We start from the raw sequence: 144,179 nt of genomic DNA, 5'->3' as shown, positions 1-144,179 counted from the left end.
AAATGAAACAAAATGGGCTCTTGTGATGAAGGAACTTAAATTTGAACTGTAGCGAACTGCTAACGTACTGTAGGAGTTTAGCCCAGATCATACAAAACTCAACAAGGCAGAGTTTAGACGTGTTGAATTGTTGTAAGTCATGGCGGCTGTAAACTGTAGGTGGTGACTTTGCTTTCTGAACACTAACCTCTTGCATGCACACATGCTTTGAGAATAACCAGATCCAAACTCAAACCAGCAGTGCTCCAGGCCACCCAGCTTTCCTTTGATAAGATAAAAGAAGAACAAGAGCAGCAGTGGCTGCAGGAAGCTTCTCTACAACTGCAGAACTGATAGTTGATCATTTCAAACATGAGCTCCACTAATAACTGCAGTCTTGCCACTCTTTTGGCTTGCTCTTAATTTGGCTTCGAATGATGTCAAACAGAACATTTTCTCATTTTTTAAAAATCACAAACCAAAATAGCCTCCAGCTGCAGACAGTGAACATCACGACTTCATCACATGCTCCCTGAAACGAGACAGATGCACATGTGTAATTTAGAAAATCACCTAGATTACCTTGATTGCTGAATTAGAGTGTGCTCAAGTCTGATTATATGACATTGTAAAAACCTTTTTTGATGATTCAAAAGAATCACATTCTCTGTCGCACTTTACATAATATATTACTTAACTCTTGTGCGTAAATTGATGATTTAGTCTTTTATATAAAATGTAATTCTACATTTTACAATTGACTGAGATGTTGCAGCTGCTTCATTTTCTACTCTGCTGACCTTTAAGATGCTTTCCACCTTCTCACTGCTCTTGCAGGCATTTCTGTCCAAAATCATTGAAAGGGTGGCTTTCAAGCAGATCACAGAATACCTCTCACAAAACTGTCTGCTTGACCCTTACCAATCTGGGTTCAGAAAGGGCCACTCCACTGAAACTGCTCTGTTAGCAGTGACGGAATCCTTAAAAGAAGCTAGAGCGACTGCCAAATCCTCAGTGCTTATCCTGCTCGACTTATCGGCTGCATTTGACACAGTCAACCATGGCTTCCTTTTGTCCACACTCTCTAGCATGGGCATCACAGAGAAAGCACATGCCTGGTTTGAATCGTACCCCACAGGATGATCATTCAGTGTATCTTGGCTTGGGCAATCCTCTACCATGCACCATCTTGCCACAGGAGTCCCCCAGGGCTCTATACTAGGACCTCTTCTCTTTGCCATATACACCACCTCAGTGGGTGAGATCATTCGATCACATGGCTTCTCCTACCACTGCTATGCAGATGACACCCAGCCCTATCTGTCATTTCCACCGGACGACCACACTGTCTCTGCATGAATATCAAACTGTCTCTCTGACATATCAAAATGGATGAAATCTCACCATCTCCAACTCAACCTCTCTAAAACTGAACTACTTGTCATCCCAGCAAAACCATCCATACAGCACAGTATCTCAATCCAAAATGACTTCCTATCTCTGGCTCCTTAAAGGCAGTTCGAAATCTGGATGTTGTGATTGATGAACACCTGACCTTTAAAGATCATGTTGCCTCTGTTGCTCGTTCATGCCGCTTTGCGCTGTATAACATACGAAAGATCAGACCATACCTAACACAACATGCCACCCAGCTCCTGGTGCAATCTACTGTCATCTCCCGCCTCGATTACTGCAATGCCCTTCTAACTGGTCTTCCAGCCTGTACTGTGAGACCTCTTCAAATGGTCCAGAACGCAGCAGCGCGTCTGGTCTTCAATCAGCCAAAAAGAGCACACGTCACCCCTCTGTTCATTGAGCTCCACTGGCTACCGCTAGCAGCACGCATCAAATTAAAATTGCTAACACTAGCATACAAAGTCCGAGATGGTACGGCTCCCATCGACCTGAATCCTCTTGCAAAGGCTTACGTCTCGGCCCGGCCGCTCCGGTCATCACAGGGTCATCGGCTAGCAGTGCCTACACCACGCTAAGGACAATCCAGACTCTTCTCATGCATCGTTTCACAAATGTGGAATGATCTACCAAGCACTACCAGAACAGGGGCTTCCTTTTCAATTTTCAAGAAACTCCTGAAGACCCTGCTCTTTAGAGAGCATCTTCTAAACTAGCACCCTCCCTGCACCCGTCCCCCCTCTCTACCGTCCACTCCTTGTTCCCCCCTCTCCATGACTGATGTCAAGTTGTTGTTGTTATTGTTGTTGTTAGCCTCAAGGGCAACATGCCGATTATCACTTGTAAGTCGCTTTGGACGTCTGCTAAATACATAAACATAAAAACAAGTCATCATATAGACACATCACTGTTTTCAAACTGCACAAAGAAAGAACCTCCACAACTTCATGTCCAGCATCATGTCCTGGGTGCGTCCTTCCTCCCGTGTATTTCAGAGTGTGCAAGCTCATATTTAGAAGCTTTAAGGTGCATGTGCATGAGTACAGCATCTGCAGAAAATGCCTGAATGAAACGGTTCATTGCTGGTGTTAATGTGTTAAAAGCAGCTTTTATTTCTTAGGGCAAAATTTATTTGATTTTAAATAGAAACGTGTACAACGGGTCCAAATTTAGTAGATTGGACACAAGACACATTGCACTTTCAAAAGGGCTGCACATTTAACAATCCTCAGAAGAGCAAATTGGATTCATCACAAGGCAGGACGGGTGGAATGAAATTAGTGGCATTTTGGTGGATTTTGTGAGCTAATCACACATAAGTGTCATGAGCCGGGGTGAGTACTCCTCATTCACCTTAACATCTTTGAGTCTCTTGCCAGGAGAGGGAGTGCCCAGTTGTTCCTGATCAGCAATTAGCGGTGTGTTTCCTTCTTAAGGTGGATGGAGGACACAATTCGACGCCAGAAGATTGCCTCAGCTTGGTAGTACCCAGCCACTCTAGTTTATTCTCTAGGTTCTCTAGGATTCATGTTATTTGTGTGTTTTTTGCTCTTGGTATTTTTAGATTTTGGATTTTTGCTCACCGCCAGGAGCTGACTCTGGATTTATTCCCTCCTCAGCTCCGATTCCTGTGTTTTTTCTCTGGTCGCAAGCTTTTGGATACTTACCTCAGGACTCCAGGATTTGGATACTCAGAACTCTGGACCCATTCACCGATCTCCATAACTCTCCTCTCACATCTCAACTCAGTGTCCCTATCCACCGGGACGCCCCGCTTACCTCCACCTGTGCTCCCTCTCCTGCGCTCCCCCGGCTTTCACCCTGCTCCCTCCTCCAGCCAGCAACTCAGGGGCGGATTTAGGACTGAAGAAGATCCGGGGCATAACACACACACATGCACGCACACACAGACGTGACACGCACTAGTCAACATCATATATGTCTTGTACCACATAATTTTTAATCTGAAGCTACATACCGTAAATCCTCTAATACAGGCCCGGGCCTCTATTTGACTCAAGCTCATCAAGCTCCAGGCCTTTATTGGAAGGAGGGCCAGTATTAGAGGCAGGCCTCTATTTCCATTTGAGCAAAATGAACTAATGTTCATTGGAGTTTTTGACAATTAAAATTGCGCCCACATTTTCAAAGTTAAACACATTTCTTTTAACAACGGTAGTTTCTGCTTCAGCCATCTCCCCCCTCCCCCTGCTTTAGCCCTCTCCCCCCTCCCCCTGCTTTAGCCCTCTCCCCCCTCCCCCTGCGCAGCGGCCGCAAACTCACTGATGCGCCTGCAGCCTCTCGGAGTTCCTGCTGCTCTAAACATTAAAATAATTATTTCATTTTCTGTTCCTCACTTCTGATGACCTTCAATGGTGTCTGTTTGTTGCAACAGCAGGTACAAAAACTAACTTGTTTTTATTTTGACTATTTTTCTGTCCTGCCTGTTTATTATCTTCCTGCATCTCCTCTCAATCCTAAAGAAAAACTGCTACCTGGGTTCATATATATTCACCTCATGAGTTACCTTTGAACTGCAGTTCTAAAAGATCTACCGACCGCAAAAACAGCGGAGTGCTCGCTGTTTGTCGGCCGTATCAGTGATCAGTGCGTCGGAGGACAAGGTGATGCGCGCAGCGCCCCGCTCCACAGCATGCAGCAAACGCATCAGGCGCAAATAAAAGACAGAAAACATTAAAGGAAATGAACTGACATGAACGATCGCGTGTTAAATTAGTTTTTGAGGTGGCGACACCTGATTGTTACTGTGGCCGTGCTCAGGAGGCAGATCTACCGACCGCGAAAACAGCGGAGCGCTCCCTGCTTGCCGGCCGCATCAGGGACAAGTTGATGCGCCCCGCTCCACAGCAGCGATACACATCAGGCGCAAATAAAAGACAGAAAACATTAAAGGAAATGAACCGACATGAACGATCGCGTGTCAGTGCCTACGGTCTGGCACAGCGCGTTGCCCCCCCCCCACCCCCACCCCCTGAGCGCAGGAGCTTGTCACCTGCTGACAGCAGGCTGCTGTCTTTTCCGAGGGCTGCATCTTGCCGGTCATTATCACGTGACAGCGACTAGTCGACGACAGGCATAAAAAGTCACTATAGTGAAGTTGACTAGTTCATACACCCCCTACTGCTGCTCTCCAGAGTGTTCTGCAGCATAATCAGCACGTTCTCTTTGAACTTGATAGTGTAATGACCTGGCTGGGGTTGTAAGCCAGGTGCATTCTGGGTATTGTGTCATATGTGTTTCCTATCATTCTGCTAGTTCCTATGTGCTGATTTGCGTGTTGTGTGAGTGTTATGTAAGCCACAGGGAAGGTGATGTGTGTTCTGTGGAGCGGGTTGAATTAGCATGGTTAACTGACACCGTGACTCTGTGTGGTAGGAGCGTGATAGAGGATCGTGTGTTACAAAGCGTTGAAGAAAAGGCTTAATAAAGGTCTGCGTGAACGTCTACTGCCTCCTGCTGGTTGATTTGGGGACTATAACCCTGCCACCGGGACGCTCATACTTGCTTACTACGTTCCACCCGGCCACAATAAGAGACCGGCCATTATTTACCTAAACTAACTCTGACACCGGCCACAATTGGAGACCCGGCCTTTAATTGAATACCGGCCTGTATTAGAGGATTTACGGTATTAAGCATTTTCAGGGCTGAGTATTGTTCCTGTTAGTGTTTAGTGTGAGATGATGGTAAATATTCCCTTTCTTTCTCCAACAACTTTACCTGATAAGCTAACTTTAGGCAAACCAGCAGCACAACAAATATTTTCAAATGAGACTCACAAACCTGAGTCAACACCAGTCTCATCAAAGCTGGGGTTCTGTCGTTGTACTTTTTGTCTAAAAAACGTCCTTATGTCCATGTTCACTCATGCGTTTCAGGCAGAGAGTGCAGAAGAAGCCGGCTGCTGAAGGGCTTCTTCTTCAGTGGTGGAGGCTCAGGCAGGCTGTATACAAACTACTGCCAGCTGCTCCCTCTCTGTTGGACTTTGGTACTGCATGTTACTTCCGCGATTTAGATCCGGGGCTTTTCATAAAACATCCGGGGCTTCAGCCCAAGTAGCCGGGCCTAACGCCGCCCCTGGAGCTACTCATGTCCTACTGTAAGTTCTGCTGAACTATTCTATCCTGAAATGAACTTCAGAAACTAAGACTTTGCTCACCAGTGTTCTCCCTCCTCCAGATGCTGAGCTCTCGTAGCAGCACCAGCCACAGACTATTTTGTGCATCCTCAGTTTCCTTTTCTACAAATAAAATTATTTTATTTTTACCCCGTTCTGGTCTGTGTTGTGTTCTGCATGTCTTGGGTTAGTCGCCTTCCCCCAAACATGACAATAAGCTCTTAACCGTTCCTTATCCTTGTCCGGTACAAGGTTCCTTTATTGGCTTTTAAAGCTGTACGTGGCCTTGCTCTGCAGTATCTGTGTGAACTTTTAGTTGCTCACTCCACGTCTCGGTCACTGAGGTCAGCGGACCAGATTCTCCTGGAGGTGCTGAGAATGAAGAGTAAGCTCAGGGGTGATAAGAGCTTTCTCAGTAGCAGCTCCAAGGTTGTGGAATGCACTGCCAATCCACATTAGGATGGTTTCCTCACTGTCTGGCTTTAAATCACTTTTAAAGACTCATCTGCTCTCAGTTGCTTTTAATTCAGTTTGAGAATGCATCTGTTTTGGTAGCTTTTATGTCAGTAAGATTTGTTTGTTTTTTTGTCAACTTTTTTACTTTTTGATGAACTTTTATCTTATTTTTAGCATTATAGGAAACTTCTGTTCATTTCGGCTTGTTAAGCACTTTGGTCAGCTTTTATGCTGTTATAAGTGCTATATAAATAAAGTTGACTTGACTTATAAAGAGCAGATATTTGCTTTGACAGTCGAGTGTAAATATCAAAGCAGTGGGTTTAAAATCTAAATGGAAGGTTTTGCATAAATAATTTTAAAATGTTTATTTTGATGTGTTGTTGTGATAAAAATGTCTAGTTTTACTTCATTAGAAATCTGCAAAAATACAATTTGCCTAATTTTGTCATCTCAAGCTGCCAAACTCCTTCAGAAGGTTTGGTATCAGGACTTTGAATTGATTTGAATGAATTTAATTCTTTATTGTCATTATGCATACACATAACAAGATTTGGTTGGTAGCTCTCAGCTCAAAGGGCACTAAGACCACACTGCAGATGGCTTTAACAGCTCTAGGGAAGAAGCTGTTCCTCAGCCGGGTGGTTGTGGCCTGGTTTCCTGGATGGTAGCCGCATAAACAGTTTGTGACCTGGATGGAAGGGATCAGCAGCGATACTGTTAGCCTTCCATTGTAATCGGATGGTATATACTGAGTCCAGATCTGGTAGTGGGCTCCCCATGATCCACTGAGCAGTTTTCACCACCCTGGCCAGGTCTTTTTTATTCTGGCTGGTACAGCTTCCATACCACTCCGTCTTACTGATTGATAGAATACTCTCAATCATGGCTCTGTAGAAGTTCTTTAGCAGTTGGGGGGAGAGACCGGCTCCCTTCAGTTTCCTAAGGAAGAAGAGTCTTTGTTGGGCCTTCTTTACCAGAAAGGAAGTGTTCAGTGACCAGGTTAGATCTGAGGTGATGTGGATGCCCAGGAATTTGATGTTGTCTACATGCTCTACTAGCTCCCCCAAATGAGTAGAGGTGGGTGCTCTGTCCTGTTGGACCTCCTGAAGTCCACTATGACCTCCTTGGTCTTACTGGTGTTGAGCACCAAGTTGTTCAAAGAACACCTCTGAGTGAGGTGCTGTATCTCCTCTTTGTAGAGGGTCTCATTATTGTTTGTTATGAGACCCGCTATGGTGGTGTCATCTGTTTGAGGGGTGGAGGGCTGTGCAGTCGTGGGTAAATAATGTGAAGAGAGCTGGACTGAGCACACAGCCCTGTGGTGTGCCTGTGTTCAGAATCATGGTGGATGATGTTTGGTCTCCTATTCTCACCACCTGAGGCTGATTAGTGAGAAAGCCCCTGATCCAGAGGCACATTGAAGCAGAAAGTCTCAGGTTATAGAGTTTCACCATCAGCTTATCTGGGATGATGGTGCTGAAAGCCGAGCTGAAGTCAATGAACAGCATCCTAACATAAGTGTTATGATGCTGCAGATGTGTCAGAGTGGTGAGTAGTGCAATGAAGAAGAAGAAGAAGAAGAAGAAGAAGAAGAAGAAGAAGAAGAAGAAGAAGAAATCATTTATATAGCGATGAGACAGTATCCTTTGGCTGCAGGTCGTGGTATCAGATGATGCACAGCATCCTGTATGTTTTTGATTTTCTATCACATGAAGCAGGTATATAATTGTACTCCAGGTTAGTTAAAAAACAAGATAATCAGTTTCATTACAGGCTTGATGAACAGCTATGTGTTTGAGGTCAAAATTCAGGATTTGGTTTTATATTCAGCTCAAAAAGAGGCACAGTGTTTTTAGAAGATGGGTATTGCACCATAAAAGGAAAAACTATTTTCATCTTGCCAAAAAAGTATGCATCTATTCTTTATCTTGTTAGGTTCATTCATGGTTGATGGACTTCATTTAGTGTGTTGATACTGGACTCAACATGCCGTTGCTCTGTATGCTGTTATCGCTCATTAAGTGTCATTAAATCTGAGTTTTCTGTTCCTTCATTTAAAGTACCTTTTACAGTGACACTGATTCATGGCAAACATTACAAAGTTGGGCAAAATGTGGATTTGTTGTCATTAAAGTCATTATATTTAATTTGCACATTAAGTTTTACATTTATTTAAAAAATGTCTTCTTTATGCCAGGATGTAGTAGTTGTTCTAGCACAAACAGTGCAGGTTTAAAACAAATAGGACATAAACACATAAAGGTTGTGTTATAATTTAATCTGAAGCCATATTTCTGTAAAGCATCTTCCTTAAGCACATGCTGCATGATGTCTTTGTGTGAGAACCTGCGGTTTTAGCTTAGACGCCTTTACCTCAGGAAATGTATGGAAAAAGCTGCAGGCTCTTATTCACACACCATGTGAAAAATGGCACTTAGTACTTATACGTGGGAACACTCTTTTCTTGGCCTTAAAGTGATCCCCAACAGGTTTGTTATGGTGACAGAAGGAAGTTTCAACAATGTTAAGGAAGTGTGTTAGCGTGCCTGTCGGAAATGAGTGCCACTGCACTTAATTAAGCCCTGAGAAGTTTGGCTGCAACTGAAAATTCTCTATATGTCTAATTTTTGTGCAACTTTGATTTTTGGAAGCAGAAAGTTTTAAATGTAATGTAGTTGACTTTTTTATGGTGGAGAAAAGCACGTTCAGGTTTTCCTTTAAGAGTTTTTCCCATGCTCCTGGTACCACCGTGACAGTGTGTCATTAATTGTTGTGGTACTTTAAGCATGCCTGTTACTGGACTCATTCTGACCTGATGAAAAGTAGTTTCACCAGCAGGTTCAAAAACTCTTGAACTTTGTTGCCTCCACTCTCTCACTGTCTTTTAAGTAGGTCACTGCTGTACTTTTCTGTCCCAGAGTCCCAAAGACAGCCTGAGAAATTCTCTTATTAGGGAAATATCATTATAAAAACATGCCAACATCACTACAAGTTCTTGTTCTGACCACATATATATGAAATAACTGAGGTAGTGGGGAATTTAAAGTAAACATGTCTTTTGTTACTGGTTTGTCATTCAAACAAAACAAAACTAATAAAGATTTAAATTGAACAAGATGTTTTGCAGTTTTATTTAAGTTTGAGTGATTATGTTTGTTTCAAAGAACTAGATGTCACAATCCCTTCTTGCATACATAAGAGCTGCAGCTTGGACTCTGTGGGATGATCAACTGAATGATGGCGTCTCTCTGGGTTCTCAAGTGGGCGCCCTCCTTCCTTAATGTTTCGCTGACAGGCCCAAGACGTCTCCAGAGGGTTCAGCAGTGACTCCCAGCATCCCGCGTTCACCCCAACGATACCATCTACCCAGCTAGAGTGTGTTATCTTCAGTCAGAGCCAGTGGCTGCCCCTTTCAACTGCTCTGGAAAGATCCTTCATCGCCTACCGATGACCCTGTCCCCGCACACTAAGCTCGTATGGCAGCCTTAATGTTGGAAAGGCCACAAATCTTCTCCATCCCACCTTGACAGGTCGAACCTTTGTCTTCTAGCCACGTTGTTGTGCTTCAGCTGCAAGTTCAGCATATCTCAGTTTCTTGTGCTCGTAAGCCTCCTCCTCCTCCTCATCATCATCATCTTCATCATCATCATCATCATCATCATCATCATCATTTTTATTTTTAGAACTCCTTACAGGCATGAGGCATGCCACTGTAAGGTACCAAAAGGCCACGTATTTCATCAAAATGACCAAAAGTTAACTTCTTCATTCAGGTCAATCTAACACTGTGGTTTTGATATGGAATCTATGATCTTGACCCAATATTCTTAACTTCTCCTGTGATTTATCACAAGACATTGAAGATGCTGCAGAAGATGCAAGACCTCCTACTTATCTTCTTTGAATAAAGTTGGTCTTTTCTGGCTCATAAAATGACTTTATAATGTTATAAGTTATGTATAATCATATTTTGCTGAATTGACAATAAAATGTTTAATAATGGTGAATACTCTACAGTAATGAATGATGGGTTAACATGAATGTTTTTTCCTATAATGATTTATTTCAGATCTTAAATTACACCAGATTAGTACATTTGTTGAATTTAATAATTATTTGTTTATCAGTATACTCACACATTAGTATGAATGTTAACACATTTACTTCACATTAATGCTTAATGAGATTTACTCCTCATTAGGTGAAATAACCTCTCTAAGTGTTAGAGAATGGAGTGGTGTGTGAGGATTTTGATAACACCCACTTCAACTTGTCAAATTCTGATTCATCCAAATTGATAAGCAATGGTTAATAAAAGCTAGTTCACTTCCTGAACACTGCAGTTCTAGCGAGCTGCCGGTTCGGCTGACTGGGCAGTAAAGCATAAGGACCCATCCTCCTTTTTGACCTCAAGGTCAAAGCCTTCTGTGCAAACTGCATCAGATGCAAAACAGTTCCGCCAGACTCCAGCAGTCACCTGAAAGGTATCTCAGACCAGACGGGTCGTATTTGGGCTAGACCGCTCCGAATACACAAGGTCAACGCCACCGGCAGTCTGTCCTTACCGACCTCTCCGACCCCCTGGATCACACGGGGATCTTCACCACAAGGGTTCATAGACTGCACACTGGCAGGGCATGGTTTTAATTGATAGTTTGTTAAGAGAGCCTGGTGTGGCAACCCACCAGCATGTGCTTCAGCGTTGCTGGTTATAAAACTATGGTTTTGAGGTGAGTCCATGGTTATTTTCACGGTCAGTTTTCTGTTAACTTCTTACAAATGTTTGAGTTTAACCATGCCAGTGAGATTCACCCTGACACTGTCATAAGAAAGAAGTATTTTTCTACATCAGTAACCAAGCAGTCATGTTTTGTATGATCCTATTAGAACTACACTCTTGTGGAGGGTTAGGTTTTCCCAAATCGTCCAAAGAAATTTGCTTCAGTTTGCTGCTTTATGCTGAGCTCTTTTAAGGTCTGGGCTTTTATAAAGCTGTTGAAAGAGATTCTCTTTTTTATTTTTCAATAATTTTGTTGCAGATTTGTTGCATGCTCAAGACCACAGTTCAGCTGCAGGACACCTTTGTGGCCAAGCCTTAGCTTTGAGATGCAGAGGAGCTTGTGGTTGATTCAATGACAAAAAAACCTTATTTGATAGTTTGGTGAAGTGTTTGAGCTGACAAGCAGTTTTGTTACTTTGCCTTTTTATAAATGCCAACCGGGTGCTCTGCATTATTGGCAGAGATCTTCGGTCTGTTTTTTTTTCTGCTCAAAGGTTCCCAAAGTCTTAAATTGTACTGAATCAAGGAATATGCAATAAACTGGAAAGAAAACTATATTTTAGAATGTTCTCCTTCAGTTTTTGTCATTTTTGCAATAGTCTGATGGGGTTTGTATTCCAACAACCATAAACACTGACATCGGACTCTAATAAACATTCATTTGTGTTGCATGTTCTTTACAAAAAGTATAAAAATTTGTTCCGGCAAGGAAATCTACTGTGCTTGTAGGCTTTTTATTTATTTTTTTTCATATCACAACTTTGAAAAGTGCACGTATTTTATTTTCCAAGTATACATTTGCAGTCTCAAACTTCCAATCAACACATATGCCAAAAACTGGGAGCATTTCCTTCATTAATATTGTCTGCTGGTTTTGAAAACTCTGCCTACTTTGAGCTGAGCTGCTTGGTAATCTGCTGAGGACCACGGGGCTCACAGCAGGATTCAACAGCATGCTCAGCTCAAACCACTTTTGATGTGCTTGCTGCTTAAAGCTGGACTGAGAAGAGCTGAAGTTAGGATTGCATTCCTGCAGCTATTATTTGTGAAACATCCAATACTGCATTACCATTATTCCGACTATGGCCAAAAGGCACAGCATGCCTAGAACTACTGAAACAGGTAGTAGCTGCAACTGTGATGTGTTTTATGGTTTGTGCTGAACTGTGCAGATTTATAGGATGTGTTCAGGCTGTTTTAGAAAGAAGAGGGCTTCCCCAACAGCCTTCTAACACTCAAAGAGTCAGACGTGTAACTTATGAGTTTTACCACAGATTATGAGCAGAGTACGTACTGGGATGACAACTTCTGCAAAGACCGCCAACCTTCTTAAATGTTTTCCATTTGAGAGTAATCTTTGTTGTCGTTTGAAGAATGGACTCTAAATTGTTTGGAAAGGCCCCCTAATCCTTCCAAAATTCAAATTCAATTCAAATTCAAAGATTCTTTATTAATCCCAGAAGGAAATTAGAGTTTCAGTATACACAATTCTGAGATCAGACATACATACATAGGCAAAGACACATGACAAGAATTGGTGACTGTGTTCATTCGCAACCCGAGCCGCGCTACCTTAATAGAGATCAGAGGGGTTTACATGAGGATTGGGTCAGGTGGAGGAAAAAAGGCACTTCAGAGTTACCCCCCACAGGGAGGGCAGCTTTGCTATGCAGAAAACACCTCAGACAGAAATGCAACAGACTTCAGACATAACACAACATAAGTGTCCACTAGGTGGGGTGGTAGGGTTTGGGACTCTCCACACATCAGTGCATGCAGCCGCGATAAGCAGCGCTCGTCACCCCAGTCTGGACAGGGGTGGGAGGTCATTGGGTTTAGAGGGCACAGTGACTCCTGGAACGATTCGGCGGCCTTCACAGCTTGCAGTCCCGCCCAGGCTGGGATAGGGAGACAGAGTTGCCACGGCGATGGCAGCATTCCACATTTCTTCGGGGGTGGCTCTGTGGAGGAGCTTACAATTGCACATAATCAGTTAATAAGTTAATAAGGATGGACTGATGTGAAATTTTGGGCCGATACTATCCGAAATTACTATTGATTAGTGGACTTGTTCAAGGAAAAAGTGTCATTTAAACTCCTTTAAAACTATTTGTGCTGTTTTTATTCAGTTTTTCTTCAATGATTTTGTCTTGAAAATAATTTTTCTATTCTAATAGTAAAATATTGAAATAGTGAATATTGTTTTTATAGTTTTTTTTATTGTTCTTGTTGTTTTTTGTTGCTTTTATTTGCTTTTACTGTTTTGCATTGATGGTTTTACTTTTTTTTGTCTTATTTTGTTTTTAACGAACCTGCAGCAGTGTGGTTAGCTGTCACGCTGTATTTTAAATGTGATATATAAGTAAAGCGCTATGGTATACATGCTCTGCTTATGTTACCAAAATTACGGCGTGTTAACCCTCTGGAGGCAGGCCTTGCAGATTTGCAACGTTGAAACCTACCTACCTGGTTCCTCCACATACGTATTTCATGAGCATTTTTTACTCAGAAGTACCCCTGAAGGACTTAATTGTTCGTCCTTTTATCAAAACTCATTTTGAGCCTGAGACGGTTAAGACTGAGGGAAGTCAAGACCCACATTGTGATAATCACTACAAAGATTGAGAAAAGGGGGAAAAAATACTAGACTTGGATGTTTTACTTGAGTTCTTGCAAAACCTTCTTAGAGTCAGAGTGCAAGAGTTTAGTGCCAAACATGAGTCACCCTGTTTCCTGGTCTGGCCCTGAAAAAACTCATCAGTTTTCCTTTGGTTCCCGGTCTTGGATCTTGAACCTGCTTTATGTTCAGAGCAACACTAGCTGCAAACTAACCACATCTGGATCGTGGTCTGCTTGCGTGTATCACTCTTTGGGGGTAAGCCAACATACATGTCTGTGTAAATTGGTGACACCACAGACAATGATGATTTTTTTTTCTTTTACTTTGCAGCTTCCCAGTTCCTAAAAGATAAAGACAAAAGACCTTTCTGTGGTCTCATCCAATGTGGTTCACTTTTGGTGTGCCTTTTGATTCCTCTAATAGATTAAATGTGCATCAAAACAATCTGTAATGTCAGCTTTAGTGAAAATATTTGGCTCATCTAGTGAAACAATCAAAATCACTCTGTGAGTATTGCATGATGATGGTATCAGAGCTGATCCAATGCAGCACCCCACAGCAACATGTAAACACTTACCCAGTGAACAAAGGTTCTTTGTACCAATAGTAGCACATGTGTACACTTTTAAACAGTGAGTTTCTTGGTGATGCAAGAAACCTACAAAAAACACAACCATCTGTGTCAGCATGCTAGTTGTTTGAACCTGAGAGTTTCTGGTCAGGAAACAGATGCTGTATTTATTACATGTGACACTGTCAGGTTCGTTGGCAGATCTGAAGCGTGACTGAGAGTTCTGTTGCCCAGACGCGGAGAGATGGAGATAGCCGGCGTGGTTATCTCCTGAAGGTGTAGTTTGAGGGTTTAGAGGGCTGGTAAGCCTGGAGACTCGATACAAAGTCTGGTGAGAAACGATGACTGAGCAATGAATGAAACGCCGGCACTTCCTTAAGTAGTGTCGGCGTGATGACGTCAGTCGCCACGTTAGTGGCAGGAATGAATGGAATGCAGTCAGCTGGAGGAGTTCGTGACAGGACCCCCCCCTCTAGGGACGGCACCCGAAGTCCCAGGACGGCAGGCCCAGAAGTCTGTTAGCAGGGAAGGATCGACAAACGAGCTCGTAGGCTCCCAAGAGCGTTCCTCAGGCCCGTACCCCTCCCAGTCCACGAGGTACTGCCAACCTCGTCCCCGGCGGCGGGCGTCCAGTATCCTGCGGACCGTGTAGGTGCGATCCGCCTCAACACCGCGGGGCGGAGGCACCCGGACCGGTGGAGGGTGGAGCGGAGAGGAGATCACCGGCTTAAGCTGGGAGACGTGAAAGACCGGGTGGATCCGGAGAGTAGCCGGGAGGCGTAGACGGCAGGTGACTGGATTGATGACCTTGAGGACAGGGAACGGACCCAGGAAGCGAGGAGTGAGCTTCCGGGAGCCAGCCGGCATCCTCAGGTTAGCGGAGGAGAGCCACACCTGGTCGCCAGACCGGAAGACGGGGCCAGGCCGGTGGCGGCGGCGATGCTGACGGGCATACTCCGTGTTGGCCCGGGTGATGGCCGCACGGGCCCGGATCCAGGCGAGCCGACAGCGGCGGACCAGCGTCTGGGCAGCAGGGACCTCCACCTCCGGCACCTGATGATCAAACAGAGGAGGCTGATAACCGTAACAGGTCTCGAAGGGAGACAGACTCGTGGCAGAGGAGGTCTGGAGGTTGTGTGACAGCTCCGCCCACAGGAGGAAGCGGGGCCAGGTGGTCGGCTGGGACGAAGCGAAGCAGCGCAGGTAGCGTCCAAGCTGCTGGTTAGCTCTCTCTGTCTGACCGTTTGTCTGCGGGTGGTATCCAGAGGACAGACTGGTGGAAGCACCGACCAGGCGACAGAACGCCTTCCAGAAGCGTGAGGCGAACTGGGGTCCTCGGTCGGAAACCACGTCCTGAGGGAAACCATGGAGCCGCACCACCTGTTCCAGGAGCAGTTCGGCCGTTCTCTTGGCAGTGGGGAGGCCGGCCAGGGCCACTAAGTGCACGGCCTTGGAGAAACGGTCCGTGATAGTCATTATAGTGTCCAGGTGGTCGACCACCGGCAGTCCCGTGACAAAGTCCAGCCCGATGTGTGACCACGGCCGTTTGGGCACAGGGAGAGGCTGCAACTCTCCAGCGCCGGGTCGGTTGGAGGACTTGGAGCGAGCACACACATCACATGCAGCTGTAAACTCGCGGACGTCCTTCCTCATGGACGGCCACCAGAGAGCCCGACGGAGGAACTGGAGGGTACGGGCTTGTCCTTGATGTCCCGCGAGCCGCGAACAATGCCCCAACGTGAGCGCCTCTTGCCGGCAGGAGGCGGGAACGTAGAGACGGTTCGGTGGGGTCTCCGGCGGCGCTGGATCGCCAGGAAGTGCCGCCTGTATGGACTGCTCCAACGGCCATTGGAGGGAGGCCAGGAAGCGTTGAGTCGGCAGAATGGTCCGAGGCTCCGGGGGGCGGCATCTGGTGCGAAACGCCGAGAGAGAGCGTCCGCCTTGAGGTTCTTGGAGCCGGGCCGGTAGGCGATATGGAAGTGGTACGGCTCGAAAAAGAGGGCCCACCGAGCCTGACGTGGGTTGAGCTGGCGGGCAGTCTGTAGATGAATGAGATTCTGGTGGTCGGTCCAGATCAGAAAGGGATCGGTGGTCCCCAGGAGCCACTGCCTCCATTCCTCCAGCGCCCATTTTATTGCCAGCAGCTCTCTGTCGCCGACCCCGTAGTTCTGCTGTGTGGGGGAAAACTTCCGGGAGAAGTAGGCACATGGGTGGAGCTTAGAGTCTGGACCCCGTTGCGAGAGAACGGCCCCCGCTCCCACATCTGAGGCGTCCACCTCCACGACGAAGGGCCGGGTCTGGTCCGGGTGGAGGAGGATGGGTTCCTTAGTGAAACGTCCGACCAGCTCATGGAAAGCACGGACAGCCTCTGGAGTAAGGCGAAACGGGCGAGGCTGATTGGTGGTTTTGGTGAGTGAGGTCAGTGGTGCTGCGAGGGAACTGAAGTTGCGTATAAACCTCCGGTAAAAGTTCGAGAAACCCAGGAAGCTTTGCAGCTGCTTCAGGGTCGTGGGTAGAGGCCACTGAGCTACGGCCTGAACCTTCTGGGGGTCCATCTTCAGGCCCCGGGAGGAGATGGTAAAACCCAGGAAGGAGGTGGACTCCTGGTGAAACGCACACTTCTCCAGTTTGCAGTAAAGTCCATGGTCCAGGAGGCGGGACAGAACAGCTCGAACATGACGGATGTGCTCTTCGGCCGTGCGGGAGTAGATGAGGTAGATGAGGGAGAGGGTGACGGTCCCGGATCGTTATTTTATTCAACCCTCGATAGTCTATGCAGGGCCGGAGATCCCCCTCCTTCTTTTTAACAAAGAAAAACCCCGCGGCCCTGGGGGAAGTTGAGGGACGGATGAATCCCTTCTGCAGGGCATCAGTTATATAATTGTCCATAGCCCGGGTTTCCGCCGGAGAGAGGGAGAACAAGCGACCCCGAGGGGGGGTGGTGCCGGGCTGGAGCCTGATCTCCAGGTCGTAGGGTCGGTGAGGAGGTAACCTGGTAGTGGGTTCTTTAGCGAAGACCTGAGCGAGGTCGTGGTATTGAGGAGGGATGAGCGTCAGGTCTACGTCTGTGGTAGGGGCTGCTCCAGTCCGAGGTGCAGGGGAGTCCCGGTGGTTATGGCAACCCGTGCCCCAGGCCAGGACTTTACTGGTGGACCAGGAGATGTGAGGCTCATGGCGGCAGAACCAGGAATGACCCAGGATGAGAGGCGTAGCCGGAGCCTGGATGACCAGGAAGTGGAGGGTCTCCCGGTGTTGGTCAATAGTCATGTGGAGACCCTGGGTTCGGTGGGTGAGAGGGTACGGCATGATGGGCCGGCCGTCCACAGAGGTCACGGGAATGGGTCGGTCGAGGGCGGTGAGGGGTATATTGAGCCGAGTAACCAGTCCGTGGTCGATAAAACACTCCGCAGCCCCAGTGTCTAAAAGTGCCTCCAGTCTGGTCAGGCCTTGGTCCAGGTGGAGGGAGACCGGGAGAGTGGTTCGGTGTGGAGCCGGAAAAGTGGAGACTCCGGGCGGGACAGCTCCTACTCCGACCCGGAGGGACCTTTTCCCGGTCGTTTTGGGCACGTGCCACGGTGGTGACCCAAATCCCCACAGTAAGCGCATCTTCCCTCCTGGTAGCGCCGTGCCCGTTCCTCAGGGGGAAGATGTCCCAGCTGCATCGGCTCCTCCGTCGGTTGGTGAGCCGGCCGGCGGGGTGACGTCCTGGTGTGTACGGGGACTGACATGGTGCTCGGCCGGTTCAGGATACAGCGTTCCAGTTGGAGAGCCAGATCCACTGCCAGGTCCAGGGAGGTTGGGACCTCGTGCCCGATCATGCCCTCCCGGATTCTCGGTGACAGTCCCTCCAGGTAAACTGCCTTTAGGGTGGCGTCATCCCACCTCAACCGAGCTGCTGTCGTCCGGAAGCGAGAGGTGTACTGAGCCGCCGTCTGGGAGCCCTGGCGAAGCTGAAGCAGCCGCGTCTCGTCCGAGACCTCGCTGCTGGGGTGCACAAAAGTCTTTTTCATCTCCTTTACAAAAGTCTCATAGTCATTGCAGGCAGGAGATTTCTGATTGTAAAGAGCCGCCGCCCATTCACCGGCTCGACCTGTCAGCAGTGAGGTCAGCAGGGCGACGCGAGAGCAGGATGTGGGGTAACGTGCCGGCTGGCACTCGAAAGTCATGGCCAGGGTCGCCAACATGCCCTCCGGGGATCCCCTGGTTCCGTCCCACTTCTCTGGAAGGCTGAGGCGTGGTTCCAACCTGTCAGGAACAGCTGCGGTCTGACGTTGCAGAGCGGTGGTCAGCTGGAGTACTAGCTCGGTGAGTGACTCAATCTTGGTGGCTTGGCGATCAGCTATGGCACGGAGCTGGTTCATGTCTGCCGCATGCTGATCCAAGATTGCGCGCTGTTGAGCCACTTCGGCACGCAGACGCGCGAACTCCGCTGGGTCAACTTTAGGCTCAGTCATCCTGTCAGGTTCGTTGGCAGATCTGAAGCGTGACTGAGAGTTCTGTTGCCCAGACGCGGAGAGATGGAGATAGCCGGCGTGGTTATCTCCTGAAGGTGTAGTTTGAGGGTTTAGAGGGCTGGTAAGCCTGGAGACTCGATACAAAGTCTGGTGAGAAACGATGACTGAGCAATGAATGAAACGCCGGCACTTCCTTAAGTAGTGTCGGCGTGATGACGTCAGTCGCCACGTTAGTGGCAGGAATGAATGGAATGCAGTCAGCTGGAGGAGTTCGTGACAGACACGATGTCCATATGGCACATTCGCAAGAGGTGGTTGGTGCCACGGTATAATTTATGTATTTACTGTACATTGTAGGCCAAAGCAGCACCCTCACACTTCCAAGTCCATGTCTAGGACACTTTGGCATGAGTGTCGATATGCGCTAAATGCTAATTCACATACATTTGATTGCATCAAATAGCGTATGCTGGAAATCCAGCATTTCTGGTTAAACTTATAAACTCCCTGGTGATTCAGAACAACAGCTCTAGTGTCGGATCTTGTGGAATAAATACTACAGAGTAGGGATCAGACTCCATCTATTTTCTGCTATATAACTCCAGGTTGGGAGACAGATTGAGGCCAGACTTCCCTTTCTACATAAAGTGTTAGATTAGTGAAAACCCCTTGAGCTAGTTATGGATCTTTTTTGGGGGGGTCTCTTCCTAGTAGGAAGCACCCCTTAATTCTGATGTCAAATGGCAGTGAAAGCATTCCACAAAGCTGATCCCGTGAGGTCACAAAATCATGGGAGAATTGCAAAACCACGTGTGATTTCAGAATCCACACACAATAACAAGCAAGGAGAATGACAGCTGCATGTATCCATAAAGGTCTGTGGTATATTTTCTGTTCTGTTTACCTCGGCTATGGAGGATTTAATAGGAATTGACGTAGGTTTATCTGCACGTGGATTTTATTTTGAAAATTTTCAGATGATTTACAGTGCTTTCCTGTTTGACTGCCTGTCTGGCCTGATCTAAACTATGGAGTTTGATGTATTTTGGAAGTCTAGCATGTCAAAAATAGACTTGAAACATAACGATAACGTCCCTTTGCCTCTGGGACGCGTCCAAAACGTTACACTTTGCTGTCGGTGGAAAGGGAACCGCCCACTACAACAGTTGGCTATTTGCCGCAAAGTATCTTTTGCGGCCTTTTCACAATACTTTCACATCCGCTGAAAAGGAGGCTTGAAGCTGAACCCGGCCACTCTACAAAGGAAGTTCACATCAGCTGCTTGTAACGTCATGAGCACGTATGTGAAACTCAAAAACTAGAATATGGTGCAAAAGTCAATTTATGTCAGTAATTCAGACTGAGAGAACATTCAAAGGCCAGGAACCCTTTGCAGGTGTTTTGGATTCATTAGCTGATTAGAGTGTGACACTTGAGTCTAGAATTTTGAACCTTTTCACAATATTCTAGTTGTCTGACATTTTGAATGTGGATTTTTCATCAGCTGTAACCCATAATCACCACAGTTGTAGCAAATAAAGGCTTGAAATATCTGGCTTTGCATGTAATGAGTCTATATCATTAATCAGTTTCACCTTTTAAATTAAATTACTGAAATAAACAAACTTTTGCTTGATAGTCTATTTTTTCCAGTTTACCTGTAGGTGATGGACCTGTATCTATAAGTGCTTTGTTAACCACAGCATTCCTCTCACTGTGTCCATTCTATCACCACTCATAAACTACTAGAGCCTGTCTGTTTCATTCTTGTATTTATATTTTTGTTGTCTTCCACACTGTAGATGGCATTTGCCATGCTCATTTTAAGCAATATTTATTTTCTTTTGAAAATAATTAGTTTAGGCTTTGATAATGACTGTATGACAGAATAAATGCAATTTTGAGTTTGACAGCATTTTAAAAGTTTGTATTTGAGGCTGCAGTAATGAAACAACAACCATACTGTATTAATGTTTATTTTTTTATTTTTTCAAAATCACCACAGACGATGCATGCAAAGACAGAGGTTTCAGAGTAAAGGTATGAAATACAAATGAGGCGCTTCAGTGGGTCAGGAGCTGTTTTCTGCATGACAGAATGACTTCCTTTGGTGAGGTGTAAATCCACTTGCAGCCACTTCAAATGTTTCATATGCACAAAACCAGTCTGATCTTAATTTGAAAGTAAATAAACCAGCACAAGGAACCAATGGTTCTTGGGTTTATTATAAACAGTAGGTTCTGTGTGAGCTCTTCTTAGCGTTTTTGGCAAAACTGCTTGCCAACTCAGCTCAAGGAAGAATACCAGACATGGTCTAAAATAGACATTAAGACTTGCAAATAGATTGAGGAAAACACTGTTCTCATCCAGAATATACTTCAGTTCTTCAAACAGAACGGTCAGCTGGGATTTTTGGTCTCAAACCAAACATGGAAAGACTAGTTCTGTGTTTAATACAACATTAGGTCAGTCTCCTCCCGATGTTTGGATTGTAATTAATAATTGACTTTAATCTTACAGTTCAGACAAGTTCAAATATTTTCAGTGTTGTCCTGTTGTTATTTACTCATTTTTTGTGTGTTTTTTTAGGAGTGGGACTCAATAAAAAAATAATCTAATTAATTAGAGGCTTTGATTAAAGGCAGATTAAAAATGATTCTCTGCTTTCATGAGAAGTATGTGTTTTATGGTTTAATCAATTAAATAAATAAATAAAAATGAGTTGTGTGGTGTTCAAAAGCCTCTTTAAGGGTTGTAACAAAGAAAATCAGAGGCTTGATAAATGCATGTTTCAGTAGAATATGCTGGAGTACAAACGGAAATAATTTCTGTTTGGCTGAAAAATGTAGCTTTACCCTAAAGTTGTGTGATTCAGCTTCATCAGTCAAATGAAAATATGCTTTACATTCATTCTGAACAACCTTTTAACAGCTGGGTTTGTTAACATGCCTGACCTGACTTCAGGAAAACAAACATGAGGTCATAAGAACACTGAGGTGGATGTCACCACTGTGAGTCATAAAAAGCACAACATATCAGTGTGCATGCAACAGTCTGGTCTGTCAGGCCTGAGTTTGAGAGAGTAATGATTCTGGCTGCAGCTCTTGCCAATAAACCGGACCTCTCTTCAGCCTACTCCACAGAAATCTGACAGCCATGTCAGTGACAAGTTGCTGACTGATTCATGGCCAAGCATGTTAGGCAAAACATTATTTGCAGGCCCGGTGTTTGCTAACTAAATATCATTAAAAGGCCTATATTCAAATGAGTATATTTATATAAATTCAATGTTGCGTCAAGAATTATTATTATTTTTTTAACCAGGTTTCTTCAGTGGGGCCGTGGGGAGCTGGTGTTTGTCCAGTGGCACCCCAAAGGGGTTGCCAGGGGAGCTCTGACCACCCTTGGAAAATTGTTGGCCACCCCACTGGCCCCAGGGAAGATTCCCCCATTCACTGACTCATTCACACTTAGGGGCATTTTATGGCGGCCAATTAACCTAACATATCAGTCAGAGGGAAACCAGAGAACATTCATGCAATGCATAAGGAGAACAGGCTAAAACAGAAAAGCTGTAGCTTGGATTTGAACCTGTGACCTGACTGCACCAGCATGCAGCCCTTTGTGGTATCTGTTATAAATACACAGGACACCTGGTCTAAACTTTAAAAAAAAAAAAAAAAAAAATTAAAATTTTTTTAACTGGCCCACACCTTGTTGTGCCTTTGTACCCAGTTCCTTGTTCCTAGTGCTGGAGTGAGCTCCAGCCACAGAGTGGGTCCAGATCTCTGCAGGCGACAGGGAGGAGGAGAGGAACTGCAGCCGCTTAGAGGAAATCTCAGAGACATGGTGCCATTTTTAACTTTCCTTCTGATCATCACAGATGTCTTAAATTTATCAGAACAGGGTTTTGTCTGATGACACTGCTCAAATGAGAACAGGATTTCATTAAAGCAGAGTTCTGCTTCCAATGTGACTGCGAGTAAAACACAGGCTTAATGGCTGTTTCTCATTCACAATTCCACGTTTTTTGGTGGCAACAATAATGAAAAACAGTGAGTGGGTGCAGCTTTGATAGGGTTTTGGAAAACAAACAATATGAGAGCACAGGAAACAGGACAGATGGAAACATATATTAATAACTGTCCTTTTGCTAAACTTGATGGTGATGAAGTTCTGCTGATTAGCACACGATGCCTTCTACCAACAGGGTTTTAGACGACTCTAGATGAAAATGGTGAATGAATGTGAACTCGTTTATTTTGGAGTTGTGAATGAAATGGGGAAATTTCAAATTAAAAATTATAAATATGAATTCAGTTTTATTTGAACTTGCCCTTTTGCCCCCCCCCCCCCCCCCCCCCAAAAAAAAAAGTTTAGTAACTGCTTGTTTTAAAAGCCACAAAACAAAAGTGATTAGATGCATAAAGGACATGTAATTATTCTGCTAAGTGATCGGCTCTTCTTCGCTCTCCTCCCTGACTCACAGATAGGTTTGTGCACATGTATGCAAATGTTTGGCAGACAGTTCGATTCCTTCTGGATTGGGGGAGAGAGGGAGATGGTCCATCTGTGAGTGTGTGTGTGTGTGTGTGTGTGTGTGTGTGTGTGTGTGTGTGTGTGTGTGTGTGTGTGTGTGTGTGTGTGTGTGTGTGTGTGTGTGTGTGTGTGTGTTTGTCCTCTTCTCTCTCTCTTTCCCTGCTGGCAGCATCTGCGTGTTGGCAGCAGTGACCAGAATTTTAAAAAAAGCAACACCAGACACACAGAGGGGGGAAAAGCAAAGTGATCCATTGTACAAGAGTCATTCCCCTCTTGTAATTACACACGGTCCTGTATCTTTTAACTTCCTCACTTACTTCACCACTCTTTGAGACCTTGGGGACGCGGTAATTAGTTAGGAGAGAGAATAAAACCAGCTGATCGGGAGAGGGGTGGTGCATTCTGGAGCGAGATGGCTAACAGAACTCTTCTCTTGCTCTTCTGTGGACTCTTCCTCTCGGCTCTGATTCAGCCCTCTCTTCAAGGAGGTAAGTGTCCTGCAGGTGAACATGGCAATAACCTTAGAAAAGGTGCACTTTGGTCTCCTTTTTAATTTTGTATGAAAAAAATTATTTTTTTGATGAAAAGTTGTTTGTTGATGTTGTAAGTTATCATGTATTATCCCTCTAGTGCTTAACTTTCTACCAGTTTCGGTGAAAGAAATCAAAGCTTGCATGGCTGATTGGATTGGTAAAAAAAAGTATATTAATAAATCAGAACAATAAATGCAACAAGAGTTGTTCTTTGATTCATATTTACATCATTTGTTTTGCTGCAAAAATAAAAGTCCAGTAGCCGTCTGCACAAAACTTGACTTTATATTTTTTATTGAATTTACCAGTTACAGATAATCCCTCAATATAAACTGTCTGCTGCAATGGAGTAACATCTAATTTTAAAATCATAACATATTCTCCAACCTCCTCAAAAAAATGTACTTTGAGGAATTTGTTGTAGAGTTTGATCCCACACACACACACACACACACACACACACACACACACACACGCACACACGCATGCACGCACGCACGCACGCACACACACACACACACACACACACACACACACACACACACACACACACACACACACACCTAAGCGTGTATATGTGAGTATTCACTTGGCTGCAGATCTTATCCTAAATTGTCAGAAGCAGAACGTTCCAGCTGGCCTCTCTCTCTTTCTGTCTGCTCAGAAAAACCACACATTTTAATTCCAGCCCTGATGAACCTCTGAGTGTTTAGACTCTATCTGAAAGTCGTGGTGAAAAACTGTGACCAGGTCTTCTCCTGCAGCAACATGTGGGAGAGCAGGTATGCCTTATCTGCAGACAGAGAGGGAGTAGAGCGGTCGTAAGCGTGCCTTTTCCTCCCTCTATTATACATTTAGTGAGTTTGGCTCCTCTTGTCTATTTGCATTGCTTTGATTGGTTCTCACTCTGTGCTTTGCCTGAGAGTCACTGAGTTATTTAACCCCCAAATGGAAAACATTTTAATCATCTGGAGCTGGAAATGCTCAAAAGACTTCCGTGTTTTTATTTTTTTATTTGCTCAAAGCTACAGCTGTTTATTCCCCTTAACTTCCAGAGCCCCGGCATCCATCACACACACACACACACACACACACACACACTATGACTAAAATAAATAATAAAATTGTGTACACACTGTGAGTGCTCACTTGTTCTAGCTGATGTTGCCAAAGTCTGCAGAATCTGATTGGCCATTTGAAGATTGTGTCAACTTTCTTTTATCTCACTGTCTCATGCAGCATTTATCTTTTTTTCTGGTGCATTCCATATTTCAGCTGGCATTTGAAGCTCTGTCAGGTAAAATTTATTGCATTTAAAGGAGCCAAAAAATATCAATATAGACTTAGGAGCACAACTTTGATCTCAAGTATCATGCTGAACCCATCTATATCAAATGTTACTGAAACTATATCCATCTGTGTGTGTGTGTGTGTGTGCATGCGTGCATTTAACCTAAAAAAAAAATAATAAAACCTGGGCATGGTCCAGGAGAAAAATTATCTGTTAGTAACATGAACCTCATTAACACTATCCACCCATTTAAAGAATGCCTCTGTGCTTGTGAAACTTACCCCTTGACTGGTGGTGGAGTGCCAGAGCTGTCTAAAAGCTTTCCATCAACGAGTATAAATTACTTATGTTCTTAGAGGAAACATCTGGTGAGTACTTTGTTAATACATTCGCCTCCTCCCATGCTTGGCTGTGTCTGTATGCAGCTATATGTTAAGTCCATTCCTCCAAATTATCATATTTCAAATCATGTTTCCACCTCATGTTGGAATATCTAAGTACTGCTGCTAGTAAAGTGACAATTTTCATTTATATTTATCATTAGTATTATATAATAACATATAATGAACTGTTTTATAATTGTAACATTGGTCAATTTAAAGTTCAATCAAAAACTATTAATATTATCTCACATATTATGACTGTAACGGCTTAAATCTGTGTGCCACAACAAAAATTTCATTTTTATTGCAGATGACTGAGCTATTGACATCTTGAAAGATTTATGTGTGTGTGTGTGTGTGTGTATGTGTAAAAGGAAGTCCCTTTTTCTGATAGAATTTTGACCAAATTAGTTCTTTCATTCATTTTATGGCTCATAATTTGAAAATGGAGTTCATGTTCTTATCTAAAAATAAATAAATACATTTTACCACAACATACCATAGAAAATAATAATTAATTGGATTTATATAGCGCTTTTCAAGGCACACATAGCGTCTTCCATTATTCATGCTCTCTTACACAGTGGCATTAATGGTAATCTGATGGAGACGAGGCTGCCATTTTCATCCCCTCTGACCACCAACGCAGGCAAGTTGGGTGAAGCGTCATGCCCAAGGACACAACAGCAGAATACCCCTGGCGGGGGCTGGATCACCCACAACCCTCCAATCATAAGGCAACCTGGTCAACCTCCTGAGCTACTGCTGCACCTACCATACCATACGATACCATACCATACCATACCATACCATACCATACCATACCATACCATAACATAAAATACCATATTTATTTATGGAGCCCCTTAAAGTTACGACATCAAAGTCACACAAAATACTGTACATAAAAACAAACATCGTAAAAATAAAGACACCTTAAAAGATATGAAACAATAAGGTCAAATGCATAAGAGGATTAAATAGAAACAATCCAAAACCCAAACATTCACTGCATCAAAAGCAATTGAATAAAAGCAATAAAATAATTTTCATTTATAAATGTAGGGGGGACTCATTTGGAGTGGTGGTGGTGGTGGGAGGAGGCATCATTGCGGATCTAAGTGTTACACGCATTTTTACAATGTCTGTTCACTAGATTCAGTGTTTCCCCATAGGCTCAGGAGTGATGCTGCGCCACGACTGAAATTCCAGCGCCACTGCTACGAGCCCCCCCACCCCCACCCCCCCCACCCCAACAACACACAGCAGCGAAACGGTCCGCAAGCAACACAACCCCCCCACCCCAACAACACACAGCAGCGAAACGGTCCGTGCTCCATGGCTGGAAAAATGTCTAGGGGAAACGAAACACTGAGATTACATGAAAATAAACATAACAATCTACCTCATTTGTGTAAATTAAAGTGCAAATCATGAAAGGATCCATATTGCCTTATGAAAAAGTGAGGGGTGCATGCCATGGCAATACCTCCATGATTAAAAGTGAGTCTTTAAAATTGATTTTCTGAGCCATGAAATGCAGTAAAATGTATTTGTTTATTGTAATGGTTAAAGAGAAAATATTTTTGGATAGACAGAAGTGATCAAATTTGTGTATTTTTGTTTCTTTCAGAAGTTAATTTAAGTTTTTGTTTCCCAAAAAATTTCTCTAGAAGTTATAAAGTCAAGAGTAAAAAGACCATTAGCCAAACTAAGAAAGCGGGGCAGCATTCTTTTTTTATTTATTTATTCACTTTATGCTTGCCTTTCAGGGCTTCCATAAAAGGTTAATTCAAGCCAAACTTTCTTTTATTTTGTAAGCAAGACCTTTATCAGATTTTCAGCTTTGTACAGATCTTCTTAGTCCCTACACCCCCAGCAGGTCCCTGAGGTCCAGTGATCAAAGCCTACTGGTTGTGCAGCACCAGGCTAAAGACCAAAGGTGACAGATCATTTGCTGCTGTGGCCCCCAGACTCTGGAACTCTCACCCCCTGAGCCTGAGATCAGTGGACTCAGTGGTCTCCTTTAAAAAGCAGCTGAAGACTCACTTGTTCAAGCTGGATTTTGTATGACCTTCTTCAACCCCGCTCTCTTTATTGTGCTCTCCCCACCTATTCCACCTTCCTCAGGATCCACTGATTTCCCTCTTTCCTATTCACACTCTCTCTTTCTTAACATTTTTTTATCACAATTGTCTATTTTTTTGGCTCATTTTAAATATATTTTAACCATTTTCTAAATTCTTTTTCATATTTTCACATTTTTTGTTTTTGTGAAGCGCCTCGTGATTTTTATCTTGAGAGGCGCAATAGAAATTATATTTTCTTCTTCTTCTACAGCATACATACATCAATGGTGAGCTAAAACTGGCCATTAGTTTGCTTTAAAACACATACACCGTTAATGGCATAATTTCTACTGGCACAAATTGGTTCTGAGCTCAGATGAAACAGAGAAAAAGGCTGTTCTGTTCTTTTATAGCCTCCAAAGACCGAAGGCTGTTCTGTGAGGTTTTCTTCAGTACAGCTGGTAGCCTGTTTGTCTCATTTGGGAATGACCAAATCTGCCCGGAGATATTGAGAACATAAATCAGTGAAACTCGCTCAGGGTTTGGTAAAGTTATAGAGTACCAGTGCAGGTTTGATGGTTAACAGTAAAAGATCACAAAGGACCAGTTATGAATGGTCGCGGCACCTCAGCATCACTGATCTGAACCTGCAGCTCTTTGGCTCGTTTCTGGAGGGTTACGTGCCAACCTCTGCAGACTGGATTAATGTGACTTTCACTGTATGCATCCCATCACTCAACAACTCCACTCAGACCGTTTCAACCACCAGCCCAACAAGGCCCAGATGTATTTCTTCTCCCTTTTTTATTTGGGGCGAGATTTTTCTTAAGATTCTTTATTCTTTGATCCACAAAACCAATCTAATTTGTTCATCTAGTTGCTTGGTGTAATTTAGCTGCACAATGACTTCATTCTGTAATTATTTGGGTAAGATCTGTTTGGTTTAAAGCACTGATTAAATTGTGTTTGTTATTGTGAAAGAGTTTAATCCCCATTTTCCTCTGACATGCATTCCTAGAATGCTTAAAAAAGATTGGACATATTTGAGTTTTACGCTGAAGTATGTTCCCAGGGTGGGAAGGCTCTCTCTGTATTAGATCACCAAGTCAGAAGCCATTAATAACATGTTGACCAGAGGGTTTTTCTTTAAACATTTCTATGTCAGGGTTTTTTACTTGGATGGTACCAAAGGGTTAGGTTAGTGAGATGGTTTCTCAGTGGTATCCCTCTGCCACTCGATAGCTCTGCAGAGTTTGGTGTGGAATCTAGAGCACGCTCACTCGAGATCAGGTCCAATCCTCAGCAACTGGTTTCTGACTTTGTGGGAAGTGCACATGCAGATAGTTGCTTCAAGGGGCCGTCGGGAGTCAACCTATTGATCTGAGATGTGCTGTGTAAGATACAATGAGACATAGCTTTACCCTAGTGAGTGCATGTGCCCATTTTAGGTGACACCCATACAATGGGCCTTGAGGTCAGGGTAAATGTCTCTGGATAAGGGCCATGGGCCTATGAATTAGGACCTACTTACCTAAAAGTAAACTGATTGAATAAAATGTAAAAAAAAATAAACAAATGGAGGGTAAGAAAAGGTTTGACCGTGGTCGTGGACTGGACACGCTTTTGTAACTACTGTATGAGAGTAGCTTTAGCTGTTTAAGACTAGATTCAAATGAGTTTTTCAGGTTTCTAGGTTGCTTTCATTGCCAGTACTGAATTAGCAGTCCTATTCCAGCATTCATCAGTGGTTTCCACTTGGTCAACAAACTTTTCGACCAGTTAATCACCAGACGCTCTCGCCAGTGGGGGTCCTTGGGGTAATCAAATCCCAAGGGTAGTCTTATAGCTGACTGGAAGGTGATTTGTGTGAAATGTTTGTTCATAAGTTTGATGCAATTTAGATGTGGAGGTCTCCGATGGATTAGGGTGTTGGGTTAGGGTTATGAGTGGTTGGGTCATTTAGATACAGATAAATAATATCTGACTTTCTACTGGCTCAAACACTTAGAGATTCCTCACAAACTCTTCACTTTCAGCAGCTCTGAGAATGATGCGTTCAGACGGATACCGTGATGGTATTTGAATAGCCATCGGCGATCATGATTGCTTATTGCACTTATCAGTAAGTGGTTTGTTTAGTGCTTACTGTTTGGGTTTGGACAAAAGTCAGCGCTGCTAACGTCTCTCAGTTCTGTGTTTGGTCTACAATCAACCAGAGCCAAAGAAGCACATTAGGAAACATTCATTCCAGTCAGAGAGTAAATAACCCTCATCAGGCTGGGAGCTATTAGGAGCAGATTCACCAGGCCTGAAGTCTGAGTCGGCTCCTGTCAGGAAAAATCTTCTTTACTTTCCTCCAGCGACTATTTATGTCGAAGAAACATTTAGGACATGTGGACAATATTATGATTTAATAATGGAAATCCACAACAGATGATGAACTGATGAGAAAAGTTCTGAATGACGATATCATCATACTGAATATTATAATGTATGAATATATGGGATTATATGAAGATTATAGATGTCAACAAAACATATCTGTATTTTTCCAAAGTAACATGAGAACTGTTACATTTTGTTAACATGAATGTAGTCATTTGTCACTCGTACAGCTCTACTGGATCACAGACATTGTAAAGTGAACTCTTTGCTCCGTGAGCTTATAGTTATTTCATGTGGTTGATGGGTGTTTTTGGCTGTGGCTTTTTCATCATGTTCCTCACCAAAGAGTCTTTTTCTGTTCCAAACCCATTTTTAGATTATCAAATTTTCATCTCTTTAGTTTCAAAGACTAAACTTGCTTAATCTTGTAAAGATTCCCTGTCAGCTTCCAGTGGAAAAGCTTCACTGGAGATGCTGGGAAAAAAATAAAAAATACCCTGAATCAAATCATGTCTTTGATTCTCTTTTCATTGCTTTAGGGAAGTGTCACTAAGACAAGGTTGGGCACGTCTAGTGAAGAAATGGCAAAAACAGATGAATGTTCCTTTTTAAAATCCTGTTTTGTGAGATGCACTTCACATTTTTCTCCTTCATCCTTGCAAATGCTTTGAAAAATGGTCGGGGCGAATGGTGGCGGGTATTATGTCATCTCTCACATGTCTAATAATGGGAGACATAAAGAGACCAGGAACCATAATGGCTGCCTAACGGCACCGAACACAATCTCTCTTCTCCTCTGAGACACAGATTTTATGTTCTTGAGCAGAGTTCACCACCCTCACCCAGCCGCTTAACACATTTTTGTTTAATCAAAAGTGATGGACGTAGTGCGACAGAATTTTAGATTGGCTCAATCTATGTTAAAACATTTTAAAGAACTTTTCCACATGGCTTCTCAATCTGTGCAGGGGAATAAAGACTAGCTGTGTACTTTAAAAAAGTATTTTCTGTAAAAGTGTTTTTTATTTGCTCACGTTAATTTGTTTGCCTCCCAAACACTCCCAAATCATCACCCCCAACAGTCGCTCATTAAACGCCTACAGCTGAAGTTCTGGGAAATGTCACATCACTCAGCTAATGCCAAAAAACGGAGCTTTTCAGGACCACAAAGAACAATTGTAAAATAAGTGTTAATATTGAAGGGCCTCTGGAAAAAGCCCTTCTTGGCTTCAGTTTGACGAAATAACAAAACAAGTTCTGACTTAAAATCTTATGTCTCATTATTTTTGGGTGCAGTAACCTCTTTCTCTCCTAAAACAAATAACTTCAGCCAGTGTAAATGTTCCACTTAGATGGTAATTGGTGATAAATCATAAAGCTGCTATTTCTTGGCTTCAGAGTTTGTGTTGATACTAAATTATCATGCAGCAGCTGATAAACATCCCCTTTTTACCATGAAAGCTTTTATCCAAAACATATCATCATGCAGAAGATAAACAGGTAAGCTCATAGAGACCAAAGCGTCTGATCTTTTTTCATCTAATAATTCTGCAGATCTACAGTTTCAGTCTTGAGCAGTTCCAGTTGTTTCAATCGGTGTGTCTTTCTCAGAAGTACAATTTATTAGAAGTTTGTAATAGTTGGTCAAAATAGTAAAAAAAAAAAAAAAAGCAACTTTTCTAAGTTAAAAGTTGTTTTGTTAATAGACAGAATAGATGAAACGGATAAAATCAAACTTCCACCATGTTTTAGAGAACTCTCATATGCTAAAAACACATGAAGGCAGAGTAAAAGTCATCAAATCTGTCCTTGTGCTTGTAGACCATGCATACAATATTTATGCAGGTTATCACCTAATCCTGTACAGATTACTTCAGATTTATAGATATATAAGTCACATAAACAGTTCCCTAGTTTTCCTTTTTTAAAATGGCATTTATGTTTATTACTTTCTGTACAGCAGACGTCAACTCAGGGAAAGGCTCCAAGTGGTTACTACCTTCTTCCTGCCTCAGGAGGGGAGACAAGTTGCTCTCAAATCAGTTTACAACCAACCAAGAGGAGCAATAACAGCAGCTCTAGCCTGGCTCAGATTTGCACCAGTGACAGTTTTAATGCTAATCCTGACTCTGAGTAAAAAATGTTAATTTTAAAAGTTTTAAAATTTTAAACATTTTTTTAAATGCATGATTAATTTTCATCTTGTTCTTAGAAAGAACCCTCCTTCAATTTTCTTTTATGAAATGCATCTTACATATTACTGACGAGTTCCTCCTGTAATTGGCGGGTTGCTAATTCTAAACCTCGGCTACTGTGTGGCTGACTGCTAGTGTGTGAATGGGTGAGTGGGTATTTTTGAAAACTCCTCCACTGAGTCAGAAATAGGACCACAATCCAGATCAACGTTTCAAACATTAAACAAATATCAGAATGATTTCATTATTTAACCATTCATCATTTTATTATTAGCAAAAATAGTCATAGTCAAGGTTAGCGTTTCATTCCTGTCGCTCGTGGACATTTATTGATGCATCTTGGACCTTCTCTTTCAGTCTCTAAACATCAGCTGGTGATGTCATCATTTTATCTAAAAGTAAAAGTAAAATAATCATGAGTTTTCATGCTAAACACACAAACAAGACTTTCAAAGAAGTGTCAGAGAATCAGTCACTGCTGTGCTTCTGCTGCAGATGTGGAAAAATTAGATGATGTGATCGATGATGAAAGGAGCCATGGGTGTTTTAGCTCATTTCTGGGGGGTGCTGAAGCGCTACAATGGTACCTGGGAGGATCCCACAGATGGAGCTGAAGTTAGTTAAAAAATAAATTACAGAGGCAAAGTAGGCACAAAAAAGTCATTCCCTTAATCCAGGATTCACACAACAATATTTTAGTATTTAGCATCTCTGAAAAATAAAAAATTCTTGGCATATTATACAGGGAGGAGTATTCAGGTGAAAAATGAGGAGCTAGTTTCATGGTCTGCGTCTGCGTCTCTCCTCATGTGTCTCCTTGTGTTCTCCATCCCTCTCTAGGTTCTCCTTTTGTGTCTCCTAGCGCCCTCATGTGTCCTTGTCTGCGTCTTCCTCATGTGTTCCCAGAGCTGCAGCCCCTCTAGTTTTCCTTCCCCCCCCCCCCCCCCCCCCCCAGGTATTTCCCTCCAGGTCCTGTGCTCCCCGTGGTCCTCCTTAGTCACGCCCTTGTAGTGTCTCTTTCTGTAGTGTTTTCCTTTAGTTTCCGGTTCATATATTAGTCTCTTTCAGTGTGTTTATCTCCCTAGATTATTAGTTTATTATTTTGCTTTTAGTGTGTTTCTTTCCCCAGATTGTTAAGTTGTTATTTGGCTCTCGTTTTTAGGTTCTGTTTAGATAATGTTATTTTTCCTCCTCCTCAACTCACTGCCCTCTCCCTGAATAAGTAATTGAGTTCACCTGGTCTCTCTCTCCCCACACACCTGCAGTTCATCTCCTTCTCATCCTCCCCAGTGTATATAACCCTGTCTGTGTCTCTATTTGTTTGTCGGTCCATTGTTTTCTGTCAGTCTCGTCTCGATTTTGGATCTCTAGTGTTATTAGAACTTCTTGAGTCTCTAGTGTTTTTTTTTAATCTCCGTTTCAGTATTTAGATTTTTGGTTTTTGGCTCCCTTCCTTTGGATTATCCCCAAATGAAAATTTTTTATTTCATCTTCCACCCCTGCCTCGTGTCATCCTGGGTTTATGCATTTTGGGTCCTAACCACCTCCTTGCTCGCATCGTGACAGCTAGTGGTTAATCAGAGAAAAGACTACTGAGGATATCCAGGTTCAACAGCGATAAACAGAAACAGACTTGAATAGAACCTACTTAGAAACAATAAAGCTCCAAATTAAAATCTAAACAAACAAAATAAAATTATGTTCTGTCGCAAATTTGGGTTCCAAGTTACTTCTGTTCTGTATGTACTTGATGTTGACCCCAGCAGTCCTTTCAACCCTGTAAAATCTTCTGTTTTAGAAAAAATAACCCACAAACTTTCATTTTGTTACGTTTATTATTTCACTAAGATAATAATAATGGTCGAACCCCAAAAATTAGAATATGGCGCAAAAATTGATTTTCAATAACTGAACTTAGACTCATTACAAACTCAGATATTTCAGCCTTTATTTGATATAATTGTGATAATTATGGATTACAGCTAATGAAAACCCCACATTCATAATCTCAGACAATTAGAACATTGTGAAAAGGTTCAATATTCTCGACACAAAGTGTCACTAATCAGCTAATGTATCCAATTCACCTGCAAAGGGTTCCTGAGCCTTTAGATGAGGGGGCCAAACTCAAATTCACACTGGGCCGAAATGAAAATCTGGGACGAAGTTGCGGGCCAAACTTAATATTTTTGAAAAAGTGACGGCAAATTTGTATATTTTCTTTATCAATATATATGCAATTTTGAACCTTTTAATTTGGAAACAAACTTATTTTTGCATTAACACTGAATTTGGGATAACCAAATTACACACGAGCAAGTCAATTTTAAATAAAAGGCATCAGTGGCTTTCATTAGTTGTGGTATATTCAGCATTTTTAAAATCTATTAAGAATTTATGTTTTCTTGTTGTTTATTCATTTTTCTTATTTTTTATTCCCCTTTTTATTCCTGTAATAAGTGTCATCGCTGCTGTGACATCTAGCTTTCCCCACTGAGGAACAATAAAGGGATTTTCTATTCTATTCATCTATCTGCAGCCTTTCCACTTCCTGTTTACTGTAGGTTAAATCTTTTCTCACGTGCCAACAACAAAATAAAAATATAATTTTATTTAAAATGAAAATGCAATATCTCACCTGTTTACTTTCATGTTTTGGAGCAGAAAAAGAGCATAAAACCAAAATATTTTAAGCTCAGTTTGCTCCACTGGTTTACCGTACTGTAATGCTCACCTGTTCCAGCCAGATACCTGCATCATGGAGTTGAGCTGAGGTGGAGACTCCTGTTGTTTTGTTCATCTTCATCATAATAATGACAACATTAGATGACAACAGGTGCTCACATAGGTTTGTGCTGCTGAACATGTCTGAGCAGCTTGACCACGTTGTTGTGTGTCGGGGAGGAAAAATAAAAACGACAGCAGCCACAGAGTCATGCTGGTTTGAGCGTGTCGTTGCTCGCTGGAGTTATATCAGCTCTGTCTGGAAGTTAGTTGGAAAACTTTCTCTTTCAGTCGTGAACACATTACTGAGCGGTTAAAATCTTCATTTCTGTTATTCAACATCGGCAAATAGCTGAGTAAACTCGGCGCTGAGTGAGAGGTGTGTATAGTTTGTCCGAGACAGCGGAACTGCAGACACTAGCAGCAGACGCTGGAAAACCACGAAGGAGGGGGCGCCGCACTAACGCTGCAAAGGATCATGGGAGTTGTAGTCTTTGCAGTAAAATCGGCCAGCGGGTCAGTTTTAATATATTTTTTATATTTATCTCGCGGGCCACATAAAAATGCTCCGTGGGCCTTGTGTCTGACACATGTGCTTTAGATGGTCTCTCAGTCTAAACTGGATTACTGACATAAATTTTTCAAGTTTAACCTGTAGTGGTCAGCATCAAGTTAGATTAATTGTTATTTTTCTCAGTTATGTCAGTCATTTCTCCCCATTATTAACATAAATTATTCTGTTTTCACGTGGAAGCCTGATTATTATTAGAGAAATTATTATCTGACAGACTTTTGTTTAATTTAACCAAAGACCTAAAGGTAAAGTCTTTTACCCTCTGAATGCTTTCTTCTGTCAATAGAGTCCTGGTTTAGTCCTTCAGAAATGTTATCAAACAGTGACTGGCTGAATTAAAACAATCAGAAGGAAATCTATGGATGTGTTATGGTTAATCATCTTTACTGAAGGTTAGGTCCTTTGGTAAAGGTTGCATTACATACTGGAGATGCACAGTTTTAGTGAACCCTGTGCACTCTGATTCTAAGCAAATGGAAAAGTGGATCAGACTCACTGCTCCGTTTTACCGCCAAGACAGGAAATCCTTCTTTTCATTGTGAAGTGAAAGAGCAAAAACGGAGAAAGCTCACTCCACAGCCATTGTGTGGTCCGGGGCACAGCGGCCTGTGTGAGTTATGGGCATGGATAAACCCATAAACAAACACGCTCACAGATGTTACTCCTAATCAGACACAGAATCAGACCTTTAACTCTTTATTTCTTTACTCTGCAGAACTGCTTTTGTTTTCTTTGGTTAGCATTAGAAACCTCTGGAAATGTGATCTGTCCCATTAATGTTTAGTTTTCTGATCTTCAAAGTTAGAAACATGCACACGTCAACTGTTTCCATTGACACTTAGAAGTTAATTAGAAAAAGGCTAAATCTCCTACTCTCAACATGACTCGTGACGACCGACTTCTCGAGTTTGGGACTTTCTAAATTGGAGTAAACAGCTCAAATTAGCAGAGTAGCCTTTGTACATTTATGCTCATGGCATCAGTGGCTCCTCTCCTGACCAGTTCAATAGAAATAAAAAAAAAAGATTTTTATCACAATTCCTTCTTAAAGAAAAAGTCAAAGCTTTTCTAACTTAAAGAGAACCAAACAGGATGCCAGCTCAACATACAGAAGGAGGATATTTTTATGTTTAATACATAAATACTCCAGACAGTAATACCTTGTAATGTTCTTCACCTTATGACTGAACATAGTGGTCAGCACCAAGAGTCCAGTACTATGTAATAAACACACCAACGCCTCTGACATGTGGTTTGAATTAATTGGCCTCCCAGCTCATGTAAGAGCCATTAAACATAATCATTGTACTCCAACCGCCTTGTTCTCTCATTTGCATTGTGATTATTTGATATGAACCAGATTACTTAGATTGGAAACACTATAAAAAAGCCATTCAGGCCTTAGCTCACCAGTCCCTTTGGATTCAGTTGTTAGTTGTCCCGGAACAACTGGATTCATTCTTTTTACGTCTTTTATTCTGTTGGTATTCCTTGCACACCCGAGGCCTTCGTGTCTAGAATCCAGAACGAGCATCTTAGGAGTCACGTTGAGTCTCAGCCAGAAATCAGGAGAGGAATAAAGCTGGGGGTGGAGGGGTGCTGGAGGTGTCCACGGTGTTCCAACTGTGGTACCTCATCAGTAGGAAAACAAATCAAAGTCCAATTCCTCACAATACCTATAAAGTTAAGGTTTCTTTGGTTTTATTTGCTTTCTCTGGTTCAAGCAGTCGATGCAGCATTTCCATCACTGCTGTGATGTGGGTCAGCTGTGCACGTCAAGGACAGATGTCAATGTTTCTTTCTGGTTCAGAGATGATGAATGTGTTTGTGAATGTTTGCCTGACACACACACACACACACACACACACACACACACACACACACACACACACACACACACACACACACACATACACACACACACACACACACACAAGCGATAGAAGATGACCTTTTGGTTTTTCCGATGTGCCTCCAGGTGTGTATGTACCACCTGGAGCTGGGATTGGACCAGGAGCTACTGGGCCAGGTACTGGATACTTTCCAGGTAAGACCTTCCACTTGATAACTAATCTGTTTGTTTTCTAGCAAAAATGTAATGAAAAATGTAAATATTATAGTTAATATTATAAAGTGCAGCATTAATAATAATACATCAAACTTATATAGCACTTTTTAGGACACTCAAAGACATTTTCATGCACTCACACATTCACACACTGCCAGTGATGTTTAGCTACTGCGTAGCTATAGCCGCCCTAGGGCGTTCTGACAGAGGTGAGGCTGCTATTTGGCACCGTCTGCCCCTCTGACCACCACCAACACAGGCAAGTTGGGTGAAGTGCCTTGCCCAAGGACACAACAGCAGAATACCCCTGGCGGGAGCTGGAATCGCACCCATAACCCTCCGATCATGAGCCAACCCGCTCTACCTCCTGTGTTACTGCTGCCCCAATACAGGGTGATAAACAGTTATCCCCCTGCATTAAGGTGATAACTGTTTGGATCAACAGAATTTAACATCTGTAAAAAATGATCTGAGGCATTTTATTCAGAAAAAAGTCTCATTGGTGTACATAAAGGGGCGGGACTTCAAAGTCTCTAGGAGGGACAGCCATAAACATGAATACGTAGATGCCCAATTGTGTGCTGGAAGCATAACAACATTTTCACCATATTGAATGGGTTCCTCCCTCTCCAAACCCAACTGGAGTCAACGCAGAACTATGCCCACTTTTGTGCAGCCTACGACTGCAACAACCAGAGCTCTATTGAAAACAGATCACGTGGGATTACTATTGACTTTTCTAGCTGCCTGTTATATCATACTGTAATGACTTCCACTCTTTCTCTGGTCCTTTCGGTTCTTTATTCTGGGTAACTGACGGCCATAACCCAGGTCTTACAGCTTAACCCCCCTCAAAAGTCACAAGAAACTCAATAACTCTGTTTTCCCTCAAGAACTGGAACTTCCTCCTTACTCACCCCCAAGAGCACTCACTTCAAAATAGAAGTCCAACATCAACAAAACGTAACCCGTTACAATATTATGCCATCCCATTTGTCTGATTTTGGTAACAATTATATTGAAATGTGTTTTTAGTTGGGTAAGCACCTTTTTCAGTAGAAATAAATGCACTAGGGGTGACTGGAGACCCATCCAAGATGGCGTATCGCTACTATGCAAACTTCAATAGGCAGCGCCAGTCCATGTTGCATACATATGTCTGTGGGGACAGCTGCTCGCTCTAACTGCAACTTTCTACTTTCAGTTGAATGTTTAACAATTATAAATACAATCAATGATGAAAAAATGACAAAAAATTTTATTTAATAGAAGTTTTGACATCATTTCAGAACTTTCATGATGCTGCCTCATGATGTTTGGACTTTTATAATTTATTTAAATTTGTTGTAATTCCTGATTTATTTATGTCCTGTTTGTTACAAGTATGTACATATTCTCACATAACAAACAGCATTCTGTAAATATGCACACATTGACCCATTGAACGTAGAACATTAGTTTGCAAGGCTCCATATGTTACATGCATGTATAGAACAGCCCCCTCTCATGTGTCCTGCTAGAATAACTCAGCATCAACTGTTGTGATGATGAAATGTGGAGCCATAAACTGTGCATGACTTTACTATATGTAGTCATAAATCAATAACCTGAATGACTGTTGTTTTATTAGGGTCTGCTGGACAATTCCCCGCAGCCTATAAACCAGCTAAAGCTGCAGGTGAGTGGAGGACACTTTAAATTTATGCTTTTTCCACTAATGCCAGAATATTTTTAAGAACTGCCCCTGGTTTATTACAAACGAGTGCAACCACAACTCTGCTGAAACAATAAAGTCCATGTTATTTTTCAGGATTATATATGTTGAAGTGATTACATGTTGGCTCAAGTTCACTTTTAGAGTTTTGTCCTCTTTTTGACCCAATGATTTTTATTTCTTTATTTTTGTGGATCAGATTATTTTGTACCAAATAAAGCATTCATAAAATAATATTTAAATTTTATTCCACAGTTAAATTTCTCTAATTTCACTCCTCTGTGTTTTTGGTTAACTGTGATATGACAGCATGTTGCTCTCTGGGGTTCCTGATTGTCCAAATGTTCCACGCCTGATCAATCACGTCTGCTGTTTGTTGCTTCACTTGTTTGTGGCAGATACTTTCAGCTCTGCAGCAGAGTCACACGAGCAGCAAATCAGCTACATAATGTTGACAGTTCCAGCTGCTGTTTGTTGAAAACGGCGGCCCACAGCTCCTCAATGATCGGTCAAATGCAGTGAATCAAGTGTAAATTATTATTCTATTATTTTTATTGACTCAGAGTTTCTTTGAAGCTGAGAGATCTAGAGCAAAGGCAGGATGAGTGTTGTGATGATTTTTGAAGGTTTGACCTTTTTACATTTGCTGAAACATCTAACTCTGAAACGTTAATGTTAACGGGCATTTTATTGTATAAGCACTCAGCTTTGATTTGGTGGGAAAAACGCGATAAGGCTTTCGGATCACACTTAACAAATATTTTCTTAACATAAAGAAATTATGTCACTGCAAATCAATATTGGATCGATTTATTTCTTTTACCGGCTTGATCCTGTTCAAGTCCATCTGTAGTGGATGTGAGGCGGGGCTACAGTCTATTACACACACACACACACACACACACACACACACACACACACACACACACACACACACACACACACACACACCACACACGCACACACACACACACACACACACACACACACACACACACACACACACACACACACACACACACACACATAGGGACCATTTCGGCTCACTATTTAACCTAACATGCATGCTTTCTTCCCTGTGAGAGAAAACTGGAGTACCTTTTAATGATAGATTGCTCCAAGGCATTGACTCCATCATGCAGCATCTTAGATCAACACCAGAAATGGCCTGTGTGTTTCTTATCTCTTTCATGCATGTAATTGGTAAAAAGGATATATGTTATTTTACTTCCTCCAACTCAAGAATCAGATGACCAAAATGTAAAGATTCCACTTAAATGAACAAACTAGAAAGCAAAAACGACAAGCTGGTTACTGCAACTGTTTAGGGCTCCATGCATCTAAAAGACACCATCATGTTTTACAGGAACAACATGAAACAGTTTCATTTGACCTTGGAAACAATAGCTTAACTTAAAAACAAATATAAAACATCAGTTTACTTAAAAAAGTAAGTCAAACAGCATCAACTTCACCTTGGTGATATAAATAAAATGAATTTTTTTCCTCCTCTTGTACCCTAATGAAAAATAGAGGGTCTAATAATGAAACAGCTCAAGTTAAAAAATTTCTTTTCTAAATGAATTATTTCCTCTGATGAAACATCATCTGAGGTTTATAGTGTTGTTCACAGATATGTGGGCTGAATGGAGAACTTCATCAGCACTATGAAAGCTCTCATAGCAGCTGTGTGGAGACACTAACAAAATTCTAAATACATTCTCTGTTTGATCCTTATACCAGGAGGCTATGGAGCTGGAGGCCGAGGTGTGGGCCCCGGCGGTTTGGTGCCAGGAGGAGTAGGAACTGGTGCTCTTGGCTTTGGAGGATTGCCAACAGGTAAATTAACACTGTGTTTGCTGTCATTAAAGGCATACTATGCAACTTTTTCATATTTTAATCATTTTCTTGAGGCAGTATGTGCTAAAACGACCCTTTACAGGCTTAATGAAATGTCACTTAGACCCCCACTGCCCCCTGTGACCAGAATACCGCACTTGCAACTTCAGAGTTGGCGGGCTGATCCCTGTTAGGTCCCACTTCAGTTTTAGTAATGTGGAGCTGACGTGCCAGTGCCGGAGACTGCTTCCAGAATGTTTCCTGCATGTTTCAGGTTGTCAAAACAGCAGAATTGTTTGATTCAGAGATAACTGCTGCTGAAGGCTGAAGAGACATTTCAGCAGTTAGATTTGGGTGTTAAATAGGCAAACAGCAAGAAAAGTTTCACTTTTGGTTTCACTAACGGACACTAGGGGGTGCTAAAAGCAAGCCAAAACTGCTTAGTATTCATATCACCAGTGGATTGAAAGACAATTGTTTGACAAAAACTACAGTTGTGTAGTTTACAAATTACAAAATCACCTTTTTTCACATAAAAGTATTGATGGCTTCTTTTCTCCCAACAGGTCAGGGTGGAAAAGCCCCCAAACCAGGTAAGTTGTAACCTGAACAAATCTCTCCTTGAAACAGTTTGACAAAAATCTACAATTTATGAGGCAAAAATCCTCATTTTTAACAATTCACTCATAGCTGCAGAAATTAAAATGTCCTGCTTCTCAGAGTGCCTTAGAGGAAAGGAAATCTGATGTACTGATGAAGGAATGTGTGTACTTCATCACCATCACAAACCATTGGGATAGGCTCCTCAGATGGATGGACGTTGCCCTTTGAGTGGTTGTCACTGGACATTTCTTATCGCTCGAGTGTTTTTGTCATTTTGTTGTTACTGGAGCTCCAGTGCTTGGGGCATCCTGAGTTGGAACGTTGCAATATTCCAGCGCTGTTTTACCTCTCCATGAGGAATCTTAGGGAAAATTTATGGGTGCAGAACAATGGTGCCAGATCACTGATTAATGTTAATGTTAGACCCTTACAATATCTGGAAACCTCCAAGTTGAAATTCTTTTCTTTGGTTCTGTACTGTAAATGTTTTCATTTTCTGTACTGCAGTGTTTGCCCTATTGGTGCTTTAGCGATGTTTGGCCATAGCCTAATTTCCCTAAGCAGCGCTGATACAATCACAGCCTACCTCTCTGTGTTCAGAGAGATAAGGAAACAAGCAATAATCTTGTAGACCTGATAACACATGGAGCGGGTCACCACAGCTCCACCCTCCTACAAGACTTTCCAGAAGGCCCTTTGGTGAAAATGACCGCATATCCAGTTTTGGGCGGAAGTTGATTTTGGCTGGTAGTAGCAGAGCATTCCTTGAGAAATGTTCCTAACTTTTGTTTGGGTTCACCTCTCCCTCTCAAGGTAAAGAAATTAAATTAGTGAGAAAAAAGCAAGCAAACTGTGTTAACATGAATCCTTCAATGTTTTCTTTTTCTAATCAGGTCTTCGCGTTGCCAATAAAAAAATCATATTGATTCATGTTTGAAGGAAAAAACAGCGAGTAGCACGGAGTCACGGAAGGCCTGGCAGAGCTTTGCAGTAATCGTGTAACTTGAACTTAATTGTCCTACAGAAAAAAATTAATCCTGAAGTGCTCACAGTTTTCCAAGGATTAGATAGACACTCATCTAGCCACTTTATCAGAGACACCTGTTCAGTTGCTTGATAACCAATTATCCAATCACATGAGAGCCACTGAATGTATCTATGTGAAGATGGCTTCCTGTAGTTCAAACTGAGCATCCAAAGGAAGAAGAAAATGTTTAGATTTAGAACTTGTACCAGAAATGCTGATCTGAGAAGTTCAGAAACTACTCATCTACTGGAGTTTTAAAGAAAACGACCCAGTTGAATGGATGAGAATGTCTTATAGATATCAGAGAAGAATGGGCCAACTCGGTTGGTATTATATAAAATAACAGTAGCACATGTAACCGGAGGTTACGGCTAAAGCCTTTAGAACAGCATCTATGAATCAAACATGTTGAACCTTGAAGCAGATAGACTCCAGCGGCAGAAGACCACAGGTGTCCTTCATCAGATAAGAACAGGAAACTTATGCCCAGTTCCAGTACTCACTGCTTTGCTCAAGTCTGCATCAATGCGGACTTGGGTGAAGGGTTTTACCAACAATTCATTCCTGCATGCCTTTTCGGAAAATATGTATTTTCAAATTAAAGAAGTTTATTTTAGGACAATTAATGATATTTTTTCATGCTCTGAATGTTTTAGATGAAGATTTAATGTGGACATTAATGTAAATTTGTCAAGAAGTTGTTTGTTTGACTGAAAGTTGTTAATAAAGATTTTAAAGTAGCAGAAACAGCAATCAGCATCCCGACATGTATTGCAGTCGAGGACTCAATGCTCCCCATCCCAATTTGGCACACTTGTGTAGTACACACTCGAACCCTTACTGCACACTTCCTCCAAGTGCACTTCACAGAAGACCTTAGGCTACAGTGCGAGGATTGGGATTGGGCCTAAGGCTTAAATTCACACAGGATCACCAGAACTGGGCAGTAGGACATTGGTAAGATGTTTCATAGTCGAGTCATGGACATTTTATCAGCTCTCTTTGGACCCTTTAGTACCGGATGAGCCTGGTTTAAACTTCTTATGGGCCATTCCCATCTGTACCGGGTCGGCCCGGGCCGGATAGCCCCAGTCGGCCCCAGCCAGGCCCGGTTGATTCCACACATCCTTGCCTTAAGCCCATGTGGGCTGATTCTACCCACCAATCAGAGGCTTGCTCTAATGGAAGGTGTGAATTTGCTGTCAGCAGTGGGTGTGTTGGCCCTGGTCGGCCTGAAGCAGACCCCCTCGAGAAGAGGGCTGAGAATGAGCCTTGGTTGGCCCGGAAAAATACCAGGCCACCCAGATATGTAAACAACCTACGCTACCCGGCCCGGGTCGACCCGGTCCAGATGAGAATGGCCCAATAGTCTACCTAAGCATTGATGCTGACCTCGTCCATCCTTATATGACCACAGCAGACGCATCCTCTGATAGCTGCTTCCAGCAGGATAATGGACCATGTCACAATACTCAAATTATCTCAAAGGGATTTCTTGATCATGAATTCACTGTTCTCCCTTTGGGAAATGACGGAATGGTAGAGTCACGTTATGGATATAGCTGTGTAATGCTGTCATGTCAGTATGGACCACCTTGTTAAATCCATGCAACAAAGAAATAAAGCAGTTCTGAAAGTAAAAAAAGGATCTAACTAGCTACTGGATAGGTCTACATAATGAAGGGGCTGGTGAGTGTAGTTGTATACAAGTAGGTTTTATCAGTACACAAATATGCAATGGCAACTGTTTGGTTTGTTCCACAGAAACAAGCCAGGTGGGGATTTTTCAGTCGTATTTAAAGGCAGGATTTTAATGCTAACACCAGCGAGCTGCATGTTGATAAATACACATAAAACAGTTGCCAGTCACTGTCACGTGTAAATCATGCACTGACATCACATTCCGCACATGCACCTTGTCTGGTTTGTAGTGGAGAACAGCAGCTGGTTGCAAGAGTAGTGTGTCTACAGAGAATTGCACTATAGCTCATGCAGGACCTTTTAAATGTTACACTAATTGTGAAGCCTGGCAGCTTTCAGCTTCGACAAAGCACTGAAAGTTGAACGGAGGAACTTTGTTCTTAGAACAGCTGTTGGACACTGGATCATTCTGTGTTGCTGCAGGCAAAGGTGGATTTAATTCTAAAAGGTGCAATTGCCTGAACTTGGCTGTTTTATTCAAGCTTCTTGCCTCTTTCAGGCAGATTACAGGCAGTTAAAATCAAACATAAAGTTTACTCTTTCTGCTGTTGGGGTGGTTTTATTGAACCAATATAATAAACATTAGATCAGAAGATGGAAATCGTGGGGGCCTGTGTGTTTTGCTTGAAGTGTCAGAATAACCTCAATCGACAAATAATGAATATGTCATCGATCTGATTTTATAGACACTGAGAAACCAGCATCTTCTGCATTAGCTTCTATTCTTATAGAAAATAGATGGTGAAACTCTGGAATTTGAAAAGCCCGGCAGATCTATGTCAAACTGTCACTTAACATTCATGGACCATCTTTGTCACTGACTTGTGTCAGTGACTTTACAGCAATCCCCATACTAACCAAGCATGTAGCGACAGTGGAGAGGAAAACTCTTCAACTTTAACATGAAAACATCTCCAACAGAACCTGGCTGAACATCAGCAGCCATCTGCCAGAAACATTTTGAACAGCTGCGGTTTTAGTAAATCTGCAACAAGCTAGGTTTTTAACGCAAACACTGTCACGCAACACTCATCCCTCCCCTTGGGTGTCTTCACTGAAACCCTTCTGCCAGAACTGAAAACCAGCATTTCCAGAGGAAACGAGATAGTGCTAAACACCAGTCGCCGTTTTCTAGGTACAAACGTTTTTTTGTTGTTGTTGTTCGCGACTTTAAATGGTGTTTTTATTTTTGGGACTCTGGTAGTCTGTCCTAAAGTTGAAGTGGTAGTAGCTGACTGTTTTTCCTTTTCTGATTTCATTGGGCGAAGAACCTCTCACACCAGTGGTGTTCTGCTAAATATGTGAGTGTGGGACCCAGGGAAGTGCAGCGGTTCAGTGAGACCAACAACCGGATGTTCCTATGGTTACTTTAAATCCAAAATGTGTGTTTGGTGGAGGTTTTTAGACAAATGCGAGAGAACCACTTAATTCATTTCTTTTCTTTATTTTATCTTCACAACATATTTATAGCAATATTATGTTAGAATGTTGTTAAGAGCCATAAAATGTTTTATGTTTTCTGTTGTAGCTTTAAGATACTTTGTGACGAAGAAAATTTGCATAAATATTGTGATTTGTTTGCAGTTACTTCACAAGCCCCACATGACCCTGCAGAACCCAAACTACCAGAACGAATCTAAAACATTGATTGTTTCAATTTTAATCTTGGTCCCTTGGTTTGAATCATTTTTATGTTAAACCTGTTATTTATTTGACGTTTATTGCTCACCAATACACATGCTAATGCATCCTCAATGCCCAGGCTTGTATAACAATTAGCATTTGATTCAGCGTCCAGTGACCAACCCTGCTCTTCAGCAAGGAGGAAAGGTAGTGAGATGGAAAGCTATGATGCTCTTCGTGAAGAAAGAGACACAGTAAAGCAACGAGAAAAGAAAATACATAATGATGCTTGTAAACACACCAAATGTCAAATGCAGACATTACTCACCTCTCATCAACACAATGAGTTATTTACACAATCATTCATAAAACACATGCTTGAAGGGCCTGCTGAAAGATAGAAGGCAAACAGATTGAGGTGAGGACAGGACTGTTTTCCAAATGAAGATGGGCTCTGAGGAGGTTCAGTCTCTGGAACACATATGCTTTTCATTACTAAAGCTTAAACCTGTTCTCTGAGCTGCCAAAAAACTGGAAGCATCTGTATGTGAATGTGCATGAGCATAAGTAAATGTCTTCCTAAGCTTCATATGCATTCACAACTCTGACCAAATGTGCTCAGAAACAAAAATATCTCTTGAAAGTGTTCCTTGGTGTTTTTCTTTCAACTCAGTGGCAGCAATCACAGATAATCTTGTTTTTTTTATAAAACAAAGAATAATTGCCCTATTCTTTACACATCGATCTTTTCACTTTGTCCCTTTAATGGTTCTCATATCAAATATCTATTGTGAGGCTTTCGTAATCTTGGAACCTGAACTGCCTGCAAGGAAACTTTGCTGTCTCACAGCCACACCACCTCCACAGAGCTCGGCCCACCCAACATATGCATGGCCAGCACAGCTTGTTTGTTCACATTAGAAGTTCCTTTTGTTCCCTAAACACTTTTTCCTGAATGAAGTCACCGCCTTTGTTTGGCCATTCTTAATGTTCTCACTAATTCCTCCTAAGAAACTGATATTGGAGTAAAGTACGTTAAGACAGGGACTTAACGTGTATTTATTGGTGCCTTATCAGTTATCAACACCAGACACACGCAGCTGCAAATAATGATAAACATATTTGTTGGTATGACTTTGATTAGTGAGATATCTCCAACCTTTCACCCATTGACCCATGCAAAATTTGATTTCTGTTAGTTATAATTTATTTCATATTTGCTGTTGACGAACAATTCATTTGGCATTATTTTCAAGCCTTTCACTGTTTTTCCTGCAGATCTGAAGCACAGTCTATATCCATCTGGAAAAACACTGCTTGGTTTTGTTTTTAGTTATTCATTATTATTTATTTAATTCCTCAAAGAGAAAATTCACTTTTATTAATTTTTTCTTATTCTTGGAATACGATTGACCGCTCTGAGTTTAACATGCAGGCTGAACGTGAAAATAGTCTTCTACCGCCATTTCCTGCATTACCCGGTCATAAATCGAATGAGGAAACGTTCAGGTCAGGAAAAGCCTGTCACATCTACATCACATGGAAAATGAGCATTCATGGACTCACCCATCTTGGCTCTCAATGAGAAAGACTGATGTTGGTTGATCGTCCAGGGGAGAGCAGAGCACATCTTAGCTAGTAGAAGCTAAGCGTTAGCATTAGCAACTCCACAACATGGTAGAATCCCTTCAGATTTCTGTAATTTATTTTTGTCGCAAAGCAAACATAAGCAAAGCCGGTGGCGTCAAATGGCTTTTAGAGGCAAAGGGAGAGACAAGATGTCCGAATATCAGGAAATGCTAATGATTAAGTCTCCAAATCCTGCCGTTTTCGGCTCCCTCTCCTCCAATTAAATTCTATTTCTTGAAACAGGAGCGCTTCCTTCCCTCAGAGATCGACTCACAGAGCACTCATTGATACTAGAGACCATCGCAAAGGTATTGAAAAAAATTAGTGAACCTTGTCTTTAAGAGCCTAATCAAACAGATTATTCAACAAACAACAGTGATTTAATAATTTGTAAAATAGTATACTGAAGTCTGAAAGATTAAACCTCATTTCACACAAAACCTTTCTCCTCTGTGCTATTGTGAAAAAAAAACTGAGGAAAAATGTGGAGTTAAAGATAATTTTCTGCTGGTAGTCACAGGGTTGAGCAGGCATATGTGTGGAGGGAAGGGGCGGAGCCTGTGGCTCCCTGTTAAACCAGCAGAACAACTGTTATTTAATTAAATTGATCAAGACTTGATCATTTTACAAAGCAAAAATCTGATCTCTGGGCTGATACAGAACACAAACTAACAAATCCTTAACAAAGCAAAGCACCACTTTATTTTTAATTAAGTTTTTTTTATTTCCCATGTCAGTTTCTGCTAGTCATGATACTTTTATCTTGAAGCAATGTGAGTGAGAGAAATTGTCTCATCCCAGTGGAATATTTCTCTTGGATGTTTCAACATTCATCGGCCCCAGGGCTGGGCTAAATGAACTTTGAGAAGAAATTGTTTTTGAATGACATCAGTGTTTGCCCATTAGGCCTCACACTTATGCTGATGTGTTTGTCCATGGAGCAATAACTCTACACACGTGTACATTTTGGCCAAGAGCTTTTCCAGAGTCAGTTGTTGTGATTTTTAAGAGTGCCCCATGTGTTTGCCAGAGTGACATACCACACATGGCTTTGCAGTAATCCCAGCCTTTGTAATAACGGAGGAATCTGGAAAATGTGTTTGAGTTGTACAAAACTTAACATCAATGATTCTATTTGCATATTTTGAGAAGAGCCAGCCTATCAAACACTTGTCCTCTCTCAACCCTGAGTTGTCAGAAAACTATTCAGTGGAATGGCAGTTAGATGCATATGCGGACCATCTGGGAGAGAAAACACGCTTGGCCAACTTTGCATACCATGGCCACAGGCTGCATTTGTTCACTGGTTTTCTTACCCTGTGTGTGTAATTTGCACAATTGAACATCCCTTCAGATGGAACACAGTAATCAAGACCAAACAGTTTTTTTCAAAAACGGTACTCCTACTGATACTCAAATTCACTGGTAGTGCACTTTAATGGCTGCAGCGTGTTTGCACGCTGTGAGAGCATCTTTCAGGCTCCAAGCAGATGTATGAACACTGAATACAACATACTCAACCGACAAGTCCAAGGCTCAGATTTAGCACTAACATTCCTTTAGAGGAGGATAAAATGTAAAGCAAGTGAGGCTTTCATCTCTCACAGAAACAAGAAGGAGTTCGATGGTAGCTCGACTGTAAAAACCTATAGCGTAACATGTTCTGCTCTGTGGAGGTCGTGGGATAAACAATGACATCAGAAACCTTGGATGCGGTGTAAGGCGCACAAATTAACGGGCTTCAAATTAACAGGCAGGAATAATGGTAGTTTTACAGAAGGGTTTTGAATGAGGCGTATGTTTGTAGAGACTGGTGAGGTCAGGCAGCCACAGACGTCAGTGGGCACGGCTGCCTGCCTGCCCTGGCATGGTGGCAGCACTTATAATCCTCATTCTTGCAATGGTGACTTTACAGTTGCAGTTAACTTTGGAGCCATTTGTAAGAAGTGACTCAGAGATGATAAATGTGTGTAAGTTGGTGAGACCCATGAAAGATTTGCCAGGTTTGCTTCATCAGTGAAAGTTTCGACCACATAATTATACTGAGAGAGCATCATAAAAAAGAAAGCACCACCCATACCGACTGTCTAAGGGCATTTTTGGTGCTACAATTTCTGCCTGGACACTGTCCCGTTAGAGGAGATGTTAGAACTCCCAGTCCCTCATTCAGGGGGTGGGTAATCTAGCAAAAAGGGCAAAGCAGGCTTTGGGACCTCTCATTGATCGTGTCAATGACTCCATGGAAAAGGAAAAGCAAAAACAATAAAAGGCTTGCCGCCAAAGTCGTCTGGCTCGCGCCAGTGTGCAAGGAAAGGTTTTGTGTGTGGCGGTGTTGCTGTGTGAATACGTAATTAATCCAACATGTGAACAGACCTGCTGCTCGCAGCTCGATGCCCATGACTGACGGCACGCTAAACCTTGAAGTGACAAGGATCAGGGGAGGTCACGAGAAAGTGAGGGGGAGAGGAAGCAAGGGGAGCATCAGCGTGTCCACTTGTCTCACGCAATCTGGAATCACTACAGCACCTCACATCATCCTGCTTTCATCCATCACTTCCTGCGTCACCTTGTAAGAATGCAATCTATCCACCACTTGGAAAAGAACCAGTGTGATCATTTGATGGCGATAAAAATTTGGTGTCATAACACTGACGAACATAATGACGGGTCTAGCTTTTGGAGGGAACATTTACGCCGGATCACAGCTGAAGAACAGATTCTGCCCGTCAGTCACAGCGAAAATGTTGATTCTCTAGGGACTCTCGGGAGGTCTTTTGAAGATGAGGTTCATCTTCATTAACCCTTTGATGCATAATGGTCACTACAGTGGACAGGTACTCAAAATTGTTATTTCTTTATTTTTGCTATTAAGCACAGCTGTTGAAGACTTTATTGCATTTGAGCCCCTCCATTTGGATTTCAGTAAGTCAAGCCAACATATTTCATGTTCAGAATGCACACTGTCCACTGAGGTAGACATGTAATAAATTATTTGTAAATTAACAAAATGTTACAAAAATATTTGCTGAAATTTGTTTCATTCACACTTAAAGATGAATGAAAAAAATTGTTTAAATAATCTTGGTTGAAGATTTCATAATTCATGCATCAGAGGGTTAAGATATTCCATCACTTCATGTGAAATTGCAGCGTTTGAGCTGCCAGAGCACGCCTGTGTTCTTCTTACAGCTACCCTGTATTTCTACATGTTTGTCACTGTCGTTCTTCTGTCACCGTTCATGCCAGCACTGGTCTGCACTCCTTAGCTAAACCCAACCGACTTGGTGTTTCAGGAAAAAGCTGTTCCTATAATGCTGATACTGATGATACCACAAGAAACAAGTCCCTCTAAAATTCCTGGACATTTCAGAGCTCCGAAGTCTGCTTTCCTCGCGTCTGCTGTCAGTTACGGTGGACCTCTGCCATGAAATTCTTTGCTCTCTTAAATTAAACCCTTCACCAGAGCCAGCTGGTTCTCAAAGCATCACGAAGGGAGAGAGGGAAGATGGAGATGGATCAGCGAGCAAATGCTTCTTTCTCTTCACACGTTTGGCTTCCTCTGGTTGCAGCTATTAACACCTCATGTCTGGTCGGCATAACCCCCTCAGACACCAAGTGGGGAGGAAAGAGTTGGGGGAAACGAGAAAAAGGTAGTGGAACAGGGCGAGCAGCAGTAAGAAGAGCCCGAGAGCCGAGGACATTGTTTTGATTAATGATCCTAGTATTCCACTGGTCCTAAAACAGAATTACCTTACCTAACCCCAATGGAGAATGAGCAAAAAGTTTGAGTGCAGAGATTGAAACCAGATCTTTCTGTTCACACTGGCTCCCGTCCATCACTTGTACTAGACTCCAGTTTTGAGAACATGACAGGGAGAACCAGGTGGTGTCTGGGCTGTTTTACTACGTAACTTTTAAAAAGTTTGTCCACTGAATTTGAGTGCATGTCCTTTACTTTAAAAACAGACTCCTGGTTTGTAAGAGACTCAGCTTGTCTTCTGTCCTCTTGCTGAGATCATTCTTAAACAAGCCACAATAAATGAATCAACTATTGAGCAAAGCTCGGTTTCAACGTGAAGCCCTTCCCTATATGTTAAATGTTTATTTAAAACCAGCACAACCAGAACAAACCAAACTGGGAAATCTGAACACATTTCAGAGGCATGTTAAACACTGTGTTGCAATACTTCTGTTGTAGGATTTTGGGCACAGAGGAGATCAGTTGCTCTAGTCTCGAATGTGAGATGTTTACACAACAACATCCCAGTTTTTTTTACTCACCAACTTTCTTGTGCACATGCCACTACTTTCTTTCTTCAGTGTTCCTTTCTGACTGGAAACTGGCAAACAATTTGTGTTTTTGTTTCTTTTTAGTTTAAGAAATCTAAACGGAGGAAAGTATGATGCATTACCATACTGCATCATTTACCTTCCACTTTCCTTGGCCTCCAGCCCTCACCTCCTGTGTAGTATTAGGTTTCTGTCCCCTTCATCTACCACATTCATCTTTTCTAGGATTCCTTTGCCCAAGGTCCAAACGTGCTTTGTTTTTCAAGTGGTCCCTCGAGTTTCTTATTGTGTGGGGTCATGGAGGAAATTAGACACAATATTGAAGCACTGAAATCTTTCGGCTATAGCTAGCAAACAGCTAAACGCTTCAGATGTTGCACACGTGAAGATCGTGACAACAAATCACTCTGTCGTATGAGTTCAATCATCTGAGCTTCATGGTATATCAGTCTGTGAGATGGCATCCTCCAATGTCCAATGTCCATCCTCCTAATTAAGGTTGGTTTTTGCTTGACGCGTCCGCAAGGTCCGTGCGGTGAAATTGCATCATTTTAACAGCCACGCCCCTCCACCGCGCCTCCGTACGGCCCAAAATTTCCGCATCGCGCACCTAGGAAAATTTCTAACCACGCGGACGGTCGGACGCGGAAAAACATGGCGGACCGGCAAGAACTAGTATGGCAGAGGTTCGTAAATACAGACATTTGTATGATTCAGCTCTCAGAGACCACTGTGATCAACATGTTGTCAATAATTCTTGGAGAGAAATAGCTTGCACTGTCGGAAAAGACGAGGACGCTGTTAAAAAATGCTGGAATGCCATGTTGTAAACAACAGTCATTTCTACTTCTACTATGGTGTAGTGTTGGATGCATGCCGTAGAGCTCCATGCTGCCCCCTACAGTTTGGGAGAATATTGGCTCACCGCAGAGACAAGCCGCATGAACCATAAACGCTGCAAGTTGTGAAGCGCGTTCCATACGCGAGCCGCATCACAAAGCGGAAAGTGAATGCGTCAAGCATAAACCAAGCTTAACCCTAACCCTAACCCTTTATCCTACAAAAGCTAGCTTGTTTTAGCTAACATGTTGGTGAAAGTAGGACTAAATATCTCCTGAACATTTAATCAGTGACTAGATGCCAAACCAGACCAAAATTTCTGATTTCCCCCTCTGACAACCCCCCAGCATTGCATGTTTCACACACTTAGGTGATGTCAGAACAACAACAAACACAGCATTTTTCTTGTGCAAACATTGCATGTGCCTTCAACCTGCGCTAATGGCCACTCACACGTTCTTGAACACCCTTGCACACTGACTCGTGTGTTTCTGCTTTTTGTCTCCTGAGAGGCAGGTGTTGGGTGACCCTGAGCATGGCTGTTATAACCGGGGCAGAGGCACGTATGAGCAAAGGTGGGCCAGATGATGGATGAATAAGCTAACCGTCTCCAAAAAGCTGCCCGTCTTGACTGAGCGCTGTGCAGTGTTTCCAAAAGTCACGCTGACAAGCTTCCTGTCTCCAGCTCTCTAACTGCCCTGTGAGAAATCCTGTTACCAAAAAGCCAAGGGTCATCAGAAATGCTCCATGCTTCTCCTACAGGAACGTTCTTCTAGCTCTTGCCCAAAGAATTTGAAATTATGTGGTGCTCACTGATAAGAATAAGAGAAACTAGACTGAGTCCTGGTGTCAGCTGGAGAAAGACAGGAAACAGGAAAACTCTTTCAGACTGATTTATATAACAAAAGATTACACTTGTTATTACATCAGGGTGTGTCTGGAGATGTTTGAGCAATCAAAGGGAATCGAGCTGAAGGAGATGGATCATCTCAAGGATGCAGAACTCATCGTCTGGGCTTGCGGAGCACGCTTTGGCAAGGCCTGTGACAAGGCCGTGAAACTCCACACTTGATCTTTCTCCCCGTCTTGCCTTGCACAATGCTCCTGATCATCAGTAAAAGCATCATTACCTGCACCCTGCGGTTTCCTGGACTGACGGCATCCTGATCCTTCTTTGTCTGTCTTGTTTAACTTGTTTCCCATGCACAGCTGCTCTCATTCCATGTTTTTTTTTCTCTTTTTATTGATTAAAGTAAATTCCTTGGTGGACAAGCTTCCTGGCAGCATATAAGATTTCTTCAGGGTTTCAGAAACAGTCATGACTTCAACCTGTTTTCTCAAATGGAGAAACTTGTTCTTACAGGTTTTAGAGTCCAACAATGAGCGAAGTTCTGAAGCCGATTCTGCTCAAACTTCTATTCACATAAAGTAGCGATTTATCATTCTGGCAGTTTTCTGGAAGCGCGTTTAAAAGAACTAGTCTTGATTTTTTTCCCCCTCTGACAATTTTATCACAGTTTTCCCTCTTTTATAAAAGCTTTGACATCTTTGACATGTGGTGCTCAGACAGTCTCTCAGGTTTTAAGGTTCCTGTGACATCTGTGAATATTCTCGTTTCAAGCCTCATAAACACACACCAAAACTCAATTTGGTTTATTATTTTCTACAGTTATCCTGAACTTTGACGCATTTAAAGATCTTCTATTACAGTGTCTTTCAGTGAAGAAGAAGCTGGTGAGCGTTTTATATCCATGTTCTTCTCGGCCATTCCTCACTGATCCCAGCTCCATCCTTTCATCTCACGTGTTTTAATCTTGTCATCAAGCTGAACCCCAAGCAGGGAAATTACTTCATTTATGCTTCAATCAAAGCCAGAGCTTTATGACGCCCAGAGATTAGTGGATTTCTTTATTCTCAGGATAAACTGCTCCCTCCAGTGTTTAAATCTCAGCATAACCGGACAGAAAAAAAAAACATTTTTAGGTTATTGTTGTTGAGTCCTGTAGTAGGAAAAGTCAGCTGTAGCCCCCTGATAGTCTTTGTCTGTAGACATATATGAAAGGGTTGGATTTATAACAGACGTTATTGTGTTTTATGCGACGAAATACATTTTAAGCGAACAACATGCTGTATTTCTGGAAAGTGCTGTGATGAAAGATTGATCGCTTATTATTCTTGAAAAATAGCTTGTTGAGTAACTTTGCCTCCTCTTTTCTGATTATTTCTTTTAAATCCAGGTTATGGAAATCTGGGAACTCTAGGTGAGTGTTTGAACGTCGGCTTTGTGCCGTTGTATCACCTTCTTTAAATCTTCTGTTTTTGCCCCTCAGGTGGTTATGGAGGGTTTGGAGGAGGCGCCGGGGGCTTTTTCCCTGGAGCTGGACAGAAAGCTGCTAAAAGAGGTACAGTCAGTGTGCAGCGCAAGCTGTCTCACACACGCACACACACACCTCCATTAAATTGGGATGATTGGTCATTAGTTCTGCATTCCTTTGCTGATGGAAACTGGTGGTTACTAAACAGAAAGATGAGTGTTTGTTGTTGGAACCAGATACTGTTTATGTGTTACTTCTTTTCTGTTTGTTTGGATTGTCATGTTACTTCTCACAGCCGAGGAATTCAGCGTTTAAATATTAGCTAAATTATGAACCGAAATGTCTTCCAACTCTGTAGAGATAAAATTCACTGTCAGAGCTAGAAACACTATGGAAGCTTGAACGCTGAATGAGCCTTTGTGTCATTAATTGAAAACTACTGTGAAACATTATTAAGCTGCACTGGTATTTTCTATGCAAAGGATAATTCTTGTCTTTTGCCACACTTAAAGGTGACGTTCGCCGAGAAACAGTTTTTAACTTGCTAGTTTTGCATGCAGGCTGAAAGTGAAACTAGTCTTCTAGCCCTGTTTCCTGCATTAGCCGCCGACAGAAAATAGATGGGAAAACGGTTGGATTAGAAAAGTCAGTAAGGTCTACGTCACACTGAAAATTAACATTCGTGGACTCCCCCATCTTGGCTCTTTATGGGGAAGGCTGTTGCTTTAGCGTCCAGGAGAGATCGGAGAAGGTCTCGGCTGTTACCATTAGAAAATCTGCAACATGGCAGAATTTCTTCAGGCTTGTGGTATTTGTGAAGAAAACATCAACGTTGCAAAGAAAACAGTGGTAGAGTCATCCGTTTCTTCCCACCACTTCTCTGACTAACTTTCAGTTCCTGAAACAGGAGCGCCAGAGCTTTTTTTTTCCACAGAGAATGACTCACGTCAGGATCAGGCAAAGAAAATACAGAATGCAGTTTTCAAACATTTATTCCCTTTTTCAGGAAGAAAAAAAATCATTCAAACTACTTAGTCAATAAACTCAATAACCGTCTGCAACCCACATCACTGCTGAGGGAGGTTGTCCTTCTCTTTTTTGCAAAACTGTTTTTACGTAGCCATCTTTATGGACAAGTGTCAGATATTTTCATGTTTTGGTCAGTTAGAGTAAGTTGTGTTTGACTGTTGGTAGCTTATGGATTTCTTTGAAATGCAGTGTTGGCTTTCCTCTAGATGTAATGGGAACACACCTCACAGTAAATTCCACCTTTGTCTCATCAGGCCATAGAATAATTTCCCATAGGTCTTAAGGATCACCAAGAAGGTTTTGACAAATGTGAGACAGACCTTTGTGTTGCTTTTGGTCAACAAATGTTTTGGCGTTGGAGCCCTCCCTTGAATGTGCTTTTGCCCTGTCCCTTTTTTAATCACCACTTATTGTTAACCTACTGAGGCCTGCAGAGTTTTAGATGTTGTTTCAGTTTCTTTTGTTCCTAAACATCTTTAGAATGTGACGTGTTGCTTTTTGAGATAGTTTAGCCTACAAAACAAGCTAGGCCTTAAACACTCAGCCCTCCCGTCAGCATTCATATAGGCCCCATCTGCCTGACACCGAAACACGCATTGCCAGAGGAAATGAGAGAGCACTAAACACCAGTCACCATTTTCTAGGTCAATGCATCTTTTGTTGAATTCAAATGGTGGGTTAGGGTTAGGGAATTAGTTGAATTCAAATGATAATTTCCTTTATTGGACTCTGTTAGTTTCTCCTAAAGCTGAAGTATTAGCAGCGTACTGTTTTTTTTTCTTCTGATAATAACGAGTGGAGAACCTCTCACACCAGTGGTGTTCTAAATGCACAAGTGCATAACGAGTGGAGGACCCAGGAAAGTGCGAAAGTGCAGTGGTCCGGTGAGAACGACATCCAGATGGTCCAGTCGTTGATTTTGGTCTGAACCGCAAACCATTTCATCAATGTTTTATGTCCACAAAAAAAGTATAGCTATGCCATGTTAGAACGTTGCTAATAGGCATGCAAACTGTTTGAAGTGAAGTTGTTTTGCAGATTTACCATTGCAGCTTTAATTCTTCAGGCCTGACAGTGATCAATGAAATAACAAAACACAAAATAAATAGACAAACTCCTGAAGGGAGGACTGCTTTTTCACACAACTGTGTTTCTCTCAGACTTCTGGTTCCATTTTGAGGCAACAATCATAAAAATCACTCTGCCAGTTAGAAGTTTGGTTGCTAAAATTGCAGGAACAACAACAGCAGTAAAGAGCACAATGATTGTCCTAAATCTCCCATCCTCACAAATCCAGCTGAAACTCTGGCTGTCTTATTCTCAGGTGCAGGAGGCCTTCGGCTAGCTTTGCTCTTGGCCCGCTGACAGATTACAGCACAGACTTCAGACTGTACTGACAGAGGCGTCCTCAGACCTTTGATAAATCTACTTGCTTGCGTGTTAAGAGAAAGCCAGACGTGAATGTTTTGCATTATTGGTAGCTCACTTTGATAACAGAGTTTGGCAGACGTGCACATTTTTATCCTAACTTTGACCTCAGAAGGATTTTACATGAGAAGAGCACAATCTGATCCTAAATTCTGGGTCAAACAAGCTCATCATTTGCTTTAAATTAAGCCGCCTGATTAAACCCAAAACTCAGTAGGCCTCAATCAAGTCCAGGACTGAATTGTGGCACAGAGCCTGCTCTTGGTTGGCAGTGACAAAACGTCAGTCCTTGGAATCAGTCTGTGTTTCTTTCATGACACTTAAAATAACAACCCGTTCCTCTGAAAGAGTGCAGATAAAACAAGACATTCTCTTGCCAGGGTTTTCCTCACCAAACCTTCCAGGACCACATACTTACAGGCAGTGCGCAACGTCTGTCTAGTAAAGTATTGGGAATTCAGGACTAAAATAATAAGAATGTTCAAACTTGTAAACAAACGTGTTTTATTCTGCTGCCAAGCTCCCTCTAGTGAACCTGACAGCTTATTTCCTGTGTAAGAAGATAGCCAAAGAGATGAGGTAAATGCCACGCATGCTGCCTGCCTCGTCTGATTAGAGGAAACATCAGATGTGGAGCTTTGTGTCTCAGGGTGATGACAGACCGGTAGGGCCAGATCAGCTGCTCTCAATATCAGGGACCAGTTAGTGGATCTGGCAGTTCAGCATCGCAGATCCCTCTACTGGTGGAGACAGGAACCTCCTTCTGCATATTTACACTCAATCAGTCCATTTGCCACTAACTGTGAATTTAATCTGTATTTTTATTGATATTGTGTATTATATGACTAGTACCTGGAGCAGGAACTGGACCCGGAGGAGCTGGAACTGGACCTGGTGGAGGCAAGGAACTTCGCTCCATATTTCTTTTTAAAATGAAATAACTTTTACAGCCCAAATCAGGCACAGTTATAAGAATCTACTTGTCTGACAAAAAGCCAGTTTGGGCTCAAAACAAAGTCATCGTCATAATTTAATAAGCTTCAAAACAACAAGACAGATGTTTACAGTGTGGACAACCTCGGAAAGCATAAATCACAATCATAACTGTTTTCATCTCAGCACTTTTTCATAAGATAGACATATTTTACCCAGGGCATTTGTCATGCTTGTGCTGTTGAGCCAAGTAACTTTTTATATGTTTTTCTTTTTATTTCCAGCACCTGTTATTCCTCAGACGGGCCTTCCAGGAGGGGCCGGTGGTGGTGCAGGAAAGAAAGCATCCAAAGTGCCAGGTTTTGTAGACTCAACAGTAAACTCAGGAGGCTGGAGGGAGACACAACGCAGAGTTGCAGGCAGCTGAGGCACATTAATGACAAGTTTACATGTGAAAGATGTTTCATCGGCCAGGAAAATGTTTAGAAAACAATTCTCACACGCCGCAGAATAAACCTTTAATGAATAATTAAAAGGTTGTGTCTTGAGGATTTTAATTTTATCCGTTCAGAGTTTGTAAACAAACCTGAAATTGAGAGGGATGAAATAAGGGAACACTTTAGGTTGTCATGGTTTTAAATCTAGATTCAGCAGCTTTAGTGACACCTACAGGTTTTTATGGCCATACTTTTGGGTTATTGTGATCACCAGAATAAAATTAACTTTTCTCATACAGTGTTTATAGACAGATGACCAAAAAAAGAAAAATCTAATTAGCATTCTGGAGTTTTCCCTCTTTCATGAATTATGTCAGCCTAGGAATGTGGACTAGCCTTAGAAGAAATAAAAGATCCGTCTCTGCAGGTCGGGTTAGCCACGCTCCACTGTAGCCCCTGCAGGTCTACCATTGGCCCAAACAGTTTTGTAACTGGCCAGTCTTCCCATGTACTGTGATATCATGTAAAAAAAAAAGACATACATACATGTTTTTGGGGGCATAGCCCCCGTTGTCCTGTAGAGTCCCATGCAATTTAAATCTATCTTCATTCAGCATTAGCCAATAGCGTTAGACATCTGCTTAAGTACAGATGTCAGTTACAGAGCATGCACATGCATTTGCTGATGTTGATGCAGATGCAGAGTTGGCAACAATTCCTATGAACAAGTAAGTCTTTATATATATATATATATTCCATAATTCATATATGGTTCATAAATATTGGGACCAAGGGCGTCAGTTTGTTTTCAGAATTGCTGGGGACAATAACCATACACTTGAGTGGGGTTTAAAAATTGCTGGGGACAATAAAGTAGGCTAGCACAGGGGTCGGCGGCTCTGGAGCCACATGCGGCTCTTCCATCCATCTGATGCGGCTCTCTGTGCTTGTGAAATAATGAATGGATATTTAAATAAAAAGCTTTATATTTTACTGCATTAATTTTACATCTGTAAGCTAATTCTAAATGTAAAGATTGTCTGCGTAAACCTGAACAGTTCCAACCCGGTCTTACTGTGAGACCGGGTTGATGCGTCACGCTTGTGCGTAATCATATCGGCGCTTCTGAGCTGCTTTCTGACCTTCCCCACCTACAAAGTTTAATTACAACAATCAAACGTGACAGAGCCTGGATTTGTATTCTGAACAGTCTAAACATGTTTTAAAAAGAAACATAGGACAAAAGTGGTACCTGCTCAGTAAAACCATCAACAGGGTGAAAAATACCAAAAATTGAAGGCAGAGACGGGCTACAACTTCTGGATCCATTTTATATAAATTGTTTTATTGATTATCGTCTAATGAAAGATAATTAAGACGTACATGAGCGATCAGGCGCGTTGCAAGCTTTTCAAAAGTGTGGGGGATGTTGTCTGTGCCTAAAATAATTTCATGTTATTCATCTTGTTAGTTTAATTTCCGTAATAGCGGAGCAGATGCGAATTTTAGACGCGTCACGCATGTCTCCGTTTCAAACATGTTTAAACTGTTCAGAATACAAATCTAGGCTCTGTCTCGTTAGATTGGTGTAACTAAAGTTTGTACTGAATGAAACTTTACGTAAAACCATGTTGAAAAGTAAAGGATCCGATTAAATAGTTTCCCCCTCATTTACAGTCAGTACAGTGCAGTGCGCGTGGCTCTGGGGTTAATCAAGTTTAATTGTAACATTAATGTGTTACTGGACACGCTGGTCTGGTTGGTTAGACCAGTGTTTGATGTGGAAAACACACACACACACACACACACACACACACACACACACACACACACACACACACACCAATTAAAATAATGCTGATAGCGTGGATAGAAGACAGGTGATGGTTTACGTATTTAAATGATGATCAGGCTGATGTAAAATGTAATCTCCATCCACATCCAGACACAATTATCCTCTATTCTTTCTCTAGTTGCTCTGCTTTTGTCTGGGCTGATCAGCTGACGGTGCGCGCGGCACGCCTAGCGGCTGATGCACATTTTACGCATTTGGAGAGGTGGACTGGATGCTTTGCGTTTACTGGAAGATGGTCCACTTAACGCACGGGTGTAGACTACATATTAATGACAAATGAATGAACATTAAATTGGGAGTTTTACTTCATATTTTAGAAATAAAAATGACGGGGGAAAACATTTATGACGTCTTTTTAAACTAAATTTTCTAGCGCGCCCTGCCTGCTTCACTTAAGTCACTGCTTATTAAGGTCCGTCCAAAATTACCGTGGCCCACCCAAAAATGAAAACCTGGCGCCGCGCCAGTTATAAACCTCTGCAAATTGTTGTTCTTCACTTTATCAAACTCAGACTTTGTACAGCTAAATTCAAGATGTAAAATTATGAATTCAGTCGAGCTCTTCCGTCCCTCCCTCTCCTGCTCTCCTGGAAACCCGACATCGGCTGTCAGAAGCGGAGGTGAAGAAGGAGATGAGGCAAACAGAGTGAGTGCGACGTAAAGAAACCAGACTGGTGTGGAGGTGAGCAAAACAGCTGGAAAAGTGTGGGTGTTGAATCCCCCACAGGTGCGATGCCCCCGGCTGCTGTCACCTGTTGTGAGCAGCGCTCTGCTGTCTGAGGGTAGGCCCCGCCCGCAACGCTGCGGCTGCTGCGGTGTTTTCTTTACTGTGGGAAATGGGTAATAATGGCTCTTTGATGGGAACAGGTTACCGACCCCTGGTATAAGATCTGAGCAGGTAAAACAAAAATCCTCATCAGCAGGCTTTTTTGAAAGTGGGGGGGGGGGGACACAGCTGCCGATCACGAATTTTCCCGGCGTCCCCGGTTAAAATGACGCCTATGATTGGGACACCGACACAATGCCAACATTTTTGGCTCTATACGCCACCACAATGGATATCAAATGAAATGAACAAGATGTGATTTAACTGCAGACTGTCAGCTTTTATTTGAGGATATTTACATCCAAATCAGGTGAACGGTGTATCGGAATTACAGCAGTTTGCATATGTGCCTCCCACTTGCTAAGGGACCAAAAGTAATGGGACAGAATAAGAACCATGGATCACCCTTATACATTTCAATTCTTGGTTGCAAATCCTTTGCAGTCAATTACAGCCTGAAGTCTGGAACATAGACATTACCAGACATTGGATTATCCCTGATGATGCTCTGCCAGGCCTCTACTGTAACAGTCTTCAGTTCCTGATTGTTCCTGGGGTGTTTTCCCTTCAGTTTTGTCTTCAGCAAGTGAAATGCTTGCCAAATTGGATTCAGGTCAGGTGATTGACTTGGCCATTGCAAAACAGTCCACTTCTTTCCCTTCAAAAACTCTTTGGTTGCTTTTGCAGTATGCTTTGGGTCATTGTCCATCTGCACTGTGAAGCGCCATCCAATGAGTTCTGAGTCATTTGGCTGAATATGAGCAGATAATGTTGCCCGAAACACTTCAGAATTCATCGTGCTGCTTTTGTCAGCAGTCACATTATCAATAAATACAAGAGAACCAGTTCCACTGGCAGCCATACATGCCCACACGATGACACTTCCAACACCATGCTTCACTGATGAGGTGGTATGCTCAGGATCATGAGCAGTTCCTTTCCGTCTCCGTACTCTTCTCTTCCCATCACTCTGGTACAAGTTGATCTTGGTCTCATCTGCCCATAGGATGCTGTTCCAGAACTGAAGGCTTTTTTAAGATGTTGTTTGGCAAACTAATCTGGCCTTCCTGTTTTTGGGGCTCACCAATGGTTTACATCTTGTGATGAACCCTCTGTATTCACACTGGTGGAGTCTTCTCTTGATTGTCGACTTTGACACAGATACACCCACCTCCTGGAGTGTTCTTGATCTGGCCAACTGTTGTGAGGGTGCTTTCTTCACCAGGGAAAGGATTCTTCGGTCATTCACCATGGTTGTTTTCCGTGGTCTTCCGGGTCTTTTGGTGTTGCTGAGCTCACCGGTGCGTTCCTTCATTTGAGCATGTTCCAAACTGTTGTTTTGGCCACGCCTAATGTTTTTGCTATCTCTCTGATAGGTTTCTTTTGTTTTTTCAGCCTAATGATGGCTTGCTTCACTGATAGTGACAGCTCTTTGGATCTCATCTTGACAGTTGACAGCAACAGATTCCAAATGCAAATAGCACACTTGAAATGAACTCTGGACCTTTTATCTGCTCATTGTAATTGGGATAATGAGGGAATAACACACACCTGGCCATGGAACAGCTGAGAAGCCAATTGTCCCATTACTTTTGGTCCCTTAACAAGTGGGAGGCACATATGCAAACTGTTGTAATTCCTACACCGTTCACCTGATTTGGATGTAAATACCTCAAATAAAAGCTGACAGTCTGCAGTTAAACCACATCTTGTTCATTTCATTTAATATCCATTGTGGCGGCGTATAGAGCCAAAAAAGTTAGCATTATGTCAATGTCCCAATATTTATGGACCTAACTGTATATATAAATCACCTTTTGCAAACACTCGTGCATGATCTGTGATTGACATTTGTGTGTAAGCGTACGTCTAACGCAATTGTTAATGCTGAATGGAGGGACTCTGCAGGACAAGGGAGGCTTAGCAAAAAATAAATAAATCGATGCATTTCCTACAATGAGAAGCATTGCTTACAGGTGTAGACATGGAAGTAGGGAGAAGGGCTTAAGTTGTGGAATCCTTTTTCTGCTTCTAGATGGTGCCCTCAGAGAAAACTCTGGATTTCTGCTTTAAGAGGAAAAACATTTTCCAAAATGTTGGATATAAAGGAATAAAAATTACAAGAAGTAGCTGTGTGGACTTTTCCTGCATAAATTCTACTCGAAAACAAAAAAATATGTAAAATGTTCATATTTTCCTTCTTCAAAGGAACATTTCATTCATGGTGTCAGACATGAATATTCAATTAATTCAGCAGTTATGAAGAAATCCGTTTAATGGCGTAATTACTGAGCAGATCTTCTTGTTGGCTGTGGCAGGTGTGGGCGTCCCTGGACTTTACCAAGGTGGTCTTGTGCCAGGTCAAGGTCCGTGATCAATTTCACGACTTGTTGACTATCCCTGTGTGCTTCTGATGTTTAGACACCAGTTTTGTGTTTTCATGATGGATAATAGCTTTCCTTTTATTGTGACCTCTACAGGGTTTGGAGGCCGTGGAGTTTTGCCTGGGGTCGCCACTGGAACAGACATAAATCCCAAATCAAGTAAGGTTAAGCTATTTCTTTTCTCATTTGTACAATATCGACAGAAGTGGGGAAAAATATAAAAGCAGTAAATATTAAAGAAACTTAACTGTGAATGTGGTGATGGAGATGATTTATAAATGAAAGAATGTTGATCATCACTTTTACCAAATAGTAATATCAGAGAGTCATGATGGCACAAAATAGAAGTTTTCTGTATATTTCTGCTAATTTTCATGCCTTTTTTCACTAATGTTTGACCAAAGAACATTTCTTTTTTTTAACACAGTTGCAGTACAACAAGGAAATCAAGGCCCAGGTTAACATTGTCCACGTTTTCATCATTTCCCTAACAAGCATTGGCATGTTTTGATAATGTTGATGGTGTTAGCCAATGAAGAATAAAACTTATCTCTGTGATAGGAAACCATGGGTTTGGTGGTCCGATGCAGCCAGGAGTGTTCCATGGTTACCCCCTCAAATCGCCCAAGGTGCAAGGTGAATATTTACAGTAACTGTTACTCAGATGCAGCAGAATAACTTTTATAGACCTTACTCATGGTTATTTCAAAGGAAACTATCCACAGTGATCAACCCTAGCATTAATCTGAGGTTACATACATTACATGGTTCATAGTATTTCTCTATCTAATATTATAATCCTTCTCTAAGCTGATCCCTGAACTTTAATCAGTAGACGATGTTTGAATACATTTTGTCTGTGGGGCTCATTGGACTCTTTAGTCTTTGATCACAGTTGTGAAAATGTTTGCTTACATATTTTTTATTTGGAGTCAAAACAAAAACTTTTTTGTGCGTGTTTTACCAAATATACTTCAGTAAAAACCCAATCGTTTTCTCATGTAAATATTTTTTAAATCTAGGAGGCTATGGTGCAAAACCTGGAGGTGGTAAACTTCCCTATGGTACACACATTCTATTTTCTAGATATTTACATAAGATTTATTATAAGTAGAAACTGCTGATTAAAGATGTGTTCATAATAATGTACGCTTCAGGTTATGGAGGTTTCGGTCATGGTGGACTTGGACTTCCAGGAGGAGTGGGAGGCCCTGGCTCCAAACCTGGGTTTCCTGTAGGAACTGGTATGTTTATGTTATCCATTAATGATGTTAGAAAAAGTATTCAACAAATGGAAGTCACTGCCAACTATATTTGTATCTTCTTTTTTTTCTGCAGGTGTAGGGCCTGGAGGCATCTCACCTGCTCAGGCTAAAGCTGCCAAATACGGTAGAATATCAAACTGAATAACTAGAAAATATGTTTTATTTAAAACAACATATTTGGTGGTGTCATACTTCTAACAATTGACCTAAACTTTGTTTGCTACTTTAGGTTTAGGTGGTGTAGGAGGTGTTGGTGGCGTTGGTGGAGTTGGAGGCATTGGTGGTATAGGAGGTGTTGGAGGTGTAGGAGGCATGGGAGGTGTTGGAGGCACTGGTGGACTGTATCCAGGGCAGTTACCAGGAGGTATTATAATTTTAATGAGATATAAGAAAAATAAAAGTCCTAAATAAATTATTTCTGTTCATATTTATGGATAAAGAGCCATAACTCAAATAAATCTGTTCTAATTAGAGACCAAGAGTTTACAGAGAAACTGGATCTTGCTATTTTTTTAAAATATGATCACTCATTCTGAGTTTCACATGTAGGCTAAAAGTGAAAATAGTCTTCTACACCTATTTCCTTCATTAGCCACTGATAGAAAACATTCTCTCATTCTCGGACCCACCCATCCTGACTCAAGACGGGGAAGGCTGGTGTTGATTTAGAGTCCAGGAGATCAGAGCAAATCTCAGGTAGTAGAAGCTAACTGTTAGCATTAGCAACTCCACAACATGGCAGAACTCCCTGAGGCTTGGGTTATTTGTGGAGATAAAACATCAGCATTGCAGAGCAAAATGATTCAGTTGTAGAGTTGCATTGAAGTTGGTAAATCAGAGGTGAGATGTCAGAATTTCAGGAAATAAGACTCTGCATCCTCTGGCTACCTTTTACTTAATGAGACAGGGGCGCTAGAGCTTTTTTTCTCACAGAGATCAATTCACGAGGCATTAATTTATACTAGAGACTGCTGCAAATTTTTTGAAAAAAACAAGTGAACTTTGTCTTTAAAAACAGGAATTAGATCAGTTGTTTAAATCCCACACATCACACCAAATTCAAATAACTTCTAATAATGTTCTTTACCTGGATGCCTTAGTAAAATACAAAAATTCACCTACGGGTATAAATAACGTAACCTTTTTATTACATGGCTATTTTTTTAATACATTTTAGTTATTTTAACTTGTGACATGATTTTCTATCTTCAAATGTTTTACATTCAGGATATGGAGCTGGGTCCAAAGCTGCTAAATACGGTGAGCAGAGTTTTCAAATGTAGTTACTGGTACAAGTTATTTTATTTCTAACAATGTTCTAATCTTTACTACCTGTAGAAAATAACAATTTGCTGTATCAAGATTAACAAATTGTCTCCATTTTCTTCTGGACAGGAGTCCCAGGAGGAGTACCAGGAGGAGTACCAGGTGGAGTACCAGGAAGATTCCCAGAAGTTCTCCCAGGTGGTGCTCCGTTAGGAGTACCAGGAGCAGGTGCGCAGTTACCAGGTGGATATTCCCAGGCAGCCAAAGCTGCTAAATATGGTAGGTTGAATACTCTCATCACATTAGGAAACAACTATGTATTATCTTATCAAATCATTACAAACAGCACATATTTGCACTAAGTATTACAGATTCATTAGAGTCAGTGGAACATTACGTAGGGTGGACGGGTTAGAACAGGTGTATTCAGTGTTGGGATGAACCCCTCAGGTGGTAATCTCATTCTGTAACTTCACACGGATCACTTGCAGTTGGTACACACATTATTGTTTTCCTACATGATTTAGTTTAGCATTGTTGCAGTCATGACTTGTTGCTGCCTCCACCTCTCAGAAATGATGTTACACAAAATTCTGGTGCTAAGTCCTGTACATGCTACGTTTTTCTCATTTATCTGGTGCAGATTCATTTTAGTTTCACCTCTGAAGAATGCTGCTTCAGGACTGTTTATGGATTTTAGGATGTTATTTTTGGCCATGTCCAAACTGGCCTTTCAGTTTATTTATTAATAGTTTGCACTTCATGGGGAAACATCTGTGTTTTCTCTCTCTTTTCAACAGACTTTGATGATGTTATGTCTACCTCCGTTAGGGTCTTTTTTACTTGGCTGAATAATGTGGAGGATTTTTTTTTAATCATGAAAAATATTTTTGCTATCATCTACAGCTCCTGTGTTCTTTAAGCATTCAACGATTTGTATTTCTGGGCTCACCGAAGTGTTCTTTCATTCTTAGGGAAGAAACTAAACTCACTTTTCTCACTTTTAGGGATTAGTTTAGTTTTAAAGAGTAAAAATTGCCTCCTTCACTTGGAACTTGAAGCATTACTGTTGTGGGTTTAGAACATCAACAAAAAGAGTCCCCAGAGACCTTTCACTTGCTGAGAGAAATTAAATAAAAACAGCCGAAAGCTGTGAAACATCTAAAAGTGAATTTTAAAGGTTTTTGAAGGATTAGAATGAGGTGATGATCTACCAGAGTGGAGAGATTATATTGTCATATCAAAAACTGAGAACAAAGGGTACATAAAGGCTGTTTCTGCCCAAGCTGTTTTAGATATGACGCACTAAAGGTTCCTTCACGCAAATGTGGAACGGATGCGTTCCGGTGTCACACGACTGCCATTCACACCGACCGCGATTCGTGTACTGAACGTCTCCGTTCAGAGAAAAAGGAGGCAGTAGAAAAGTTGTGTTGCTGTTAGCCAATCAGAGACAAGACATTTACATATCATTAATATTAATGAGTATGACTCAAATCCTGCCGTTTTCCACCCCTCCCCATTCATTCATGCTGGAGACCCCAACAAATTTAATGAGATAAGTGTACGCCCATTTTTGTTAAAGTGGGTCCTTGTGGGTTGGTGTCATGGAAGTGACCCAATGTTGTTATCCTGCCATGACTTCACTGTAAACTCTGTAAAATCTCTGCTGTAAAAGCGATACGTTAGCGTCACTAACACCTGTTAGTAGTGCCTTATGTTAAATAGGAAAATAATGTGAGTGTATTGTGCAATAGTTTGCAAAAGGTTTTATTATTATTATTGACCTTAAAGGATATTAATGTGTTCCACCAAACAAATATCACTACACCACTGCACTGAGCTGCCCTTCAGAAGAGTTATGAGACAAATGGGTTTTTCACAGGGATGGTAGGACCTGGATCAGCAGGAGGTGGACTCGGATTACCAGGAGGACAAGGAGGTGCAGGGGGGTACCCTGCTGCTGCCAAAGCTGCTAAGTATGGTAATACGTTTATTTTGATAAGATCGTTTAACTTGATACTCCATTCCTGTGGGTCGCACAGGGTCATGAGCACTACTAAGACTTGGGGAAAAGAGTTTAAAGGCTTGTAATATAATACAGTGATGTGCTTTGTTTTGTAGCTTTTGCAAAGTGTTTTCAGTGCACATAGCTTTAGAAATCAACTTAAAGTGCAGGACCACATTTCATACTGCACATGAGACGCACGCAAAGAATGTCTCAAGTCTGCAGGAGTTGCTTCTGGTCCAAACAGTCGATTTTCAATGGGAGCAAAATCAGTTTTTAGTCAAAAGTCTATATCAAGCCAAACAAAATGGTCTTTTGCAGGTGTAGGTGGACTGGGAGGAGCAGGAGGAGGAACAGGAGGTCTTGGAGCTGGAGGATACCCTGCAGCAGCAGCAGCAGCTAAGGCTGCTAAATATGGTATCTGAAACTACATCAGTACACACAATAATGGGGAGAATTTTTTAAATTAAAGTTGTTCCATTTTTTAGGTGTGGCTCCAGGAGGTGGAGGAACCATTCCAGGAACACCATATCTTCCTGGATATGGATGTAAGCAAGCACAACAGATACCTTTAGCTCACAAGCCAAGAAGGAAATGTTTAATTTGCTTGTCTAATTCTCAGATCATGCCTTTCATGACCTGCTTTTGTTCTTTTTCTGCTGCAGCTTTAGCAGCTGGTGCCCAACCTCCTCAATATGGTGAGAGTTTGACTTTTACCTCAAGGAAGTAGCCAAACTTCTCACAATGTATTCAACTAATAATTAATCAATTAGTCCCACAAACAGGCCTCGGAGGAGGAGGAGTCTTTCCAGGAGGAGCAGGACAGGTACTACCAGGTGGTTATGGCGGTAAGTTTTTGAGGTTTATACACATTTAAACAAAAATTGAGTTTTGTGCATTAATGTTCAGTCAAATGATCTAACTTCTTTACAGGTTATGGAGGTGGTGCTGGAGTCAAACCTCCAAAATATGGTAATCATGTTGGTTTGATTTATTTGGGGGGTTTGCCCCCTAACTAAAGGAAGTAGCAGAAAACCGTTTCAAAATAAAGTATCAGGTTAAACACAAATTAGTTATCACTTACAGACTTGCTGTTTTCCAAATTTACTGTGCTTTGTTTAACTAAAAGAAATTTCAAAACTACAACAAAATGTTTTTTTCCACAAACAGGAGTTCCAGGAGGAGCTGGAACAGGGCTGGGATACGGCACACTGGGAGGAGGAGCAGGAGGAGTGCATTTTGTTCCAGGAGGGGGGCAATACTCTCCTGCTGCAAAAGCTGCTAAATATGGTAGCTTCAATCAGCACACACACATTATCAGGTTATTTCTACATATCAAGTTGTTTACTGCATTGTCTATAAATGAACTATTTTAATTTGTATAAGGAGTTGCAGGAGGTGCAGGAACAGGAGTGGGACCAGGAGGAGCAGGAGGACTACCAGGAGGTGGACAATACTCTGCAGCTGCAAAAGCTGCTAAATATGGTGGGCTTAGATCACACAGTAGACACATTCAGCCACGTCTCCCTGAAAACACCTACTTCTGAAAGATGTGCTCTCACTTTATCTGTCAACATGGATTATATTTAAATTGTTAATGCAACCCGTTTTTGTTCTTTCTGAAAAAGGAGTTGCAGGAGGTGCCGGAACAGGAGTGGCACCAGGAGGTGGACAATACTCTGCAGCTGCAAAAGCTGCTAAATATGGTGAGAGGATGCAAACACACAACATTTAAAAGTGCATTTTATTTATTTATGCATTAATTGTTTGTTTGCTATTACATTTTTAAGAAGAGTTATGAGGACAGAGACCGTGTTCAGTTTGTTGAACTTGCATGTTCTGATTCGATTAGGTGTTGCAGGAGTCGGAACAGGAGGAGCTTATGGAGCTGCAGGTACTGAATGTGCACATATAAGAAACAAAATGCTACCTGTTGAAATGAAATTAATGTTGTAAAATGTGCAGTGAAGGAGAAACAGATTTTTGTGTTTAATGCATGTTATACAGGAGGTGTAAAACCACCAAAACAAGGTCGGGTCTACCAGAAATAATGCGATCACTTTGTCATAGTTTATATAAAAATGTTTAAAGCTTGCAAACTAAAAACGCATAAAACATAGAAATAGTACAGTTTTTGCAGATTGTATGTGTATTTCCTGCAGGAGGCATCAGTGGTGGACAGATCAGTGAGACTCCAGGTACTGGTGTCACTGGTGTTAATGGTTCTCTTGTACCTGGTGGCCTTCCTGTAAAACCAGGTGAGACTACCAACACAGCTTCCTATTTTTTTGACTCATGAAGTTTAAAATGCATGCATTAAAATGATCATGTATTAACGTTACAGAAAAAGATGTGGGTCTGGCTGGAACTCCTCAGCCAGGTATCATCAAACACAACTCCTGTGCACTACACACACTTCCACAAAGCTGCTTAATCTCACACACAGTGATGCTATGCAAGCAGCTACTTTTTAGCTCCAGCGCTGTGACAGAAGCGATATCTTGCTTCACAGCTTCTGCCTCTTCTGGCCTTTTTCACGTTAAACTGGCTGAAACTGGAACCTGTTGTCTTTTTGGCAGGGCCCACTAATTCTGCACTTAGCAAGGGCCCCGAGCTCCCACAGCCCAGTAAGACTCACTGCTTGCATCACGCTTTTGACCACACAGTGAACTTTTACGGTATTGTTTCACTGATTGTGAATGTCGTTATTTTTGCACAAACCTAACGCTTTAGTGCTTCATCTAAGCATGCATCATTAGCATTTGTAGCTGAACCTGTTTTTATTATGTGTTTGCAGCAGGGTACGTATCATAACAGAAGTTGGAGAAAACGTATAAAACCTTGCTGTAGGGATGCATTCATCCTCTGGTTGGGTTACTGTACAGAACAGTGCTCCTCAGCTACTTCTTCCAGCATTGCACTAAATGAAAAGTAGATTTGACAGTTTTTGGCATCTGCAGGATTCCCTCTCTCATATACAGGAATGTTTATCCGAACCAGGCATTTCTCTACTGTTGAGCTTTATGAAGTAATGCAGAACTGAAGGACTTGTCTGGTCTCTGCTCCTTCTCACTATTATGCCATTTGACGCCTTTCTTTTCCTTTTCTCACATCCCGCCTTTAAATCTTTATTTTGTTTTACCAAGAAAACTGTAATAAGACCGTAATATGTTCATTCGTTGTTAGATTTGTGGAAGTCATTACATGTATTTTCATATATTTAATAGAAATGGAACAAAATAGTTAAGGAGCTTTTGATTTACTTTACGTTTCTGCTCTTTTTTTTCCTCATTGTTGTGTCTGCCTCAAGGTGGTAAGTTTAAAACTCGTCATGTTATTTTTCTACAGTCCTTAAACTTGTCTCCTCCTGTTGTAATCTAACTTTCTCTTAAATCTGTCAACAGTTGCTGGTGGGATTGTGCAACCTAGTTGTAAGTAACACACCAAAAACACATCTAAATTTGTTTCGTCTTTTTTGTGGCATATTTGTGTTACATGTTTTGTGTTTTATCTCACAGCTGGGACGAGTGTTGGTAAATATGCAAAAAATTTGTCATAAATGATAGATTTTAAACAGCAAACACTGCTGTTTATGTGAAAAGAAGCAGTAGTTGTGATCAGTGTTCATTTCTGTTGCAGGTGGAGCTGGACTGCCTGCGCCCTCTAGTGGTTAGAAAGCTTTCTAGATAAAACTAAATAAACGGTGTTGTGTGTTATCAGGTGTAATGAGTCCTGTTGCACTGACAGTCTGATATGATCCTAAACAACTCATCTATGCTTTATTTGTGTTTTTTATGGCACTACAGGACAAGTTCCCACTGGTAAGTGTGAACTTTTTAACCCTTATCCACATGGAAATTCCACAAAAGTTAGTTTTTCATTTTTTTATACAATGTTTGTACTTTAATTTTTGTTTCTTTCAAGAGCATTCAGTGAGGAAAGAATTAAATAATGTTATTTCAAATGAGAAAGGGGAATTAAAATGAACAAAGTGATCAGTCATCTTCTGAGTGGAGAATACAACGACGCTTTGAAACAAACACTGAGATTAAGACTGCTGTTGGGTGGAATGTAGGGGCAATAAAAACCCTTTAGTATCTTAAATGTTAGATCAATGCTAAATTTATGCTTCATAAAGACACCAAATTGTACTGCTAAAGCTTCATTTTTACATTTGTGAGTTTGTCTTTCCTGTGTTTTTCTGTTATTTTAATAAATTAACGCATTTAGCTCATTGAATGCTCTCCCATTGAAACTATCTCTGACCACATGGAGACAAAGACTAAAACCAGAGCTGCTGTTGAAGTTTCTGCTGAAACCTGTGACCAACTCTTCTGATGTTTTTAGGTGTTGGTGTCAAACCACCTAAACCCCAGCAGTTTCTACCAGGTAAAGCTCTGATCACTGCTCCTGTGTTTCTAGTCTGCAGCAAGCTGGTTTTATTGTACTGAGCCTAGGTATAACGTTTAGAAAAGTTGGTGTTTTATCAGTTGTTTCACATCTGAACATTTTTATTCCAGATAATGTTCATTTGTAGTAAAACACAGGTGCAGGTTAGAGCATCAATGTAATCTCTGTCAGTGTTGTTCCCTCTTTGTTTTTTCCACTATGCACACCCATCATCGCTGTGGAACCAGGGCATCCCTGTTGGACCACTACACTTTGCTTGGTTCCTCTTTAACATGCAGACTGCATCAGTCTAGACGAGCAGCCCACTGAGTGTGGACTCTTTAATGATCCAACTTAAATCAATAAAACCAGTTTGTGTTAAAGAAAAAGCTGCATCAGGACCTTCTCAACCTGATTACTCCTTAAAGAGACTCAACAGTCATCAGTTTTATGCACCTGTGGGATACTGTTTTTATTTTGCATCTTCTTTTTGCCAAAGGGCACATTTCCTCTCATTTTAAAATGCTGAATGTGATTTATGTGGAAAAAAGGAAAAAACCTGAATAATGTATTTTTCTTCAAACTCAGCAGTAACTACAATCTTTATTTAAATATTTGTACTCAATTACATGTAAATTATCAAAGGGTTTTGCATTTAAAGGCCGTGTTGTATTCCATGCTGCCTCATTATAATTTTATTTTCTAAATTAATTGAGGTGACTCTGAATAAATAAGAATAAACTGAAGAATTAAATGTTTTCTAACTCTTGTCCTTCACAGGTCCAGGTGGATATCCTGTCAATGGTCAGTTTGCAGGCAAGTTGTGAACATTCAATTCTAAAATTTTTGTTTCATTTTCTTGCGAATGTTTATAGATTTGAGTGAATCATATCTGTTTTTTGTGTGTTTTAGGACCTTATGGTGTCGGGCCTGGGCCTGGAGTCTTAACGCAGCCTGGAGCCAAATCTCTGAAGCCTCCAGGTGCGTTTGTATCACCCTTTGATCCAAACAGAGACTTGTAGTCAAACAAACCTTTTAAAATGTCTTTACATTTGTGTAAAGTGTTGCTGTTTTTTTTGTGTAGTAGCAGGAGGTGGAGGAGTACTCCCACTGGCAACAGGAGGTTATCAGGGTCAGTGATCGTGCTGTTTTATGTTTTCACTTTTCTGATGACTCGCCAACTCAGTGGGATGTTGTGGATAAGATCAGGTTTCAAAGCTGAGTTTATATGAAAGTAAAACTGAATAAAAGCTCCAAGTTAGAAAAATAACAATCCAGTAGTTCAGCCCAGTGCTCATGGTGACAGTTGTTCAGGAGATGCCATCAAATTTCACTTCCTGCTCAGGAAATGAGCCATCATGCTGATAAGTGTTGGGTCCAGCAGAGAAGCTGCTTTGGGGAAGAAAATGGACTGGTGCTTTAGCGGAGACATTATTCATTCTCTAGTTCTCACACTGTTGTTTATTCAGAATTTCTTTCAAGCTGAGTGAACTAGTCGTCTCATTGTTTGGGTTTCTGGGTTTTTGTTTCTTTGTGCAGTTGGACCAGGTGGAGCTGGTGGTGGAGCTAAAGCCCCCAAACCAGGTCATGCAACAGCTTTCATTACAGCAAACAACAGATTATAGAGCAGTTTGTTAAATTAGATGTGTTAAGTTATTAACTCTTTGTATGCTACACTGATTTAGGTTTTTACTAGCCACTGCCAGGCCTGTGGCATTAGGAAATCAAATCAAAATACCTTTCTGACATTGTTAAAGGGGGCTAAACGATCTAAAAAAATAAATAAAAAAGTCACACCTGTTCTAAAGAAATTAGGAAACAAAAAACAAAAACAAAAACAAGATAACAATTGAAGGCCTCTCTTAGTTCAGATAAAGGTCAGTTCAAGAGTAAAAATAGAAACAAAGACCTGTTTCATAGACAAAAAACATTTTGCTGTTTCTCAAGGACTCTTGGATAAACATGTTTTAGACTCATGAGACAAAAGTGGGGCTTTCTGGAAGGTGTGTCCCGTTACATCTGAGAAAATCACACAAACAGTCAAACACGGAAGTGTGATGTTCTGGGGCTGCTTTACTGCTTCAGGACCTGGCTGGACCACCTCCTGTAATTGATGCAGTGATGAGTTCTCCTCTCTCCATAAAAACCCTGAAGGAGAATGTCTGACCTTTGACCTTAAACAGCTGGAAATCCTCCAGTGTGTCTGGATTAAAGCAAATCTGTAACGATGGGTGGGACAGAATTCCTCCACAGTGATGTAAGAGACTAATTACCAGTAATAACAAATGTCCCACACTGGGGTCCGAGCTGAGTTTAGAGCACCATTAGAAGCTTGTAAATGTAGCCTATAAACACATAATCCCCCATGGGAGAACAAATGTTTGTAATCTTGCTCAGAACATCACAGCAAGATGGTCTGCAGATAACTCTAGATAGAGAGCCTCACCCAAAGACGGCTGCAGTCAGCCGAGGTCGCTCCAGCTAAACCAGTGACCACAGAACAGTCCATACAGTAACCATGGAAACACAAAACATCCAGTTAGACTGTGTCTCGGCCACAGATTATTCATGCTCATTCTTTTACTTTGAACAGGTTATGGTAACCTTGGAGGTGGGGGAGTGTATCAGCCAGGTGAGAATCTTCTTCCTGTTTCAGGCCTTTTACTTTTATCACAGTGGTAAATGATGGTGAAACTTTACAAATCGGCAGATTTTGTATTATTTAATTACAAAAACTAGTCGATTTAATTTCTTCCTGTTATTGTCATATTGTCTGGAATCAGTAAAAATGTTGGTAACAGCATTTCTTATCACCTTACAGGTGTGGTTCCTGGTTATGGAGGAGGATATCCCCAACAGTTTTATCCAGGTACGCCCACCTCTAAGGGGGAGGATGATCAATGAGGATAAACAACAGGAAAATATGTTTCATAGCTCATTAAATTGGTGATTTGATTAAATCCTTCTTCTCTAAAAGTGGTTACTTTTATCTAAACAGCTTCAACTGTTACACATTCTGTTCTCTCTAAAGCAGAACAGCTTATGTTTGACAACAAACCTGAAAATCAGACAGTCTTTAGCGAATATGACACCAAATATTTGATTTATTCATTTGATTTTGAACAGTTTAAGCCAAGTTCCTTTACATTTTAATTAAACGACTCATTTTATAAACTCTGTTACTTTTAGACAAAGGGTTTCCAAAGACTGGCCAGCTGTGGCCCTTAAAGAGATTTTGTGAGGTCTGCAACACCAGTGAAGCAGATGGACCATAAAAAGTGTGACTAATGTCAGATCATACAAAAAAAGAAAAGATAAACATCTTAACATATTAAATGTTTGTTATTGTACATCTGTTCATCTCTCCTTAATCACGTTTTTGATTGAATGCACACTTGGCAGCTTTGGCTTGCTTTTAACACCCCCTAGTGTCTGTTTAGTAGAACCAAAAGCAAAACGTATCTCCTTGACGTGCATTTGTCATTTTAAACACGTTTATCTAACACCTAAAATGTCTCCTCAGCATTTGTTAGTGTCTACAGGAGCAGTTCATCACTAAATCTAATAAATTAGCTATGTTCTTGATCTAAAACATGTAAGAAACATGCTGGAAACAGACTGCAGAGCCAGCAGGTCAGCTCCATTTTTCCAAGTCCAACAAGTGTCAGCCTGCCACTCTGAAGTTGCAAGCGCGATATTCTGGCCACAAAGGTCAGTGAGGGTCTGAGTGATAATTCATTAACCCTGTAAAGCAGGGGTAGTCAATTCTGGGCCTGGAGGGCTGGTATCTAGCATGATTTAGTGGTTCTTCTGCTCCAATAACACTTGATTCAGTGGTTGAATCCCCGGTGCAGCAGCTCTGCAGAAGCCTGTTAATCACCTGCTGATTGAAATCAGGTGTGTTGAAACAGAGTTAAAACTAAAACGTGCTGGATACCGCTCCCCCGGGCCTCAAATTGAATACCCCTGCTGCAAAGAGTAATTTTAGTGCAAACTGCCTCAAGGAAAAGATTTCAAAACCTGAAAAAGTTGTATGGTATGGTTTTAATTTAATGACAAAGACCACAAACCCCTCTGATGTTTGTTAAAATGCAGACATGCAAATAATCTTAAAACTTGACTCAATATAGGCAGCTTTTTCAAAAGCAGAAAGCAGAAACCAGTCGACCCAACAAATCCAAGGGATTGAATGCTTTTCTTTAATAAGACAAATATATGAGACACTAAATATTTTAGGCCTACAGAGATGTATGCATCCTTCTACAAAAATCAAAATATTTAGTTATTTTCATGTAAATATCAGGTAAAATAAACTTTTACTAAACTTGTGTTGTCAGTCACAGATTACACAAACAGCTTTGGAAAAAAAGTCTTAATATTTTTACTGTTTATCGTCCGTAGAACGCTCCTATCATCTTTACATTTGTGTCCTGTAAGAAAATCAGTTTTATTCTTTCCCCTTCCTGATCAGGAGAGCTGCCTCCACCTCTCTGACACCTCAGCATGGATGTGAGGATGGTGACTGATGTAATGTTTGTTTTGATGTGTTTAGGTCCATATGCGGCTGCCCCACTCACTCCTCAGCAAGGTACCAGTAGAACCAAACTGCTGCAAATGTATCTTCTCAGTGACTTTCACACCTTTTTTTTATAAGTTCTGGTGGTTTCTCTGGGGGATAAGCCTGATTATTTGGATTTATTTGACTAAATTATGAGTTTGTCAGAACAGGCTGTGTGCTGAATATTTGACCATCTGTGTGGCACCGAGGAGGGTTAGAAACATTTAGCTTTTTCAGATACCTTCATTCAGATAATGAATAAAATACTGAATGATATTCACAGCTGTGACACATTGTTATATACATTTCTGCTTGATTTAGGTGAACTGGTGAAAAGTTTCTTGCTTTTTAACGAGCCATAGAGACAAATGAAGTTTTAATTTTAACAAAGTAAAAACTTTTATACAGAAATATTTATATGGATGTTTTTATGAACAGCTCTCAGCAAACATCCATGTGTGGAATCCCATTCCCGCCACTCTGATTAAATAAAAAGATATATTTATCTATGTATGTATCTAATGTATCTAATGATTATGACTTTGCTTTCCCATAATATTGAGATAATTATGACTTAAAGACACAAAGTGTAGTTTCTACCATTAATCTCTAGAAATATCCATCAAAATGCTGTTAAAATTGTATTAAATGATGACCAGTTGTTAAAAAATAATGGTGGCTTCGGAACATATAATCATAAAAAATGGGTATAAAATACATGGGTGCAGGTCTAAGTCTCTGGGCGATGTCATCTTAGACATGTTTCTTTCTACATGAGCCTGTGAGGACAAAAGGCATTTACTGATTTGTAACAAGCGGTTAGAAAACCTTTGCCATTCATAAACATTGTTTTACGCATTTACCTCCTCTCGTGGTCAGTGGTGAAAGGGAGTCTGATGTGCCTGTCATTTTGCTGGAGGCTGAACCATTTTTGACCCTAATGGCCATCCGTTGGTATGGTCTTACTCAATCCCAAAAATACTGCTTGCTTGCAATGATTTACCGTAATTTCCGGACTATAAAGCGCACCTCAATATAAGCCGCACCGGGCTAAAAGCCGCAGATATCTACTGAAATGAAAATGTAGTTTAACTGAACGTAACTGAACTGATCAGTATCAAACCAAACAGAAACGTTATTGATTAGTTTATTCATCGTACTCCTGCACACTGAAACCATTGAAGTCATCATCTTCTTCAGTGTCGGAGTTGAACAGCCTCAGAAGAGCTTCGTCACATACCTTTTCTGTGGTGATGTCAGTGCCGCTGTCCGTGTTGCTGTCGTCATCCCGGGGTGAAGCTGGGAAAACAAGCAGCGCCGTTTTACTGTGAAATAAATCCTCCTGGGCGGCTTCCATAGCACTCCTTTAACCATTCCTTCATTAGACTTTCCAGCATCCATCCTTTCTGGTTGACTAAAGCCGCACCTCATTATAAGCCGCATGGTTCAAAGCGTGGGAAAAAGTAGCGGCTTATAGTCTGGAAAATGCGGTAGGTATGTACTGCCCTCTATCACCAGGGAAAATACATATCATTATTTTAACTATCTTATAATTATGAGATAGTATCTCATTATTATGAGTTAGTATATCATAAAAATTAGATACCAACTTTAGAGATACTAGTTATGAGGTATATTTTTTTAAATCAGAGTGGCAGGAATGGGCTTCCATACCTCAGAGATGTAACTTTTGAGGACAACAATTTTTAGCCTGCTCACCAAACCATCCTTTTTTTAACCTTTTGCAGCCAAAGCAGCGAAGTACGGTCCTCTGCAGGGCTTCCTCGGAGCAGGGGGAGGAGGAGGAGTCTACAGAGGTCAGTAAACGTCCTCCACACATTTCTGAAGTCAGCTTGAGCTTTAATTTGTCTTCTACGAGACATGATCCGGTGTCACAATTCTAACTGAAATGAGGATTAAAAGCCTGAGGAGTCTCTGTGTCTGTGTTTCCTGTAGGTGGCGTTGCAGGATGCCAGGGTAAATACTGTGGGAGGAGGAAGTAGAGGATCTGTGCAGATCCAGTGACCTCAACAAACCATGGTGCTACTGCATGATCTAGAATGTACATTTAATATGCAAACAAAACCAGATTAGATAACCTGTAAAGATGTTTGACTTTACTTGACTGTTTTTATACAAACCCACCGACCCAGAGTTTTGTACACATTCTGATGTGACGTATGTTAATGATCGTGCTTAATCAGCTTTTGTTTCCATCAGTCCATTTAAAATGTGTTTGTGTGAGTGTGTGTTTGTGTATGGGTGTGTGTTTAGTTGCAGTCTCAAGCCCTCAGTTTGGGTTTGATCCCCAAAACATGGTAATCTGTGTCACCTGGCTGCACAGAGCTGGTCACCTCTCTGACAATGAGTTGGCCAGAAGAAAGATGAAATCTGGCTGATATCAGATGCTATTTTTAGTTGTGTTAGGAATAAATCAGGAGGAGCGGCAAGGCTCCGGCCAACCCATCTGCTCTCTGGGATTTTGCTGCGCGGCTCAGTCGCCTCAGCATTTTTCATGAGGCCAAAGTCTTTGTTGTTGAGGATAATTCTGAAGTCGGTCGAAAGGTGTAAAGAGGGGACTGTTTGGAATCTGGGGTGTGCCTTATGAGTGGCTGAATGTGACGACTGAGATGAGCAGACCCCTCCAGTCTGCTGGAACTGTTTTTGCATCATTTTCTTTCATGTAACTTGTAATTACTCAACATGCTTTGACTCATAGCTTTATTGTTTGCTGACAGTGTGAACATAAACAGGAAGTATCCTTGTGCATTTATTCAGCGTTATTAGCTTCATATTGTTTTGTTTAAGTGTTTCCATGTGAGGATATAAAATCCTCTTGTTTATTTACTTGAGTTGCTTTTATAAAAGGCTTTACTGACCAAAGGTTTCTAAGCGCTGTTGCCAAGTGACCGCATCTTTTTGTGCAACTGTGTACTGTACGTTTTCAGCTGATAAGATGTTAGCCGGCTCTGAGTTCTTCCCTCAGTGCTGTAAGAAGAACTGTCTTTGAAGCCTCGCCGGGTCAGAACTCGTCATGTGTGGCGTGGGACGCTCTTCATCTTTATTTAAAACTGTTTTTAGAGGAAGGAACAGTGTGGTTTTGCACTTTTTTTTTATATCTCCACGACACATGTGACTTGTTCCTTGACATCCTAACAAATATCTTATTTTCAACAAATAACAAAATAAAATGTGTTTAAAGAACAAGTCTTCTTGGGTTTCTTTTTAATTATGCATTATTGCTTTAAAAGTGCAACACTGAGTCTGTGAAAATCTAAAACTTTGCCCCAGATGGAAATAACGAATTCAGGCTGTTCTTTGATGTCCTCCTGGGAGAACCAGTGACCCGAGATCCACATCCTGCAAAAGTAGCTTACACTGTTGTTACAGCTGCTGGAGCTTTAGCCTCATAATGTCCCACTGCATCGTCTCAGTGGAAATGTGATTTACAGTGACGCTGTAATGACCTCACCATTTCTACTAATGTTAAATCCTTAAAGAGCAAGTCACCCCCTACCAGATTCTTATTCAACTCCCACTTCCTGTTTGAAAAATGCAACAAATGCTGTTGCCTAGCAGATCGAGAGGGTGGAGCCGCTAACAAATACACACACTCATGACATTGTGACATCATAATGTACCATCTAACATCATAGTGTACCTCTTAGCCAATAGCGACGGCATATTTAAATTCAAATGCAGTGCTGAGTTTTTACCTGACGACGGTGCAACACTGACGGTTTTAGGCAGAATATTTAAATTTTAACTTAAATGCACTAAAGTGCAGAATTATTGACTACACGTGTCTGCAGCACGATCAGACACTCATTTATAGTTTATCAGCAAAAAAAATGTTGATTTGGAGTGACTTGCTCTTTAAAGATTGGCTTTAGGGCGGTGTCATCACATCATCCACGGTGATATCAATAATCACTTAACATTCATGGACTCACTTATCTTGACTTAAAACTTATCTTGACTGTTGTTGGTTTAGTGTTCAGGAGAGAGTAGAGCACGTCTCGGCTACTAGAAGCTAACTGTTAGCATTAGCAACACCACCACAGAGCAGAACTCCTTCAAACTTGTGTTATTTGTGGAGATAAAACATCAACGTTGCAGAGTAAACAGAGTCAGTTGTAGAGCCGTGTTGCTGTTAGCCAATCAAGTGAGAGATGTCCAAACATCAGGAAATAAGACACCAAATCCTGTTGTCTTCTGCTCACCTCTGCTCCACTCACTTCTACTTCCTGAAAGAGGATCGCCATAGCGTTTTACCCACATGGATCGACTCACAAGGCGTAATTTGTACTGGAGACCACTGAGCATGTGTTGAACAAACTAGTGAACTTGGTCTTAAAAAATCACAGCTTAGATCTTTTGCAGTGGGTTTCTGTGGAAAAGTTATGAACTATTAATCTAGCTATCCACAACATGTATATTTATGATTGTTCATACACCTCCAAAATGAGGCGCCTCCAGAAAATTTTGATAGGGGTGGCCAGACGGGGCCAAATACATTTTTGGGGTGGCACACCAAATTGGTCCTTGTGGCGACTGGGAGAGTTTAGCCGGTAATTAAAAACAAAACTAAAAAAAAAACAGTATGTAATCAAAACATTTAACTTAAATTTTACAAACGCAAACATTTCAGAAAAAAAACTTTAAGTTATTTCAAATTTTATTTAAAATGTATTTTTTTAGTTTAATTCATCTGTTGCTGTTTTCACAAAAAACTATGGAGATAAAAACTTTTAAAAAATGGTGAGCAGCAGAAACATATGTATTTATTAAATTCTGATTATTTCTTAACTCAATAATTGTGTTATTTTTATTTTGTTAAACAATTATGTCTTGAATAAATAAGATAAATTTTTGGTTTGAGTGAATTAATATGATATATTAACACTGGCTTTTGCTGGGGGGGGGGGGGGGGGGGGCAGCAATTTTCTAGGGTTGGCCATGGCCACCCCTGGCCACCCCTTGGGGGCGCCATTGCCTCCAACTACAACAACATATGTGCGCTGTCCCTTTAAGGACAGACAACCAAACCGGCTCCCATTTCCTGTGTTGCATTTAGGTGCAGATAACATGAGCAGGAAATGCTAAATTACTGCACTTCAAATGAGGAAATTTTACATTTTTGTGGGTTGAATGTGCTCTTATAATAACTTATTTACTCAAACTGTGCGTATCCGTTATCTTAAAACAAACAAATGCCTAATTTTAATCTTCTTTGGTGTTTTCATTAATTTCACAACTCCCTAGGTAAATGACTTCTCCCGCTAGAAAGTTTATTTATTACTTTCTGAGGAACAGGGTGGTGTTTGCCTGTTCCCCTCCTCCCTCAAGTCAAATAAAACGGGAATTAATGAATTAATTAGGGCGTGTTCGCGGTTGGCTAGCCCGTTTCTTCCTGTCCCCGGATCAGACTCGTCATTGGTCGACGGCTCTGTTGACTGGAGCGCCTCAGAAACGTGCAGTCTTCAGCGGGCAGGAAGGAGCAGCGTGGTCCTTCCACAGGGAGCGACCGACTGAGGCTCTGTCAGCGGGTTTTCTGTCCACCAGAGGCGGTTGGCTCTCCCCCGGAGCTCGGTGTGGTGAGACTGAATGAGGTTGATGCTGCTTTGCTGCACCTGGAAGGACGAACGCATGGGAGATGAGGAAGGTGAGGAGCTGTGGGTTGTTTTCAGGAGACGCATCAGCCAAACGCAGGACTAATCAGTGCGTTCTTTTGCTCAGAAAGTGGTTTTTTGTGTGTGTGTTTGTTTTGTTTTTTGAGGTTAACGGAACTGATGTAGCGCTGTTGTAGTGGTGTATCCGCAGGAAGCTCCAGGCTGGAGGGTGCAGCCACTGGAGCCATGTTTTCACCCTGTTTGGCTTGCAGCCATCACACTTTCTTCATCCTCATTCCTCACTTTTTCATCTGCAGCCTCAACACACACACACACACACACACACACACACACACACACACACACACACACACACACACACACACACACACACACACACACACACACACTTGATCCCTATCCCTGAAAATCGTGTTGTCTTTTAAAGTTTTTATCTGGACTTAAATTGCTGTTCCCTTAGAGATCTGCTGAGGAACAACACATTAAATGTCTTTAATATGTACAGTACTGTGGGGAACTTGTAAATTGTATTGTTTTCAATGGAAAATAATGAAATTAGCCTGATATCAAATGAGCAGGACATGCAAACATTATTAGAGTAGAATAGAATAGAATTTTTTTCCACCAATAAAAAATGTAATTGTTGCACAGCTCTTATAGCAACAGGAATATAGTTGAAGACACAAAATACAAAACAAAATATTACAGTTATAAGTTAAGATTTTAGAGGAAATGGTGAACTGTTTTCATTTAAAAATGCAGCTGGTAGACACCATGCCCCCTATATAAGGTGTAACAGAATATATTAGCTGCTGATTGTATTTACACACTTTTACAACATTTTCCTCCTCAAACGATTATCTTTCAAAGCTTGAATGATGCTGAAAACACTCATTATTATTAATAGAATAGACTTTATTGATCCCACAGTGAGGAAATTCACTTGTTACAGCAGCACCAACACTTAACAGAATAATGTGAAGAAAAATGATACCAAAAGTACATGTATATACAGATATGCAGTAAGCTAGTATTGTAACCTTCGACCATTAAAAACCAAGAATTAAAAATGAAAAATTTGGGTTCCAGAACTATGCAGCATACTGTAAGGGACACTATGCAAATCTGGTATTGTACAAGTATTGAACACATGCTGAATAAAGCATTGTTATTGTGTAACAGGTAGAGACCGACCGATATATCGGGCCGATATGTTCAACTGTTTCTATATCGGCCGAAATTATTTTTAAAAGCCGATTAAATTTTTTTTTCTTTTTTAAAACAGGCACCTGTGTGGCCAACTCCTGCCACTACTAGACTGAAGAAAGGTCCCCATAACCCCATTTCTTAAATGTTTTGAGTTTGTTTTATTTTTGAAGTTCAATAAATATTGAGAAATTTGTTGACTTATTTAATTTATATTGCACATAGTGAGTGTTCAGTTGTCTTTCACAATCAATGTGCTGATAAAATGTATATATATCAAATTCAAATTCAAAAATACTTTATTAATCCCAGAGGGAAACTCAGTTGTTTTAGTACACACAATTCTAAGATCAGACATACATACATAGACACATGACAAGAATTGGTGACTGTGGTCATTCGCAACGTGAGTCGCGCTACCGTTATAGATCAAGAGGGTTTACATGAGGATAAAGTCGGGGGGAGGGAAAAAAGGCACTTCAGAGTTACCCCCGACAGAGAGGATAGCTTTGCTATGCAAAGAAACACCTCAGACAGACATGTACACAGACTTCAGATGATACACAACATAGGGGGGGGGGTTTCACTTCAGCCTCACAGGCTTCAAGGGCACCAGATTCAGATAACAGGAATTATTTTGAGTACAGACAGAGATAATTTCGTCTCTGCCTTTAAGTTATGTTGGTCTTCAACCCATCCAGGTCCAATAATGGCGTTATTAATCTATTCTGATCTGTGCTGAGCCGTCAACTCGCTCCTTGATCAAATCCACCTTCTGTGCCAGAGCCTGAATCTCAGCCAAAGTTCCAAGCTACGACTCATCTCGACAATTATATGAGTTTGTGAGTTTACAGCGCAATACATTCCATCCCTGAGCTCCGGGATTGAGCTAATATCCCTCGAAAGCTCTTTAATGTTCCGGTAAGCCAGGTAACCGCTCAGGCCAAACGGCAAGAATCCTGACACCAAAACGACGAATATCCAAACATCTTCAGAGTCCTCTACAGACAGTTGAGAGAGGCAGATCAAGTTCCACTGTTTCCAGGAGTCCATGATATACCCAGCTGGCTCTGTCCCAGAGGGGCATCCGGGAGCCCCTTGTCCCGTTCTCATCGTTGAAAAGATTTTGTCAATCGCGTTGAGAGACCAACTGACCAGATCCATGTTTAATAATTTCCAGTTTCCCATCGGCCTAATAATCAGATGCAGATATTGGCCATTGGCAAAAAAAAATTTTTTTTTAATCGGTATCGGCATTGGCCTTAAAAATACCCCATATCTGTCGGCCTCTGGTAACAGGATAACGCCAGTACAGCTTAGACTGAGTTATACACTCTTACTGCAGAGGGGATGAATGACCTACGGTAGCGTTCTGTTTTACATCTGATGTCTCAGTCTGCCTCTGAGGGAGCTGTCCATGGTCTCCACAGTGAAATACAGGGTGGGAGGTTTTTGTTTTTAAGATGGAGGTCATGTTTCCCTACATCCTCCTTCCACACGTCTCTTCAGCTGTATCCAGTGGGTAACCCAGAACCGAGCTAGCTTTGTTAGCTAACTTGTTTGTTAACTCACTTGTTCAGTTTCTTCCTGTCTTGGTCAGAGCTGCCTGCACCCCAACAGACCATTATTATTATTATCGCTTTATTGTGCTCAGATACTCTCTTCTTGGACTAATCTCGATCTCTGACTAAGTTCAGTTTGTTGAAAATATCCAAGTGATCCAGATTTTGGAGCAGTAGTGTAGAGCTGTTAGCTTTTTCAAAGTCCAAACAAAATAACATCTCATAATTTTGTTAAATATCAGCTCAACTCCATAGATAAACTATTGTAGTAAAATAGGACACCTATGTTTTGGAGACATTCCAGTTTAATGATTCTAACCTCTGTGTATATTTGCATTTGTCCATATTGTCCTTGTCTGAATATCCTGTAAAAATTAGGCTCACAAAAAAGAACAAAGGAGGTTTTATTCCATGTTGGACTTTGAAATACAACGGCTGGAATTCACTGGAGTGAAGAGCTTCTAGTATCTGTGAGAATTGAGCAAACAGGGGGGCGGGGCACATGCTGCTCAGTCATCTGTACAGTCAGTGGAGGAATGCAGGTGTGTCTCTGTCTTTTACATCAGCTCTGATGTCACCGAGAAAGGAGAAACACTCAGAGCAGAATAAACCTGTCAAAACTGTCTGGCATTAATAATCAGAGGTTCTGCTGCAGTTATGGACGTGTAACCTGATCTGGAATCAGTTTGTTTTTAGCTGATTTGCATATGAAAAATATCAGGTGTGAGCTCAAAATAACCTGCACATCTGGGCTGGTTTTGTGTTAGCAGCTTAACCCTCTCAGGCTCGAAATCAATTTTAATAAAAGGACGAACAACTAAGTCCTTCAGGGGTACTTCTGAGTTATAAAATGCTCGTGAAATATGTATGTGGAGTAACCAGGTAGGTAGGTTTTAACGTAGCAAATCTGCAACGCCTGCCTCCAGAGTGTTAACACTGGAAGGTTTTTGAATCCGAGTCCTTTAATAACCTGCAAAGTGTAGAGTTCAGACAAAACAAAACTGAGGAAGAATGTCTTTGCATATTAAAACCAGATAGTTATTTTTGTGATGCCTTTAAGTTTGTTTGTATTTGCTGTTGCTTTGCATCTCCTCAGGATGTGCATGTGAAGTGTTTTCAGGCAAACGAGCCTCGGGAACAAAAGCATCTTCTGTGATCAGTTTGATGTCTCCTCAAGCCATGCAGCTGCTGCCAAATAGTCCTCTGCAGTAAAAGTCGCTGCTGCCTCCTTTTTGATGCATCGCAAAGTAGCTCATCCCAACTCGGCCAAACTGTTTTTTCCTGAAACATTTTTCTCGTTAGAGAGCTGGAATCTGCTGAGATCTGCAGCTGTTATCAGTGAAGTTTAGTTAATGCTTGTGCTGATTCATGGTGAGTAAAGAGGGGGAAAAACACATAAAACATGAACAGTTTTTTCTGCTTGATGCTGCTGAAAACTGCAGATGTCGCCACACCAGTGTTCCATAAATGTTCTGACTTTGACACAAATTGCGGCAAAAAATACAAACAAATAATAAAGGGAGTTCAGAAAGCCATTAAATATGCCAATTCATGCTTTGCAGCTGAGTCAGTAATGATGGAGGTGGTGGCAGTGGCTGAGTATTAGGAGTTTGATTTCCTTTTTAGTTTAATTATAAACCAGCAGCAGCTGGGATTTGCATAAAAAGTGAGATAACACTCTAATGCAAACATGAACACAAACACAGTATTGTGACTGAAAAGGTTTCCATGCTTCACCCTGTGTCTCGCGTGTCGTTGCAGCTGGGGAGAGTTTGCCCGAGTGTGCGGGATGCAAAGGGAGGATCTATGATGAGCAGTACCTCCAGGCTCTGAACGCCGACTGGCATACCCTCTGCTTCAGGTACCATTTTGCACAAACTGAACTCAGACCAGCCACTACAGAAACCCACTGACTCAGTGACCTTGTGCAAGTTTAGACCTGCAGCATGTCTGCCCGCTTAGTGGGCACGGATAAAAACATCTCTTTTGCACGTCTGACTTAAATGTTCACTTTGTCTCCTCTGTGAGGTGTTTTTAATATTCATGTGCTGTTGTGGAAACCTTTCAGAACATCTGAGCCTCTCATCTGAAACGATTCTGACAGCGAACCAGGTGAATGATAAACAGGAGGCTTTAAAAGAAAATGACATTTAAAGGGTTTTCATTTATTATTTAAGGTATGGTGAATGAGTGAATTAGTCCAAAACTCCAAAATAATAATTAATTATAATCAGTAAGGCATTGGGTTAATTTATTAGTTTGATTGTTTGTTTATCTGTTTGTTGTAGGTGGGGTGGGGGGTGGGGGGTCACATTAAAAGAACTTGCATCATTTTCAAGATGCCAAACGTCTTTATTTTCCCAGAGGGAAAATTTAGATTATTGCAAGTAAACATGAGTTTTCGGGCATTAATTGGTAAAAAATACCAAAAGTTTCTTATTTTCAGCCCCTTTAAATAAAAAAAACCAAGTCAATACACCTTTACAACATGAATTTAGGGCCTATAAGAAGATAATTTTAAAGAAAATGACAATATTAAAGTAAAAAGTTTGACAAAAATGTGGAAGTCAACCCTGTTGTTCTCCTAAAACCAATTACTTCCTTTTGTCCTTCACAATAAGAGTCCTAAACATTAAATACACTTTTTCTTTGATGTATAAATAAAACATTATTCCCTCATTCCTTCATCCTCTTGGCCCCTCACCTCTAGTTTGACTTTATTTTATCAAACATCTCCTCTGTAGCTATACTTTTTAAAAAGTGGCAGTTTTTCTTCTTCTTGCCAACAGTCCAAACCTGCTGGTTCACCTGATCTCCAAAGTGAAAACAGTATCTGTTTTGTTTATAATTTGTCTTATTTGACTAATAAAAGCAGCACAGTGTGATGGTGATTATGTTAAAAATGGGTTTTGACCTGTGCGTTACTAACAGCAAAACCACTCAGATGTCACTTTTATACCATCGTTGTTTCATTTTAGCTGCAACAAAAATATTATTTTTTAATCATTTGCGGTTTTAAATGATCAAAAACGGATCATTCATGTGACATCTAGAAATCATACGATGAACAATAATTCTTCAGGCTTGAATACGCTGGAATCACCTCTGATCTGGACCTGTTATCTCTGAGGCGTCCTCAGTTAGTAGAAAAGTTGCGTTACCAGTTCCTGTGATGAGTCGCATTGATGACCTGCAGATATTTCACCATCAGTTGTAACCCCTGTTTATGAAGTTGACGTCAACTCGCAGACAGAAACACACACACACACACGTTGTCTAAACAAGTCCTGATTGCTTCACTGTCCGCTTTAGTAAGTAAGTAAAGTTTATTTATATAGCGCCTTTCACAGATATAAATCACAAAGCGCTGTACAACATGAGTAAAATCAGGGCAAATACCTCAAACCAATAAAAACATCATAAAAACAATAGCAGTGACAACAATAGTAACCAAAATCAGGAGTAAAAACAAAGTCAAGGTGTGAACAAGAACAAAGCCATCTTTTAGAATATTTAGCGGGGGAAAGCCTGGATGAAAAGGTGAGTTTTAAGATGTTTTTTGAAGACCTCTACAGATTTCAAGAGACGGAAATTTGAAGGCAGACTGTTCCAAAGTCTGGGGGCAATAGACTGAAAGGCCCTGTCCCCTTTGGTTTTTAGTCTGGTTCGAGGAACAGCCAGGAGGTTTTCAGATGTGGATCTAAGGTTCCGAGAGGTGTTGTGTGGGGATAAAAGCTCAGATAAATAGCTTGGAGCCTGGTTGTTAAGAGCTCTATAGGTCAGGACTAAAACTTTAAACTGTATTCTAAATTCTACCGGGAGCCAGTGGAGGGACTGTAAAACGAGTGATGTGAGCTCGTCTGCTGGATTTGGTTAGGAGTCTGGCTGCTGCATTTTGGATGGCTTGAAGGCGTGAGAGGGAGGTTTTGCTGAGACCAGTAAAAAGAGCGTTACAGTAGTCTAAGCGTGATGACACAAAGACATGGATGATTTTTTTCCAGATCTGCAGTAGAAACCAGTTTACTGACTTTTGAAATGTTTCTCAGTTGCAAGAAACAAGAGCGGGAGATGGTTTTGATGTGTGAGTCTAAACTTAAAACCGGATCAAAAATAACTCCCAGGTTTCTAATGTTGGCCTTGGCTGATGGGCAACTAACTAACTGAAACATTTATAGAAGAATGGCCACTGTTTTGCTGAAAGTGCACAAAGGCCACAATCCTGAATTTTCTCTTGGTTATGAAATGATTAGCCATTATATATTAATGGAAATGGAAAAACTGTTGTCTTCTTGTCGTGTTTGTCTTTGTTTTGCTCATAATCATTAATACTAAATGCAGAAAACAAACAGTAGACAAAGCACAGGTGTGTTAACTAGGGCTGCATTCCATTCCTGATGCTGGTTGTTTGGTAAAAGCTGCTAATGAGCTGCTTCTGTCTAAATAAGCAATATTCTGCAAGCCTGGACTTTATATAAATATGATTCATTAAATGTTTTGGTTTATGAGCTGCGGTTTTTTTACGCCCTTCACCACTTTCGAAACATTCATATGAGCGGCATATGAATATGTGGCATATGGATTCCAATCTTGACACAGAGGAAACTTTAAATGTTTATAATTATGCTTATGATGGACCAAAACCATAAAGTTATGAGTTTGCTGCACACCCCAGAGAGCAGAGACAAACTGGAGGGAGAAACGATCGGCCAAAGCAGAGAGATTGAGAAGCAGCTGGGGAGCGGCTTGTGAGTTAACGATGTTAGCTTGAACTCTTGTGCTAACATCACAATATTGTGCAGATTACTATCATGTACCAGACAATTCAAATAGTATTGGTCAGTTAATAATATTAATACTAACAAGTGTCTGTCAGCTGTCTCAAACTCGTTAATATCCGTTCACGTAACGTAACTCTTAGAGAGAGGGAGAGAGACACCTGTGATCCAGGTCTGGAGCTCATGCAGGCTTCTGTGAGCTGGATCCGACCCAGACACCAGCGAGCCAGTCGAGCTGGTATTTTTAAAAGCTGTGCACAATCCTCTCCTGGAGGTCCGCGGCGGTTCTGATCTGGTTCCCACCTAGAAACCAGCTCGTCTGGCCCACTGAGCTTAGAGAGAGACGCTTATACGAGCTTCTGTGACCTGGATCCAACCCAGAAACCAGCTTGACTGGCTCGCTGAGCCACGCATCTCTTCTGGTGGTCGGTTCTGACCTGGTTCTGACAGTGATCTGAGTTCCAGAAATCCACATTTAATGGGGCATTATTGAAGTTTGACAGCCAAAACATGTATAGAAATAATAAATTTCTTCTTAATACATTCTCCTGCAATGCCCTGGTCCTGTAGAATGAGCCCTGGCATTTTTACTGTGATTGCCTATTTTTCTTAGCCTAGTGAACTAGACCAAATTCTTGCTTTGCAAAGTTTGGTCTAGGCACGCTCCATTGGAACCTCCATAGCTCCTACCAGGACTCTGGCTAGCCAATCACAGCTCTCTAGAGGGGTTTCAAACACATAAAGAGCTGTGATTGGTCCATAATGGTGGGCCAGTCATAGTGCTCTATCTGTTTAGTGAACAAATCACAGAGCTTAATCCGCTATGTGGGCCAATCAGGGCACTCTATTGAGGGCTGAGAATGAGCCTTGGTTGGCCCGGAAAAATACCAGGCTACCCAGATATGTAAACAACCTACGCTACCCGGCCCGGGCCAACCCGGTACAGATGGGAATGGCCCAAATATATGCCTGGTGGGTGGGATGATGCAACAGAGTGAAACAAGAGTATGTCACATTCTTTGTCCAGTGGAATGCGGAGATCATTTGAAAGACAACGGTAGAACCCGCCCCACAACTGAGAGCCGTCAATCGAGGGTTGCCAGACTAAATAATACATTTATTCTGGCTTGCCAGGCTATATTTTTCTGTAAAATCACAGAAAAAGAAAGCTGCTCGGGTTGAGCAGGCTGCTTCATGCGCGTTCACGCTCAGGCATAGCCCTCCGAACCGTTCTTTGAACGTTATTTCAGCTGTCCTTAAGGATATAAATGTTACAGATACGAAGGACGTCACTGGCGCTTTAGCTCGCCTAGTAAGACATCAGACATTCGAGCTGAAAACCCGGGTTCGATTCTGGGTTTGAACATAGTTTATTTAGAGTTTCTTTTTTACATTAATGGTATATTTTTTTTACAGTAAGATGCCCAAATTTTTATTTGAGACTCGCCAAACAGCATTGAATTAACAGATAAAAAAGATGTGGGTTCAACTTTCATTTTGGAACAATTTTTCAAGCAAGGCAAGGGAATGATCTGAGCATGCAGGAGGACTGACCCATCTTAAACCTTTGTTGGCTGTGCTGAAGAGAAAGGTACAGAACCAAATAATTTAATTAATTAGCTGCGCGTTCTCCTGTCCTCTGTCCTCCGGGCCACACACACACACACACACACACACACACACACACACACACACACGCACACACACACGCACACGCACACACACACACACACACACACACACACACACACACACACACGGGACTGTCTCAGCTGATATTTTCGTTAAGGAGTGTGCATGTACAGCATGCGCACCTCGTGCACGAGCCTACAACTGAAGCTGCCGTTACGCTTTTGGCCCGAGGGGGCAATCGCCAGCATAAAAATTCAAAACTCCGCAAAGTCCCTTTAATTTTTTAAACCCCACCACTGGTCTCCGGAGCCCAGTGCGACCTCCAAGTCCCGGTACCGACTGATGTGGGCTACAGAAGTCTGTCTTTTCGGCTGTATAAAACACCCTCAGGCACGGAGATAGAGGAGTTTCTCTTATCTGGAAACCTGCGGACTTGATGTCCAGACAGGCTAGAGTTGGTACAACTTTCACAAACTATTGTTTATCAAAGTAAACATAATCCAAAATTAGAAAACACACACACTGACTCGATAACATGACCTCTCTACCCTAAAACTACCTGTCACGAACGTGTCGGTGAGTGGAGCGGAGGTGCGGATCCGAATGCTGGGGAAGCAGGCAGTTAAAACGACCAGGGGCCTCATTTATCAAGCTTGCTTACGCACAAAACAGGGTCGGAAAACTGCGTAAGCAACTTTCCTTGCAAACTTTGGGATTTTTGAAAGAAAACTTAGCGGAAAAATGTGCGCAACTTTAAGTTGACTAAGGACCTTGCTTTTGCACATTTTGGACATGGAGAGCACCTGCAGTGCTGCTGCTGAGAAGGGTAAAATTATGAAATTCTGCAGCATTATCACTTGTACTGCTTTGTGCTCACACAGAACAAGACCCCCCACACGCATTTACACACACACACACACACACACACACACACACACACACACACACACACACACACACAGCCTGAAGCGCATAATACGGAATGCAGAATATCAGCAGGGGGACAGATTGAGACCAAATGTCATGCGTCTGTGACTGTGTGTGTCCTGTTGCTGTGACCCAATTGATGATGCGCCCTGGCTACTTGGACAAGGGAGATCTTGGTTTGGGTGACTGGTTAGCGTGCGTGACTTTCACCTGGGAGTCTGGGAATCAAATCCCGATTGGACCAAATGTTTTTAATATCCGCCACAGATCTCTCTGAAGAATTCACAACATTGACGGCTTCAGCAACGCTGTGCCACTCCGTGGATTTTCTCTTATTTGTTTTGCAAAAGCACTTCCTTTCATTTCTCCACCTCACCCACAAGTACCTCAACTTCTGCTTCTGTGAAATAGCGCTTCCTTGATCTACCTTGATCTACGGTCGCCATGTCATTGGCAGAGCGCTGAAACAGCCGGCTTATGTATATGCATGAGAGCCACAAGGCACTGTGCAATGACTATTCATTGCAGTAAGTGGGCATGGTGAGGGGGGATGTGACTAAAATGCAGCTGAGAAACATTCTCGTTAGTCTCTGATTTATGAAGCGGAGATTGCGTGCAGCTGTGCGTACTCCATGTTTGATAGATCACAAACGTACGTGGCATAAGTACATTTTATTTGCTGAGCTTAAGTACGGTTTTAGTAAGGATTCTACGCAATGTTTGATAAATGAGACCCCAGAACATTCGAAAGGTTTTAATGAGACACGCAGGACAATGAAACATTGAACCGACAGGACAAAAAGGACTGACAGGGTTTAAATACATGAGGGCTGGGAGCTTGGAAAACGAGAGGCAGGTGGGAGTAATCAGGAGACACAGGACTGAACAGAGTGGGGAGACAGGTCAGGGTGTGACACTACCCACTCTCCACACTGAGCTGAGGCAGCCTAGCTTATAACTCCCTTTAGTTTGGAGCCGTTTTAGAAGCTCTGCTGGGAAAGGCCACTTTTTACCAGAAAAACTCTGCTGTTATGTATTTTAAAACGAAATATCCATAATAAGCTTTTCAAATAGTATTTTTGGACAGCATTTGATGTGAATTAGAAAAAAACATTTTACCTGCTATTTGCTCTTTAAATCTACCAAAGACATGTTAAAGTTATTAAAAAGTATTGACTGAGGCATAAAGTAAAACCAATGTTTACTTAGTTTAGCAGCTAGGATCAGCTCCACCTGTTGGTAATTATGTTTAAATTCCGGCTTTATGTGCTAAGAGGTTTATTTAACTTTTATGCTGAGTTTATGATCAGCTAGTCGAATGTTTTTGTTACGTTTTTGTTTTTTAATAAATAAATAGACGTCTAGATTCAGGATCCCAGAAGAAAGCTGGACTTGACCAACTTTTCTCAGAATTTTCTGCTTGAGGAGGAACAACCACTCTGTAACTTTAATTATAAAATAATCAAGGTCAAAGTGAAATTACGAAATGTAAGTCAGTTGTAAGAGATTGTTAGTCTGACCTGGAGCAGAATAAATCTCCATGGAAACCAATTTAGCTGTTTTTGTGGAAAACGAACCAAAAAATGTTTCCTCTCTAGATTTAGTGAAACAGGGTAGCCTGCAGTTGCATGTTTCAGACGGGGAGGGCAGCATTTTAGATTGAGCCTCAGATGATCATTAGATGCAAAAACACTCAATATGCAGTTAATTTTATTCATACAAGACCTGCAATCAAGGACTAGTGTGTAATATCTAAAGACATGTCTTACAAATGTTATTTTTTTAAATCCTGAGTCAAGTAAAACTCAGGTGTTGCAGAAGTCGTGGTTCTAATTTTACTTTAGATCGTCCCTTTTGGGGACATTATTGCCAGCTGCCACTAGATGTTACAGAAGAGCCACGTTTAACTTTTTATTGATATTTCTCCACTTGCAGCTCTTTACACCCTGCTTGTAAATGCATGAACACCTCTCATCCGTCTGAGCTGGTTTCTGTGAGGAAAATGCACCACCTCGTGTGTCATTAATGATTTCCTCCAACCGGATGTGTAAAAGGGTAATCTGAGGAGGGCATCAGATCCAGGTCCAAGAGGCGTTCTGGATCTGTGTATGTCGCACATCAGAATGAGAATCTTAGTTTTTTTGCATTCTAGTAAAGTCTTCCTATAGTGTTTCATTTGCATGCTGTGCTCTTGAAATTGAATCCATTTGTTTGCAACCATCATTGTGTGGATGTTTCCAGTTTAGAGCCAGCTCCATCACTCTTTCATGGTGTCAGATATCAGCCTGCAGCTTTCGGCCTCTGTGCAACACGCTGGCACACCCAACACGGCACACATCAGAGATGTCCAGGAGAAATGAGCTGTGAGACAGCTGGATTTAAAGTTTTCTAATCAGACGTGTTGAAAACTGGGCTGACATGGACTGTAGTTCTGCAGAAGTTCATGCTTCCAGAGAAAAGGAAGTGAGATGAGAAATGCAAAAGGAAAGTGCTCAGATTAGTCCCGAGTGGAGAAAAAAATATCCCCGTTCCTCTAAAATTAGGATTGCATGCATCAGGCTTTGTGGGAAAACTCAACCAAAATGTGTTCTCTTATGTTTTATTGGTTTCTGTTCAGCTGTCACAGGAGGAGGGTGTGATTCAGACAAGTGGATAAAGATCTGAGCCGTGAACTGGAAATAATCCAATAAATGTAGAGTTTGGATGCAAATTGAAAACCAAACTTTAAAATGAAGATACACCTCTCGTAATCAGTAGTTAGTGGAGTTCCACTTCGTTTAGAACACAAATCCTCCGAGTTTACACTGACTTTTAGTGAGAGAGCTTAACCTCAGCCGCAAGAGTGGGCACAGCTCTCACCATCTTCAGAGACTCGACTTTACCAGCTGAAATGACTCGTGGAGACTCTAAAACTGCAGAAACATCAGTGGACAAGTATAAAAACTCCTAAAATTATTAGATTTTTTAAAACTTCTACATGTGAAGAAATAACGTTTCATACTTGTTTTAGCAGTTTAAAATCTATTCTACTTTAATTTGAACAACAAAGGCTCTAATGTGGCTTTCAGGAGCACACTTGTTCATTCAGAAGGTGTGAATCCTCATTTTGAAAACAAGAACTTTTAAAAATGACGAGTTATTTTTTTGTTTTTTTTTTTAGTTGCATTGTTAATAAAAAGAAAATGCTTGAGAACCATGCATCGAAACCTAAACAGGAAATGTGCACTTGTGTGTTAAAACTCTGGCAGTGCTGAAGTCTCTCTGCAGCATCCTGCAGCTACGTTCTGCTCCCCAAAATAAATTCAGTCTGAACCATCGCTGCTGCCCTGACAGTCACCCCTGCTGCTTATTTAACAACATATTTTACATCCAGTGTGTGCACTAGGTGCAGACTGTGTGCAAAAAGCTTTAAAAACAAATGTGAATTAGAAATGTCACCCTAACCATTTACTGAAGGACAAACTAACAGAAGACCTGGAAATCAGCTGTCCTGTCCAGCAGGATGCCGCCCTGTTCTTCTGACTCACATCTGCAGGACTTGTTTGGTTCTGCAGACATAAACTAGTAAAAGCAGGCAGATGTTATCATTTATACATCTTTTTGATGCAGCAAAGTTCATTTTGTGACAGACATCATAGTAGCTGCAGTGACTCAGCAACTGCAGAGGAACTCTGCTCAGCAACAGCTGCAGGAAATGACAAGACAAATGTTTACTAAATTGAAATAATACATATTCTTGCATTAAGCCAAAGCCTAAACTTCTGATCTATTGATGCTTGGTAAAATTACAAAATACAGATACAATCCAGAACAAAATTGCAAAGTCATCCTGACTACATAACGACTTTCTACTCCTGCAGCATGTAGAGCTTTCCCTCAGCAGATCAGAAAGCGTTCTTTAGATTTTTAATATTCAGACTGTTAATCAGAAGCAGCCAATTTGAAATACTAAAACAAAACTATTGCAGACATCTTTCAGCTGTTCAGTGATGTATCTGGGGAGCTGGAAGCACATCGGATCAACAGCTGAAGAGAAAGTTAAACCATGGCATGTTCAGTTAAACCTCATTTGTTGAGAATTGTAAATGTTTTTTCAACTGGTTCCAACACTTTTTATACAAGGATATCTAGTTTTATAAATGACAGGTTTAAGGGTGCTGTTTTATCTCTTTATGTCATTAATAATATTATTAGTTTGGGGGGGCAAAATTACCTAAATAAGGTCCTGAGCGAAAGTATAGGTGTGTGTGTGTGTGTGTGTGTGTGTGTGTGTGTGTGTGTGTGTGTGTGTGTGTGTGTGTGTGTGTGTGTGTGTGTGTGTGTGTGTGTGTGTGTGAGAGAGTGAGAAAACGCTGGTTTATCTTTGGAGACTGTTGCCATGGTGACCTGTATTGGAGATGTCCATGTGGAATACCACCTCCATCTTTTCCTGACTTTCTCCTCCTGTCTTCTGTTTAGTTTTCCATCAGCGGTGTTGAACAAAGCTCTCTGACCCCTAAAAAAAGTAGTATAACATGGATGTAGAAAACCTCAAAACTACAAGTTACTATAATCATTTTGCAAGGGAAAAGTACAAAAAAATGGCACAATTTGTTGAGTTTGTAGATTTGTTTCTTTTTACCGTAATTTTTTTCTTTTTATTTCTTAACTAAATTTTCTTAAAGGGGCATTATGGAAGTTTGACAGCCAAAACATGTATAGAAATAATACATTCTCCTGCAATGCCCTGGTCCTGTAGAGTGAGCCCTGGCATTTTTATTGTGATTGCCTGTTTTTCTGTAAAATCACAGAAAAAGAAAGCTGCTCGGGTCGAGCAGGCTGCTTCATGCACGTTCACGCTCAGGCATAGCCCTCCAAACCGTTCTTTGAACGTTGTTTCAGTTATCATTAGGAATATAAATGTTACAAATATGAAGGACGTCGTTGGCGCTTTAGCTCGCCTAGATAGACGTCGGACTTACTTGCAGAGAATCCGGGTTCGATTCTGGATGCGAACATAGTTTAGAGTTTCTTTTGCACATTAATGGTACATTTTTTACAGTAAGATGCCCACATTTTTATTTGAGACTCGCCGAACGGCATTCAATTCACAGATAAAAAAGATGTGGGTTCAACTTTAATTTTGGAACAATTTTTCAAGCAAGGGAAGGGAATGATCTGAGCATGCAGGAGGACTGACCCATCTTAAACCTTTGTCGGCTGTGCTGAAGAGAAAGGTACAGAACCAAATTATTTAATAAATTAGCTGCGCGTTCTCCTGTCCTCCGGGCCACACACACACACAAGGGACTGTCTCAGCTGTTATTTTCGTTAAGGAGTGTGCACGTACAGCATGCGCGCCTCGTGCACGAGCCTACAATTGAAGCTGCCGTTACGCTTTTGGCCTGAAGGGGGCAATCGCGAGCATAAAAATTCAAAACTCTGTAAAGTCCCTTTAAAGCTTTACTTAGGCTCAGTTTTGAAATAATCCACACTGATTATTATTTGCTAATAGTGTATCGCTCAAAGGAAAAGCTCTAAATCAGCAGATTTTAGTGCATCAGTGAGGGTTTGTGTTTCTGATGAGAATTTGAGGGATTTATCAGCTGAGAAGAGTTTGCCTTCCTTCGTCTCATCTTCTAGAAAGTGAAGCTCTTCAGTCCCATGAGAGGGCTTGTCATCTGAGAGGAGGTGGAAGCATTTAATAGGAGATGGACGACTGGAAAATCTAATTTGTTCTGCCAGAATCTTTAATCAGTCGACAGGTGCAGGAAACGGGCTGTTCAGGTTATTCCAGGCAAAGTTTTTACAAGGCTTCAAGTGAAGACAGGAGCCACAGCGCTGCGTTTAGAGCAGCTGTGGGTGAATCCTGCTGCCACGGGGTCAGGGTTTTCTCTCAAGAGGACAGGAAACAGCCAACAAAGACGTGTCCCCTCCTCCTCCCGTCCTCTCGACTCAGCTGCCCTGAGAGAGGAAGTGGATAGCGGGAGAGAGGCTGATGTCTGACAGCCAGGCCGATGGAGTTAAACGTCAGAGCTGCTGACATGAGTCTGTCTCCAGATTGTCAAAACAAGACCTTCGCTCTCAGGGACGACATGTCAGCAAAGAAGCAACGCAGAGGGAGGCGGCGGCTACACATCCTGTAAGAGATTACTTCAACGTACTCTTATGCCGGCATGAAAGAGTGAAAGTTTGCAGGTTTAAACTGCTCTGGTTTCAGGAACTTTTACTGAATTCTACTTTTTCTGTCGTAGTTTAGCTGTTTTTCAGAACTCTGGTCATCCAATTGAATTATTTAAACAACAAAACTCAGGAAAGTGGAAATGAAGTTGCTAGTGAGAGAAGCCGTGCAGAAACTATTAATGAGGGTTGTTGATGCATGTCCGTTTCCACTCTAGAGGCTCGTTCTAACGTAAAAAAGATTAAGCTTGTCCTTTTCCATCAAAGCAACACTTTGAGAGTTTTAAAGTTGACGTTAACGGTCACTTCAGATAAAATATTTACATTTGAGACTCATTTATGACTTCTAATATTATTCATTATTATATTTCCATAATACACTCATTAAAAATCTGACCAACACCTCGTGAGCCCTTAAAGTTTTAAAGTATGATAGTTTTAGTGAAACATGAGTAAGTAACGTCTTACCTGCTGCAGATGGCTTTGGAACAACCTCAGTTAGGTGAAACAGGGATTAGCTGTGACTCTAACTTTCAACAAAATGATAAAATAAAACTTATTTTATCTTTTCGTCACTAATTCTGAAGTGATGTTTAATTATCTCATTCACTGCCATTGTCGATTAAAGTCATCAATTGCATTTTAAAGTCTGCGCTTCTTGAGAGTAAACATCACGGTTCATCTTCACCCGTGTGTGTCACACGTCACATGATCATGATGCAGACAATCCATGAATTAGGAGATTGTTTTGGGACGTTGCTACGCCTAAAGTGAGGTGCAAACCGGAAAAACTTCTGCAGCTCACACTTCGACAACGGATTATGAAAGAACGGAAAATGCTAGAAACGAGTGGATTCTTCCTGTTGTAAGAAGTGAGTCTCTTTCTTTTGGTAGTTTTGATGTTTACTTGGTCATAGAGCACAATGTTCTGTGACTCTTCAAATAACCGTAAAATTGTGTAAAAACACTGGCAGTCATTGAGGTACAGAAGAGTTCATACAGATGAGGGATTATTCTGGTAACACTTTGCAATAAGGTTCCCTTTATTAACATTACTTAAGCTTTAATAAACAAGGGATCTTTATTAAAGTTCCCAACATTATTAAATATTAAGTATCCTTAAAGTTTGGAAAACAGGCCAGGGGGGTCTGCTTAGTAATGCATTACTTAATATTAACACTAATATCAAGCAGTTGTTAATACTTTATTTATTCATGCTTAATAATGCACTAAATAGTGTTAATTAAGAGACCCTTACTGTAAAGAGGTACCGTCATTCCTATAACTGTTTCAGAGGGATGTGGTGACTGAAAAGTGTTGTCTCATTTCCTGAAACACAAATGCATCATTCTACAGTGTTGGTCACTTCTTCATCTGGAGATTTATTAAAAAACAGAATTTGTTTTGACTTCCTTTTTGTTAAAACTGGATCGAACCTGCGTGTGACTCACACGGTTCAGAAGATATTATCTGTTTCATTTTAGTTTGGCTCTTTTAAAAGTGTCCCAGTCGCATGACAGGACAGTGTTTGGGTTTCACTTATTTTGTGTGTGTGTGTCATAGATTTAGTTGGCCAAACATTTGAATGGTTTCTAAAGTATTTATCTCTAAACGAATACAAATCTGGGAGCACTCACCTGTAAGGGGGGGGGGGGGGAGTCGTCTGCAGGTGTCTACATAGGACATCCTCTAGAGACCATCTGAAATGGGTGGGCGTGGCCAAATGGGCAACCATGACAGGTCAGCTGGGTTGGTCATGCTTAGGGAAAAACGGCTAATTAAGAGACCTGGTGACACTTTGAGGAAGACAATCGATAGACCATCAAAACAATGTCAAGGTAAGAATAATAATCTTCTCATGTAGCCTTTAAAATTGCTGGTGCTTCCTTTTTCCTCTTCTTAAAGCTTCCATTTGATAAAATAATTTATTATCTTTACAGTTTTAATGATGTCTTTGGGAGCTAAAACTCACAGCAGCTGCTTTACAGGAACAGAAAAGAGTTTTCCTCTGCTGATTAATCCTCTACGCTTTAACCTTTTGGCTCTCACTACCACACTTTGATGACAATTAGAAAATTTAATCCTTGCTATTCGCCCCAAGCTGATAGAATTTAAACCTCAACTTTGACTGTTCAAAAAAGGTTAAAGCCTTTATTTTTCTGCTGTTGTCACTTTCGGCCTCAACCATTTAGCTCAAACGTATTCTGCCTTTGAGTGGATTAGTTTTTAAACAACAGACTGTTAAAATGTATTTAATTCAAAACAAATAAACTGCTAATAATAAAACAACAATTTATTCTTTGTTCCAAAGATGATTCTGTTTAGGACCCTGAGTTTTCTAGAGTTCAACTTTAAAAGCTCCGCCTCCACATGCTCTGTGTGCTGGTCTTTGTTTAAGCCTGGAGCTGGAGCCAGTCCCTCTAATGGGATCCACTAAATAATGAGAGCTGCTGAACTGCATTCATCCTGGTTCCCAGAGCTCCCAGAAACCTTTTTTATTGTCCATCTGCTCTGGAACGAGTAAGTTCCAGACTGACGGTGCTGACAGTCAGGGGCGGCTTAAAGGAGACAAAGAAAACTGCTCCTTTCCTCACAGGCTGCCGGGGCTCCTGTTTGCTCCTGAATGACACGCCGGGCCTCGGATAAAGAGACTGACTCCACAGTATAACACATTTGTTCTGCAGAGATGAGGTGTGCACCGTGACGGGTGCAGCTATCTCTGCTGTTTCAAACGCACTGCTGGACTGCTCCGCTGCTTTCAGGCATAGAAGTTACTTTATATTTGTCATGGTAAACGCTGCTCGACTTGTGAGCTCAGACTGAATTCTGATTGGCCGAGGGACTCGGAGTGGAGAGAGGCTGAGGTTCATCAGGAGGAGATGAGGTAATGTCGACTTCTTTTAATGTAAGGAGGTGACATCATCGTTGTGGCATCCTGCGTTGCCATGGAGAAGGAGGCGTGTAGGGGGGTATTCATAAAGCATGGGCACAAGGGGGGACCATTGTGTCTCTGTTCATTTGTAAAAGCCTGTTTAGTCAAACATCAGATAAAACCATCTTCTGAGGCTGATTAATTTGGTAGATAATTACACACACCTGTCTCAGGTATATTTATACGTCAGATGGTCGGGACATTCGGGAAACATCAGGGCTGGAAATTTGGCACCAAGACAGAAAACCCAGACAGTTCGTCTCATCTGACTGAGGTGGGAGACGGGGGTCTCCCTAGATAGTCTGCCATTTCCTGAGCTCAGCTTTCACTTTCTGTGTGTGTGTGTGTGTGTGGGGGGGGGGGGGGGGGTAATTAGAGCCTTGTGTCATTGGGTTAAAACCCCAAATCCATATTTGTTATTTAACAACTTATTATTACTTAATTATGTTTTATTTTATTTTAGATTTTACATCAAAAACATATTTTAATTCAATAGAGAATTGAATATTATATTAAAGAAAATATAAAATAGCCTATAAATGAAAAGTATTCCAGTCTTTCACTTCATGATCTATGTTCTGTTTGACTCACTGATGATGTTCAGGACATTTAATTTTCCCTTTAGCAGTTCAGCTGAACACCTCCCCACACACACACACACACACACACACACACACACACACACACACACACACACAGAGTTAACCACCTTAATGTTGAGTGAATTATAATTTATTATCTATAATGAAGTTTAGCCTAAACAGGCATTTATTTAATCATTTTTCATGCAAATGTGTTTATTAAAGATAAACTCATATCTCTCTCTTCTGCTGTTTTTATGTGAAAATGAGGCTAATGCTAGCTCACTTCCTGTCTCTGTTCAGATCGTGTTTCTGGTCAATCAAGACAAAATACTTAAATGTTGTTCTTCCACATCATTGTTTGGATTTGGTTATTCTATAAAATGCTCAGATTTCAGCTTGTAGCTCTGCAGCGGACGTCTCCGCCTCGGCTCACTGGAGCATTTGAAATCCTTGCAATAAACAAAATCTGGTTTTAAAGGCTGGCGCCATGTTTAGATTGTTGTAGACTCTAAATTTTAGCAAATTCAGACTTACTAACTATAATAATATAATTATGTGTTGGTCTATTCATCATTATAATGATCTCTAGGTCTTTAATGGTTTTGGCCAACATCAGGCTCAAATCATTTGACATCAGATTTTTTTCCCTGTTTTTAATGGACGGCTGAGCAGATCTGTAAATTGTTTTATTGATTGCATCTGCTTACAGCACTTCTGCTGTCTTTGCAGAGAAACGAAAATCCTCTTCAGCTTCAGGGAGATGATGGAGTCTTTAATAATAAATGAAGAGAAATGCGTCTGTGTGAAAATGTGTCTGTGGATGTGTGTTTTAGGTTTGGGTGGTTCCTCGTAAATCTTTCAGCCTTGGATCAGTTTGACTGAGCAGCAATCCAAACTACACACCTCTAATAGGACAATGTGTTTCTTTTTGACCTTCCGGTTTCCTGTAGTTGCCTAATTTTTCTCGGCTTTCAGCCACCTGTGGTTAAATTCACACACGCAAATTCAAGCACACACACACACACACACACACACACACGATAAAACACTGATCAGGTGATGACGGGCAGCAGTGGGCGTGTGTCAGAGATTTGTTCTGGTTTGTTTTTGTTGCTGAGGTGTTTATTTCAACCCAAGAAAAGTCAAATTAGAGATCAGAAAAAATAGCAGAAGTGACATGTTGAAGCTCCAAACACTCATAACCTGCATGGTGCTGAAAATGAGGCTAAGAGGACCACTAACTTTTTTCAGTTTGACATGCAGCTGTTATTGCTGATTATATTAATTACTCTTTTTTTCTTAAGGGTAGATGGAGCTGTGATCTTTTTTCTTATTTAGGTGAAAAGCTAGATATGGTCAGGTTTTGGTGCAAATTAAAATGCACCAGAAATGTCTTCAAAGCAAATTATTAAGAAAGAAAAACTTTCATAAATGTTTATTCACACAATCTTTGTTACAGTTGAGCTGCTGACATTCCAGTGGTGGAGCTAGGACTTTCTGAGTATGGGACCATCAAGGGGCCACAGTGTTTGTAAAGGGGCCAAGTATTAGTCCAACACCCCTACACAAGATTTCATTCTGGAAATTCCTATTTGCCTCATTTGCACCACTAGTGTGAATTTGGAATTGCATCCACCTGTAATCTGATCATCAAAAAAATTAATAAGTAGACTCGCCATTGGGCACTGGAGTGTGTGACAGCGTCCCCGCCATTGAGTGAGATCCTCACTCTCCGAACCCAACTGGAGTCAATGCAGAGTGAACAACGATGCCCGTTTTTGTGCAGCCTACAGTTGCAACAACTGGCGTACTACTGAAAACAGATCATGTGAGACTTTTCTGGGGTTTTTCTAACCTACCTGTTGGAGTTTTATATTTTAATGTTTTTAATCAATTTATTTGTTTAATAATCATGCATACCATATTTCAGATTTTTGTGAAAAAGCATCATATAATGTGTTTTTGTGTTGGGAAACACCTTCGGCAGGAGAAATAAATGCATGGGGGGGCAAATGGAGACCCATCCAAGCTGGCAGCCCGCTGCTAAGCTAGCTCCAATAGGCAGCGCCAGTCTATGCTGCGTCTGCAGAAATGATGTCTGCATGCTGATCATGGCACAAAACACAGATGAGTGACATGACAAGGGCACTTCAGGGTTGCCAATCAGATTTCAGTTTGGGCCAATGCCACCTGTGGTCCCGCCCCTAGACAATAATTAATACTTTGTTCATGCATCATGTGCAGGTGATTTCTCCAGGACTGCAAGAAATGATCGTCTTTGTTTCAGTGAACCATTTCATCTTGTGATTATAAGTAATAAAACCACTAAATAAGACCATTTTCCACAACTCTTGGTAAAATTCCAAATAACAATGTTTAAATCCGAGACTTAATGTCACCTGTTTAGTCCGACTGCCTGTTTATATCAGCTGAGACAAGCAGGTCATGTTGGGTATTGATTCAGGCCAGGCTGTCAACTTGATGAATAGAAACAGGTGAATGGAAACCTGTTACAGCTTGTTTGTGCGTTGACTTTCTCTCAGGAAGAAAACTGATTATAAATAATGTCTGACTGAGAAAACGGCAGCAAACAAAAAAGACTTCAACCTCTAGCTTATCTGTATTTACTAAACACAATTTAAAATGATCATTTCTGTTTAGAGAAATAACAGAAATCATCATTATGAGTAGAGATATATTAAGGACTCATCACAGGCATATTAGTCATTCGTTATAATTATATATTTTATGGCACGGTGGTGTTTAGGTGGATGATGATGAGAAGCTCCTCTCATAGCTGCCTCCTTCTGACCTGGAAAATGATTTTGTTAGACTCTCTGACACTTTGAGCTAATTCCATGATGGACTTTAGTGGAATAGTTGCAGATTTACTATAATTCTCCAATAATCTCAGCTCCCATCGACTGTCCCAAGCTGCTCCAGTTGTCAGTGTTTGTGTGCCGTTCATGTTTCACTACTCCTCATTTCTTTGTCTCTGCTTATTTTTTTAAGATTATCATAGCTTATTTTCTTCATGCACATCTTATTGAGGAGTATTTTATGTAGACTTTTATGTTATGCAGGGAGTTGTAACAGTTGAGCAAAATGTCTAGCTTTCACTCACTGGAGCATTTTGTGAGAGCGGACCGACAGAAGCCTTCTGTGGGTATTTTTCACACTGATAATCCTCTTATAAGTCAGTGTCAGCACATAGATGACACATTCACCCAAACACACACTAAGATGAGTCCCCAAAAACACACAATTAGCACACCAGATATTTTTACCATTGTGGTTACATTTTCCTACTCTAGGTGTTTGTCAGCTTTACAGCTCATCTGCTTTACCTCTGAGACAGGATTCATGTCCTGAAGGCAAAACATGAGCATCTCCACATGGGAGGTATTAAAATATTCACCCATGTCTTTAATTCTCACAGAAACCTCTCTGTTTCTCTGAGAGGATTAAAATCCTCCCCGCCTCGGTCAGTGAATGAGTGGGAAGGACTTTGCCTCAGCAGCATTTTGTAGTGAAAGGCACTTATTGAGCTGCAGAGAGCCCAGACAGCTGAGTAGCTGCTGTCTTGGTGATGTGGATGTCTTCTTGACCCACTTCCAGGTCTCCTCCCCCATTCACACACACACACTGCATACTGAAGCAGCTCTGCAACAATCTGCTGAGCTGCAGACGCTGGGGAGGTTGTCTGTGTCTGTCGAATAAATAAATTGCATGTGCTGTGATTCAAGGTCGTCTGTGTGCAGTTTACAGAACACCCAAAACCTTGGAGCAAAGTCACAGGGAGTAGCTGCTTTTAGGAAACATGCAGACTGGTCTATGCTTTACTCAGCAGGCAGAAAATCTGCAGAAATCGAGAAAATAAATAAAAATCACTGTAGAATGAATGCTCTGCAGAAATAGTTATGCTAAAATGTTTAAAGGGGTAACCAAGTCATTTTATCATATTTTTTAAACATTTTCATGAGCCAGCATGTGCTAAAATGACCCTTTACATGCATGAAAAGTTACTCTGAGCCCACCGCCCTCTGTGGCCACAATACCACACTTTGGCAGTTTTTTAAATCACAAGAGCTCAGAGACAAATAGGGATTCAGATTGAACGCAGACCTAATGATCATCCTATTGCACTTGTCGGTACAAGTTTACTGTTTTGTTGGAGCATCTTTCCCTGAGTTTGTAGTTATTTTTAAATATGTTTGTGAGGCGGTGGTGATCTTGTCCCGTTCTGTAACCGACCATACACTCACCCTAAGACCCACATAAGCTCTGTTCTTAACAGGCAAACGCTCAGTCATTGCTGCTTTGTCGTAACACCAAGCTTCTTGTATCCTCACACTCCGAGTCCTCAGCACACCACACGGACCCCGGCTGCTGCCGACTGGCTACTTGGCACCACCGGCCAACGCTCCCCGCCCCGGTCCTGTTTGCTAGCAGCTCGTAGCTAGTACAACTTGCCTGTCTGATCACCAGTGCTCTGAAACATTTGGGTTTGCCAACACATTAGAGCCTTTCCCTGTAGTCACATCCCAGTTGGGTCATACCAAAGACTTTAAAAAAAATGGGACCCAATGCCTCCCTGCTTGACACTGAGCTTGAAGGGGTTGGATTGGGGTTAAAACACCAAATAATCCCCTGGCACTGCAGTCTGCTTCCAGCACATTTCCTGCATGTTTTAGATCATGAGCATAGCTGATTTGTTTCATTTAGTGATGAACCGGTCCTGTAGACACTAAGGAAGACTGAGGTGACATTTCAGCTGTTAGATTATGGTGTTTTTACTACAGTGAAACTCTAGGGGGTTCTAAAAACAAGCCAAAACGGTTCCGTTAAGTGATGTTAATTTTATCTATTAGTGAGAATTACATGATTACGTTTTCCAGAGTTTCTGATTTAGCATATGTTGCACCCGACGCCTGACAGGTCAGCAGTTCCACTAAACTTAGGCCCTGTCCACACGTAGCCGGGGATCTGCCAAAACGTAGATATTTTTCTACGTTTTGGCCTGTCATCCACACGAAAACGGAGTTTTTTCACACGAAAACGGATCTTTTTAAAAACTCCGGCCAAAGTGAAGATCTGCGTTTTCTCCGTTTTGGGTGTCTGCGTGTGGACAGACAAAACCGGAGTTTTAAGGTCCGCAACGTCACTTTCCGCGACAAAAAATGCTGACATCACGTGTGCGACCTGTGTTTACACTAGCCGGCATCATGGAAGCCCTCAGAGCTGCGCTCGCTTTATCAATTGTCCAAGCGCTTTTTGCTTGTTTGTTTTTGCAAGTGGAATTACTGCTCCTTGCGGAAGACCACAGACGAAGGACGAGGTTAAGAACGGGGGAAGTACTGCCGCCTATAGGTCTGGCATGTCCTTAACATCGTATTTATCCGGGTACGTGTGGACAGAGTGTTTTTTTAAACGCGGTGGTGTGGATGCAATTTTTTGGAGGGGCAGATATTCGTTTTTAAAAAACCCCGGCTACGTGTGGACTAGGCCTTAAAACAAATGAGAATAGATGCAGGTTGAACAACGATCCAGTCCAGAGGCCATCGTCAGACTGTGCTGCTTTTTTTGTGCTGCAACGACAAGACCAGACAGCTGTCAGACAGAAGGGAAGCTCTACGGGAAACCAGTGGAGAGACTGACTTAGTCATAGTACAGAAATGTAGTCCGATTATAAACAAGCATTAAGGCACACAAACAGTGCATTTACAAGAGCATGACCGTGTGTGTTAATCTGGATTAGAATACATTTAGAGTTTAGATATTTTAAGTAGGGATCTGGTTACGGATTTGTTTATATCTGGAGAATGGTGCCCTTTCCTTCCTGGTTATTTCTGTTATTTGTTTATTTAATTTTTCCCCAATTAGAATGATTTACTCAGATTGCTTAGATAACTATCTTCCTCTTTTACAAGAATTTCTTATGACATGGAATTCATCAAGCTCAGCTGGTCCGTCTTTGAGTTTCAAACCAGCAGCATGCCGTGTCCTGTTTTTTGCATTATAAACTGTGTGTGTGTGTGTGTCTGTCTGTCTGTCTGTCTGACCATTTCCGTTACCACAGGTTGTAGATATCAACTTAAACTAGTCTGTCAGTTAATGGATGAGTTGGTAAAATTCCTTTCAGCAGCGATCAAAGTTATGCAGAATTTTTCAGTCTTGTACTTTTTACATCAGATAAAACAGTTAATGTATGTTAAGTTTGAAAAAAAAACATTCAAGTTGAATAAACATATTTAAAGGTACAATATGTAAGAATTTTACAATGAAATAATCACACAAGTTTTTCTCCTTTCAAAATTACCAAAGACAGGCATACTCGTTTACAATCTGTGAGCCGGCGCTGCTGCATCAGCATTTTTAATCTGACACCGGCCAGCAAAATCCAGCAATGTTGTGTAAAGATCCTAAAATTGGGTAAAGAAGGCTAGAGGCTAATGTTGAGAAAACAATGCTAACGGTAAATTAGAAGCAAATAGTCAGCTCTAAAAAAATATCTTAAACTTCTTTTTCAGTTGCCAACAACTCAATATTACAGTTAAAGCCAATTTTCTACTCATCAACTTACTGTGCGTGATTAGTTTGTCTCATCATCTAGAATCTTCTGGCACAGTGCCGTAACTGGCAACAGCCATGAAAGCCACGGAGCAGGAGTGAGAGAGTCGCTTGTGTGTTCATAAGATGGACTGCAGTACCAACATTTGACATTGTGCACCTTTAATCGTTTTTATGTTTTTGGAGATTTATTCTGCATTCAGTTATTTTGCACTTCACTTGTTTTATAAATAATATAAATAATTGTTAAATGTTCACTTATAATAAACCTTGCTCTACTAATGACTGTGAGGCTTAATTTATTTTTTTTCCCCCATAAAATAATTGCCAGCCTTCCATGTGATCATCATCTACATGAGCTTTGGATAACTGACTCTAAACTCCTAGAGATGCAGCTCCAGTGTGATGCTGTTGGATGATTTTATTTTGTCCATTTTCCCCTTTTTAACCCACTTTCCTCTGTTTTTCCTCAATGTTGTAGCTGTGTGTTTTTGTTGTGATCACGTTTATCTGAGGAACTTTAGTTTATCATGAAAACTGTAATTTGTGGCTCTGCAGGGTGTTATCAGGAGGGTTAAAGGACAGCCTAGTGAGAGCACTGTAATATTACATTCTGTCAACACAATAATAACTTCGTTTGGTGTTTACTCCTTCAGATCGCGGTGGTCTGAATTTCTGATGGAAAGGAAGTGAGAAAAGTTATGGATGCTCAGATGTGAAAAATGTTTTCATAATTAAAATTTTTGTAAGAAATAATTAGGTTGAAAAGGGTAAAAATGGAAGATATTAATGTCTGGCAAATGGATTGACCATCTGTGATGGTCCAAATCCTTTGTGGTGTTTTCTGTACATGTAATGTGTACATTAGAAAGCTAGGATTGTTATGATACCCATATGGCAATCAAGACAGTAAACTCTTATTTCAGACTCGCAAATTTAAAATAATATCCAATAGGGTTGTCACGGTATGAAAATATAACCTCACGGTTATTGTGACCAAAATTATCACGGTTTACTGTATTATCGCGGTATTTTTTAAACGGTGTTGCATATGTTCAGAAAGCATTGATAGTCCTGTTCTACACAAACTGAAATAGTTTTGAAAAGGTTTAACAGTGTTTATTAAACCTAAAATAACACAAAGCCTTAGCAAAAGTGCAACTTTTCACAAGTAAAGGAACAAATAGCTTCTTTTTCTGGAACATGTTACAGTAGTCAGTGCAGGTTTAAATTATACAAATCCAAACATTCAAAACATAAACAATATGTAAACAAATCAAAGAAACACCACTTGTTTTCTCATATACTTGTTTTCTTCATTATCAAAATGAAAATCTAAAACTCCAGTCCACACTTAACTTGAGCACTGTACAAGTCAACCTTAAAAAATATGTATTTAAAATAAACAGCCACTTTAAACAAATTACTAAAATAACTACTACACTATGTAATCAAATCCAAATGTTCAAGTATAAATGGCATTGAATAAGTAAACAAATCCATGACAAGGAACTAATTGTATATTTCTCTTCATCATCAACAAATAAGATGCTTCATCCAGCAACAGGGTGTCCGTGACACGGTTTAAATGCTGGCAGAGGACGCTGCGGCGACTCGTTGCATTCTCCCTCAACCAAAAGTCCTCACGTCATGCATTTAAGCTAAAATGCTAATGTTAACTTACCTTGCACTGGCTGTAGAGACGTGGGTGATGGCCACTCAGATGTGCCATTAGATTCGAAGTGTTGCTGCCTTTTGCAGACACTTGTTTCCTGCACGTTCTGCAAACGGGATAGCAGTCTTCTATTAACTGTCCCTCAGCATTTTTCAGAAATCCAAAATATGCCCAAACTTCCGATTTAGTCTTCTTTGAGGGCTGATGGATGTCCTGGGCGCTGCCGTCTCCTCCTTCGGCCATTATTTCAGCTTCAAAGTTTTGGTGCCGTTGCAAACTAAAAAGTGCGTGTGCGCGCCGCGGGAACTTCAGCTGAAGCGACGGTGGCTGGTAAGAGTCACCGCGCCAAAACCGCGGCCACGGTAAACCCACCGAGATAATTTAGTTTTTTAAAAACTGGACGGTTATTTTTATTGTCAACTTTTTTACCGGGGTTTACCGCTATACCGGTTACCGTGACAACCTTAATATCCAACTCACTGATCAAAGCCTCACATCACTGATGGAACAAAATGGTCTTTTTACATTCACAAGGGTCCAATAAAATTACTACAATAAAATAATTAGCCCACAGCAAGTCTTATGTCCACAATCAAGCTTATTGTATTGCTGAAAACATTCAAAACTTCCCTCAGATGCATCTATGGTAACTTCCACATTAGCATCTTTGTGGTAGCTTCAAGCTTTTGAATGACATCTACCTGAATCCGGATCAGGGTTACCCGTCCTCTGCTGGGACAAATTCATCAGCTATTGGCCGATAAGTCAGAATCACCGCCCTCTATTAACGTGTGTCGTTTGAACCATTTGCGACACTGTTTATTTTTGATTGACGACTCGCTTAACCAGTGAAAAATAATGACATTTCACATGGAGTCCTCGTGGTCTGAATGAGTGACGATTGTTGGATCACTCTGTGCGGTGCATGTCAGGTAAGAAAACGTCTAAACGTCACCCATCATTGTTTTTTTGGACTGATGAATATCACTTGAAAAAGTTTTAAATAACGCCCAACTTTAGAAGGTAAACTTTTTGGACTCTTTTATAAACTAGCTTTGACTTGGGTTGACGCATTCTTTAGACGTTCCCAGATGTTGTGTGTTGAAACAAAGTGATTCTTTGAGAAAATAAAAGTCCAGTTGTTAAATGTGGATTCTGTGGCTTTCCTCTCCCAGGTGTTGTGAATGCAGCACATCCCTGTCCCACTGGTATTATGAGAAAGATGGGCGACTTTACTGCAAGACAGACTACTGGGCCAAATTTGGGGAGTTGTGCCATGGCTGCAACGACCCGATCACCACCGGGCTCATCATGGTAAGAGAATCTGTCTGTTGAAGCTGTCCTGTCTGTTTGCACCCCCCGCCGGCTCTTTGTTTGCTGATAAAACTCGAGTTACATCCCTGAGCTGAGACACCGATAAATACACACACATGAGTCCAAACATTTACAGTCTGCCTGCCTGGTTTTCATGCGGACACTGACTGGATCTGTGCCAGATCTGAAACCAACGCTGATATATACAGCTTCGTCGGATCGTGTTACAGACCACCAGTGAGAGTCCGGGCTGTTGTTGTGTCAGAAGAGAAGATCGTTTGCACATTAGATGTGGTCACAGCAGCTGATCAACAACAGACTGTCCCCCTGCTGATAAGTGACTCTGTATTATTAAGAAGACAAGATAACGATACCACTGTCGGTTGATTAGTGATTGAATCACACACTAGCTTAAAGAAACCTGCAAACAGAAGTGTAGAGCAACTCCTACAGTTACAGCTCTGCAGTCAGCATCGTGTGCGAACTCTGCTTTCCTCTGCATCTCTTAGTTTTGACACACTGTCATTTACCCCCAGACACATTCTCCTTTACAGTCCAATCCCAGTAATGAAACATGTAGGAGCCTCCAAAGTGGATTAGACAGTGTGATTGCTGTTTCTCTTTCCTCCTTCAGCTTTATTGCTCCTCTTACTGTGCAAAGTAACTGATCGACTGCTGCACTTTAACAAATTTGAGACCACTCCTCCTGTCAGGCTTTAACGTGATGGACACATCAGACATACCAAGGTCGAGCGTCCGCGTCTTTCTGTTGTTACTGTGACACCATCAGGAAAACGCGATCCTGTTTTTAAACTTCACCAGTTTTGCTACACCTAAAACACTCCTGTTAGTCAGTGAAAACACTTGATGATGCAGCAATGAGTCAGCCTGCAGATAAATACACACCTGATGGTCAGCCAGACAGGAATGAGCAAAGCCTTGTTTGCGTTTCATGGGATTTCATCACTCCTGCTTCTACGATGTCCTTCACACAAACAGTCATGTTTTGTGTTGTTTTTAGCTGTTTGGGAAAAGCTGTTTGCTTGTGGCGTTGCTTTCATAAAAGCCTCTTTAGTTCTTTCTCAAAGGATTTGATTTTACTGCCAGGAAAAGCAAGACTTTTAAACACAAGACTTTGAAACATTCCCACCATGTACTGTAGTTGTTTCCCGTGTGTGTGTGTGCGTGTGTGTGTGTGTGTGTGTGCGTGTGTGTGTGTGTGTGTATTTGAATGTACAGGTCAAAGGAAGGTAAAAGTCACAATTAACCAACAATACTTTAATACGAGGGAGAAAATTCTTGATCTTTCTGATTTTTCACCCAACCCTTCCCATCCAACAATTTTAAGGACACGCCCATTTACCGTAATGGCCCTGAAGACGATCTCATCAGATAATCCTACCATGTGTGGTGTATAATGTGCGCTCAGGTCTGCTCGGAGACATTGGGATCAACTTGTCTTGGTCTGATTTTCGAGGACAAACCAGCTTACTTCTTGTTGAATGTAATGTGTCACCAATCAAAAAGCGAGGCTGTACGTTCTTCCTCTGCCATGTTTGTTTACTCCAAAGATATGTTTGATCTTGTGAGATTTTTCTGTCTGAACAGGGATTGTTCATCAGAATCAGAAAGGTTTTATTGCCATATTTGTGAGAATTACAACATTAGGAAATTGCTGCGGTACTTGGTCCAAAAAGATGATAAAAATGAGAGATAAGCAAATATAGGAAGTAAGAATTTAATCATGCTAAAATAATAATATAAAGTGGCAATAATTAGAGAAACAGCTACTATATACATAACGGTGTAGGTAGGTACTGATCGGAGCGGAACAGTTCAGGCACAAACACAACACAGCAGTGCCTTGGGAACATATTTTCCCAAGGGGATGCTGTGATCAGCCACATACAAAAAACCGCACACGTGTTTAACATGTTTATACATATTTATGTGTAATAGTAGTAAGCCTTAATTATTCTTGATTCATTCTTCAACATAACAGCAGCTTGTTACCATCAACACTGGGAAAACCCCACAAATAAGTCAAAACTTTCAGAATCCACACCGAACCGCGCGTTGGCAAGGGAACTGACGCTCTGCAACAGATCTGACACCGATGTGTTTATCAACAGAAACAGAACCACCCTCCAAGAACATCTCCTTAAATCTAACAGAAACTAAAAACAAAACTGAACTGTTCCACCCGTTGCTCATGTACACGTGACACCACAGAAAAACTGTTTCAAACCAGTATCAGCAAACATCAGTGCAGTAACGGTTCGCCTTTCACACTAGTTTCTTGTTCCATTATGCATGCATTTTTTTTACAGTGCTTTGTGTTCTGCGTCTGAAGGTTTGAACTTTGAGAATGTTTAAACACGAGAGAAAAGTGAAAACGTTAATGCATATCTGAAAAAAGTGCATAAGGTGTGTAGTGAGGGGTTTTTGCGGCGGTGCGCTGGGACGAGCACGTCTGCAGAGAGAGGAGCTCGCACTGTGCCAAAGCTGGAGCGCATCAGTAATCTGCGCTCCCGCACAGGAGGAGGAGACGCAAATCTGCCCAAATGCTGGAAACTGTTGAGAAACAGAGTCTGTTGTGTTTTCGTGTGCGACCCAAAAAGTAGCTGCTTATGCTAAACATGTAAAAAATAAAGTTGACTACTTTGTGGATTTTGCAGGTTATTTTTAGAACGTAACTCACGCAATTAAGGACCACTGTAACGAGCACAGATCTGATCAACAAGCCATCAGCCTTTCCACACAGAGTGAACAAAGAGCAATAATCAAATCAATTTTACTTACTTTTATGATGACACTCCAAAGTGTTCTTGCGCTCCAGAATTGCGCTGATGAAACGCAGCATCATCATGTCTCATATATCCAACTGTTCCACAACATTTCCACGCAGGTGCACATGTCTGAGGTGTGTAAAGTTCCTTTGTTCAATGTAAATACGTAAATAAATGTTACGCCGGTTTACATCTAAGCGGCGGCCACATTACTTAAGGGAAATCAACATGGAGTTCTTATTCAAAAAGCAATGATTATCAGTAAAATACCATAAAAATGTCTAAGTACACGAACAAAAAGGAATATAGACAATCTAGTGGGTTTCTCATCCCGATAAATCAACAGAGAAATAAACACAAGTGTCCCTATTTGTGTACACACATATCTTATGTCTTATAAGCTAGCTCAGTGTACGTTTGACATACAAAATGTTTTTGAAAATAATATGTACTAGTAGTTGTGTTAAATTAAACTCAAAACAAAATCTAATAAAAATACTTTTACTTTTGCTTGCAGTATATCAACATGCATATAATTTGTCTTCCACAAGGGGGTGCTGCAGCACCCTCAGCACCCCTACTTCCCACGGCATTGCGACACAGGGTCATGTAACTGAAGCCAAGAGACTGGAGTGGGCAGTCCTAGGACTGTCGTTCATTAGTCCAACAAAAGAGGGGAGGAAATTGTTCTTGTGGTGAGAGGTTCTGGTCCGAATGGATATGAACCTCCTACCAGATGGGAGCGAGTCTAAACGACTGTTTCCATGGTGACATGGGTCAGCTGTGATCCGACCTGCACGCTTCAATGTCCTGGAGGTGTACAGGTCCTATAGGGAGGGGAGTTTTCAGCCAATGACCTTCTCAGCAGAGCGTACAACACGCAGCTTCTTCTTGTCCCTGATGGTGGCTCCAGCATACCACACAGTGATTGAGGAGGCGAGGATGGACTCGATGACTGCGGTGTAGAACTGCCTTATCGACTGTGCTGGCAGGTAGAATTTTTTTTCAGCTGCCTCAGGAAGTACGTTCTCTGTTGACGGAGGTGATGGTGGGTTCCCACTTGAGGTTTTGGGTGATGGTGTTGCCCAGGAAGCGACGTGAGTCCACCATCGTGATGGGAGTGTCAGACAGGGTTATGGGGGAAGTAGGGCGTTGTTGCTTCCTAAAGTCCAAAACAAAACCACCTTTTTTCATCTTTTCTGCCTTTTTTTTATTATTTATTTTTTTTATTTTTTTACAAAATAAACCAACTTGTAGACTTTTAATCCAGTAGCTAAATGGGTCAAATGTTATCAGATGAAAGCCATAATAAACCAAGATTTAGGTTTAATCCCAGCACGCAGTCAGCACATAGCCTCTCTTCCAGTCCACTCTCATCACACACATTCAGTCTTGAATTGATATGAATCAGTTAATAACCACATTCCTATTATAATAGGTCAGTTTCGCCTCAGAACTGCTGTATATTTCCACAATTGTCACGTACAGTTCCTAAAACTCCCCCTGTTCCTGGTTTTAAAACAGAATGGTCACGCAGCATCTGAATAATGTAGAGGTCAAATGAAGAAAACTCCTCATTAATTTTAGGCAAACTTTATTTATTTAGCACATTTCATACACACAAGCAAGTCAATGTGCTACAAGAGAACAGCAAAAACATAAAACACCAGACAACTTCAACAGTAGATTTTAAAATCCAACTTATAACACAAATAAAATTAGACATGAGAAGAAAAAATAAGTATGTTAGAGACTGCACAATTACAAATTTAAAAAAGAAATGTGTTTTTCCCCCACAGTTCTATTGTTTAAAACTTGATGTGTCATTGCAGCCAGGAGGCAAAGATTACCTCAGATTATTTTCTTTAAAACTTTCCTTTCAGAGTTGTGGCTCAAGAATAAGTTATCCAACTTCAACGTAGTTTGTTTTAACCCTCTGGAGGCAGACGTTAAATCCTATCCACCTGGTTACTCCACATAAGTATTTCATGAGCTTTTTTTTACTCAGAAGTACCCCTGATGGACTTAGTTGTTCATCCTTTTATCAAAACTTAATTTAAGCCTGAGAGGGTTAATCATGATCATGCTGTCATCAAACCAATACAAGTATGTTTAGAACTGGTCCTAAATGACTCTCATTCCAAACTACTGCGTTTTGGTTTAATCAAATGAATTTAGTCCAATTGAGTTTATTCAGATTATTGAAGCCAACTTAATTGGTCTATCTATTGAAGCCATTGAAACTTGACTTTAAAGTGAATAATTTGTTAGTTCTGATAAAAGTTAAAACTGTTTTATTAATCTGTCTCTGTTTTTAGGACCTTAGTTCTGTGATATCTGTTACTTTAGTTTGTTGGTGTTTGTTACAGCATCAGCACCCAGACCAATTGGAAGTAATTCAAGCAGAGAAGTGCTTCTTAGTTATTTACTTCCTTGGACTGATTAATGTACTGAGCACAGAGGTGTAATTTAATTTCCTCTCCTGTCATCCCTCGTTCCTTCTGTCTGCCATGACATCTCTGAGTGACAGATGAATCTGCAGTAATCCAAGCCATCCCTCATTTAGTGGGGAGTTTGTGAACCTTTCTCGAGGCAGCGATCAAGCCGATAGGACCTGAGTCTGCCTTCAATCTGATTTTTGAAGCTTGTGAGAAGATTTCTCCGTCTTATCACGTGATCTTTGCTTCGGCACTTTGAAGTCGGTCTGTTCTTAACATTGATTGAACTGATGGGAGTGTGAGCTGTGATTCTGATTTATCTGTGGTCGTCCATTTAATCTACACTACCTGTTGGGTCATAAGATTGTGACCAATCGACAGATTTTCTGCCATTAAAACACCCTCGACCTATTAAAAGGTATTGATCTTTGGTGATCTGCTTTTGATTCTAGCTCCAACGTCACTTTGACACGCTGCGTGGCCAAAAACAAAGCTACCACCTAAAAGAGGTCACACACACACTAATGTTGTGTTGGACCACCTTTAGCTTTGATCACCACACAGATTCATTGTTTTGATGAGATTCTGGAGTGTCACGAGATTTATTTCTATCTGTGTCACAATAAAGTCTTACCTAAATCTTATATTGATGATGGGAGATTCCAACCATTGTGAAAATTATCCAGGGATTCTCAGTGGGGTCAAAGGTGCAGTTGACGTTTCTGGAAAAAGTCGTTCAAGCAAGCTACGTTTTGAACAATAATAATTCAATGATTCCTTTCTCTCTGATGAGCCAAAGAAAATTGTACAGTACCAAAAACAACCATGAAATTTTTATGTTAATTTAAACGTTCAACCTACTGTTGGCACCATTTCTGCCATGATCTCTAACATAACATATGCGCGTGAAAAGTATTTTAAAGCAATATGGCGACTGTGGCACAGGAGTTAAGGGCTCGCCCCGAAATCGGAAGGTTGCAGATTTGAGCCCTACTCAGTCTGTCGCTGTCGTTGTGTCCTTGGGCAAGACACTTAACCCACGTTACCTGCTGGTGGTGGTCGGAGGGACCGGTGGCGCCAGTGCTCGGCAGCCTCGCCTCTGTCAGTGCGCCCCAGGGCAGCTGTGGCTACGTTGTAGCTCATCCCCACCAGTGTGTGAATGTGTGTGTGAACGGGTGAATGACTGATTGTGTTGTAAAGCGCCTTGAGGGGTTCCAGGACTCTAGAAGGTGCTATATCAAATACAGGCCATTAACCAATTCAAATACAGGCCAAAAAATGCTCCAGAAACACATCTCGAACTACGTCTGGCTTCTGGTGGCCGATCCATGTGTGAGAATCATATCTCACAATTTGGGCCTGATCCAGATGATTTCCTATTGGAAAATGCCCAGGCCATCAGCGAAGAATGAATCCGTTGATGAAATAATCTGATCATTCATCTGAACTCATACTTTTCCTGAACCTTGACCTGCAGAAACCCCAGATCATAAATTAAGGTGGCAATTTTCTTTTTTGGGGGGCCGGCAGTGCATTGAAAGTTTTATTTCCATTGTTCAAAGGTGAATATCTGTATTTTTATGTTGTTACTGCAAAGAGAATTTAAAAATCCACTTTATCATACAGCAGCATGATAAAAACCATGTGAAACACATATAAAAACAGATCTTTCATGTAGTTTTAGATGGAGAAGAAGAAATAATTTTTTACATTACTCCTCTCAAGATAAAAACTAAAACAATTGTCTAATTCAATTGCCTGGAGGAGGTGGGCCTTAAAAGATGCTCTTCCGTTAGCCACTTGAGTTAACTTTATTTATTTCATTCAGATATATATATATATATACACACACATACACACACACACACACACACACACACACACACACACACACACACACACACATTTATAAAAACTGAAAACACAAAACAAGCAGTTAACACAACCAAGAATGAAAAGGAGCCGAATGAAGAGATACCTCTTATAAAAGTAAATAAATTCAAACATAGATAAATAAATAAAATAAAAACAAAGCAACTGTCTCACTGTTTGAATATTAGAATGGCTTTGGATTGGAGTTTGGTCCATTTTATAGCCCAAAAGTCATTTAAACCTAAATTGAAATACCGTAAGTCCTCTAATATTAGTCTGTGATACCCGGCCGTTAATTGAATACATTTTGGCCGGAGTTGGCAGAGGTGAATAATGGCCGTTTTTTTATTGTGGCCGGGTGGAATGTGGTAACAAGCAAGTACGGGGGACGGTTGTGTCATCCGTCTCACTTTTGATTTGCCAGTGATAGACCGCGAGGGTAACTTTAACCGTGCGGAGACGAAGAGGAGGCGAAAATTTGATATCAAGTTCAAAGAGAACGTGCTGATTATGCTGCAGAACACTGAAGAGCAGTAGCAGGGGTTGTATGAACTAGTCACTAGTCGACTTCATCGCTCTGTAGTGACTTTTTATGCCTGTCATCGACTAGTCGCTGTCACGTGATAATGACCGGCAAGAGGCAGTCCACGGAAAAGACAGCAGCCTGCTGTCAGCAGGTGACAAGCTCCTGCGCGTCGGGAAGCAACGCGCTGTGCCAGAGCGTCGGTACCGACACCCGCCGTAAAACGGACATTTAACCAAATTGTGACCTTTACCCTCTTGCAATTTAACATTCCCCTCACCCCATCCTAACCTTAACCAGCTTGCGCATGCAAAGCTCTGATTGTTGACGCACTCCAGACATCTGCGTCCTGAGCACGGCCACAGTAACGTTATCAAATTAGGTGTCGCCACCTCAAAAACAAATTTAACACGCGATCGTTCATGTCGGCTCATTTCCTTTTATGTTTTCTGTCTTTTATTCTTTTATTTGTGCCTGATGCATTTCGACTCATAAGGTGAATATATATGAACCCAGGTAGCAGTTTTTCTTTAGGATTGAGAGGAGGATTGAGAGGAGATGCAGGAAGATAATAAACAGACAGGACAGAAAAATAGTCAAATAAAAACAAGTTAGTTTTTGTACCTGGTGGTTGCAACAAACAGACACCATTGAAGGTAATCAGAAGTGAGGAACAGAAAATGAAATAATTATTTTAATGTTTAGAGCAGCAGGAACTCCGAGAGGCTGCAGGCGCATCAGTGAGTTTGCGGCCGCTGCGCAGGGAGAGGGGGGAGAGGGCTGAAGCAGAAACTACCGTTGTTAAAAGAAATGTGTTTAACTTTGAAAATGTGGGCGCAATTTTAATTGTCAAAACTCCAGCGAACCATTAGTTCATTTTGCTCAAACAGAAATTGAGGCCTGCCTCTAATTCTGGCCCTCCTTCCAATAAAGGCCTGGAGCTTGATGCGCTTGAGTAAAATACAGGCCCGGGCCTGTATTAGAGGATTTACGGTATGTTAAATGCAGAAATATCACAGCAGTTTACCAAGAATGAAATGTGCTAATCAGTACCAACAAAAGGAAAAAAGAGACAAAAATGAAAGAAAAATTATATTTAGTTGTCTATTGTCTACATTACACACATATATGAACACATAAGGACAGCTGTAGCTCAGGAGGTAGACCGGGTTGTCCTGTAATCAGAAGGTTGCAGGTTGGGCAACCCTAAGAAGGCGCTACAGGCCATTTATCATTAGATTTCTTTGTTTGATTGATATACAAGTCGATGGATAAAACTGAAATAAAAATGTGAGAAAACTGCTAAGAGAAAGAAATGAATCTGCCTGAACTCCCTGCTGATCTTTATTCTGCTTGTTTGGGTTCAGAGTAGAAAATAAAAAGCTCTCACTCACTTTTCATTATGCCTTGTTTTTCATGCTCAAGCTGCAGCCTTGTGCATCTTTTTGAGCAAAATCTTAGGGACTTTTTTTGTTTGTTTCGCTTTGAACTTTCTGTTTCTGCCATTACACCATGTGCTGAAAGGTAAAGTCCAAGATGTTTTGTTCAATCACAAATACTTTGGGATTTTCAGCGGTGTGCTATGGTCCGCAGTGAAACCTCGAAACATGTTGTGTAATTCCATCATGTGATGCACTACCTCCCAGTTCAGCTCAACGCTGCTGCTTTCTGCTACACATGTAAGCTTTTAAAAACATAAAATGGAAGAATATTTTATACAGAAGTGAGAGTTAGAAAACAGTGGTTTTGTGTTTAACTGTGGAGATAATTTAGGTTGTACACCAAACCACGACCACAAATGATACACACATAGTCGCCTCACTTGTGGGGGAGGTTAAGATATGTATTTGATTGACTGCCAAACCAGTGGAAAGTCCCAGAACCTTGATTTTACCTCCCTCTGGTGTGATACATCAGACTATCTGCCTCCTATTTTTGTAAATGACATTATTTTGTTCTGCTTTAAGTCAGAGGTGTGGGCATAATTGTTTCCTAGAAGGCAAGAATGGCTTAGATTTAATAAGAGAAAGACAAAAATGTTATTAAAATCAAAGATAGAAGCTTATCTTACCAGATATCATGTTGATTTTTTACTGTTTCAGAGTCAGGGAAAGCTTACTTTGTTTTCGCCGATGTTGCTAATTTTCTGTGTTGACATCGGTATTTTAAATGTGTTTTTATAAAAAAAAAGTAAGTCTTTTTTTCCTGTTTCTGATAAGCTTGTGACATGATGCAGTTGGTCTGTTGGGGCTCTTGGTGCAATCCTTGAACACAATGTTACTCTGAAGTTGAACTATATGTCCAGTAACAAACTATTTAGAGGTTTCAGTTCTGAAACATCCATCTTTATTCTGCCAACATTACTAATAAACCGGTAAATAAATACTTCAAAACATGCTAGTGCTATTATTATAAGAATTAGCATGGTCCATCTCTAACTCCACCCATCACTTAGACACCGATACATAAACCCCACTGTTGAAGTGCCTCCTTAAAATGGCAGATAAGTTGTCGACCCCCAGTAGGGTCTCCCATAGCGAACTGGGCTCAGTGAAGGTTGTCAGGCCAAGAGCAATTCAATGATAGAGGACGATTAAAACAGACTAAGCTGAATGGAGACATGATCCAGGCCAGGTCAGAAAGGGGAGCTTACTGCTGGGTCCCTGGTGATCGAGCCTTGGCCCCTGTGGTTTGGCTAGGTCCACCTTGGCTCAACATCTCCAGAGAGAAGAGTGGCATGAGCCTGGCAGGTAAGGGCGAGGACCTTGGTGAAGATGCCCACTATCACGTCTCTGGTTACATGGGCTGTACCAATCTCTAAGAACAAGTTTTGACGTTGACCGCTGAGAAATCCAAATTAGTTGTAATTTATATCATGATGTTTAGTCTACACTTAAATCACAATTTCAATTCAATTCAATTCAGGTTTATTTATATAGCACCAAATCATGACAAGAGTGGTCGCAAGACACTTCACATAATAAACATTCCAATACAGGTCAGTTCATTAAGTCAATCAGTAAAAAAGTTTCCTATATAAGGAACCCAGCAGGTTACATCAAGTCACTGACTAGTGACTACATTCACATGTACTAGATCACACATCTGAGACAGGTTAGTTACTCATTATGGGGACTTTGCTCTGTTTTAGGACATTATGTCCTGATGAAAACCATGACCCTCTTGTTGTACTTTACTCCTTTGTGCTGTAAGTGAAAACAGGAACATTGGAGATGTTTTGGGGGGTGCTGGATGGCTTTTGTTGCAGCAGTTGTTGAGAAAATCAGTAACAAGGGAAAGCAACTCCATCATAACTTAGTAAAGGTGACTTGTGTTACGTTGAATTCCAAGATGGCGCCGCAGACAGCTGCCTTGGTACTTTGGTGCGCTGTTATTGTTCTGTTTTTGTGTGTAAATTGCGTATCTGGGTTCTCCTACTCAAGAGAAGAACTCATAAGTTACAACACTATGATTCTGGTGGACTTAACCTCGTTTTTTGTGGCATCCGTGGCAACTTTGATCAGGAAAGTGAGACGCAGGAGGAGAGGTAAACGAGCGGGCACGCTCGTGCGTCTGAGGAGACGGGGACTGCGCACGGCTCTACCTGGGATCTTCCTCTCTAATGTGCGCTCACTCCGCAACAAAATGGACGAGCTGACCCTGATGAGGAACATAAACAGAGACTTCTCCTCATCTGGGGTTCTATGCTTCATTAAAACATGGCTCAGTGAGGACACCCCCGACTGCGCGCTCCAGCTGGAGGGGTTTCACCTCATCCGCGCAGATCGGGAAGCGACTCTCTCCGGCAAGACCGCAGGTGGAGGTGTGTGTTTTTACATCAATAATGGTTGGTGCACAGATGTCACAGTGATCGCGCAGCATTGTTCTCCATCTCTGGAATATCTTTTCACAAACTGTAAACCATTTTACTCTCTGCGGGAGTTCGCCTCATTCATTCTAGGCGCTGTTTACATCCCACCTGACGCGGACGTGCACGAGGCTCAGCGTGCGCTCGCGGGAGAGATACTGTGCATGGAGCGGACGTACCCGGACTCCCTCATCATTGTACTTGGAGACTTTAACAAAGCAAATCTGAGCCAGGAGCTTCCCAAATATAAACAGTATATCAAATGTCCAACCAGAGAGGGGAAAACCCTGGACCACTGTTACAGCACAGTAACAGGAGCTTATCATGCAGTAGCGCGTGCTGCGCTTGGACTCTCTGACCACGTGACCATCCATCTGATCCCAGCTTACAAACAAAGGCTAAAACTCTCCAAGCCTGTTTTGAAGTCAACAAGACAGTGGAACACAGATGCCGCAGAGGAGCTTCGCGCATGCTTTGAGACCACAGACTGGGAGGTAATGAAGGCCACCTCAGACAGTTTAGATGAGTTCACAGATACCGTCACCTCCTACATCCTCTTCTGTCAGGACAGCATCATACCAGCACACACCAGGGTGAGTTATAACAATGACAAAGCCTGGTTTACCCCTAAACTCAAACAGCTGTGGTTAGAAAAGAGATATGCATTTAAAAGGGGGGACAAGGACTCCTACAGAGACACTAAATACAGGTTCAGCAAAGAATTGGTCAAAGCAAAACACCAGCATCATGACAAAATGCAGCAGCAAATCTCTGAAAACGACCCAACCTCTGTGTGGAAAAGTTTCAGGAACATTACCAACTACAAACCCAGAACCCCCGCCTCCACCGATAATCTGCTCTTGGCAAACAACCTAAACAATTTCTATTGTCGGTTTGATGAGCCATCAGGCAGGCCTCACTCCTCGTCCAGCCCCAACAATAGAGACATTGGTCAGCCACTCCCCACTACAGAGCCATCACCATCACTGTGGAATTTTACAGCTCCCTCCTCTTCATAGTATATCTCCTCCCTATCGGCAAAATCTTCCGCAAATTCAATATCCAGTTTCACTGCTTTGCAGATGACACCCAGGTCTACATTTCCAGTAAGCCCAACTCAACTCTCCCACCATCCTCTCTTACACTCTGCCTCTCTGAAATCAAATCATGGTTCACCTCTAATTTCCTCAAACTCAACGGCAATAAAACTGAACTTCTTCTAGTTGGCACTAACTCCACCCTCTCAACATCTGACAGCTTTTCTTTAACTATTGACAGCGCCATAGTCTCCCCCTCACCTCACGTCAAGAGTCTGTGTGTCATTCTCGACAGCTCACTTTCTTTTCAGGCTCACATTAATAACTTAATTCGGTCAGCATACTTCCATCTACGTTCCGTAAACCGTCTCCGTCCCTCACTGACCCCTCACACTGCCGCCATTCTCGTCCACAGCCTCGTCACCTCCCGTATCGACTATTGCAATTCACTTCTTTATGGTCTCCCCAACAAACTCCTTCATAAACTGCCACTGGTCCAGAATTCAGCAGCCCGTATTATCACCAGAACCCCTTCCTTTCACCACATCACCCCGGTTCTCCAGCAGCTTCACTGGCTCCCAGTTAAATTTAGGTCCATCTTCAAAATTCTCCTTCATACCTTCAAAGCAATCCACAACCTCTCTCCTCCATATATTTCAGACCTTATAAGTATTCACACCCCGTCCCGTTCACTCAGATCTTCTTCTTCCATCCATCTTGCGGTTCCTTCTGCCCGTCTCGCTACCATGGGGAGCAGAGCTTTCAGCCGCTCTGCTCCTCAACTCTGGAACTCACTTCCCCCAGACATCAGGAACGTCGACAGTTTTACCCTTTTCAAAACAAAACTCAAAACACACATGTTTAAATCTGCCTACAACCTCTGATTGTATTGAACTGTTTCTCTCTTTGTTTTTTCCTTCTTTGGGTTTTATTATTGTTTTATTGTATTTTATTACGTGTTTTGTGTAAAGTGACCTTGGGTGTCCTGAAAGGCGCTTTTAAATAAAATGTATTATTATTATTATTTACCTTCATCACCCTCCCTCTCACTCTCCACTCATGAGGTCTTCACATCACACACCTCCACCACAAACCTACAGAAGCAGTTCAGGTCCCTTAACACACGAAAAGCCCTGGGCCCTGATGGTGTGGCTCCTGCCACTCTAAAGCACTGTGCTGAAGAGCTGGCCCCAGTGTTTACGAGCTTCTTCAACTCCTCACTGGAGGAATCGCATGTGCCTGCCTGCTTCAAGATCTCCACCATAGTCCCTGTCCCCAAGAAACCAAGAATCACTGGACTAAATGACTACAGACCTGTGGCTCTGACATCTGTGGTCATGAAGTCATTTGAGCACCTAGTTCTCCCCCACCTCAAGACCCTCACAGCCCCCCTCCTGGACCCCCTGCAGTTTGCCTACAGAGCAAACAGGTCTGTAGATGACGCAATCAACATGGCTCTACAATTCGTCCTGCAGCATCTAGACTCCCCAGGTACCTACGCCAGGATATTGTTTGTGGACTTCAGCTCTGCATTCAACACAATCCTGCCAGACCTCCTCCAAGACAAAAAGTCCCAGATGAACGTGCCTGACCCCATCTGCAGGTGGATCACTGACTTCCTGACAGACAGGAGACAACAAGTCAGGCTGGGGAAGAATGTCTCGGACCAACGGACCATCAGCGCCGGCTCACCACAGGGCTGTGTTCTTTCCCCTCTGCTCTTCTCCCTGTACACCAATAGCTGCACCTCCAAGCATGAGTCTGTCAAACTAATTAAGGTTGCTGACGACACCACCATCATCGGACTCATCTCTAATGGGGATGAGTCCGCTTACAGAATGGAGGCTGAACGGCTGGTGTCCTGGTGCAGCCACAACAACCTGGTGCTAAACACCCAGAAGAGAGCGGAGGTTGTTGTGGACTTTAGGAAACACACACACCCCATCCCCCCCTTAAACCTGTCTGACACTCCCATCACGATGGTGGACTCATGTCGCTTCCTGGGCACCACCATCACCCAGGACCTCAAATGGGAGCCCACCATCACCACCATCAGAAAAAAGGCCCAGCAGAGGATGTACTTCCTGAGGCAGTTGAAGAAATTCAACCTATCACCACAGTCAATGAGGCATTTCTACACCACTATCATCGAGTCCATCCTCACCTCCTCCATCACCGTGTGGTACGCTGGAGCTACCACCAGGGACAAGAAGAGGCTGCAGCGTGTCGTGTGCTCTGCGGAGAAGGTCATTGGCTGCAAACTCCCCTCCATTCAAGATCTGTACACCTCTAGGACATTGAGGCATGCAGGTTGGATAATAGCTTACTCGTGTCACCCTGGACACAGTCTCTTCGACTCGCTCCCATCTGGCAGAAGGCTCAGATCCATTCGGACCAGAACCTCTCGCCACAAAAACAGTTACTTCCCCTCTGCAGTTGGACCTTTGAATGAAAATCCTAGGGCAGCCCACTCAAGTTGATTGGTCCCAGTCACGTGGCCTGATGCTGTGCTTGAAACATTCAGCAAACACTCAGATTAATACCTACACGGAGTAGATAGCTGCTTCTCTAATTCTTGCCACTTTTTACATTAATAATTTTATCATGAGTGTTTTATTAGTTCTTATATTGCTTATCTCTTAATTAATTATTTTTTCTTTCTTACCTTCTGCACCAAAATACCGCAGCAATTTCCTAATGTTGTGACTTGGCACACATATGGCAATAAAAACTTCTGATTCTGATTCTCATAGACCTCAGAAAACAATGTTTAGAGACTTCACATTTTCTCCTTTTGGTGTGGAAACACTGATGAAAGCAGCTCCTCTGTTGGCTGAAATCCCCTCTGAGGAGAAGCTGTGGGCTGATTGGTTTCATTTCTGAACTTGTGTGGAAAGATAGAAATAAACTCATTTTTGCTTTTCCAGTCCACAGATTACCATGCATATGATGTTAACTGCTGTTAACATTTAGACCATATTCCAAACAAACTGTTTAGATGAGATACACATTCAAATGTTACAGAACTCCTATTTTTGTTCTGAACTCTCACCTTTTAAGGTTTTGTAGCTGCTGTTGCTCAGATCCTGGGTCAGAAACCAGCAGCTCAATCTAAAATGATCCTAGAGCTGCTTGAATGAGTTAAACTGGTAAATCCACAGCAATGTTTTACAAAGGAAACACTTATGGGATGTGATGATTTAATATAACATGTTTATTAATGGGAATAACATCATCTTACCCAACACAACTGTCATAGTTCCTTATTCCAATGATGCCATTCTGGTTTAATTACATGCAAAGTGTGATTGATGGCTGTTTGTAAGAAACTAACAGAGCTTTAGAAGCAAAAGGACATTTAAAAATGAAGAAAAACTAGTTTAAGTGGACAAAAACAAACATAGAAATATATACGTGTGATTGAATGTGTCAAACAGACATCCCAGAAGAAGAAAATGACATAGGAAGTAGAACAGACCACCTCAGTTCAGTGGTTTTGTGGGTTAAAATGAGTAAGGCTGATGTTGTTTTTGGTTTATTTCAGACCAAGTAGCATCTAAACCATTTCTTCTATGTTTAAAAGGAAAGTTTTCTAAAGAAATTACAGCTTCATATGGGAATTTAAATGTAGTATTCTACCTAAAGGTTCATAATTTTAAGGTTTATATGAGAGGGGCGGAGCTGTCAACAGACCACTGCCTGGTGGTGAGTTTGCTCAGATGGTGGGGGAGGATGCCGGTCAGACCAGGCAGGCCTAAACGTATTGCGAGGGTCTACTGGGAACGTCTGGCAGAGCCTCCTGTCAGAAGGAGCTTCAATTCCCACCGCCGACAGAACTTCCAAAATGTTCCAGGGGAGGCGGGGGACATTGAGTCTGAATGGACCCTGTTCCGTGCCTCCATTGTTCATGCGGCCTACCGGAGCTGTGGTCGCAGGATCGTCTGTGCCTGTCGTGGTGGCAACCCCCGAACCCGCTGGTGGACACCAGGGGTGGCGTTAGGCCCGGCTACTTAGGCTGAAGCCCCGGATGTTTCATGAAAAGCCCCGGATCTAAATCGCGGAAGTGACATGCAGTACCAAAGTCCAACAGAGAGGGAGCAGCTGGCAGTAGTGTGTATACAGCCTGCCTGAGCCTCCACCACTGAAGAAGAAGCCCTTCAGCAGCCGGCTTCTTCTACACTCTCTGCCTGAAACGCATGAGTGAAGATGGACAAAAGGACGTTTTTTAGACAAAAAGTACCGCGACAGAACCCCAGCTTTGATGAGACTGGTGTTGACTCATGTTTGTGAGTCTTATTTGAAAATATTTGTTGTGCTGCTGGTTTGCCTAAAGTTAGCTTACTATCAGGTAAAGTTGATGGAGAAAGAAAGGGAATATTTACTATCATCTCACACTAAACACTAATAGGAACACTCTGCCCTGAAAATGCTTAATATGTAGCTTCAGATTAAAAATTATGTGGTACAAGACATATATGATGTTGACTAGTGTGTGTCACGTGTGTGCGTGCGTGTGTGTGTGTGTGTGTGCGCGCGCTTAATTGTGTTAAGCCCCGGATCTTCTTCAGTCCTAAATCTGCCCCTGGAGGACACCAGCGGTTAGGGATGCTGTAAAGCTGAAGAAAGAGTCCTATCAGGTCTTTTTGGCCTGTGGGACTCCAGAGGCAGCTGACGGGTACCGGCAGTCCAAGTGGAATGCGGCTCGGGTGGTCGCCAAGGAAAAAACCCGGGCATGGGAGGAGTTCGGTGAGACCATGGAGCAAGACTTCCGTACGGCTTCGAGGAGATTCTGGTCCACCATCCGGCGCCTCGGGGGGGAAGCAGTGTGCTACCAACTATAGTGGGGACGGTGTGCTGCCGACATCTACTCAGGATGTTGTGGATCGGTGGGAAGAATACTTCGAAGACCTCCTCAATCCTACCGACACGTCTTCCAGTGAGGAAGCAGAGTCTAGGGACTTTGGGTTGTCCTCTCAAATCTCTGGTGCTGAGGTCACTGAGGTGGTTAAAAAGCTCCTCTGTGGCAAGGCTCCAGGGGTGGATGAGATCCACCCGGAGTTCCTTAAGGCTCTGGATGTTGTGGGGCTGTGTTGGCTGACGCGGCTCTGTAATATCGCGTGGACATCGGGGGCAGTCCCACTGGACTGGCAGACCGGGGTGGTGGTTCCCTTGTTTAAAAAGGGGGACCGCAGGGTGTGTTCCAACTACAGGGGATCACACTCCTGAGCCTTCCTGGTAAGATCTATTCAGGGGTTCTGGAGAGGAGGGTCTGTCGGATTGTTGATCCTCAGATTCAGGAGGAGCAATGTGGTTTTCGTCCTGGTCGTGGAACACCGGACCAGCTCTATACCCTTAGGGGGATCCTGGAGGGTGCGTGGGAATTTGCCCAACCAGTCTACATGTGTTTTGTGGATTTGGAGAAGGCGTTTGGCCGCATCCATCGGGGGGGCCCTGTGGGGGTTACTCCTGGAGTATGGGGTACCAGGCCCTCTGATACAGGCTGTTAGGTCCCTGTATGACCGGGGTCAGAGCTTGGTCCGCATTGCCGGCAGTAAGTCGGGCTCGTTCCCAGTGAGAGTTGGACTCCGCCAAGGCTGCCCTTTGTCACCGATTCCGTTCATAACCTTTATGGACAGGATTTCTAGGCGCAGCCAAGGTGTGGAGGGCATCCGTTTTGGTGGCCTGAGGATCAGGTCTCTGCTTTTTGCAGATTATGTGGTCCTGTTAGCTTCATCAGAACGTGATCTTCAGCCTTCGCTGGAGTGGTTCGCAGCCGAGTGTGAAGCAGCTGGGATGAGAATCAGCTCCTCTAAATCTTGAGACCATGGTCTTGATTCGGAAAAGGGTAGAATGCCTTCTCCGGGTCAGGGATGAGGTCCTGCCCCAAGTGGAGGAGTTTAAGTATCTCGGGATCTTGTTCACGAGTGAGGGAAAACTGAAGCGTGAGATCGATTGGCGGATTGGTGCTGCATCTGCAGTGATGCGGGTGTTTTACCGGTCTGTCGTGGTGAAGAGAGAGCTGAGTCAGAAGGCGAAGCTCTCTGTTTACGGTCGATCTACGTTCCTACCCTCACCTATGGTCATGAGCTTTGGGTAGTGACCGAAAGAACGAGATCGCGGATACAAGCGGCCGAAATGAGTTTTCTCCGAAGAGATAGGGTGAGAAGCTCGGTCATTTGGGAGGGGCTCGGAGTAGACCCGCTTCTCCTCCACATCGAGAGGAGCCAGTTGAGGTGGCTCGGGCATCTGGTCAGGATGCCTCCCTGGTGAGGTTTTCCGGGCACGTCCAACCGGGAGGAGACCTAAAGGTAGACCCAGGACACGGTGGAGGGACTATGTCTCTCACCTGGCCAGGGAACGCCTTAGGATTCCCCCGGAGGAGCTGGCCCAAGTGGCTGGGGAGAGGGAAGTCTGGGCCTCTCGCCTTAGGCTACTGCCCCCGCGACCCGACTCCGGACAAGTGGAGTGGATGAAGATGGATGGATGGGAAAAGTGGAGTGGATGAAGATGGATGGATGGATGGATGGATGGATGGATGGATGGATGGATGGATGGATGGATGATCAGGATGTTTTCCAATATTTATAGCAGCATCCAGAACTTCCAGGGTAATCAGGTTTGCGTTAGCAGACGCCTCTGCAGACTGTCTGCATCTCTTCATCACACAGCACAGCGATTACATCTGACAGTCTATAAATATCAGTCTGGTGGCCTTATGGGCTGTCAGTGAGACCAGAGTCAGTGTTTGTTAGCATGCAGGACATGGGACAAAAAATATTTTTGTTTTAAAATTTTGCCTTCCTTTAGGCCAGAATTTAGCCAATTTTAAACATTTTAACCATCTTAAAATAGAAAAAGTCCATTGGTTTTACTGGTATTATGTGAAATATTTAAGGTTTCTGAAGATAACATTTCTAGAGAGAATTATCTAGATTAAGGTAACATAAAGTCCATATAATATGGAGAAAAAAAGACTGTAATATAGAAAGCAAACCAAATAAGCATTTCTCTTCAACATTTCTTGTGTTTGATGCTTTTCACAGCTTATATCAGGATTTTTCTGAGTGGTACCCAGCATGGTGTAGAACAAGGGGTGAAGACACCAGGGTTGGAGGTGTGTGTGTGTTGGAGCCAGCTGGCTGGCTGCTGTGCTTTCACATGTGGGCGGGGCGAAGCAGGAAACGATGAGGTCATTGCAAAAGTAAGAGGGAAGAGGAAGATGGGGAGGGAGGGGTGAGAGCCTGGAGGAGTGACTTTGATTCAGAGATGAGCTCAGCTGCAAAGGCGTGGGCTGCTCCACCTCCCTCCCTCCCTCCAGCCCTCTGACTGCGCTCGGCTTGGCTGCTGCCAGTGTTTTGTTGTGACAGCAAGGGAAGCGCTAGTCTCAGTAGAATGAACTAAAAGAGCTGTGGGAGACACCGGCTCTCGCTGACATGGTGGGAGACTTGTTTTTCTGGAGCTTTTGCTGTCTCAGGCTGTGGAGACGGGATAAGAAGGTGAGGATGATCCTAGCTGCTGCTGTTGAGGTCAGATTTAGTATTAATGAACCGACGAGAAGGAAGCTGGGTAAGCAGCCTGCAGTGGGATGGTTAGCTGCTTGCTTTTGCATTTTATTCCACCATCTTCTTTATTTCATAACTGTAAAGTACAAGTAAATTATTTGGGTCATTTCAAACTGGGACAGTGGATTACTGCAGATTCTCTTCTCGTTTTCATTTCATATAATGAAAAACCAATGAGAAGTGACATGCCCGCTATTTATAGAAACTGTTCTTTATCTGATTGTGAAGGTTGGAGTAAGATTCCAAGTGCATTTAGGCAGATAGTTTACATTTACTACCCACCATGCATGAGTCTGTCCGCAGCGAGTGTGGGATGTGCCGACAGCAGCAGATTGCATTGATGCTGTCTAAAGCCAGGGGCCTGTGTATACTGTGGTTCTGTACTGTTTATGGTGGGAGGGGGTTTCCATTCAGAGAGCATCAATGTAGCCCACTGTCCTCAGTCTTAGTCTTTCAGTCTAATTGTATTTCCGTAAATGATGTCAACTGCAGCTTGAAAGAGTATTCTGCACAAGCAACTTCTTCTTTCTTTGACCTTACTTCTGCTAAAAGCAGCCTTGATTTGTGCAACATTTTAATCGTGCTAGTGATGTTAACCTTCAGGAATTCCCAGTGACTCATTTAGCTCTCTCTTCATCGACAAATGAATGAACCACCATACAATACTGAGTTAAAATATCTTTTTTACCAGCATATAAATACAAATCCATACACTAAAACCACATGTTTCTAAGTGTGTAGCAAAAAAATCTGGAAGTGGATGCTGCATTATTAAGGATTGTTTGGATAATATTGTATTTCTATTCTGCACAGGTTAAATGCAGATCTTATACATTTGAGATTCCTGGGGTTTGAGTGTCGAAGTGGTACTTTATATTTTTAATAACTTTCCTTATTTCAAAACTTGAATGAAATATAAAATTTCCATAACAGTTTTCCATTTAATCCTGCATCGCTCCGAGTTTTTGTTTGGGCTGCTGAACCAGGTTAAGACAAATTGGGGGCTTGTCTGGGATAGCAGAGTACTATTTATGAGCCATAAAGTCATTATTCTTTAACTGTGGAGTCTCAGAAGCAGTTAACTAATAATTACTGTTTGAAAAATAATTGTTCCCAACAAATAAGGACCAAGTTTTTTTTTTGCCTCCAGTGCCATCAAGTTATTATATTTTGAAAATTTGTCTTTTTAATGACTAAAGTGCTGCCACATGGCACAATTCATCTTCAAGCTGTCACCGATGGTGCTGACAGTCACTCATTTCTCGTAAACACCAAGGAAAATGTGAAAAAGCATGTAGAATTTGGAAAATGCCTAGGGGAAATTTCAAACTGTGTTACGTTGGTAAAAGAGGAACCAAAAGAAAAAGAGACCTGAAAAACATGAACCTTAAGTAGAAATGTGTAGAAGTGTTTGTTTTCTCAGGATGTTTTCACTTTTCTCAGTTTAATCTTGCTGCTATTATGATCTTGAAAGGTAGCCTTATCCGACGATGCTCTGATTTACTACCAACATGTTTTGAAGTTCTTTAGCTTTAAAACCATCATAAATCCCCCTGAATGGTGTTTGAGGAACAATTCACATTCCACAGCATACTAAGGAGAGCTCTTTGGAAATTAGCTAAGCGTCTGAGCTGCGATAGATCAAGCCAGCAGTGCTTTGGCTCACTATTGTCTGTTGAGCGTAATTAGAAAGTCTGTCCATTCTGTGGTGGGGTAGTAGAGTTTATTTCCACTACCCAGCAGTTAGCTCATTAGCCTGAACTGTGTCACTCTGTCATCTTTAAATAGTTTCAATCTCATAGATTTAAATCTCATATCAAAACCATCATACCTTCAATTTTGCTTCAGTTTTATTTTTGCAGACATATCGAGATATTTTTACTGGAATAGTCCCCTGAATGCATGGGAGAGCTACATTTTGCTGCTGGTGGTGATGATTACACCTGTAAACAGCCCTGGTGAAATCTCTGGTGGTGTAAAGGTTTATAAAGCTATATTTACTTGTATTAATTTAAAAATTTAGAACAATGAGCTGTTTTAAGCGCTGATCGTTAGCTCATCAGTCCTGTAAAACATAAGCAGTACGTCTCTGCTGATCTAGAACCTTTCTACAATGGGTAAAATAATATTTATTTTTTCTTTTTATTAAAATAAACCTTCTCAGTGGTTCAGTGTAAGAGTGTCCGCCCTGAGACTAGAAAATTGAGATTCAAATCATCGTGTTGGGTCATACCAAAGACTAAAAATGGGACCCAATGCCTCCCTGCTTGACACTCACCTTTAAAGGGAATTGGATTGGGGGCTTAAACCACCAAATAGTTCCTGAGCGCAGCCGTTGCTGCAGCTCGCTGCTCCGTACGGGGATGGGTTCAATGCAGAGATGTTATTTCACCGGTGTGTGATGATGACTAATCCATTTTAAATGAAAAAAAGTTACGAAATACTAATATTTGTTTCAAGGTTATACTAATATACCAAGTTTAGAGATTTAACCTTTATTGGTTTTTTTTTTATTTATTTATTGTAACATCAGGTGTAGGTGTTCCTATGTGGGTTAAATCACATTTCCCAAGAAAAACACATGTTAACCCTTCAGAGGCAGGTGTTGCAGATTTGCAACATTAACACCTACCTGGTTACTCCACATACGTATTTCATGAGCATTTTTTAACTCAGAAGTACATCCGAAGGACTTAGTTGTTTGTCCTTTTATCAAAACTTATTTTGAGCCTGAGAGGGTTAAAATAAAAAAAATACACTAAAGCAATAACCAGAAGGTTTTATATAAAAATATTAATGCTAACAATTAGCAGTACAAGGGGATGCACTATTAAAAACATTTTATGTAGCTACAAAAACACTAAGTGGACACACATAACTACTAGCTAAAGGTCTAATCTGACTCAGATATTCATAGACCCCATCACCCCACCCCCCTTCACCCACCCACAGGGAAAACTATCAGCAGTCTGGTCTGTCTCTAGAAAAGGTTTGATGTGACCACACAACTAGATAAAATGAAGTCACACTCATCTGCGTGACGATGAGCTCATACAGACACAACACGCTTAAAGGCATGTGCTCGCTCATGACAGGATCAGTAAAATCCAGTGGAGCCAGTATTAAACATGTGATATTCTACATTTTCCTTTTGGACAGTCTTAGTCACATGGTGGGTGATGTACTTTATTTTGAAATGCTCCCAGTTTCTCTTTAAACGTTGGAGAGGAAGTGATGCTCTTGATGAAAAAGGCGGTGGCAGCAGTTGTCTGTCAGATGTGGTCTTCAGAAGGGTGTGTGCATGTTTATCGGAGGGTGTGTGCATGTTTTTCGGAGCCTACGCTTGAAGCAAATGGTACCATTAGTGACAGGTTGTGCAGGGCAGCTCACTAGTCATCCCCGTCCAGCTGTCTTCTCTTCCTGCCTTCTCAGAGGTTACATGTGAAGTGACACACTGGGAGAAAATCCACAGATAATCACAAGAAAAGAAACAAACTAAAACCCTCTGAAAGAATAGTCGGATTTTACTTGAAAGCCACACAACGTCTGTTTGGAGTCACCTTTTATGTCTCGCTCTATTTGCTCATCCTTACGAGGCTGCTCCAGTCGTAAATAAAAATATGTCTGCCTTGTTCTCTGGTCAGTTACTAAATCATTAAAGGGCTGTTCTCCTTTTTAATTTGTCTTTCATATTTTATGAACATCATGGTTATTCTGGCCTTTATTAGTTACTGATAAAAAAAAACCAAAAATCATTAAAACAAAGGTTAGGGTAATAAAAAGCCAGGATACTATTGTACTTTGGGGAGATAAAGTAGTAATAAAGCTAATAATTAATTGGTTTTGATTTTCTGCAGCCTGAGGGTCCTCTGAATGTTTACTGGCTTGTGTCACTTTTCTGCTTCTCTTCATTAAGGCTGGGTCAGCAGACATAAAGACTATAATGTTATTGTTTTGGTAGAATCCACATTTGATGCCATAAGTTCATATTTTATCCTGCAGTTAGTTTATTAAAGGGATACTTTGCAAATTTTTCAGATTTTTAGATTGTTTTCTTGAGCCAGTATGTGCTAAAATTACCCTTTGCAGGGTTAATGAAATGTCACTCAGACCCCTACCACCCTCTGTGGCCAGAATACCACATTTGCAACTTCAGAGTGCCAATCCAATCTGCTGGACTGAAAAAAACTGAGCTGCTTTCGGCACGTTTTCTGCATGTTTTAGATCATGAACATAGCTGATTTGTTTGATTTAGTGATGAATCACTCCTGTGGACACTGATCAAGGCTGAGGAGGCATTTCAGCTGTTAGATTTAGGTGTTAAAAAGATGAACGCACAGCAAGGAGAAAGGTTTTGCTTTCAGTTCTATTAAACGAACGCTAGGGGGTGCTAAAAGCAAGTCAAAACTACCTACTTTCCTTTTAAGAGTTGTTCAGACTTTATTTTAATTTACAAAATCCTTTATATGTCTATATTTTATAGTGTTGTATATTACATTCCTAATTTCTGCTTTGAAATTCTGAAATGTAAAATTTTTTGTCCAGAACTCCTGTATCCAGCATCCCTTGTTAGCCTCTTTTTATGCATTAGCATTGCAGATCTTTGCAGATGAGGAGAGCTGTCAAGAAGCTGGCTCCCTCAAAGACATTTCTGCCACTTAACGCAAAAAATAAAGCTCAAGCACATCCTCCAGGGAGGACATGGCTCCAGTGATCTCGACCTTCGCTGCTTAACGTTGTTGCTCATGTTTAATCATGGATCACCACTAAGTATTATAGTAGGTCGCCGCTATCTGAAGGAGCTAGAGGTCATTAATATTAATTAGAGGTGAAGGACAATTAATTTGTTGTTTTGCTTGATGAATTACAGTAAAGGAGAATTTTTAAAGAAGTATTCTAGGTTTTATGATTTATTTGACCTGTTTATGGTCTGAAACAGGACATCATCCTCAGATCTGTCAATGTGAATTATTTTCTCATTTCCTGCTGCTGTGTTGCAGCAATAATTCAATTCCATCTGTTGTTCATAAAACTGCCCCGAGCTTCAGAGGGCATCTGGCTGCAGCAAACTCGATCAGCGAGCCTGTAACCCCGCCTTACCCTCAGAGACCAGACTTCCCAGCCGGGTGTTGCCTTCCGCTCCACCGACACCATTACCTCTGTTATCAACTTTTTTATTTTAGTCTTAATGCAGAGAAAAGTCTTATCTCACATCCCTCTCCACCATGGACCCATTTTAAGTGTGCATGTGTTTGTATTCCTCTTACAGGTTGCAGGGGAACAGAAATATCACCCAGAATGCTTCAGCTGTCTGAGCTGCCGGACTTTCATCGGTGATGGAGACACGTACGCTCTGGTGGAGAGATCCAAACTCTACTGGTGAGCATCCAGCTCAACATAATCAGAAATGGTTGCAAAAATGGGATTTACAATGAAAATGTGATTTTCTTTGATAAACACAATTAGATTCTAAACTCTTGGAAAATTTTGGAAAATTATTGGAAAGCCTGATTAGTCACAGGTGGAACCTGTGAAATATTTAGCTTAATAAGAGCATTAGTGAGCTGTTCATATTACCTCATTTTTCTCCTGAAATGTGACAAGTGAAAAAACAAAAATCTAGTTTGTTTCATGCACTTTTTTTCTGCTCATTTAGCTGTAGGGTTGTGTTTTGTGACTCTCACAAGCCACAGGCGAGCCATAGACGTTCAGAGAAGCAGGACTAGAGTCTTCTGCAGAACATATCTCACATTATTGAGTCATTCTGTGATCAAAGAAGGACACTGAGACAGTCTGCAGAAGAATTGTCATAGTTTAATTATTTTTTACACCGATATAATAAATAAATGATAGGCAAAATCCAATGAAGACATTATGATGAAGTTTAAGGACAGAACTGTACATACAGCACAAAAGTCGATGTTGTTTTAGAGAAAAGGTCTCATTTGTAGTCCATAATTGTGAAGCAAAGTTCATTCTAAAGGTCAGCCTCTTCTCAAGACAATGACGTTTTCAGTAAACTGGAGTCAACAACATGTGATGCTTTTAAAAATGGATTTAATGAGGATTTATCTGGTTTTTCCTCTGATGGTGACTATCGTTCTCTTCGCCATCTCCAGCGGTCACTGTTACCACCAGACCATCGTCACCCCAGTGTCACTGCCGGACTCGCCATGTTCCCAGATCCCTCACACCGTCACACTCGTGTCCATCCCAGCTACCGACAAGAGCGACAATGGACGCAAGGGGCGGGGATTCTCTGTGGCCATCGACCAGCCGATCAGCCCAACCAACGGCTACGGTCCTGAGCAGAGATGCACCGTTAGAGTCTCGCAGTGAGTGTGGACGCCGGACTGACTGTGTTGTTGAATTAAAATAAATGAGACACCGACTTGTCAGATCTCAAGTCTTTGACAAAGAGCAACAAATTATATCTTATTGTTGTTGTTGTTTTTCCCAGAGTGGATGCTGACTGCATCAGCCCAGATGTGAAAAACTCCATCCATGTTGGAGACAAGATCCTGGAGATCAACGGGACACCCATTCACCATGTTCCTCTGGACGAGGTATTCACCACTTCTTTACTCTGAAAGAGATGTTTATTCCCAGGAATCCCCAGAAATCGTGTCAATGGTAGCTTAGAAACTTACACAAATTATAGTATCCTCAGCAGGTCTACCATTGGCCCGGACAGATTTAGGTTCATGCTCTATGTTTATAGAGAGACGTTGGCCGGGTTTAACACCAGAACTGCGATGGATAAAAACTACAAAGATGGCGTCGGCTCAGGAACAGCCCTTGTTTGAAATGGTTTTGGCATCAACTTTGGGCGATTTAGACTTGGGCTTTTCTTTGACACATGAGAAGATAGAGGTACTAAAGTCCTTCATTTCAATGAAGGAGGTATTTGCTTCTTCTTCAACTTTGTATGGCGGTGTGCCCCAATGACTGACATCCGTACCGATGATTACGTTGCCTTGTTCCTTGCTCCGGTTAAAAGACAAATGTAGATTTCGCCCCACGACTGGGTTCTGTCTATGGACCATAGCCAGATTATATGATTACATGTTAGAATGGCTTGCCTCTCTATGTAATTGGCTGACCTGGACTTTGCAGATTGACCTGCTCATCCAGGAGACGAGCCGCCGACTGCAGCTCACCATCGAGCACGACCCACATGCTCAGAGGAAAGAGCGAAGCTCCTCAGAGGCTGAAGATCAGGTAGATGGAACTCTATCCACCCCCATGTCAGGGGGCCCCAGCCCCATTCTGCCCATCACCCAGCCCCCCAACCATGACATCAGCAACCTGAAATCCCGCATCATAACGTAAGGAGTAGTATATTTAATTTCTTTATTACAGAGTCTTCTCCTTAGGACTCTTAACACCAGTGTTTCATATTTACCTCACCGAAGGCGGAGCTACAGTATTGATAAGTCTCCAGGCTCCAGTAACGCTGCGTCGCCCATTTCCCAGAGGAAGGAAATCAATCGGTCAGAGTCGCTCCGGGTCATGTCCAATCGGACTCACCGCATCTTCCGCCCGTCTGACCTCATCCACGGAGAAGTGCTTGGAAAGGGATGCTTCGGGCAGGCCATCAAGGTTTTTACATTAGCAAAACAGACACACTGTCTCATATGCCTGGAGGAATACTTACAGTTAACGTTGGCGTTTTTGGTTTAGGTGACGCACAGGGAGACCGGGGAGGTGATGGTGATGAAAGAGCTAATTCGCTTTGATGATGAGACACAGAGAACATTCCTGAAGGAGGTGAGTGGAGCTTTTCCTCATAAATTCAAACATCGAAACACCAAGAAAATAGAAAGTAGGTTGTATACAAATATCAGCTCCAAGAAATCGAGTTTTTTCTCAGAGGGCACCATCTAGAGGTGGGAAAATGGATTGCACCTTAAGCTCTGTCCGCATATTTACATGATTGCAGCTTGCAGCAACGTCTCCCATTCGTGAAGGCGCACCACTAGCTGGATAACAGAGCTAAAACACATCATTTTACAATTATTAGACTCACATGATGCTGTTTATTCATAAATATAGATTTTAAAGGTTTACTTTTCCATAAGAAATGTTGCTAATTGTCTAGCTACATCCACATATGTGTGTACCTGCTATGCGATTGGCATCTGTACATAAGCAGATGTCTAACTCTATTGGTTAATGCTGCACTCAATTCAAATAGCACGAGGCTACAGTTTCTTCTTTTTTGCGTATCTGAAATCAAAATACTGATGTTGTCTGTCTGGGGTGTTCTCTGGTTGTGTGTGTGTGTGTGTGCGTGTGTGTGGTTTTTTTCTGTATTATTATTTTGCAGCAGGACTGAGCTCTTACTTTGTAATCAGTGCAGACAACAGTTAAAATAAACCACAGCTCAGCCTGCTTGTTTGTTGGTGGCCAAAAGTCTCAACTTGCTGCTTTCTTTTAATTTACTGGGCGCAGGAAGAGAAAAGTTTAGGAGTAACAGTGATTTTTTTTCTCCTCTTCCAAACAAAACAACATTCAGAGAGGGAAGCGTGTGCATAGGAGCTCATTTAACCCCCAAAGCCGCCTGATCTGAGCGTAATTTTCTTGTGCAAGTCTGGTTTTTGACGTCGTGTTTACTCTCTGAGGTGTAATTTTCTGCCTTACCACTTTACCTTAAGATGACTTTGTGATGGTGTCTTCAGGTGAAAGTGATGCGATGCCTCGATCACCCCAACGTGCTCAAGTTCATCGGAGTCCTCTACAAAGACAAGAGACTCAACTTCATCGCAGAGTACATCAAGGGAGGAACCCTGAGGGAAACCATCAAGAAAATGGTGAGCAGGAAACTTCAGAGATAAAACTGTGTGTTGTTACTCCAGGTCTTGGTTTTAGCAGCTTTTTTTAATGATGTTTGTGTGATTTCTGCGTGCAGGACAGTAACCATCCCTGGAACCAGCGGGTCAGCTTCGCCAAGGACATCGCTGCTGGGATGGTGAGTTAAAAACCACTCAAGTGACTCCGATTTGAGCAGCTAGGCTCCCTGCTAACTCCCTCTAGTGGTCTTGTTGGAAAACACAGCAGCAAGAGCAAAAAAGTTCTGTATCAAGGTTTTTTTCTAGCATCAAAATGTGACGGATTCCTGTGTTTTTTACATTCCAACAACATTTTACAGATATGGATCTATCATTTATTCAATATTTTATTTTATTTTGCTTTTGCAGGAATCTTATATAAATGTTATTAAGTGATAGCCATAAGCTTTTGAAGATCTTAATAACACTAATACTAATAATACTGGTGCTGATGGGTACAGTGGTAAATACCAGAAATGTTCAATCCTGGCAAATTAACATGAAAATGGAGTTTAATTTCTCTTGATGCCCATTTTAGATCCTTTTTTTTTTTACTTCCTGTCTTTCCTCAGACGTATCTCCATTCCATGAACATAATTCACCGGGACCTGAACTCACACAACTGTCTGGTGCGAGAGGTAACAGCTTACTGTCCCTTTGTGCACGACCTTAATAATAAAAATCTAAGTTGAATCTTTAATTTGATCTGATCTGAGCAGAATAATCTTTAAATGTCGTATTTGGATGATCTAGGACAACACTGTGGTGGTGGCAGACTTCGGTCTGGCTCGGCTCATGGTGGATGATAAGCTTGAAGGAAAGCTGGCGCAGGGAAAACTGTCTGCGGGCCTGAAGAAGCCTGACCGTAGAAAGAGGTACACTGTGGTGGGGAACCCGTATTGGATGGCTCCTGAGATGATCCACGGTACGATACACAGAGTGCATGATTAATGTAAACATTAGGTTATTTCTATGAGAAGACATGCTAACTTTGTCTTTTCTAGGAAAAAGCTACGATGAAAGAGTCGACATATTTTCTTTTGGCATCATGCTCTGTGAGGTAAGTCTTCTGCAGATGATCTCTCATTATTCAGCAACTATAACAAAAAAATGCAATTATTGTAGTTGCTTTTAGACAGTCAACAGCAGCTTTGATGATTTAAATTGGTTTTGTCTCCATTAGATAATTGGTCGAGTGAACGCAGACCCAGACTACCTCCCCAGGGCTACGGACTTTGGACTCAACGTTTCTGGCTTCCTGGAGCACTTCTGTCCTCCTGATTGTCCCCCTGCTTTCTTCCCCATGGCTGCTCTTTGCTGTGACCTTGATGCAGACAAAAGGTCAGACATCTCCTAAAGATTTGTGCGACAATTGTAGATAAAGGTCCATTTCACCCTGTTATTTACTGAATGCATGACATTTTACTACTTAGGCCTGCTTTTTCCAAACTGGAGGAGTGGCTGGAGAACCTGAAGATGCACTTGGACATTGGTCTGCCCCTGATGTCTGAACTGGACCAGCTGCACAAGTCCTTCTGGGAGCGCCACAGCGTCAAACACCCTGAGAACGGCCTGCACACTCATCCTGAGCAGCCTGAGTAGGGTCCATCACCACAAGAGGAACGAGAAGGTGGAGTTAGCCCAACGCGAGGCAGCGATCGCCCACCTCAGGTGGCACAGCATGGCTGGAGGAGACGTGTTCTGACTTCTCCACGATGGAGGCAGGCAACACTGGCTTTAGCTGGTTCCAGCCACACAAATAGACTCAGGGGGAAAAGGTGGATGTAAAAAAGCCACTGAGAGATGCACACGACCATGCTTCAGCTGAAGCTATATTTATACATGCAATCAGAAAAAAGTTCAAAACAAGACTTTTGAACCATGTAGATATCACACACAGAGTGATCGCACCAGTTGGGCATACTGTAAAAAATTAACTGTAGCTGCTTTTCTCTGAGTACATTGTGCAGTTTGCGCTTTCCGGTGTTTCTGTGTGCATTTGTTTCTTCATTCGGTTCAGATCTCCAAACTAAACCTGAAAATGCAACTAAGAAAAGCCAGTTTGTTGTCTTAGAGACGATGTTTGTCGATCCACGTGTACAAGTGAAGCAGATCCTTCCAATTGAACATCTTAGGCGTGTTCTTACTGTGTCGTGGTTCTAATTCCATGCTGTCGTTCTTTTTAAAACACAGAAACAGTTTTGTTTACCTGTTTTGTCGCTACGTTTCGCCGGCGGCTGCAGGCTTCCTCAGCCTGAGGACAAAACAGGTAAACAAAACTATTTCTGTGTTTTAAAAAGAACAACAGCATGGAATTAGATCCTTCCAAGTTTTAAGTGTCTTACTGAAGACCAGGTCTGAAGGTCAGGTCCTGGTTCATCATGTCTCAACCATTTAAAGTGTAGCACTGACTTTACATTAAGGTACACATCTAAATCTGTACGTTGTGTCTGAGCTTAAAGAGCTGTTTGCACATTTTCTTCACGTTTGGCATTTAAACACAAAGCAGGCGACACTGTAAATGTTTTAAATATTGTAAATATACAGACATATTTTATATAAATGCTACATTGCCATATTTTTATTGGTCGACCAGAAGAAAATGAGAGTAAAAAAGCATTTTAAAGGCATGTTCTAAAAATTATCTAAATTAGTCAACACTGTGCCAGAGCGGCACCAGAAAACATCTCTAAACCTCAGTTTCCAGTCAATAAATAACTCTTGAAATATTTTTTTTTTGTAATTGATTATAGAAAAAAAATTAAATTTGCAAAAGCTTTTCTGATTGGCTCTAGTGACAGTCCTCCTCTTAGCGCTAACACTTTAGTTTGCTGTAATTGTGACTGAGAGGTTAAAGAGGAGGGTTAAGGTTAGGACACGTGATACTCTGAGGGTTAACAACTGACCTATAATTCCCTCTTTTCTGATGCACTGTAGTGTGTTGGCATATTATCATCATTGACTGCCTCAGTTGTTGGTCCACAAACCGTGTTGTACCCTGAGGATGACTCATCGTTTGTTTACATATAAAAGCTAGCTGTTCTGTAAATATCGCTGTTTATTCTGTCCATACACCCGTCTGCGTGCATCGTTTTAACACGCACACTCAGAAAACATCTCCGTTGTATGTCCCTTGCACCTTCTAACGTAGGTTTT

At 41.8% G+C, this 144,179-nt stretch overlaps 2 protein-coding genes across 6 annotated transcripts; both read left to right on the top strand.

Annotated features, from left to right (window-relative positions):
• The first annotated feature begins 23,173 nt into the window (after positions 1 to 23,173).
• On the top strand, positions 23,174 to 79,370 carry elna (elastin a). Of its 3 annotated transcripts, none has more exons than XM_015951591.3 (46): positions 23,174 to 23,441; positions 37,086 to 37,154; positions 38,806 to 38,853; positions 40,633 to 40,728; positions 41,295 to 41,321; positions 54,679 to 54,702; positions 54,772 to 54,843; positions 58,063 to 58,113; positions 58,431 to 58,505; positions 63,583 to 63,630; positions 63,745 to 63,807; positions 64,076 to 64,105; positions 64,210 to 64,284; positions 64,671 to 64,712; positions 64,806 to 64,892; positions 64,987 to 65,037; positions 65,143 to 65,277; positions 66,141 to 66,173; positions 66,309 to 66,458; positions 68,065 to 68,163; positions 68,509 to 68,604; positions 68,676 to 68,735; positions 68,853 to 68,885; positions 68,973 to 69,035; positions 69,121 to 69,159; positions 69,358 to 69,477; positions 69,574 to 69,672; positions 69,816 to 69,893; positions 70,040 to 70,081; positions 70,350 to 70,445; positions 70,532 to 70,567; positions 70,767 to 70,816; positions 71,591 to 71,618; positions 71,706 to 71,720; positions 71,827 to 71,856; positions 71,994 to 72,008; positions 72,535 to 72,576; positions 73,357 to 73,392; positions 73,489 to 73,557; positions 73,661 to 73,708; positions 74,116 to 74,160; positions 75,170 to 75,208; positions 75,398 to 75,445; positions 77,129 to 77,164; positions 78,883 to 78,951; positions 79,091 to 79,370. In XM_015951591.3, the coding sequence occupies exons 1-46, from the start codon at positions 23,366 to 23,368 to the stop codon at positions 79,135 to 79,137; spliced, it is 2,730 nt and encodes a 909-aa protein (XP_015807077.1). In that variant the 5' UTR covers positions 23,174 to 23,365; the 3' UTR covers positions 79,138 to 79,370. The 3 variants fall into 3 exon arrangements, with proteins under 3 accessions (XP_015807077.1, XP_015807076.1, XP_054598682.1); XM_015951590.3 differs by having other exon boundaries at positions 68,961 to 69,035; XM_054742707.2 differs by lacking the exon at positions 70,767 to 70,816 and having other exon boundaries at positions 68,961 to 69,035; positions 71,592 to 71,618.
• A 3,147-nt stretch (positions 79,371 to 82,517) lies between these two features.
• limk1a (LIM domain kinase 1a) lies at positions 82,518 to 142,826 on the top strand. Of its 3 annotated transcripts, XM_015951597.3 has the most exons (16): positions 82,518 to 82,799; positions 87,297 to 87,396; positions 111,965 to 112,103; positions 137,462 to 137,571; positions 138,312 to 138,527; positions 138,653 to 138,758; positions 139,309 to 139,520; positions 139,608 to 139,794; positions 139,876 to 139,962; positions 140,874 to 141,005; positions 141,104 to 141,163; positions 141,596 to 141,661; positions 141,777 to 141,948; positions 142,028 to 142,083; positions 142,207 to 142,364; positions 142,457 to 142,826. In XM_015951597.3, the coding sequence occupies exons 1-16, from the start codon at positions 82,742 to 82,744 to the stop codon at positions 142,623 to 142,625; spliced, it is 2,028 nt and encodes a 675-aa protein (XP_015807083.1). In that variant the 5' UTR covers positions 82,518 to 82,741; the 3' UTR covers positions 142,626 to 142,826. The 3 variants fall into 3 exon arrangements, with proteins under 3 accessions (XP_015807083.1, XP_015807084.1, XP_015807085.1); XM_015951598.3 differs by lacking the exons at positions 82,518 to 82,799; positions 87,297 to 87,396 and adding an exon at positions 98,735 to 98,990; XM_015951599.3 differs by lacking the exons at positions 82,518 to 82,799; positions 87,297 to 87,396; positions 111,965 to 112,103 and adding an exon at positions 131,960 to 132,126.
• The last annotated feature ends 1,353 nt before the right edge of the window (positions 142,827 to 144,179 follow it).

The sequence above is a fragment of the Nothobranchius furzeri genome, chromosome 13, assembly GCF_043380555.1.
Source record: "Nothobranchius furzeri strain GRZ-AD chromosome 13, NfurGRZ-RIMD1, whole genome shotgun sequence".
Taxonomy (NCBI): domain Eukaryota; kingdom Metazoa; phylum Chordata; class Actinopteri; order Cyprinodontiformes; family Nothobranchiidae; genus Nothobranchius; species Nothobranchius furzeri.
Note: the sequence above shows the minus strand (reverse complement) of the source record. Positions and strands in the feature narration are given on the sequence as shown.

Coding starts and splice junctions, on each gene's coding strand:
- elna (XM_015951590.3), top strand. CDS start 23,366: ATGGCTAACAGAACTCTTCTCTTGCTCTTCTGTGGACTCTTCCTCTCG. Junction 63,631..63,744: donor TGGTCTTGTGCCAGGTCAAG/GTCCGTGATCAA, acceptor TGACCTCTACAG/GGTTTGGAGGCCGTGGAGTT. Junction 69,894..70,039: donor TGCAAAAGCTGCTAAATATG/GTGAGAGGATGC, acceptor TGATTCGATTAG/GTGTTGCAGGAGTCGGAACA.
- limk1a (XM_015951597.3), top strand. CDS start 82,742: ATGAGGTTGATGCTGCTTTGCTGCACCTGGAAGGACGAACGCATGGGA. Junction 112,104..137,461: donor TCACCACCGGGCTCATCATG/GTAAGAGAATCT, acceptor TTCCTCTTACAG/GTTGCAGGGGAACAGAAATA. Junction 141,164..141,595: donor AGGACATCGCTGCTGGGATG/GTGAGTTAAAAA, acceptor GTCTTTCCTCAG/ACGTATCTCCATTCCATGAA.